This window comes from Aotus nancymaae, unplaced genomic scaffold (assembly GCF_030222135.1).
Source record: "Aotus nancymaae isolate 86718 unplaced genomic scaffold, 86718_ANA_hifiasm-v0.15.2.pri h1tg000053l, whole genome shotgun sequence".
Taxonomy (NCBI): Eukaryota; Metazoa; Chordata; class Mammalia; order Primates; family Aotidae; genus Aotus; species Aotus nancymaae.
Window position 1 is genome coordinate 22994017 of NW_026988467.1, and position 112271 is coordinate 23106287.

The following is a 112271-nucleotide window of genomic DNA, read 5'->3' on the forward strand; positions in this document are numbered from 1 at the left end:
GCAGGAGAATCGCTTGAATCCAAGAGGCAGAGGCTGCAGTGAGCCGAGATCAAGCCATTGCACTCTAGCTTAGGATATAAGATAGAAACAACTCCATCTCAAAAAACAAAAAAGTGCCTGTATTCCTGATAAATGTTTATTATTATCTAGAAGAATGCCCATTCTACAAAAGCAGGACGTTTTGTTTGTATTGCTCTTTGATGTATTCTCAACAATTAGAACAATGTCTGCCACAGAAAAGTGCTCAAAAAATATTTGTAAATTGTTATTATTACTAAGACCTCTTGCAACTCTTTTATGAAGTTATGAACCTGCACAAAAGGAAATTAGCAAAATGCCTTAAGGAAAGGGATGTTCTTTGTGTTGATACTAGACACCCATGTCTTCTCTAAAGAGTACATTTACCCTCCTTTTACCTAGGTATTATTACTCTCAGAAACCAGTACACAAGAAATCTACAATGCTTAGCTCTTTCAGTCTTGTCTTCCTTACTAGACTATAACTTCTTGGAAGGCAGGGAATGTTTTTTCTTTCCTTTTTTTATTTTTGTAAATCCTCAAACTATTTAGTGTGTGCTACTTACCTGGGTCCTCACTACTTGTGAACTAGCACAATGCCTGGATCATAGGTACCTAATAAGTTCCACTGAGATGGGGACTCAAGAAGAAGATTTGGTCAAGAGTCCCCACTACCCACATGAGAAAACCCATTGAGGAAGAGGAATCAATTATGTTGGGAGCCATGCATCCCTTCCAAAATCATCCTCTGCCTCCACCTAAGCAACTTAATGAGGCCTTGAACCTTTTCTGAGTTGTTCTGGGAACAGACTTAAAAGAGGCAGCCTAGGAGAATAAGTATATTTTACTCATGTATATTATTTATATTAAAGCCTATTCAGGAAACTGTTTTTAGGGGACTTATGAGGTCCAGGCACCATGCTAGGTACTGGGAAAGATGCTGGGGAAGATGCAGAAATAAAACACGTGAATGGTGCCAGTCCTCAGGGAGCAAATGATCCTGTACGTTCTAGATCATAGAGACAAGCATGTGTGCAATAGCTATAATAATAGTAACAGTTTACATCATTAAGAACTAACTACAGGTCAGCCGGGCATGGCAGCTCATGCCTATAATTGCAGCACTTTGGGAGGCCGAGGCAGGCAGATCACAAGGTCAGGAGTTTGAGACCAGCCTGGTCAATATGGTGAAACCCCATCTCTACTAAAAATACAAAAATTGGCCAGGCATGATGGTGCATGCCTGTAATCCCAGCTACTCAGGAGGCTGAAGCAGAAGAATCACCTGGGAGACAGAGGTTGCAGTGAGCTAAGATCGCGCCATTGCACTCCAGCCTGGGTAAACAGAGCGAGACTCCGTCTCAAAAAAAAAAAAAAAAAAAAGAACTAACTACATGTCAGGCACTGTTTCAAAAGCTTTACCTACATGATCTAACTTCATTTTCACATATCTCTGAGAGCTCAGTATTCTCATTACCCCCATTGGAGAGAGGAAGAAATGGAGGCATATAGAGGTTAAGGAAGAGTTGTAAATAGTAGAGCTGACATTCATACATGGGTAATCTTACTCTAACACCTTATACTCATAAAAAGTGGTAATAATTAAGAAAATAAGGCTGGGGCAGTAGCTCATGCCTGTAAAAAAAATCCCAGCACTTTGGGAGGCCAAGGTGGATGGATCACCGGAGGCCAGGAGTTTGATACCAACCTGGCCAACATGGTGAAAACCCCATCTCTACTAAAAATACAAAAATTAGCCGGGGGGCATGGTGGGCACCTGTAATCACAGCTACTCGGGAGGCTGAGGCAGGAGAATTGCTTCAACCCGGGAGGCAGAGATTACAGTGAGCTGAGATCATGCCACTGCACTCCAGCCTGGGCAGTAGAGTGAGACTCTGTCTCTAAAAATAATAATAATAATAAATAAATAATAAATTAAAAACAGATTAGGTTTTCTTTTACTCTGGTCTTCTTTGACTCAAAAAATATTATCTCTTCTTTCCTAACCTTTTACAGCCATATGAGGAAGTAGATTTACCCATTTTTTCTGAAGAGGAGTTTGAGATACTGCACCACTCTCACAAAATCATATACTACTGGGAATGCCTCTCTTTCTCGCTCTTTGAGACAAGGCCTGGGTGAGTCTGTGACCCAGGCTAGAGTGCAATGGCACTATCTAATCATTGCAACCTCAGCTTCCTGGGCTCAAGCGATCCTCCCACCTCAGCCTCCCAAGTAGCTGGCATGTGACACCACATTCGGTTAATTTTTGTATTTTTTGTAGAGGTGGGTTTCAATATGTTGCCCAGGCTGGTCTCAAACTCCTGGGCTCAAGCGATCCTCCTACCTTGGCCTCCCAAAATGCTGGGATTACAGGTGTAAGCCACTGCTTTAGCATTCGAAAATGCCATCTCTTTGACTTTCAAAAAAACTCTTTTAGGCAGGGCGCGGTGACTCACACCTACAATCCCCGCACTTTGGGAGGCCGAGGTGGCCGGATCACTTGAGGTCAGGAGTTTAAGGCCAGCCAAGATTTAACCCCATCTCTACTAAAAATACAAAAATTAGCCAGGTGTGGTAGCACGTGCCTGTAATACCAGCTACTTGGGGGCTGAGGCAGAAGAATTTCTTGAACCTGGGAGGCGGACGTTGCCGTGAGCGGAGATCACACCACTGCAGTCCATCCAGCCCAGGCAACAGAGCAAGACACTGTCTCAAAAAAAAAAAAATCTGAAATGTGTCATTGTTACCAGGGAGGGAAGAGGCATTGAGGAAAATCAGGTTTTCTGGGAAAGACTTGGAGATGGGAACTCAAGAAGGTATTCTCAAAACTGTGAGCTGGGAACCAAGACAGAGTGACTCAATTCAGCACCGTGGACAGAGCTCCGGAGTCTTCAGGACCCTGGACAGAGAAGCAGGCCGCACATTCCCGGGTGACCAAAATCCCATCACCAGAGAACCCACCAAGCGAAGCCAGAGTTCAACTCCCCTTTCCCTCCCTTTTTTTCAGCCAGATCTCAGCCACCTGCTCCTGAATCTTAGGAACAGAGGTACAGGGAGCGAATCTATTTTAAGGGCACTACTAACAGCGGGAGACAACGCCTTTGGCTGATGTACTAGGAGAACTCTTGAAAAATCTAAATTAGAGTCCTCAGTTGGGAGTGGGGCACTGCTAATAATATTTGTTAACGATATATATTTTTTAGGCTGAGTAGCAAAGGGCCACAGTTGTCCTTTTTGTCCCCCGAAGTCCCACCTCCCATTCCTTACGCTCAAGTTTTCGTTTCTTGGAAAGCACTCCGTAGGAGAGAAAGGGAAGTAATTTCTTGCAGTCACTTGCTTTCCTCCTCATCTTCTCCCTCCCTACCCCCACTTATCCGGTCTCTCTGAAATACATGTGCCCACGCCCGCGCGTGCACACACACACACACACACAGAGACAGCGTGAGAAGCCTAAGAAGTTCTGCACACTCAGTGAGAGAAGACTGAATGAAGAGCAAGCGGATGCCCCCGAAAGCAGGCTCTGTCCCTTTAAAAGGGTTGTAGTGGTGGGGGAGGGGAACTGGCCGGAGCTGGCATTGTCCAGTTTGAACTGAGCACCGGAAGTGAAGGGGCAGGGCCAGGGCCGTGCACTGAGCCCCGGGCCATTGTCCATCTCCGACCAGGGCAGTAGCCACCCCCACTAGCCAGCCCTCATTATTTCCTAGAAGGGGAGGCCACCTCTTTAAATGAGGAGACCTCCCCCAGTCCAGTTCTTCCACCAACCCCACTATGGGGACGGGAGCGAATTTTAGGGTGGGACTCTGAAACAAGGAGGGCCTGGGAATCTAAGAGTGTGAGGAGTACAGAGGAGGTACCTCTACCCACCTACCCACCCCGTCCCTCTTCCAGCAGGGGATGGGGATGGGGTGGAGGTAGGATGAGGAGGCAGCTTGTGGAGAAACAGCTTCAAGACTCTTTGGGTTCCTCCTGCTCTCCAGGGAGCTAACCTGGGGCTAACTTTAGACACACAGGTTTGGAGGGAGGAAAGAAGGAATAATCCTTTATAAAGAATCAATTAAGAGCACTTTCTCTTTTCCAACTGGGGGAGGCCCAGAAAAACTCTGAGTCGGAAACTCCGGGAGGCACACATTCAGATGCAGTCAGAGGCAGACAGACTTTGGGAGGCAGAGCCTTGGTCAGGACAGATCAGTCATGTGTGTCCCTAGTCTCTCCCCTGCTCCCCCATCCCGGGCTTCCTAGCGTCCAGAACTCCAGGTCTATCTAAGCACACGGGGATGGGGGGTGAGAGCGGGTCAGCGCCAAGCAGCCGGGTCAGCTCAGAGGCCTGAGGGGGAAGAGAGGGGGAGGGGCGCTCAAGGGCTGGGGGAGGGGGAGGGCCCATCCATTTCTCCCTTGACAGGTGGTTTGTGTTTCTGATTGGCCAGCGCCGCCAGGCTCACACCTCCCTCCCCCAACTCTCTGGAATGTATAATTATCTGCGCGGGGGGTGGGGGTGGTGCGTGAGTGTGTGTGGGAGCAGTCACGTGGTTTTAAAACTACCCCCCAACCAGGTCCCCCACCTGTATCTGCTTTGGGGACCCCTATTGAGTCCTAAGTGCAGGATCCCAAATTCCAGGGTACTCAAGACTTCTAGGACAGACAGCCCCATCTCCAGATGTGTGTGTGGGGAGGGGGTGTCAAACCTCAAGGTTCTGAGAAGGGACACCCCAGAGGTGTCAGAGACCCGAGCGGTGGGGGAGGGCCAGAGCAGGAGCCGGAGGGAAAGGGAGGGGAGAGGAGAGAGAGGGGAGGGGAGGGGGCTGCCCGCGGGGGGTTGGGTCATTGTCTTTTAGAATTTGGGAGCCTTTGAAAAGCCGTGGGCCCTCCCACCGCTATTGTGCCGGGGAAGATGTAGCAGCCTCTTCTCCGAACCACCCCTTTGCCTTCGGACTTCTCTGGGGCCAGCAGCCGCCCGACCAGGGGCCCGGGGCCACGGGCTCAGCCGACTACCATGGGCTCCGTGTCCAACCAACAGTTTGCAGGTTCGAGCTCGGGACTTAGCGGGGACACCTTAGGATGCAGGGGCGGCCAGGAGCCACGTAGAAGGGAGGTGGGAAAGCGACCCCTAGGCTGCTCAAAGGACCCCAAGACGGTGCAGCCTCCTGCTTCATGGGGCCATCTCTGGAGGAAGGAACCTTGGTGTCCCAGTGGCGTGCGCGCCAGACTACGTGGGTGGATGGAGAAGAAAGGCCTGTCCCGCCGTGAGTCGCCGGGAAACGCGTTATGGGAAGAGGAGCAAAACTTTCGGGGCACCACTGTCCCGGTGTACGCTAGGGGAGCGCGGGAGGCGACAGGGACAGGTTTCTTCTCTTCCGTTGCTTGGTAGCTTCCCCCTCCTGGCTGTCCACTTGTGGGGCTGGACAGTCGGGTCTCCCTGCCCGGGGCCCGAGACGGCCCTCCGATTCCGTGCCCCCTAGCTGAGTGCCCGGACCTCCCTATCTCCAGGTGGCTGCGCCAAGGCGGCAGAAGAGGCGCCCGAGGAGGCGCCGGAAGACGCGGCCCGGGCGGCGGACGAGCCTCAGCTGCTGCACGGTGCAGGCATCTGTAAGTGGTTCAACGTGCGCATGGGGTTCGGCTTCCTGTCCATGACCGCCCGCGCCGGGGTCGCGCTCGACCCCCCAGTAGACGTCTTTGTGCACCAGGTGAGACTGATTCCGGTAACTTTGCCCGGGGAAGGGCATCTAGGCGCTCATGTCCATGGGTGGGCGCCGGGTTTGCTGTTGATTTGAGGGCCATCAGGAGCCCTCGTTATACGTCCCTGTCTTTGCCTGGGCACCCCAATTCTGAGTCCCTGTTAACTATCTCGGGGGAAGTAGTGGGAGGCAGCACCAATTATCAGCACCCCCGCCCCCTTCCGGGAACCCCTCCGGCTTACCACGTGTCTATTACCTCTTTCCCCTGGGAAGGGGCAGGGGGCAGGGAGGTGACCCCATGTGGCAGAAACTAAGGTTGTATTGTGCTTGCCGGTGGGGGGAGGGCGAGCAGGCCGGCCAGGGAAGCACACGCCGGGCCTGAGCCGGGCGCCCAGCGCCTCCAACGTCTGAATGAAGCTCAGAGGGCGGGAGAGAGTTAGGGCAACTGGCTACTGGACCCAAGGGGGCGTAAAGCCGAGAAGTCAGCCTCGCCCCTTTTAATGCAGACCTCACCCGGCTGGTCACTAAAAACTGGGTTTTGCAGATCCCTGAAGGATCCATTTGGGGGATTGAAAGCTCAGGACTGGGGTCTTTGCTGTCCAGTTCCCATGAGGAAGGAAAACCCAAGGTCTTCCTTATGTTCCTGGGCCAGGCTGGGAGGGAAGTGGGTAGGTCGCAACCCCAAGTTCTCAGTTAAAGCAGGGCAGCGCGGTAGGGGGTGAAATTCAGTGTCGCAGGGCAGGGGGTGGAGGGAGGCTGGCCTCTGGACCTATTCTCCGCTTGGCATTTATGGCCCCAGACAGCCATTGATTGCTGTCTTAACATTCCTGGCCTCAAACAAGGAGCCAGAGACTTCAGGTCTCCCTCCTCCCAGGCTTCCCCTTACTGAATATCTTAGAGGCATTCCGGTGGTCCTAAGGCACCAGCTACCCATAAAGACCATGGGAAGGAAGTTGCTTGCTGCCTGTGGGCCTTCCATCTTTGGAGGTTTGGGGCTGGATCTGGAAAGAAATTGCTAATCCCAGATCCTGTAGGTTGACACCCAGGCCGGGCAGGGAGGGGTTACTTCAGGGAGGTTGGCTTTAGGAGGTGTGGGGGAGGGGAAAGGAGGATGTGGGGATTAAGGGTTGGAGCCTGAGGGATGGCATTCTAGGGGGGAGGGGTGGGGAAGGAAGATGCTGGGTGGACCGGTTGGAGGCAGCAGGGAAGTCTTTGAGCTTAGCCTTCAGCGAGGAGCAAACAAGGGAGATGGAGGATGCAGGGAGATGGGGAGCCACCACTTGCTCTTGAGGCCATGGGGCCAGTGGGCTACTCAAACATCTGCCAAGAGGACCTGCAGCAGGATACTTAGCTGCCTCCTTGCAGCACCCTGATCCCCCCAACCCCCCATTAGACAGCAAGTTTCCCACTGGTGGCTTTTCTCCCTTCCCTGTCTAATTTACATATGTGAATGATAACCCACAGGAAGTAATTGTGGGAGAAAGAAGGGAATTGGCCTCTTTAGATCTATTAAATCACTTTATTACAGGAACCAGCTTTGAATGGCCCTCCTCAGCAGGGTAGCAAGCTTCCCCCACTCTCCCATTTATCTGATCACAAAGAGATTAAAATCTTTCCTGGTCTGGGAATTGGACAGCTCCCCCAACTTTGAGAGGCTGGAATAAAAGAGTCAGATCCAATGTTTTCTCATCTCCCATCCAAAGCCTGCCAGATAGGGAGGGGCTGAGGGGAATGTATCCCCTCATCTTCTGGGGCTCCTTGGTGATATACATACCCCAAGGAAGGTTTTTTTGTTTTTGTTTTTGTTTTCTGAGCAAATGGGGACTTGGGCCTCAGCAGGCTTCACCTTAGGATCTAAAGCAATTGGGAAACTGTTGGGTGGCATAGAGCAGGCGTTGAGTCTACAATATGCTGGGTCAGGTGTACTGACTGGCTTGGAAATACTCTGGATTTTAGGGTCTTGGAGCATCCAGGAACCCACAGTTGAGTATATTATCAAGAGGGAGCTGAGCTGGGAGAGAATTAAGAATTTGTAACCCCCAGCTCTTCCCGTTCTACTCATAAAGCACGATGATGGGTGGAAATTCCCTGAGCCTTTACCTGGTAGCTCTGATAATGGTGGCATGCAGGGGAGGCTTGGTTCCGTGGTCCTCCAACTCCACCTTAGAGGTAAGTTAGACTAGTGATTTTAGTCTTTGCACTCTAGAAATTAGAGATGACTCTGTGGAAATCTAAAGGCAAAGAAGTTTAGTAAACACGGGATAAATTGTTAACTGGGGGAGAAAAGTGTTCCCAAAGCAAACAGTAAGAAATCTTTAACAAAACTTCCCATTCTTTGGCTATTGGGGTTGGGCACCCTGGGGTTGGGGTGGGCTGGTGAGAAGGTAATTGTCCTAAGATAGCATCTACCAGAGGGAGGGGGTCAGGGAGCCCCTTTGCAAGTAAAGAGGAAGGGGGAAAGGCAATTTAAAAACATTTCCTTTCCAAAGTTGAGATTATTAGAATCCCAACACCCTGTTAACTAACACTCTTATGCTCTCTCCCAATTGGATATAATCCTGTAATATCCTCAAGTGTAGATGAAGGGGATAAAAAGCCCACCCCCTAGCCAAAAACAAACAAAACAACAACAAAACATAAAGCAAAGAGATTTCTCTAACAACTCTTTTCCTTAGGTATACATTTTTAGATCTAGAAATCTGCCTGTCTCTAGAGTTAGTGAAATAGATAGCAAGCCCTTCAATTAGGGTTTCTTGACCTCAGCACTACTGACATGTTTTGAGCAGGATAATTTGCTCTGGGGAGTCTGCCCTGTGCATTATGGGATGTACAGCAGTATTCCTGGCCTCTACCCGCTAGAGGCCAGTTGCATCTCAGTTGTGACAACCGAAAACATCTCCATACATTGTCAAATGTCCTCCTGGGAGTCAAAATCTCATCCCTGCTTGAGAAGCACAGTTATACAGGAGCTGGAGCAAGAAAGCTAAACTGTCAACTATTTTCGTGAGATTCATCAAGGATTCAAAAATCTTCATTTTGGGCCATTTCAAGAGTTTTGGCTTAAGTCCTGTTTCCTGTGGCTCAATTTTCAAACTCTCCAGACCTGTAGAAATTTGGAAATAGGAAAAATTCCGTGCTTTCCCATTGCTCCTCGGGACCCAGATATATTTAAATTGGCTTTCAAGCTAAAATGCTGCATTAGAAGACTTGGAGTTAAAAGAAAAGCCCAAATTTGACCAAGGGACCAAGTTGGGTAAGGAGAAAACAATACCTAGACAAACTGCTGAAACTGCCCTGAAGCCATGTGGCCTGCTTTTTCTGAAAACCATGAGTGAAGAGGTAGGAAGAGCAACCTTATTCAGAGTCGTGGTTAGGACTGCTGGGTTTGGTGGTGGGGTTGTGGGGGTGGATGGCGGAATAGACGGGATCTCCTCCTGATTTGTGACACTGCACCTCTCTGATTACTCAATGCATGTCTAGTTATTGATATACTGGTCTTATACCCCTCTCTATGTAACCCATAAACTCTTTGCAGGGAAGAACTTAGCTGCCTGGTTAATTTTCTAGTATGCACTTGGTGGGCTGAAGGAATGCATTAAAAAAGGGGCATCTTGAGGAACCTGGTGAATTAGAAATACACTTAGCAGTCTGGGGTCCATGTCGGCAGAGGTCGTTGTCCAGAGAAAAAAACTAGAGAGATAGAGGGGTGTTAACTGTAGCTGCGTGCTTCCTGGACTGGCTAGAATATGGCCTGGACACAACATAGCACTATGAAAGTTAGTGAAGTGAATGTCGGTAGATCACAACTCTGAGCTCAGAAAGGATCCTCTTGTTTTTGTTGATAGATTGGAAGCCACAGATTTAGTGGCCATCCATGAGTTATTTCTGTCTTAATAGGAAAAAGCAGCTTAAAAATAAACTGACTTGATTTTTCAGAAAGTTGGTAGAGAGGTAGGAAGGTTAATGAAGACATTGTGGAATCTTCTGGGGTCCTCCTCTTTCCGAGACATGCTTCTAGACAATGTCTTAAGTAAAGGCCATGCTGCCATCCTGAACAAAGCTTCAAATATGGAAAGTTTCTACCCCGTGGTTGTTGACACTGCTGCTTGCCTTATACGTGGTTTTCAGTGACATTCACCAAGGCCATTTAGTTTCTTGAACATTTCTAATCAAACAATCATACTCTACTGTAATTCTTCTTTTTTGGATTAACTGCCCTAAGTAAAATTACTCCTCCTGTCTTCCTGCAGGCACGAATAGCAACCTCTGGCCATAAACACAGAGTCAGTCTGGGACGTCAGGAGTTGGGGGAGAATACATAGTTGATACAGACTTATTTAACATGATTTCAGCTTGGAGTTATTTAATTTAGACATGAAACTAAAATCCAGGGTGAGTACTTGGCTTTTCTAAGCAGTAGAATACAAGAACTGAGTTTCTGGCCTAGAACTCTAGGAACCCTTCATTCTTATCCTTGATCAAGCAGGTGGTTGGGTGGGGGCAGACTGGGACGAGGAGGACAAGATGACTGTCCTAAAGAGCTGTGGAGATAAATCTGCCTGAACACTTGGGTTCACAACTCAATCCCTCCTGGTCTAGGCTCCATCTGGCTTGCCTTTGGGCAGACAGGCTGAGCAGCGCCATCTGGTGGAGAACTCCACGCAGGTGCTAGAGGGCCTGGCTGTGGCTGAGCAGAGATGAGAAGGATTGGCTGCCTGCAGCCTTCAGTTCCAGACACCCCTTTCACAACCCTCCTTGACACACACACCATCCAATCAATAACTGCTCTGGGAGAACCGGTTGGTTTCCTAACCCTTACCAAATCTTACCTCCAGGAATGGTGTTAAGATAGAGCTGTGACATCACAGGACTGAGTCATTAAAATTACTTTCATCGGCTGCTTTTTAAAACGTGGCAACTAAAAAGTTTTCTTTCCTTTTTTTTTTTTTCAGATGGAGTTTCACTTTTGTTGCCCAGGCTGGAGTGCAATGGTGCGATCTCAGCTCACCACAACCTCTGCCTCCCGGGTTCAAGTGATTCTCCTCCCTCAGCCTCCCAAGTAGCTGGGATTACAGGCATGCACCACCACGCCCAGCTAATTTTGTATTTTTAGTAGAGATGGGGTTTCTCCAAGTTGGTCAGGCTGGTCTGGAACTCCCGACCTCGGGTGATCCGCCACCTCTGCCTCCCAAAGTGCTGGGATTACAGGCGTGAGCCACCACACCTGGCTGAAAGTTTTCAATTACATATGTGACTTGTATCATATTGGATTGCATTGGCGAGTTAGGCTAGCTGCACTCAGCTCAGCTCTTGCCTCTTATGGCGACTTTAACCAAGGTGCTTATTAACCCCTCTGCCTCCATGTCCTCAAGCTGTAACATGAGGGTCTTCATAACACCCTACTGCACAGGTTTGATACGAAGGTTAAATGAGTTACAACATGTATAGTGGTTAGAACACCACTTAGCCCACAGTAAGCATCAATTAGTAACAGTTATTTTGGATAGTACTTGGACTGTTCTACAAATGTCTGTGCAAGCTAGGAACTTAGAACTGAGGTAGAGACCTGCGTTATGTAATCTTGAACTAGAATGGTCTTGGAAGAAGAGCTGGAATGGCCTCTCGCAGAAGAGCCAAGAACCCCAGCTTTAATCCACACAACTGTAGCAAGTACCCTGAAATTCTGACTCTGTTGCCACTTATGTAGAAAGAGGGACACTTAGGTTCCTGTGTGGGTTTTTTTCTGTTTCTTTTTGTTGTTGTTGTTCATACTTTTTTCTTCTTTTGTAATGATTTTTTTTTAACTCTACATTTCCTAAGTGACCCCTTAGGCTTATTCTGTCTCTAAACTTGTAAAGGCAAAATTGAAGCTGGGATGAGGTACTTGGTGTGGGTTGGATAGGGCAGGGCAGGCAGTTATTGAGATATTAAGAAGGGATCAGAAGGACTAAGTACTTTTAACTGGAGAGATTCCTTCCCTGCCATCAAAAAAAGAAAAAGAAATGCTTTCTGTTGTCTGATGCCACATTCACCAACACAGTAGGCCCATGTAGGCTGCCCAGTCCTAACTTGAAGAAATTGGCAAAGGATGGTGTGAGTTGTGCCTCCTCTCCCCCTCCCCTTTAAAATGATTTATCTGAATCAATAATTCAGGATTGGACTGAAGGGACCCAAAGGGAGGGGTTCCTGTTTGGTTCTATCCATGAAGTGGGTGGTGAGCAACCCAGAGAAGGGAAGATGACCACTGATGGTGACTTTGGCAAGACTGCCTGGGGAAGGAAGGAGTTTCTATATCTAGTCTCTCACTGTGACCATAACCCCAACAAGGAGAGGAAGGAAGAAACTGTTGAATGTAGGGAGGAGGGAGAGGGGGATGCAAGAGGGATCTGCGCCTTGGAACTCCAGGAATCTGACCACCAGAACCAGCCAGTGTCAACTCTTTGTTTCCTGGGGCTGGGCTCTATAGGGGGAGCTCAGGCCATGCCCCTCCCCCTAAGGTCTTTTCTTTTCGGAGGGGATGGGGAGAGGGGCGGGGCCCTGCTTTGTGTGTGGTTGGGGGTGGAGTGGGGGTGGTACAAGAATTTCAGGCCCTTTTCAGATGCAGGCCCTGGGAGGCTGGCTCTGTGGGGCTGCACGCTGATTACCTATCTGATAAGAGAGGAATTCAAACTATGTGTTTAGAACGGGGCGGGAGAGGGGGGCAGGGAGCCAACCCTGGAGACCACCAGTTTAAATCTTGGTGCCTGCAGGGGTGGGGGGTTTACTCTGTAAAAGTCTTAAAACGGACCTCAGATCCTCCAGTGATGGAGTGAGTGACCTGAGAGGACTAGTCAGTTTCTTGTTGCATGTCCCATTTATATTATCCTCTTCTTCTCAAAATAAGCCTATGAGGTGTCCATAGAGGAGGGTGTTACTCTTCAGTAAACTGGGGCTCAGAGAGGGGATATTCTTCTGAGTTTCCACAGCTAGTTAGGATAAAACCAGATGCTCAGCACTTAGTTCTCTCTGTTAACCGGCCCCATCCCATCTGAAGAGGTTGATAATTGCTACTCCCTGAGGATTTATGTGTGGCAGGCGAAGTGCTAACTACTTTCCATGCATAAAACCTCATAGCACTACCATAAAATTAGTATTTACTCCATTTTATAGATGATTAAAGAAAGGAGGGAACAGGCTCTCAGACTCAATCAACCCTTGTTTTTAACCACTTACCTGCTGAATTACAGCTAGAACTAGGAGCCTCCCAGCCTAAAGCTGAAATTGCCTGGGTCAAGAAGTCTCTTGGTCTGGCTTTTCTAGGACCTCCCGACTCACTCACTAATTGCATCTCTTGTCCCACCCAGTTCAATAAGAAATAAGTCAAATTTAACTTAAATTTACATTTTTTGAGATGGAGTGTTGCTTTGTCACCCAGTCAGTAGTGCAGTGGCTCAATCTCAGCTTGCTACAGCCTCTGCCTTCCGGATTCAACCGATCCTTCTACCTCAGCCTCCCAGACAGCTAGAACCACAGGCACACACTACCAGTCTGAGCTAATTTTTGTATATTTTGTAGAGACAGGGTTTCGCCATGTTGCCCAGGCTGGTCTCCCAACTCCTGAGCTCAAGCTCAGGATCCATCCGCCTCATCCACCCAAATGGCTGGGATTACAGCTGTAAGCCACCATGCCTGACCTTACAAATCTCACTTTAAACTGTGCAACAGCGAGAAAGAAAGGCCCTTTTGCCTTTGCAGTGTTTTCATTTCCTGCTTTAATGTTCTGCCCCTTTCCCCACATTAAGTTGGAGATGGGTGGTCATGACATCCCTGGATGTTCCTGTGGGCATAAAACAAGTGCAAAGATCCCGTATCTTTGGAATATTTCTGTAGTGGGACAGCTACAAATACTAATACATGGAGTATTTACCGAACACTTGCTATTTCCACACCTGTATAATCTTCGCTAGAACCTGTTAGGTTGATAGTACTGTTTTCCCATTCTCTGAAGCATCTGATGCCCAGAGGTGAGTGACTGACCGAGGTCACACAGCCAGTGATTGACAGAACCAGCATTACATGAGCCAGGATGTGTCTGGCTCCAGAGCCTATGGTCTTAACCAATTACCTAAAATGGAAATTCATCTTTTGCAATACTGTCTTTTTTTTTTTTTCTTTTGAGACAGAGTCTCTTGTCCCCAGTCTAGAGTGCAGTGGTGCAATCTAGGTGCACTGCAGCCTTGACCTGAACTTTTTTTTTAACCTGTAGCTGAGACTACAAGTGCACACCACCACCACACCTGGCTAATTTTGTGATGCTGTAGAGATGGGGGAGGGATGTCTCACTGTGTTGCTTAGGCTGGTCTCAAACTCCTGGGCTCCAGTGATCCTCCAGCCTTAGCCTCCCAAAGTGCTGGGATTACAGGCATGAACCACCACTCCCAGCCTGCAATATCATCTTAATACAAAAAATTATCCAGGCATGGCAGCTCACACCTGTAATCTCAAACTTTGGGAGGCTAAGGCAGGCAGATCATGAGGTCAGGAGCTCAAGAGCAGCCTGTCCAATATGGTGAAACCTCATCTCTACTAAAAATACAAAAATTAGCTGGGCGTGGTGGCAGGCACCTGTAATCCTAGCTACTGGCAAGGCTGAAGCAGAAGAATTGTTCGATCCCGGGAGGTGGAGGTTGCAGTGAGGCAAGATGGCACCACTGCACTCCAGCCTGGGTCACAGAGTGAGACCCTGTCTCAAAATGACAAACAACAACAAAACACGAAAAATGTAAGTGATTGAGTAATCTGTGGTTCCCATCTTGCTGAAGAGCATGTTTTATCTCAGTTCCAATTTGGAATACTCCCCGCTAAGCCACCAGCATAAAATACTAACGCTACTTCCCTTGAGCCAGGACTAGGTAAGCGCACAGTGATCCCTTTTGCTCCTCCATTTTCTGTGATGACAACTCTTTGTTGACATATTTGACACACTGTTGTTTTACTATAATAGATGAAGCTGTAATAAAGTCTATTCTGGGGTCTGAAATGCTGTCACCTCCACTAAGGTCAAGTTGGTGGTGCAGTAAGTGACATGATAGAATGAGCTCTGAACTTTAAATCAGGAAATCTGGGTTCATCTCACCCTGGCTTTGCTGCAGAACTAGCTGTATGAATAGCTTCTTTTTTTCTTTTTCTTGGTGGCTGCTGGCTGTTTGCTAACTGCTTTATAAGTATCAGTGTTCTTAAATTTCGATATAAACATACAGTATTCTAATGGGATTATTCCATACATATTGTTCTAGCTCTTTTCTTCTTTAACAATATTATTTGGTTGTGTTTGTCAGCTGAATGAGTAAAAATCTGCCTCTTGGTTCATTAACTCATTCAAAATGTGCTAGGCATGATTTCAGGTACCAAAATGTGGCTGTCAACAAACCAAAGACTTTACATTGTTTTTAATGGCTGCATGGTATTCATTATTATGAATGTACCATATTTATTCAACCATTTCCCTTCAAATAAACTGGTAGATTATTTCCATTTTTTTGTTTGTATGTTTGTTTGAGACAGAGTCTTGCACTGTCACCAGGCTGGAGTGCAGTGGCGCAATCTCAGCTTACTGCAACCTCTGTCTCACGGGTTCAAGTGATTCTCCTGCCTCAGCCTCCTAAGTAGCTGGGATTATAGGTGTGCACCACCACGCCCAGCTAATTTTTGTATTTTTAGTAGAAACAGTGTTTCACCATGTTGGCTAGGATGGTCTTGATCCCTTGACCTCGTGATCTGCCCACCTCAGCCTCCCAAAATGCTAGGATTATAGGCATGAGCCACCGCACTGGCCTATTTCCTTTTTTTGAGTCTCATTCTGTCACCAGGCTGTGGGGTGCAGTGGTGCGATCCTGGCTCACTGCAACCTCCTCCTGGGTTAAAGCGATTCTCCTGCCTCAGCCTCCCGAGTAGCTGGGATTCCAGGTGTGCGCCAACTTGCCCAGCTAATTTAAGACTTCCTTCTTATATCTGCTTATGTTGTGTAGTTCTTTTTTCTTACTGATTTATGGTATGTTTTTATAGTTTTATTAGTCTGATTATCCATCTTAAATTTTTGTATTATTCTGAACAGTGAGGTGTTTAAATCCTCTGAAATGTATTTTGCATATGTATCATACAAAGTGTATAGGAATCTGGCTTCCTTTCCAAATGGATTTAATTTTTATAGCAGCATTTATTGAATTATTTTCCTTACCTATTGATTTCTCCATATATTCTCAGATCTTTCCCTGTGATTTTCCATTTTAATCCCCTGATCCATCTGCTTGGGTTATACTGTCTTTCAGTAACATTATTTTGATATAATTTCAAACTTCAAAAAGGCTGCAAGAACAATACCCAACACTCCCACATAACCTTTACCCAGATTCTTAACATTTTGTTCCATTTGCTTTGTCACTCTCTGTCTTGGTACAGATAGTTTTATTCTTTTTTTTATTTTAACCATAAGGTGGAGACAGTAAGCACTTTTATTTCTTTTTTTTTTTTTTTTTTTTTTTTTTTTTGAGACGGAGTTTCGCTCTTGTTACCCAGGCTGGAGTGCAATGGCGCGATCTCGGCTCACCGCAACCTCCGCCTCCTAGGTTCAGGCAATTCTCCTGCCTCAGCCTCCTGAGTAGTTGGGATTACAGGCACGCGCCACCGTGCCCAGCTAATTTTTTGTATTTTTAGTAGAGACGGGGTTTCACCATGTTGACCGGGATGGTCTCGATCTCTTGACCTCGTGATCCACCCGCCTCGGCCTCCCAAAGTGCTGGGATTACAGGCGTGAGCCACCGCGCCCAGCCAGCACTTTTATTTCTAAATATTTCAGTGTGTATTTCCTAAGAATGGGAATATTGATCCTTTTTTTGTTTTTGAGACAGGGTCTCACTCTGTCACCCAGCCTGGAGCACAGTTGTGTGATCTCTACTCACTGTAACCTCTGCCTCCTGGGCTCAAGGGATCCTCCCACCTCAGCATCCCCAGTAGCTGTGACTACAGGTATGCGACACCATGCCTGGCTAATTTTTGTATTATTTTTGCCGAGACAGGTTTTTGCCATGTTGCCCAAGCTGGTCTCGAACTCCTGGGCTCAAGCAATCCACCCACCTCGGCCTCCCAAAGGGCTGGGGATTATACACGTGAGCCACTGTGCCTGGCTGGGAATGTTAATCTTACATAATTTCAGTACAGTAATCATAATCAGGAAATTAAACACTGATACATTTATCTATATACTGTATGCAAATTTTGTCAATTGTCTTATTTTTTTTCCTGTTTCAAGATCTAATCTGGAATCTTGGATTGCATTGAACTGTTCAGTTCTTCAGGCTGTCTTTTTATAACCTTGACATTTTTGAAATCCTGTTTTATAGGAATGTCCCTCGGTTTGGGTTTGTCTGATGTTCCCTCAAGGTTAGATTCAGGATGTGCATTTTTAAAGTCATATGTCCTTAGTGAGGAGATACATGTGTCCCACTGTAGGCAAAGCTAAACTCAAAGAAATTGACTAGGGTATTATCTGCCAGTTTTCTCTACTGTAAACTTGCTGTTTTTCCCTTTATAGTTGCTAATCTGCTAATTATATCCAATTTAAAGTAAACTGTAATATTTTGTATTCTTGGCACTTTATATTTTTCCCATAGCCTTTAGAATCACTGAATCGTCCAATCCAAGATGGTGGTATATTTTTTATTTTTTTCTTTAATATAATCTGAGCTTTTTCCTCATGTAGGCTTTTTACCTTGTTAAATATATTCTGAGGGTTTTGATGTTTTTGTTTGTTTCTGAGACAGGGTCTCACTCTGTCACCCAGGCTGGAGTGCAGTGACATAATCTTGGCTCACTACAACTTCTGGCCCCTGGGCTCAAGCGATGTTCCCACCTCCGCTAGGATTACAGGGGTGAGCCACGGTGCCTGCCCTCTCCACTCTCTTGTTGTTGGAGACAGAGGCTCGCTCTGTCACCCAGGCAGTGCTATAAGTATTCTACTTATTTGGTCTTTTGATGATGGTATAAATACTAAGGGAGGCATTATGTGAAAAATAAATGTTTCAGTGCTTTATAGCATGACACTTTATTTTTATTTTATTTATTTTGAGATGAAGTCTCACTGTGTCGCCCAGGCTGGAAGTGCAAAGGTGCCATCACAGTTCACGGCTCACTGCAACCTCTATAGCATGACACTTTAAATTTGGTAATTTTATATTTGTTGATTTCTTATAAATGCTTATATTTAGAAATTTTTCTGTTTTTTGAAACAGTCTCGCTCTGTCACCCAGGCTGGAGTGCAATAGTGTGATTTCGGTTCACTGCAACATCCACTTCCCGGGTTCAAGCAATTCTCCTGCCTCAGCTTCCCAAGTAGCTGGGATTACAGGTGCCTGCCATCATGCCCGGCTAATTTTTTGTATTTTTAATAGAGATGGAGTTTCACCATGTTGGCCAGGCTGGTCTCGAACTCCTGACTTCAGGTGATCCACTTGCCTCCACCTCCCAAAGTGCTGGGAATACAGGCATGAGCCCCCTGTTCTGTTTTATTAAGAACTTTAAATCTGAATAGCTACAAAGTGGCATCTGCTTATATAATTATGATTTTTGTTAATGTACTAGTAGACATCTGTAGTTCTTAATCATGGTGACTCTTTGAGTCAGTTTCCTTACCAGTAAAATAGGAGTACCATCACATTTAATCTTCCTACCCTACAGGAATAAGTGTGTTCCTTGTCTTTTGGTGTAATAATGGAAACTAATGTTAAAATTTTCTGCGTTTCCCTTCATCAGAGTAAGCTGCACATGGAGGGTTTCCGGAGCTTGAAGGAGGGTGAGGCCGTGGAGTTCACCTTTAAGAAGTCAGCCAAGGGTCTGGAATCCATCCGTGTCACTGGACCTGGTGGGGTGTTCTGTATTGGGAGTGAGAGGCGGCCAAAGGGGAAGAACATGCAGAAGCGCAGATCAAAAGGAGACAGGTATGGATTGGAAGGCAGCTTATATAATTTGCTAGGGACATCCCCTATCTCCCAATCCTGCCATTTTTTGGGTCTCATTGCCAGAGATGAAGGGAAGCCTGTGGCTCCTGGCAGCATTTAGGTGACTGAGTCTCTGCAATAGGTGTAAGCAAGGGCAGCACGTGAGGATGGCACTGGGGGTAACTTAGTGCTTCCACTTGGGACAATTAACTTTGCTCTAGCCTCAATTTTTTTTTTTTGTTTTGAGATGGAGTCTCACACTGTTGCCCAGGCTGGAGTGCAGTGGCCTGATCTCAGCTCACTGCAACCTCCACCTCCCAGGTTCAAGCAATTCTCTGCCTCGGCCTCCCGAGTAGCTGGGATTACAGGCACCCGCCACCAATGCCTGGCTAATTTTTGTATTTTTAGTAAAGACGGGGTTTTATCATCTTGGCCAGGCTGGTCTTGAACTTCTGACCTCATGATCCACTTGCCTCAGCCTCCCAAAGTGGTGGGATTACAGGCATAAGCCACTGTGCCCAGCCCTAGCCTTAATTGTTAAGTGAAGGCAGTGATACTAACCTCATAGGATGGTTTTAAAATTAATGGAGACCATGGATTTGCAAATGATGGGACAAGATAGCATTAGCTATATCTGTTGTTTTTTTTTTTTTTTTTTTTTTTTTTTTTTTGAGACGGAGTTTCGCTCTTGTTACCCAGGCTGGAGTGCAATGGCGCGATCTCGGCTCACCGCAACCTCCGCCTCCTGGGTTCAGGCAATTCTCCTGCCTCAGCCTCCTGAGTAGCTGGGATTACAGGCACATGCCACCATGCCCAGCTAATTTTTTGTATTAGTAGAGACGGGGTTTCACCATGTTGACCAGGATGGTCTCGATCTCTTGACCTCGTGATCCACCCGCCTCGGCCTCCCAAAGTGCTGGGATTACAGGCTTGAGCCACCGCGCCCGGCCTATCTGTTGTTTTTTTATAAAGTCTGCAAATAGCTGTTTCCTTAATCTTGCTTGGCCTTAAAACACCTTAGCTCTGAATAGATACTATAATTTGGCTTCTTTAATTTCTCCTATATTAAGGGTATGGAAGAATCTCTCCTATCTCCCAAGTTTCAGTTCCCAGTTCGTGTCAGTAACTTCTAATTTCTGGTACTTTCAAGTTGACATGAATCTGAAGAGTTCACCTAGACAATGAGATGTGGAAAGGACTTAAAGCTCATTTAGTAATAGTCCTCCTTTTGTAAGTGGGAAGTTTGGTCGCTGGGAAGGGAAGTAAGTGACAAACCTGTACCACAGCCCAGGTGTCCTCATTCATGGGAGGCATCTGGCCTCTTCTTGCTCCTTTCTCTCAGTTACCGTCTTGCTTTGTACTAGGTGCTACAACTGTGGAGGTCTAGACCATCATGCCAAGGAATGCAAGCTGCCACCCCAGCCCAAGAAGTGCCACTTCTGCCAGAGCATCAGCCATATGGTAGCCTCATGTCCACTGAAGGCCCAGCAGGCCCCTAGCGCACAGGGAAAGCCAACATACTTTCGGGAGGAAGAAGAAGAAATTCACAGCCCCGCCCTGCTCCCGGAGGCCCAGAATTGAGCCCCAATGGGTGGGGGCTATTCTTTTGCTATCAGGAAGTTTTGAGGAGCAGGCAGAGTGGAGAAAGTGGGAATAGGGTGCATTGGGGCTAGTTGGCACTGCCATATATCTCAGGCTGGGGTTCACACCATCACCCTTTCTTCCCTCTAGGTCGGGGGAAAGGGTGAGTCAAAGGAACTCCATCCATGCTCTGTCCAAATGCAAGTGAGGGTTCTGGGGGCGACCAGGAGGAGGGAATCACCCTACAACCTGCACGCTTTATCTGAGGCTCCATCCCCAGAATTTCCAGCTTTTGAAAGTGGCCTGGATAGGGAAGTTGTTTTCCTTTTAAAGAAGGATGTATAATAATAATTCCCATGCCAGAGTGAAATGATTAAGTATAAGACCAGATTCATGGAGCCAAGCCACTACATTCTGTGGAAGGGAATCTCTCAGGAATAAGGCAGTTTTTTTTTTTTTCCACATCTTATATCCTCATACCCACTTTTGGGATAGGGTGCTGGCAACTGTCCCAAGCAATGGGTAGTGATTATGGCAAAAAGGGTGTTTGGGGGAACAGCTGCAGACCTGCTGCTCCTACACTCACCCCACCCCATTCTGGGTCAATGTGATTTTATTTATTTGCTCCCTTGGATACTGCACCTTGGGTCCCACTTTCTCCAGGATGCCAACTGCACTAGCTGTGTGCGAATGACGTATCTTGTGCATTTTAACTTTTTTTTCCTTAATATAAATATTCTGGTTTTGTATTTTTGTATATTTTAATCTAAGGCCCTCATTTCCTGCACTGTGTTCTCAGGTACATGAGCAATCTCAGGGATAAGTCGGCAGCAGCTCCAGGTCTGCACAGCAGGAATACTTTTTGTTGTTTTTGCCCCCATGGAGAGCAACCATTTGGAGTGCACAGCCTATTGAACTACCTCATTTTTGCCAATGAGAGCTGGCTTTTCTGCCATAGTGTCCTCTTGAAACCCCCTCTGCCTTGAAAATGTTTTATGGGAGACTAGGTTTTAACTGGGTTGCCCCATGACTTGATTGCCTCCTACTGGAAGATTGGAAATTAGTCTAAACAGGAAATGGTGGTGCAGAGAGGCTAGGAGAGGCTGGGCCAGGCGAAAGGCCCAGAGAGGAAGCCAAGATTAGGTGAGGGTTGTCTAATCCTAGGGCACAGGACGTGCTTTACATCCCAGATCCATTCTTCACCAGATTAGACGAGGCCTACCATGCACAACAGGGTATGTGTGTTCATAAAACCGGAGTCGGTAAGGATAAGTTTTAAGACCAGTACCCCTGTGCTTAATCCTGTGCTGTCAAGGGATGACTATATGAAGTAAGGTCTAAAATCCTTAACCTGTCAAAAAATTCTTGGGTTCCAGGAAGACACACGAGCAGGGCTTTGTGGTGCCTGGGGCCCGTGTCCTGCCCTGCTGCAGTAGTGATTACTAGTGTCATGGTAGCTAAAGGAGAAAAGGGGGTTTCGTTTACATGCTGTGAGATCACCGCAAACCTACCTCACTGTGTTGAAACGGGACAAATGCAATAGAACACATTGGGTGGTGTGTGTCTGATCCTGGGTTCTTGTCTCCCCTAAATGCTGCCCCCCTCTAGTTATTGTATTTGTCTGGGCTTTGTAGGACTTCACTAATTTGGTGATTGCTAGGTGGCCTAGTTTGTGTAAATATAATGTATTGGTCTTTCTCCGTGTTCTTTGGGGTTTTGTTTACAAACTTCTTTTTGTATTGAGAGAAAAATAGCCAAAGCATCTTTGACAGAAGGTTCTGCACCAGGCAAAAAGATCTGAAACATTAGTTTGGGGGGCCCTCTTCTTAAAGTGGGGATCTTGAACCATCCTTTCTTTTGTATTCCTCTTTACCTATCAGACCAGATCTTCTGTCCTAAAAAAGTGTCTTCCACCCTGCCCTCTTTTCTGTTCACCCCCAAAAGAAAACCTACACACCCACACTCATACACATTTAATGCTTGGAGTGTCTCCACCACTTTTAAACAAGGTATGCAAAAATCCGGAAGAAGCTAGAAACCCTCCATTCCTTGTTCCAGCCTCCTGAATCAAGACCAATACATTTGTTTTGGTGAGCCACCATGTCCGGCCGACCATTTCTTGATGTATTCATGACAAACACTTAAGACACTGCTGTAGGCCAGGCGTGGTGCCTCACGCCTGTAATCCCAGTACTTTGGGCAGCCGAGGTGGGTGGATCACGAGATCAGGAGTTCAAGACCATCCTGGCCAACACGGTGAAACCCCATCTCGACTAAAATACAAAAAATTAGCCGGGCATGGTGGTGTGTGCCTGTAATCCCAGCTACTCAGGAGGCAGAGGCAGGGGAATCACTTGAAACTGGGAGGTAGAGATTGCAGTAAGTTGAGATCGCGGCACTGCACTCCAGCCTGGGTGACAGAGCAAGACTCCGTCTCAAAAGAAAGAAAAAAAAAAGACACTGCTGTATTTTAGGTGGATCAAACCTACTTAATTTTTAATCCTAAAGTAGAGAGATGCAATCGGGGGCCTTCCATATAGAAAGTGGGGTCAGGAGGCCAAGAAAGGGAATATGAATGTATATCCAAGTCACTCAGGAACTTTTATGCAGGTGCTAGAAACTTATGTCAAAGTGGCCACAAGATTGTTTAATAGGAGACGAACGAATGTAACTCCATGTTTACTGCTAGAAACCAAAGCTTTGTGTAAAATCTTGAATTTATAGGAGGGAGGGTAGGAAAGCCTGTACCTGTCTGTTCTTTTCCTGATCCCTTTCCCTCATTCCTAAACTGCAGGAGATTGAGCCCCTTTGGGCTTTGGTGACCCCATCACTGGGGTGTGTTTATTTGATGGTTGATTTTGCTGTACTGGGTATTTCCTTTCCCATTTTCTAATCATTTATTAACACATGCTGACTTCCCTTCCCTTCTCCTTGCCCTGGGAAAATACAATGAATAAATAAAGACTTATTGGTACTCAAACTGTCATTCCCTTGTCAGATGTTTTTTGCCTTTCCCATGATTCCCACTTCCTTGGATTGAGACTCAGAAGTCACAGAGGAACCATTAAGTTTTTCTGTTCAGCCACTTTGTTAGGAATGAACCTTGAAAGTTCAGTCCTCTTAGCACCTCATTACAGTGGATTTTTTGTTTCTAGTTAAGGCCTCTTGTCCTTTCCTTGGAAGCTTCCACATTCAAGAGGGGATTAGGGGCTTGGCATGCATAAGAATGGGGTTGCCTGTGCCACTGGCTGGGATGAAAGGATGGGGCCATGGCTTGGGGCATGAGACCCTAATAATACTTTGTCCCCTACTACTCAAAGCCTTTTACAAATCTTAATTAATTAACCCCTTGCAGCACCCCAAGGAGAGAAATGTGTTGTGGAACTGGGGAAATTGAGGCCAGAGGAGATACACTGACTAGCTATAAATGCAACATTTTCTTCGAGCCAAAGTTTGTTAGCTTTTTGATGAACATCGAATTTTTTATATATATATATATCACAAGTCATCAAGCAAGAACACTGAATTTTAAACACTTATTCCCACTAAGGGAAGGAGGATTTTAAAAAGAAAAAAAAACTTGATAGGAGGTAAATCAAGTATATTAACAAAGTACAGGGAAACCAGTTTAAATCCTCAGTCCTGACATCAGAGCGAGGGTAAGAAAGTTTCATACATCCATTCCAGGGACTCTGTGGCTCCTTAATTGCATCAAAAGTCAAAGCTAACAAGAGAATCTCATGAAGCAGCAAACTACTAGTGGGCTTTGTTAAATTGTCTTGCTGCAAAATGAAGTAACTTGGGCTGAAATTTACTCCCCAGGTTGCAAAGCCGGGCATGGTGGTGTGTGGAAGAATGGAAGAGCTCAATACTATTAATTTCTACTCATCTTTAGGGCTTTCTCTGATCATGTTGCTGTGTTAAAATAGCCCCTTTCATTAGAAAGAGTGGAAGACATCAATTAGACATTGCCAGTAAAACGTCTCTTCCTTGCCTCATTTCTTTAATAATGTAAGGTGAAATGCGACAAAAGGTTTTTATGACAATTGTGAATTTCTATTCCACTCAAAACATTCAGATGGAAGTTGTATTATGGGGTTTGCAAGAAATATTGGTTGTATCAAAATCTGTTAAGAATTTTTTCCTCCTTTTTCAGTTTTGAGAAAACTGAACCAATTTCTTTTGTGAGCCTAAAATTCTTGCAACCCTTTTCTCGTAAAGGTTCAGTACAGAGCTAATGCCCTTAGCTTTTCTGCCAGGGTTAATTTATGTTATTTTCGTTTATGTGCTGCCAAAGCGAGTACCTTTCTGTTATTTTAAAAGTCATTCTTACGGCAGAGCTCCTTCTGGCCTTACCCCTTCTCTTGAGTTCTTTGGGATGGGTCTTGGGAATCCACAAATCCTAAAATACGCGTGCCTCAAAATAGATTCATATTCTGCGCGTCTGTAAGACTGGCTGCGGTTGGGAACTTCTTCCCAGAGGATTAAATCCACTAAATAAAGCACGAAACGTTAACAAAATAATTTTCAAGAGTATGTACTAGTGCTCTAATGAAGGCCGGTTCTGCGGCATTCCAAGGTAAGGACGCTGCCTTGCTCCGTTTCTGAGCAGTCCTAAGCTGCCTTCGAAGGCCGAGAAACGCCTCGATTCTTGCCCCCGACACATTTCCCTGGCGCGTTTTCCAGACGCCAAATCTGAGTCTACCGACCCCTCCGCTGACCACGCTGTGCTCAACTCCGCCTTCCCCAGCCTGTCCCCTAGCACGTGGCCTGGAGCCCGGCCTCCCGCTCCGCTGAGTCACAGGAGCCTGGCTCTCACCCACATCCCCTTCCACGTCCCGCGGGACTGAGAACTGCAGACCCAAAACGCTCGCTACGCCCTCCCCTCCAAGCCAGCAAGCACAGGCGCAGGGCAGGGCCCCACCCCTTGAGTGACGGAGGGGGCGTGCCCCAGCGCCCAAAGATGACGTGTTCTTCTGGCGCCACGTCGTGAGGAAGTGCCGGCCCACTTAAGCAGTGAGGACGCGCCTAGCGGAGCGAATCAGGTGCGGGTGAACTGAAGGGGTGAACGAGAGGAGGAGAGGGTGACTGGGCGCGGGGCAGCTGCGGGAGAAGCAAAAGGACGACAGAGGGAATAATCAGGAGACCACTGAGGCGTGAAGTAGCAGGGGTGCGATAACTGAAGGGGTTAGTAACTGGGAGCGCAGAGTGGGAAACAGCTTGGGGGAAGATGGAGAAGGAAGAAATGGGGAATGATCAAGATGTGGTCACCATGATATGGCAGGAAACCGACTTAGATGTTCAGAAGAAGTCAGTGCAGATACTGAGGAACTGGGAATGGGAACAAGTCCGCAAAGCCAGGAGAACCGAGCAAAGGTTTTTGCCCTCCAGAGGTCTCATTGGCTTATAAAACTCTGAGTGGTAAAAGATTAGAGGCTTAGACCAGTGCCTTTGGATTCTAATGCTGACTGCTCTCCACAGTCCAGCTGATTCCCCAGAAGTCAATTATAGCTCTTTACAAACCTTGGTGTCTTATTTTCTTTCTTGTTTATCCAAGATTACCTGGCTGGTGTTTGGTTGTTCTGGGGTGATCTTCTGACTGGAAAAGAACTATGTCATGGATCAAGGAAGGAGAGCTGTCACTCTGGGAGCGGTTCTGTGCCAACATCATAAAGGTGAGCAATGGCCCAGAGCACCAGTTGGCCTTCTGGTCTTATATCAAAACCTGTTATTAAGGTTGAGCGATTCATGATGTTAAGTGGAATTTAGCAAGGAAACCAAAGAGTCTTAGAATGGTAACTTCCAGGTCTATATTTCTGGTAGACTTTTGTCCTAACTCTGACATTTTCAGGAAGCCCAGGCCTCTCAATATCATTGGGCAGCCTATACTGCTAAATTTTTCTTGTAGAGAACTGAAATTTGTTTCCCTGGAACTTGGATCAATTGTTCCTTGTACTTTCCTCTGAATTTAAATAGGTTAATCTTTGATTTATTCTTAGATCTGGCAGCAGAGCAATGGCTAAGAGTGGGCCTGGTTGCTTATGCCTGTAATCCCAGAAATTTAGGAGGCCAAAGTGGGCAGATTGTTTGAGCTCAGGAATCGAGACCACTCTGGGTAACATGGCAAAACCCCGATTCTACAAATAATACAAAAATTAGCCGGGCTTGGTGGCATGCACCTGTAGTCCCAGCTACTTGGAAGGTTGAAGTGGGAGAATTTCTTGAGCTCAGGTCAAAGCTGCAGTGAGTCATGATTGCATCACCGCACTTCAGCCTGGGTGGCAGAATGAGACCCTGTCTCAAAAAAAAAAAGTTTGGGCTCTAGAGTCAGACATGAATGAAAGTCCTGTAAGTCCTGTTCTTTTTTTTATTTTGAGACAGTCTTGCTCTGTCACCCAGGTTGGAGTGCAATGTGCAATCTTGGCTCACTGCAACCTTCACCTCTCAGGTTCAAGCAATTCTCTTGCCTTAGCCACCCAAGTAGCTGGAGTTACAAGTGTGTGCTACCACACATGGCTAATTTTTATATTTTTAGTAGGGTTGGGGTTTCACCTTGTTGGCCAGGCTGGTCTTGAACTCCTGACCTCAGGTGATCTACCTATCTCAGCCTCCCAAAGTGCTGGGATTACAGGCCTGAGCCACTGCGCCTGGCTTGAAAGACCTGTTCTATCATTTAGTAACCATGTGAATTTAACAATTGTAGAATTGTTATGAGAATTAAATGAGACATTAATATAAAGCACTTAGCAAAATGTCTAACAGTTCTTAATTATTAGTAGGGTTGTCTTTCAGCCATTTGAAGACTATGATCTCCCCTTTTCCCCAAATCTTCCCTCAGCTTTTTCTCTAGGAATCACAGCAATATTATATCTGCCTAAGACAGGTTTGAGATTGGGGCCAGTCAGCTTGGTTTTGTTTTTCAGCCACAGGCTGTCAAGCAGCAGGTAGTAATGAATTTATGAGTCAGTAACCTTTATACAAGCCCCACACATGCTCACACACAAATGCCAAGTGATCTCAAGCAGTTCAGGAAATGGGAAGTATCTCCTTGGGGAACCACTGCAGTGGTATGTTTGGAAGAACAGGCTGCATAACTTGAATGGATTTTGGGGGACAGAAAGGCTGTTTGTGGGAGACAAAAGTAGAAAATGAAGAAGTATTGAGGAAGCAGTCAGGGAAGAACCCACCCAGGTAAGGAAAAAAAATAGGCCAAGGAGTCCATTTTTGCTACGGTAGACAACTCACAGCTGCTCCAAGCCAAATAAGGGTTTTGTTTTTTGCTTTTTTTTTTTTTTGAGATGGAGTCTCACTTTGTCGCCCAGGCTGTAGTGCAGTGGCATGATCTTGGCTCACTGCAACCTTCGCCTCCCAGGTTCAAGCAGTTCTCCTGCCTCAGCCTCCTGAGTAGCTGGGACTATAGGTGCATGGCACCACACCCGGCTAATTTTTGTACTTTTAGTAGAGACACGGTTTCACCGTATTGGTCAGGCTGGTCTTGAACTCCTGATCTCATGATCCACCTGCCTCGGCCTCCCAAAGTGCTGGAATTACAGGCCTGAGCCCCTGCACCCGGCCAAGTTTTGTTTGTTTTGTTTTTTTTTAGATGGAGTCTTACTCTGTTGCGCAGGCTGGAGTGCAGTGGTGTGATCCTGGCTCACTGCAACCTCTGCCTCCTGGGTTCAAGTGATTCTCCCACCTCAGACTCCCCAAGTAGCTGGGATTATAGGTGTGTGCCACCACGCCAGACTAATTTTTTTTTTTTTTTTTTTTGTATTCTTAGTAGAGTCAGGGTTTCACCATGTTGGCCAGGCTTGTCTCAAACTCCTGGCCTCAAGTGATCTGCCCACCTCAGCCTCCCAAAGTGCTGGGATTACAGGCATGAGCCACCATGCCTGGCTCCAAATAAGTTTTGTTTGGCTCAGAAAAAGTCTTCTGTTTGTATCAAAAAACAAAATTTTTATAAAAATCCTGATGTTTGGTTTTCTTGCAAAATCAGCAGATCCAACAATATTGGGCCCCAGGTCCTGTGTGTCAGTAGTTGGCTAGAGATCAGGAATGAGTGTCTCTTTTTTTGAGACAGAGTTTCTCTCTGTCACCCAGGCTGGAGTGCAGTGGCGTGATCTCAGCTCACTGCAACCTCTGCCTCCTGGATTTAAGCCATTCTCCTGCCTCAGCCTCCTGAGTAGCTGGGATTACAGGCTCCCACCACCACTCCCGGCTAATTTGTGTGTGTGTGTGTGTGTGTTTTGTTTTGTTTTGTTTTGAGATGGAGTCTTGCTCTGTCGCCCAGGCTGGAGTGCAGTGGCCTGATCTCAGCTCACCACAACCTCTGCCTTCCAGGTTCAAGCAGTTCTCCTGCCTCAGCTTCCCAAGTAGTTGGGATTACAGGAACCCGCCACCATGCCTGTCTAATTTTTATATTTTTAGTGGAGATAGGGTTTTACCATCTTGGCCAGGCTGGTGTCAAAGTCCTGACCTCGTGATCTGCCCTCCTTGGCCTCCCTAAGTGCTGAGATTACAGGCGTGAGCCACCGTACATGGCCCTAATTTTCATATTTTTAGTAGAGACAGGGCTTCAACATGTTAGCCAGGCTGGTCCTGAACTCCTGACCTCAAGTGATCTGCCCGCCTTGTCCTCCCAAAGTGCTGGGATTACAGGGATGAGCCACTGCACCCAGCCCTATGAGTGCCTTTTTTTCTGTAGAAGGCACCATCTTCATTTGACTATATCCATTAGTATTTTTCCTGGCCAGGCATGATGGCTCACAGCTGTAATCCCAGCAGTTTGGGAGGCCAAGTCGAGCGGATCTCTTGAGGCCAGGAGTTCAAGAACAGCCTGACCAACATGGTGAGACCCCTGTCTCTACAAAAAATAAAAAAATTAGCTGGGTGTGGTAGTACATTCCTGTAGTCCCAACCAACTACTTGGGAGATTGAAGTGGGAGGATCTTTCTCATTCCAAAAGGTGGAGGTTGCAAATGAGCCAAGATCATGCCACCACACTTCATCCAGCTTGGGTAACAGAGTAAGACCCTGTCTCAAGGAGAAAGAAAAAAAATCATTTTCCCTTTGCTCTCTAGTTGCAGACTAATTAAACCAAGCCTGTAGTTAAGAGCATATGTTTAACTCTGGAAGCAGATCGACATCAGTTTGAATCCCCATTTGCCTCTTCTTAACTATGTGATTAATGCAAGTCACTAGAACTCTCTGAGCCTGTTTTTCCACCTGTAAAATGAAGATAATACTATTTGCTTTATAGACCTATATGATAAGATGAAGTATAAGAAGCCCAGCATAGTATTTGGCATGTAGTAAGTGCTCAGTAAACATGTAAATAAAAATAAATAGGCCAGCTGTGGTGGCTCATGCCTGTAATCCCAGCACTATGGGAGACTGATAAAGAGGATTGCTTGAGCCCAGGAGTTCGAGACTTGGGCAACATAGGGAGATCCCATCTCTCTCTTTTTTTTTTTTTTTTTTTTTTTTTTAAGACAGAATCTCCCTCCATCACCAAGGCTGGAGAGGCTGGAGTGCAGTGGTGCAATCTTGGCTCACTGCACCCTCTGCCTCCAGGGTTCAATCGATTCTCCTCCCTCAGCCTCCTAAGTAGCTGGGACTACAGGCACACACCACCATGCCTGGCTAATTTTGTAATTTTAGTAGAGACGGGGTTTCACCATGTTGGCCAGGATGGTCTCGATATCCTGACCTCATGATCCACCCGCCTTGGCCTCCCAAAGTGCTGGGATTACAGGCCTGAGCCACCATGCCCAGCTGACCCCATCTCTTAAAAAAGAAAAAAGGCTAGGTAGGTGTAGTGGCCTGTGCTGGTAGTCCTGGCTACTCAGCAGGAGGCAGAGGTGGGAGGCTCACTTGAGCCTGGGAGGCCAAGGCTATAGTCTGGGTGACTGAGTGCTGCCTCAAAATAAATAGATAAATAAGTAACTAAGTAAGTAAGTAAGTAAACTTTAATATCTTTTTACTGAGCTCAAAGCACAAAGTACCCAATTCCCTTCGTCGGGGCTTTCATCACATAGCCCAAACCTGTCACCTTGGGATGTAGTGTCTTCCTTTATCCCTGAAGAATGTGAGACCTGTTCATCATTTGTCTTCATATTCCACAGGCAGGCCCAATGCCAAAACACATTGCATTCATAATGGATGGGAACCGTCGCTATGCCAAGAAGTGCCAGGTGGAGCGGCAGGAAGGCCACTCACAGGGCTTCAACAAGCTAGCTGAGGTGGGTGTGTATGGCAGAGCCCAAAATGAACAGTCTGTGGAGAGATGGATTATAGCTAGAAAACCAGGCCCTGAGTTTGCTGTGGTTGAAGAGCGTTTTTTTATATCTGTCTCTGTGTTTTATTGTTTTCTTGCTAGCTATACATCTCATCTTGACGTTGGCCAGACATGGTTGTTCATGCCTGTAATCTAGGCACTTTGGGAGGCCAAGGCAGGAGGATTTCTTGAGCCCAGGGGTTAGGACCAGCCTGGGCAACATAGTCAGACCCTGTCTCTACAAAAAATTTAAAAACTAATCAGACTTGATGGTGCACACCTGTACCCCCAGCTACTCAGGAGGCTGAGGTGGGAGGACTACCTGAGCCCAGGGAGCTTGAGGCTGCAGTGAACAGAGATTGTGCCACTGCACTCCAGCCTGGGTGACAGAGTGACACCGTCTCAAGAAAAAAAAATGACATTAACAAAGAAGTAATCATCCAGTGAATTACCATAAAATACTGGAAATAAGAACAAAATTGCCTCTTCTTACTATTTTAATAAATCAATAGTTTATATTCTGTGCCTCATCCAATCCTTATTTTATGTTCTACATGACTTAACATTGATAAAATTGCATCTATAGCTTCAGTAACCTTATTTTTACTTATCATTTTGGTTTGGTTGTGTTTTTTTTGTTTGGTTGTTTTTTTTTTTTTTTTTTTTTTTTTGAGGCAGTCTTGCTCCATCACCCAGGCCGGAGTATAGTGGCATGATCTCTGCTCACTGCAACCTCTGCCTCCCGGGTTCAAGCGATTCTCTGCCTCAGCCTCCTGAGTAGCTGAGATTGCAGGTGCCCACCACCACATCCGACTAATTTTCTTGTATATTTAGTAGACATGGGGTTTCACCATGTTGGCCAGGCTGGTCTCGAACTCCTGATCTCAGATGATCCACCACTGCAGGCTCCCAAAGTGCTGGGATTACAGGCAGGAGCCACTGCATCAGGCCAACATTTGGGGAAGTATTTTTTTTTTCTTTTGAAGTGGAATTTCACACTTGTTGCCCAGGCTGGGGTGTAATGGTTGCCATCTCGGCTCACCTCAACCTTCACCTCCCGGGTTCAAGTAGTTCTCCTGCCTCAGCCTCCCGAGTAGCTGGGATTACAGGGATGCCCCACCACACCCAGCTAATTTTGTATTTTTAGTAGAGAGGAGGTTTCTCCATGTTGGTCAGGCTGGTCTTGAACTGCCAACCTCAGGTGATCCGCGTGCCTCTGCCTCCCAAAGTGCTAGGATTGCAGGCGTGAGCCTCCTCACCTGGCCTGGAGAAGTCTTTTTCAAAATGTATATATAAGCTTTCTAACTGTATGTTTCAATGACTATAGAACATTTTATCAGGAGGATCTGATATAATTTAACTGCTCCACTATTACTTGACATTACAATAAGCATTATAAATAGTACTGTTTCAGCCTGGGGCAACATGGTGAGATCCTGTTTCTAAAAAAAACAAAAAAAGTTAGCCAAGCCTGGTGGTGCATGCCTATGGTCCCAGCTACTTTTTTTTTTTTTTTTTTTTTTTTGAGATGGAGTTTCGCTCTTGTTACCCAGGCTGGAGTGCAGTGGCGCGATTTCGGCTCACTGCAACCTCTGCCTCCTGGATTCAAGCAATTCTCCTGCCTCAGCCTCCCGAGTAGCTGGGACTACAGGCACACACCACCATGCTTGGCTAATTTTTTATATGTTTAGTAGAGACGGGGTTTCACCATGTTGACCAGGATGGTCTCGATCTCTTGACTTGTGATCCACCTGCCTCGGCCTCCCAAAGTGCTGGGATTATAGGCATGAGCCACCGCGCCCAGCCGGTCCCAGCTACTTACTGAGGTGGAAGGGTCACTTGAGCCCTGGAGGTTGAGGCTATAGTGAACTGTGTTCATGTCACTGCACTCCAACCTGGTGACAGAGCAAGACCCTGTCTATTTAAAAAAAAAAAAAGTACTCTTTTTGGATAAATTCTTAGAAGTGACATTTCTGGACGATCATTGGGTGACTACTCATTCTGCTTTGCCAAAGCTGAGGGATTTCTTAGGACTCAGGCCTTTTAGTGCTATAACTGGGGAAAGTGCCAGGCAAACCAGTTCATCACTCTACACTGAGGTCATGAACATTTTATGGTATAATGCATATTATAAATTAGAAAACATTAAGTTTAACAAAAGAATGGAATATGACAATCTTGGTGAAACTTTTAAGAAGACTGGGAATGTGGTCTGTAGTTCACAGGTCCCAGTGTCCTAGCACAGAGACACAGCTTGATGCCAGGCCAGTGATTATGTTTTTCCTTTAGTGAGTGGCAGTGGGGTTCTCACCAGCACCTTATAGAAGTCTTTACATTTGTTGACTCTGGCTTCTCTTTTGTAACTGAGAGGAGTTTTGCATAATGCTTAGGAGCTTAAGCTCTGGAGTCACTTAGAACTCATTGGCAGTCCTGCCCTGCCGCCGTCTGGCTTTGTGAACTGCAGCGAGTTATGTAGCTTTCCTTTGCCTCAGTTTCTACATCTATAAAATGGGGTTGGCAGTCTCTCTCTGAGTAGATTATTTGAAGGTAAATAAGAGGGCACGATGAAAAACATGTAGCACAGTCCCTGACATAAAGGAAGTGCTCAAAATATTGAAATTTGTTATTAGCAACTATATTGACTGATGTCAGTGGTGGATTCCAACCCAGATGGGCCATCCACGGTAGCTGCCTTGAAAGATCTTTAGGGCCTGAGGCTACTCAAGTGTCAGGTTCTCACTGGTAATTTTCCTAAGATGACAGTAGAGTTGTTTGCTTGTATGTTTGTTAAGAGGTTATAGCTGTTCAGCTTTGTTTCTTCTGTTCTGTTCGAATGTCTTGAATGTCTTCTGTTGTCTGCGTTTAACCTCCAGCTTCCCATCTCTCAACACAGTTCTCCACCTTTAGTGGTACAGGATTAGAGCAGCCCCAGAGGACTCCGTTTAAGTCTGGGTTTCATTTCTTTTTCTTTGTTCGTTTTGTTTTTGTTTTTGTTTTTTACTTGAGACAAAGTCTCATTTTGTTGCCCAGGATGGAGTGCAATGATGCAGTCTTGGCTCACTACAACCTCCGCCTTCCAGGTTCACATAATTCTCCTGCCTCAGCCTCCCGAGTAGCTGGGATTACAGGCATGCCCCACTGCACCCGGCAGTATTTTTAGTAGAGATGGGGTTTCACCATGTTGGCCAGGCTGCTCTTGAACTCCCAACCTCAGGTAGTCTGCCCGCCTCGGCCTCTCAAAATGCTAGGATTACACACATGACCTACCACAGCCAGCCAGTTTTATTTCTTCTTGAGTTGTAATTTCTTTTTTTTTTTTTTTTTTGAGATGGAGTCTTGCTCTGTAGCCCAGGCTGGAGTGCAGTGGCGCAATCTCGGCTCACTGCAATCTCCGCCTCCTGGGTCCCGGTTCAAGCAATTCTCCTACCTTAGCCTCCCAAGTAGCTAGGATTACAGGCATGAGCCACCATGCCCAGCTAATTTTTGTTTTTTTTTTTAGTAGCAATAGGGTTTCACCATGTTGGCCGGTCTGGTCTTGAACTCCTGACCTCGTGATCCTCCCGCCTCGGCCTCCCAAAGTTCTGGGATTATAGGCATGAGCTACTGCACCCAGCCAAAATGCACAGATTTTAAGTTTTGACAATTGCATTCATTTATCCAACCCACACCCCTATCAAGATATAGGACATTTCCAGCCAGGTACAGTGGTTCACACCTGTAATCCCAGCACTTTGGGAGGCTGAGGCAGACAGATCACCTGAGGTCAGGAGTTTGAGACCAGCATGGTGAAACCCTGTCTCTACTAAAAATACAAAAAGTTAGCCAAGTGTGATGGCACATGCCTATAGTTCCAGGTACTCCGGAGGCTGAGACAGGAGAATCACTTGAACCCGGGAGGCTGAGGTTGCGGTGAGCCCAGATTGTGCCACTGCACTCCAGCCTAGGTGACAAAGCGAGACTCCAGCTCAAAAAAAATACACACACGTGCGCACACGCACACACACATATGTATATATACATACACACACACACACACACACACACACACACACACACACACATGTATATGTAGGATATTTCCGTCTCTCCAAAAGGTGCCCCTTCTCAATCAACTTCTGTTCCACCTCCTCCTTTTCCTCTCTAGGCAACTACCATTCTGATTTCTGTAACTATAAATTGGTTTTTTCCTGTTCTTGAACTCCACATAATAGAATCAGACAGTTGAGTTGAGGATTTTTGACATATTCTTCAACTCTGAGCCTGTTTTATCATCTGTAAAGTAAGCATGAAAACAATAGTGTCATTTTAAAGTGGTTGTTCAAAGAATCAAATGAAATTATGTGAAAACCCTTTGCAGACTTAAATGCTACACAGCTGTCCAATTGTTGCTTTTATTCTTTTAACTCATCAGCCTCTCAATCTACCAGAATAATGAAGTTATGCTGTGAGTAATAACACCTTGTGTTTGTATATTGTTCGTTAGCCACCTTGTAAGGGATGGATTGTGATCCCATGTTACAGGTAAGGAGACTTAAACCCAGAGAGATTAAATGATTTGATTACAGTCACATAGCAAGTGCATGATGGAGTCAGGGACTAGAACCTAGTTCTTTACCCTCTCAGTGCAGAGTTCTTTCTTGTAATGCACAATGCTGTCAACATTCACTAAGATCACATTTTTCAGTTTCTTCAGTGGTGATTTTCTGCTAATTTGATTCGCTAATTCTGACATAAACATTGGTGTTATCCTAGCTTTACCTAGCTTTGGGGAGGAGAAAAGTCTGTCTCCCTTCTCCAACTCTGAGTCAGAACCAAAAAGTATCTCTTATTTCCCTTCCAATCTTCCTTGTATCCTAGCTCCTTGCCTTCTCCCCTCTCAGACTCTGCGGTGGTGTTTGAACCTGGGCATCCTAGAGGTGACGGTCTACGCATTCAGCATTGAGAACTTCAAACGATCCAAGAGTGAGGTAGATGGGCTTATGGATCTGGCCCGGCAGAAGTTCAGCCGCTTGATGGAAGAACAGTAAGATGCTATCATAAGGGAGAGCATGTTTTTCCACCATCCCCAGCCTTATCCTAACCCTTGAAAGTCTTATCTGAGGCTTACTTAATGGACTCCCAACTCTTTCTAATGTTAATTAGATATCTTGGGTGGCAAATATCAGAAACACAAGGTAGTCTTTGTTTCTTCCTTTTATTTTTAAAATAAAAAAGGGGGCATTTATTTGGGGATATCGAGGTGTGTCACATGATTCAAGAACAAGTACGGCTGACCTCAAGCCAAACTGAAACCAGGAATTAAAATCCACTAGGTAGAACCTCTGTATACATTTACTTCTAACTCTCTCTGTAGACCAGCTTTCTCTGCTTCAAAAGAGCAGTCCAGAATCAACAAAATCCCTTAATTGGGATCCCTAAATTCTGTCAGATTTCTACCCCAGAGCCAATAAACTATGACCAAGGGAGTAGAGTGAAAGAAAACATTGAGGAAGTCATTTTCTGCTGCACAGTGATACCTAAAAGGCTACTGTACTCCCCCTGCATAGACTCTTGGGAGGGACAGGATGATGCATAAGAGGCATTTATGGGAAAGTGTCAGTACCATTCTTAGCTGTAAGTTTAGACTTAACTTAGGGAATAAAGCTAGAGAGGGGCAAAGAGGAAATTCAGTGGAGACTGCTTGCTTCAAAGTATGGAACCCTTACCAGCCAGAATTGCCCCAGAAGTCTTAGTAACAACTGTTGTGTGGCCATCTCCTACCTATACCAGGAAGATGAGAGAACACTGAGCCTAGAACTCTAGTGAAAGTGAGCCTAGAAGAGTGGGTTGTAGGGAGGGTAGCCAGGCTTCTTTTTGTCTGTGTTAGGATGGTGAGACTCTGGGCTACAGACATTGCTCCCTGGTCCCCAGCAGAGCCTGTGTGTTTCAGAGTTTACACCTAAGGACCTGGGGATGGAGGCGTGGGGGCACATCCCACATGTTCAGATTCCTCTATACTGCCCACTAAGGACTTTGTAAAGTCCTTCATATATGCCAGGGCTTGAGCCTAAAATATATTCTCACTCATCCTATAGTCACGTTTTCCCATGACAAAGATATTAGCCCATTTTTAGAGAGAATGAAAGTAAAAACCAAAGAAGTTAAGGCATATGTCCTGAGTCACACAGCTGTCAGACAGGCAGAGCCAAGGTACACACCTGGATCTTTCTGACTCCAGAGCTGAGCTATTGTCTACTACGCTGTGCTCTGAGAGACAGGCCATCTTAAATTCCTGCAAGATCAAAATGCATGGCAGTAGAGATGCTAATGAGATTGCTCTGATCAGCCAGTAGTAGAGAAAATGGTCTTCGTTTATCATGAAGTCCTGGCCAAAGCAAGAAGAAACCTCAGGTGCTTTTCCATTAATATGTCACAGAACAACGGTCTGAGGAGGTGTAGAAAGAACCTAGTGGGAGTGGGGTAGAGGGTGCTGAGTTACATTTACCTATTTTATGTATTGGGCTTCTATGTAGAATTTGATTTGAAGAAAGCTTCTTTGGCTAAAAGAAAAGTGGGAAACCACTGGCCTGATTCTGTTTCATCAGTTGGGAAACTAAACCCTAGTAAAGAGAAGAGATTGAGCAGGGTGGCTCACGCTTGTAATCCCAGCACTTTGGGAGGCCAAGGAGGGCGGATTGCTTGAGTTCAGGAATTTGCTTGAGTCCAACATGGCCAGCATGGTGAAACCCCATCTCTACAAAAAAAATACAAAAAAGTTAACTGGATATGGTGTCACATGCCTGTAGTCCCAGCTACACGGGAGGCTGATGTGAGAGGATCACTTGAGCCTGGGGAGGTTGAGACTGCAATGAGCTGTGATTGAACCACTGTACAACAGAGTGAATCCTGGACAACAGAGTGAGACCCTGTCTCAGAAAAAATAAATTAGTTAAAATAAAAAAAAGTAAGTTAAAATTTTAAAAGAGGAAAGACAAGGACTTACACATGGTCACACATCAAGCTAGTGGGAGAGCTATGCCACAAGCTAGCTGGAGCTGAATCAAGGTCTTCTAGTATACTTCCTTCTATTAAGCTCCCATTTTCCAAACATGAAGCATTCAGTTTCTGCATAGCATTTCCAGGTGAGAGAAGCTGGTTGAATTCATTCTTACTGTATGCAGAGTTTGGGAGTTATTGCATGGAAGCAATATAATGTCATAATTAAGAAGACAAGCTCTGGAGGCTGACTCTCTAGGTGCAAATCCTGGTTCTCCATTCATCAGCTGTCTGAACATATTAACCTCCCTGTGCCTCAGTTTCCTCATCTGTAAAAGGAGAATAATAATGGTATGTATCTCAGAGGTTAGTGTAAGGATGGAATGTGTTGGTACATATAAAGCACTTAGACCGGTATCTGGCATTTAGTAAACATAGAATATTAGCTGTCACCATTATCATACTTCACTAGAACATAACAAAAGTAACCAGTAATACAGCTCCTTTCCTTGAGGATTTTATTCACTTCTCAAATGGGACAAACTTCAAAGATACATAAAACGCAGCTTCCCAACAAGGACACGTGAGGTCATGTGATGCATAGGCAAGAGTTTGGGTTCTTGCTGGACATGGTGGCTGACACCTGTAATCCTAGCACTTTGGGAGGCTCAGGCAGGAGGATCACTTGAGGCCAGGAGTTTGAGACCACCTTGGGCAACATAGTGAAACCTAATGTTTACAAAAAATATAAAAAGTAACTGGGCATGGTGGTGCATGCCTTTAGTCCCAGCTACTTGGAAGGCTGAGGCAGGAGGATTACTTGAGCCCAAGATTTGTAAGTTACATTGAACCATGAGTATACCACTGCACTCCAGCCTGAGTGAGAGTGAGACCCTGTCTCCAAAAAAGGAAAAAAAAAACAACAGTTTGGGGCTGGGTGCACTGGCTCTTGCCTGTAGTCTCAGAACTTTGGGAAGCTGAGGCAGGCAGATCACTTGAGGTCAAGAGTTCAAGACCAGAACATGGTGAAAATCTGTCTCTACTAAAAATATGAAAATTAGCCAGGCGTGGTAGTGGGCACCTGTAATCCCAGCTACTTAGGAGGCTGAGGTGGGAAGATCACTTGAACTTGGGAGGCAGAGGTTGCAGTGAGCTGAAATCATACCAGTGGACTCTAGCCTGGGGGACAGAGCAAGACTCCAAAAAAAAAAAAGTTTGGGTTCTCAAATCAGACAGGCTGGGTTTCAATCCTGCCAGAGCACTTGATGGTTATATGACCTTGGGCAGTCCCTAGCTGACTGTCCTGTCTGAGCCTCAGCACTGAAGTAAGCTTCTTTGAGAGTTGTTAAGGGAATGCAGTGAAATAATACATGTAGAACAGTGTCTGATACACAGGAAAGCACTCAAAAAACTGGTGATGAGTTATTACCTAAGCAGCTTGCTCACTGCAGCTCAGCAGGGGCTCTATCCCAACACTGCCTCTTTTCCCTAATCAGGGAGAAACTGCAGAAGCACGGGGTGTGTATCCGGGTCCTGGGTGATCTGCACTTGTTACCCTTGGATCTCCAAGAGCTGATTGCACAAGCTGTACAGGCCACAAAGAACTATAACAAGTAAGTTCTCAGATTTTCCTCTAGGGACCTGTTTCAATCTTTAACTCCCTGCTGGCTTTAGAGAGAGATCCTGGGCCTTCCTTGGTCTGCATTGGTGCACGGGGAAATGAGAGAGTAGGTTGAACAGCTTAGAAACTTTCCCCTTCCGTCTGCAGGGCACACCAGACATGATTCTGGAATACCATGTTATATGTGTATATACTGACAAATACACATAGTTTCTCTTTCTTTTCTGTGCCCATCCCCCACCGAATAAATATGTTTGTTTTTGCTTGACAGGGGATAGGGTCAGAATACAGCAGTTCTCATCCCTGTCGTCTGAAGACACCCTTCAAAAAATTCTTTTTCTGTTCCACTCCTTTAACCTATGGATAGGATGACCGTGGGAGGTCATATAGATGCACAGGGGAAATAGAGTTCAATAATCCAAACTCCATGATGTGAGGCTTTGAAATATAACATGTGTTTTGGCAGTGGACTTGTTTTACATCAAATCCCCTTCCTATTTTCCTTTGTTTGTGCCAGTATCACAGTGGAGTCTTCCTCTGAAAGCCAGTGTACAGTAGAAGGGAAGAGGGTTAGGAGGGCAATAGGAGCCATTTAGTGGCTGGGCACGGTGGCTCACACCTATAATCCTAGCACTTTGGGAGACCGAGGCCTGTGGATTACCCGAGGTCAGGAGTTAGAGACCAGCCTGGCCAACATGGCAAAACCCTGTCTCTACTAAACATACAAAAATTAGCCAGGTGTGGTGGTGTGCGCCTGTAATGCCAGCTACTTGGGAGGCTGAGGCAGGAGAATCGCTTGAACCCAGGAGGCGGAGATTGCAGTGACCTGGGATCATACCATTGCACTTCAGCCTGGTGACAAGAGCAAAAGTCTGTCTCAAAAAAAAAAAGGAGCCATTTAGTATTTGTCTTATTATAAAATTAGTAACATGTTTATTCCAAGAAAACTTGGAAACCACAAAAAACTCATAATTTCACCTTTAAGAGGTATCCACGGTTAACATTCAGTGTGTATTTGTTTTGCTAGGGAAAGGCTGAAAGTGCTGTCTATAATCAGTGACTTTAGTCATCAGTCCCTGTCCCCCTTTGATAAATTATTCTCTTCTTACCCCCTCAGGTGTTTCCTCAATGTCTGTTTTGCATACACATCTCGTCATGAGATCAGCAATGCCGTGAGAGAGATGGCCTGGGGCGTGGAGCAAGGCCTGTTGGATCCCAGGTATACTGAGTTGTTTTGCATAGTAACTGATAAGGAAAACCGGCCTGGCCAGCATGGCAGCTCACACCTGTAATTCCAGCACACTGGGAGGCTAAGGTGGGCAGACTACTTCAGGCAGGCCAGGAGATCAAGACCAGCCTGGCCAACATGATGAAACCCCATCTCTTAAAAAAACAGGCTGTACCAAACCATAAAACCCCTCTTTGCCATGTACTTGGCCAGAGGTCTGATTAGGGGAGCATGTGGAAAGATTTAGGGGGATCTCCCAAATTTAGAGATTAGGATTGGCTTATTACAACCTGCTTCAAACAAGAGTTCACTACACACCAAGAAACCCCAGAGAAAGAGCAAAGCAGGTGACAAAGCCATGTTATTATTCCTTTACAAATTCTACCCTCCTGACCCTTTGGTAGTATTTTTTCGAGAATGACTTTTCATGAATGCAGTTTGTTGGGGCTAGAGTTATTTAGGTCTCTCATGTTATAGTTTCACACAAGATTCAGGTGTTTTTCTTTTTTCTTTTTTTTTGAGACGGGGTCTCTCTCTGTCGCCCAGGCTGGAGTGCAATGGTGCAATCTCAGCTCACTGCAACCTCCTTCTCCCAGGTTCAAGAGATTCTCCTGCCTCAACCTCCCTAATAGCTGAGATTACAGGCGCCTGCCACCATGCCCGACTAATTTTTGTATTTTTAGTAGAAATGGGGTTTCACTGTTAGCCAGGCTGGTCTCAAACTCCTGACCTCAGGTGATCTACCCACCTCAACCTCCCAAAATGCCAGAATACAGGCATAAGCCACCGCGCCCAGCCCAAATAGAAAATTATTAATTGTTGTCAACATAGTAGAATCCTAATTATTAGAGCTGGAGGGACTATAGAAGCCATTTAAATATTTGGTCCCTCTCATGTTATTATTCATGTAACTTAGTAATATTTGTAAACCAATAGCAATAGTAAAATAATGGTAGCAAAAAAAAATAACCCAGGAGATGTGTTATGCTCTGTATTTCATTAAGTCATTAACCTTATATCTGAGAGATTGAAGGCTATTGTCCATTTTGTAGATGAGAAAACTGAGCTCAGCATTGAAGTGACTTGCCCAAGGTCACTCTACTAGTAAGTGCCAGAGCTGGGACTCATATCCAAACCTGTTTGATTTTAGAGTTCTTATCCTTTACCTCTATTATGTGGGATCTTCGGAACCAGGAATTTTTCTGGTTCCCTTCCCAATTCGATTGTCCTAGGAAACTAGGATCTCTCAGTTCACTGCAACCTCCGCATCCTGGGCTCAAGCAATTCTTCTGCCTCAGCCTCCTGAGTAGCTGGGATTACAGGCACGTGCTACCATGCCTGGCTAATTTAGTGGCATGAGCCACCGTGCCTGGCCACTTGGTTAATTTTTTTTTTTTGAGACTCAATCTGTTACCCAGGCTGGAGTGCAATGGGGTGATCTCAGCACACTGCAACTTCTGCCTCCCAGATTCAAGTGATTCTTGTGCCTCAGTCTCCTGAGTAGCTGGGATTACAGGCTTGCACCACCATGCTGGGCTAATTTTTGTACGTTTAGTAGAGATGAGGTTTCACCATGTTTCCCAGGCTGGTCTTGAACTCCTGACCTCAAGTGATACACCTGCTTCAGCCTTCCAAAGTGCTGGGATTACAGGTATGAGCCACTGCACCTGGCCTCTTAATTCAAATATTTTTTAAGTGTGAGAACTATAGGTAGGCACATTGCTGTACACAGAAGATAAAAATACATATTTCCTGCCTTGTGGAGCTCTGGTAAAGGAAACAAATGTTAATCAAGATTATACAAGTTAGCATAAAATTATAATGATGACAATTGCTATAAAGGCAGTGGTGCATGGTACAAAAATGATTTTTCTTTATGTATTTTCTTTTTGTTTTTTGTTTTGTTTTGAGACAGTGCCCCACTCTGTCATCCAGGCTGCAGTGCAGTGGTGTGATCTCTGCTTACTGTAACCACCACCTCTCAGGTTCAAGTGATTCTCCTGCCTCAGCCTCCCTAGTAGCTGGGATTACAGGGAGCCACCACCACGCCTAGCTAAATTTTGTATTTTTTAGTTGAGATGCAATTTCACCATCTTGGCCAGGCTGGTCTCAAACTCCTGACCTCAAATGACCCACCCACCTCGGCCTCCCATAGTGCTGGGATTATAGGCATGAGCCATCTCACCCGACCCTTGTGTTTGCTTTTTTACCCTACTTGCAAGCTAAACAAGAATTTATAAAAAGAAGAATGGACCTGGTAGGGAAGCCTCCCCGAGAAAATGGTAAGTGACCTAAGGAGGAAGAATAAGCAATAACCAGGGAAAGAGGCAGGAGAGTGAGGAGCTACTTAGTTGCTGAACGGCTGTTGGAACAATTTAAGTAGAGAATACCAGGAAGGCAGCTTGGATTCTGGTGGTGGTGTTAGAATGGTGCTGGTAGTGGTGCTGATGTAGTAGACTACATGAAGAGTTTTGAAGTAGTGGCCAGGCACAGTGGCTCATGCCTGTAATCCCAGCACTTTGGGAGGCTGAGGCTGGCAGATCATCTGAGGTCAGGAGTTTGAGACCAGCCTGGCCAACATGGTGAAACCCTGTCTCTACTAAAAATACAAATATCAGCCACCTTTGGTGGCACACGCCTGTAATCTCAGCTACTTGGGAAGCTGAGGCAGGAGAATTGCTTGAATCCAGGAGGTGGAGGTTGCAGTGAGCCAAGTATTTCAGCCTGGACGACAGAGTAAGACTTCATCTCAAAAGAAAAAGGGTTATGAAGTAGCTAAAATAAATAGGTTTTAATGGACTGACTCTGGGGAAAGAATGTCTCCAGAGTGTCTCCAGGGTTTTAGACTTGTATTACAGTGGATAGTGGTGCCCTTCACCGTGCCAGGTAACCCCGAGAATCAGTTTAAGGAAAGGGGTCAGGAGTTTGGTTTTGAATATCCTGTACGTGTTGAACAGAGATGTCAGGTCAACAGTTTAGAGAGGAGTTGGTATGGAGATGCCAGTGTGGAAGCCATCTGTGTGTAAGACAACTGGAGCGAAGAGGGCATGAGAAAGCTAAGGAGAGTCTGTCTATTTATCTATTTAGAGACAGGGTCTCATGCTATCTCTTGGGCTGGAGTGCAGTGGGGCAATCGAACTCACTGCAGCCTGGAACTCCTGGACTCAAAGGAGCCTCTCAAGTAGCCAGTACTACAGGCGTGCACCATCTCACTCAGCTAACTTTTTATATTTATTTTTTGTTAAAACAGGGTCTTTGTTGCCCAGGCTGATCTTGAACTCCTGGTCTCAAGTGGTCTTCCTGCCCTGGCCTCCCAAAGTGCTGAGATTACAGGTGTGAGCCACTCTGCCCTGCCTACTCAGGAGAGTCTAGAGTGAGAAGAGACAGTCTAGGATGGCATTCTGAGGATTTCTACCCTTTACTGGCTGGGTATAGGAGAATAAGCTTTAAAGGCAAAACAAAACAAAACAAAACAAAAAAGCAGAAAGAAAACCAGGGCAGCCAGCATTACATAAGCCAAGAAAAAGAGGGAGTTTTTTGTTTGTTTGTTTGTTTTTTAATAGAGATGGGGTTTCTCCATGTTGGTCAGGCTGGTCTCGAACTCCCGACCTCAGGTGATCCGCCCACCTCAGCCTCCCAAAGTGCTGGGATTTCAGGCATGAGCCACCACGCCTGGCCAAAAAGAGGGAGTTTGTTGGTGCAGGTTGGTAACGGGTAGGGCACCCATGGAAGCAATGGTGTGAAATGCTGTAGAGAGGTCAGTTAAGATGTAGAGTGAAAATTAGCTGTTGGGAAAACAATTAAGAGACTGGTTAAGCTGGCAGAGGTAGGGAGCAGGCAAGAGGATGAGATAGAAAAGGGATATAGAAATAGAAGCGTGTTTTCGATAATTTTTAAATTCTTAGTTTGGAGGTAGTTTCATAGTTCATTATATTTTTGTGCTTTATAATGAATATGTTTCAAATGTTCTTCTATGTATGAAATAAATAATAAGGGATAAGTATTGACGCTAGAATGAAAGAAAGCCATTTGACAAGCAGATCTAATATGGATTATGCCTAGGACTCTGATCTTGACTCCTAGTCCAGCATGCTCTGCCCTCATATCACATTGCAGTAATCCAGCAAGTTTTTCCATATCCTTGTCTGTCCTGCATGGTTTAGTAACTTGCCTCTATGGGGTTAGTTACGCAGACAGGGTGTGGGCTGGGCAGTATCTCCAGGGTCAAGAGGCTGACGTCTCAATCTACCAACTCCTTAAGCTTGGTGTGCTCAGACTGGGCTAATGAGGGCCTGAGGCAATACACTTTATATTACTCAGAGTTAGACAAACCCACATTTATAACAAAGTCAGTGTATTAATTGCAATTAGGTTATATGCTTCTAATAGCTGGAATTTTCTTGATTTCTCACTATGACCATCCAACTCCTCATTTTTTTCTTCCAGGTTATATATGTGTGTGTGCGTATGTATATATTTTTGTTTTGTTTCGTTTTCCTGAGATGAAGTCTTGCTCTGTTGCCCTGGGTGAAGTGCAGTGGTGCACTCTTAAGCTCACTGCAACCTCTGCCTTATAGGGTCAAGTGATACTCATGCCTCAGCCTCCTGAGTAGCTGGGATTACAGGCACACACCACCACACCTGGCTTATTTGTATATATTTAGTAGTGATGGGGTTTTGCCATGTTGGCCAGGCTGATCTTAGCCTCCCAAAGTGCTGGAATTACAGGTGTGAGCCATAGTGCCTGGCCTGTTTTGTTTTGTTTTGGAGACAGGGTTTTACTCTATCACTGAGGCTGAAGCGCAGTGGTGTGCACATGGCTCACTGCAGCCTAGGGCTCAAGAGATCCTTCCACCTCAGCTTCCTGAGTACGTGGGACCACAGGTGCCTGCTACCACATCTGGCTAATTTTTTTTTTTTTTTTTTTTTTTGAGACGGAGTTTCGGTCTTGTTACCCAGGCTGGAGTGCAATGGCGCGATCTCGGCTCACCGCAACCTCCTCCTCCTGGGTTCAGGCAATTCTCCTGCCTCAGCCTCCCGAGTAGCTGGGACTACAGGCACGCACCACCATGCTCGGCTAATTTTTTCTATGTTTAGTAGAGACGGGGTTTCACCATGTTGACCAGGATGGTCTCGATCTCTTGACCTTGTGATCCACCCGCCTCAGCCTCCCAAAGTGCTGGGCTTATAGGCGTGAACCACCGTGCCCAGCCCTGGCTAATTTTTTAACTTTTTTGTAGAGATAGGGTTTTGCCATGCTGCCCAGGCTGGTCTCAAACTTCTGGGCTCAAGTGATCCTCCTGCCTTGGCCTCCCAAAGTGCTGGGATTACAGAGCCACTGCACCTGACCCAGGTATATATGTATATTTTTAGCAATTAAAGTAATAGATTGTTTTGTGAGTTTGGAAATTATAGAAGAAGGAACTAGATTAAGACCAAAGGATAGATAATAAATTCTGTTCCACTGCATTACCTTGAATGGGCTACTTGACTCCCCGTAGGCCTCTTGTCTTTCTTTTTTTTTTTTTGAGATGCAGTTTCGCTCTTGTTACCCAGGCTGGAGTGCAATGGCGCGATCTTGGCTCACCGCAACCTCCGCCTCCTGGGTTCAAGCAATTCTCCTGCCTCAGCCTCCTGAGTAGCTGGGATTACAGGCACGCGCCACCATGCCCAGCTAATTTTTTATATTTTTAGTAGAGACGGGGTTTCACCATGTTGACCAGGATGGTCTCGATCTCTTGACCTCGTGATCCACCCGCCTCGGCCTCTCAAAGTGCTAGGATTATAGGCATGAGCCACCACGCCCGGCCAGACTCTTGTCTTTCTTATAAAACAATAGCGTTAATAATAGTAATTGCAAACACTTACTGAGCATTTACTTTGTTCCAAGCATTAAGCTTTCCACATACATTTAATCCTTAGGCCTTATCCTATAAGGCGGATACTGTTTTTATGCCTATTCTAAAGATGAGGATACTGGCTGGGCGCGATGGCTCAGGCCAGTAATCCCAGCACTTTGGGAGGCTAAAGTGGGTAGATCACAAGGTCAGGAGTTAAAGACCAGCCTGACAAACATGATGAAACCCCATCTCTACTAAAAATACAAAAATTAGCCAGGTGTGGTGGCGCACACCTGTAATCCCAGCTACCTGAGAGGCTGAGGCAGGAGAATTGCCTGAACCCAGGAGGCAGAGGTTGCAGTGAGCTGAGATCACACTGCTGCACTCCAGCCTGGGTGACAGAGTGAGACTCTGTCTCATAAATAAATATGAGAATACTGAGACACGAAGAGGAAAAGTAACCTGTGCAAGTTCACATAGTTGGCAAACCTTGGGGCCAAGATTTCAACCTGGCTTCAGAGCCTCTGTTCTCATTCACTGTAGTATGCTGACTTTCCTTGTAGGAAGGTTGAAATGAACAATAAGGCAGTAAAAAAGAAAAAAATAGCTGGGCATGGTGGTTTATGCCTGTAATCCCAGGACTTTGGGAAGCTGAGGCGGGAAAATCACTTGAGCCCTGGAGTATGAGACCAGCCCTGGCAACATGACAAGACCCTGTCTCTATAAAAATAAAACAGTTAGCTGGGTGTGCTGGCACACACTTGTAGCTACTTGGGAGGCTGAGTGAGGATTACTTGCGCCCAGCAAGTCGAGGCTGCCATGAGCTGTGATTGCACCATTGCCCTCTAGCCTGGACAACAGAGTGAAACCCTGTCTCAAACACACACACACACACACACACACACATACACACACACTTCTGACATAAATATTTATAACACATGAAATCACATTATGAATAATTTACACTCTGAATCATGCTTTTTTTCATTCAGTGTTATGAGTGCTTTTCCACCACCCATGTTTTTAATAATTCTTTATATCACTATTTATAATGGCTATATAATATTTCTTGAATTAAATTATTTAATCAGTCTTCTGTTTGTCAGGTATCTAGGCAGTTTCTAATATTTCATTGTTACAAATAATGCCACAATTAAATCTTTGACTTGTCTGCAGTTTGGACTGTTTCCTCAGGATCTGAGTTTGAAAGTGCTCATTTCACCTTATTCTTGCCAAGATTATCAAGACTTTTTTAAAGTAAACTGTTCTGACCAGGTGGAGTGGCTCCTACCTGTAATCCCAGCACTTTGGGTGGCCAAGGTGGATTGGATTGGATTGCTTGAGCTCGTGAGTTCAAGACCAGCCTGGGCAAAATGGTGAAACCCCATCTCTAAAAGTACAAAAATTGGCTGGGTGTGATGGCATGCGCCTATAGTCCCAGCTACTTGGGAGGCTAAGGTGGAAGGATGGCTTGAGTCAAGGAGGCTAAGATTACAGTGAACCAAGATCACATCACTGCACTCCAGCCTGGATAACAGCCATATCTTGTTTCAAAAAACAAAACAAACAAACCTATTCTCATAGGTAAAAACTGATATTTTACTGTTATTTAATGTAAGTCATTTCTGAAAAATCTTCATGTAGAGAGCTTTAACTCACATTCCATTTACTGATGGATTTTTGTTGCCCAAAGTCTACAGATGTTCCATTTTGATTTTGTCGGTTTCATCTTTCCACCCTAGAGTTACCTCTTCTTTTTTTTTTTTTTTTTTGAGACAGGGTCCCGCTGTATTACCCAGGCTGGAATGCACTGGCATGATCTCAGCTTTTTCCATAAGAACTCTGCCAACTGTCTAAAGTAGGTAGGACAAACTCTTTGCAGATAAATTGGAAACTCAGAGAGACTGAGTCTTTGAAGTCACACTGCAAGTTGGTGGGACTGAAAATAATTTTTTTTTTTTTGAGATGAAGTCTCACTCTGTCACCAGGCTGGAGTGCAGTGGTGCAATCTCAGCTCACTGCAATCTCCACCTCCCAGGTTCTAGCGATTCTCCTGCCTCAGCCTCCCAAGTAGCTGAGACTACAGGCGCACACCACCACACCTGGCTAATTTTTGTATTTTTAGTAGAGACAGGGTTTTACCACATTAGCCAGGATGGTCTCAATCTCCTGACCTTGTGATCCGCCTATGTTTGCCTCCCAAAGTACTGGGATTACGGGCGTGAGCCACCGTGCCCGGCAGTCTCTTTCTTACTTCTTAGCCAAGCCACTGTTAGTAGTATGATGTGTCTTTTTAGACTTTGTTCTTTGTTTATGTATACTTATATGCACATGTGAATGTTTGAATGTGTATGTGTGTGTGTGTTTTATACTATATGTTTTCTGAAATTTGCCTCTTTCATTTAACATTAGATTATGAACATCTTTCCAAATCAGTGCATTTAGATTTATCTTTATTTTTAGAATGCAGTTGCATGGTATTTCATCAAATCCTGGGTCATAGGATGTATGTATTTAAAAAAAAAAAAACAAGATATTTCAAGCAAAAGACAACAGATATTCTTGTGGGTACATCTGGTTTTAGGCCTGAGGCTAAATGACTTTCAGCAAATTATTCATCTTTGATTCAGTTTCCTTATCTATAAAACAAAGACAGAAGTACCTTATGTATCAGAACATGTGGGAAAAGGCAAAAAATAAAGAGAAAAGAAAGAATTTTGTATTGTATGATCTAAAAAAAGTGTAAAACCTTATATAGTTGTGAAAATTCATTCATTAATTTAGTAAACATTTGTTGAGGGCCTTCTGTGTACCATGTAGTATTGGCTAGTGTATTTGATGGTATTGTATAGACTGGGAACCCTTATGTATGGAAGTTCACCAGGAAAATACTATAGAAAGAGAATACTACAGGATGTGTGCCTCTCTTTGTCTCCTCTTGCTCACCTTAGTGATATCTCTGAGTCTCTGCTTGATAAGTGCCTCTATACCAACCGCTCTCCTCATCCTGACATCTTGATACGGACTTCTGGAGAGGTGCGACTGAGTGACTTCTTGCTATGGCAGGTAGGTCATTTCCAGGTACTATTATGTTTGTGTCATGGGGAAAACCAGTCTATCCACATAATGGATTAGAGTGGTCCATCCCCACTCCCAGATAGACTGGGGCCAGAGTACTTTGGGGGAAAGCTAAAATCTGGAGAAGAATCTCTAGGCTGTGTCTGATAACATTTGCTGTCCATTCCTCATCTGTCGCTGGCTTTGCAGCTTTGCAAATCCAACTGTAGTGAAAACTTCATTGTGCTCCTATTCAAGGAATGGGACTTCTGTCTTGCATCCCTGAGCATAAGCTCTTGCCTTGGTAACCTGCCAGGGACCCTAGCCCCTCGGGGTTAGAAGCTTGCCTTGCAGTTACTAGTCCCTCTCCTTCAGGATAAAGGGCCACACCTATGCAAGCATGGTCCATGAGGATGCAAACACTCAAGTCTCCATTCCCTGTTAACTTGGTCCCTGGATAGCACATAACTAGGGAAAGCCCTTGTTTCTAGGAGAGGCTGGAGGGAGAGACCCCATTTGGAAGCAGCTCACATGATAAAGCTCCAGAAATTTTAATGGACCACAATCTTAAAAGTGAGCTAACACCGGGCATGCTGGCTCATGCCTATAGTCCCAGCACTTTGGGAAGCTGAGGCAGGCGGATCACTTGAGGCCAGCAGTTCGAGACCAATCCAGCCAACATGATGAACCATTGTCTCTACTAAAAATACAAAAATTAGCTCAGCATGGTGGCGGGTGCCTGTAGTCCCAGCTACTCAGGTGGCTGAGGTGGGAGAATCACTTGAACCCAGGAGGTGGAAGTTGCAGTGAGCCAAGATCATGCCACTGCACTCTAGCCTGGGTGACAGAGCGAGACTCTGTCTCAAAAAAAAACAAAAACAAAAAGAAATAAGAAATAAGTACAATGTGCACCTATTGGTTCTGTGGCCCACTGTGCTGCTCAGATCACATTTGGGAAATTTACTGATGGGCTGAGTTTTAAGAGATTATAGAGTCAGTTACTCTGTACAAATTAGTTACATTGACAAACTAGAGGACTTATTGGAAGAGGTCAAACTAGAAAGCAAGGAATCTCATGTCTTACAAAAAATAAGGAAAGGATAGTGGTCTGGAAAAGGGAAACAAGTGACAATGTATTCTCTTGGAAAAAAATGTTGAGTTCCTTCTTTATGCTGGAAATATAGCAGTGACCAAGTCAGAAATGATCCCTACTATCTTGAAACTTATAGTTTCTTAGCAAAGACAAACTCTCTGAACAAGTCGTTACAACCTTAGGAACTGATAATAGGCAGCTCACATAGCCCTGAAATATCTGAAAGAATGTCACTTTGAAAAAGAAACAAACTGGTTCCAGAGAAGATACCTGGGACCTTGGTAGAAGTTGTAGAGAAGGAGACATTGGTTTACCATAACAAGCCAAAGAGGCTATCTGACAACTAGTTATTCCTCCATGAGGTACTGAATTCCTCACCACTACAGATATCAAGCAGTGGCTGTCAAGAGTGTTCCAAAAGAGATTCTTCATCAGTGATTATTACTAAAGTATACCTGTCTCTCTACTATACATATGTTAGCTCATTTAAACTCAGTAGTACACTGAAAGTTAGGTATTCCTATCATCCAGTTTTATATTTGAGGAATCTCAGGCCCAGGTGAAATTACCCCTGCTCAAATAAATGGTAAATGGTTGGAGCCAAAATTCAAAGCCAGGCATTCTGGCTCCAGAACCCATACTCTCAACCACTGTACCCTACTGCTGCTGCTTAAAAATAACAATGGCAGCTACCATTTGCTCATTGCTGACCTTTATCAGACGGTATGTTTCCCACATGCCCTCTAAGGGCCAAGAGCCAATAACATAATCCAGATGTTATTTCATGGTCCTAAAATTGTCTCTTAGAAAAATCCTGGTGGAAATGTTGATCTGGTCTCACCACAGGCAGGTGATCTGGCTGCCTCAAGTGACTCCCCCTTCTATTAGTGAGTGAATCAGGGCCAGCAGCAGCTGCAGCTTCAGCTCAGGATGCCTGTACCATCTCATCTCTGGGCGTCTAGGTCCTGCTCAGCTTGCTTTTTCCTTGGAGGACTGACAAGTGATGCAGCCCAGCAACATGTTACTAAATCATACTCTTCCTTCTCTGCCTTTCCCAGACCTCTCACTCCTGCCTGGTGTTCCAACCTGTTCTATGGCCAGAATACACATTTTGGAACCTCTTCGAGGCCATCCTGCAGTTCCAGATGAACCATAGCGTGCTTCAGGTAAGAGTTCAGGGCTGCCCAGACTGAATGGGATGGAAGAAAAGATTAGCATTGATTGATGACCACCTTACTATATACCAGACACTTCCTAATAAGATGACGATCATGATGATAGTAGCTATCACCTACTGACTATCTACTACTTGCCAGGCACTGTGAACATTTTACATGCTACATCTCAATGTTCCCAAGACCCAATGAGGGAACCCTTTTTAGCCCTTCCCTTATGTAAGTAAGCAAATAGAAGATAAACGATTTAGTTAAGGACATGTAATCGTTAAAAGGTAGGAAGAGGATTTAAGCTACAAGTCTTATCTTTTAAAGACTCAGGAAAAGGCTTCTCAGAGAAATTGGCCATTATTCTTTTAAAGTATTAGTCTAATAAAAGATTGTAGCAGTATTAAGGGATTAAGAACTAAATAGCATTGTCTTTCCATTGTGTAAAACTATGTTGTGTCAATACTTGAAGTTCAACTTTCAATGTTTATCACCAAATCTAACAGGTTTTATTAGCAGGTAGCATCACCTGTATATAATTAGGTCTCTTCATAATAATGGCGGTGTGGGTTGGTGGTAGCTAACATATTGAGGATCTGCTAGGGCACTTTGGTGATTTCATGTAAGTTTTCTTATTTAACTTAACAACCCAGCAGGTTTGATACCCTCATTTTTCACATATGGAAACAGCGGGGCAGAGAGACTTAAGTAACTGTCCCAAGAACCTGAATCTTATTTTATTTACTTTTTTGAGATGGAGTTTTGCTCTTCTCGCCCAGGCCCAAGTGCAGTAGCATGGTCTCAGCTCACTGCAACCTCCACCTCCTGGGTTTGAGCTTTTCATCTGTCTCAGCCTCCCAACTAGCTGGAATTACAGGTGTGCGCCACCATGCCTGGCTAATTTTTCTATTTTTAGTAGAGACAGGGTTTTGCCATGTTGGCCAGGATGGTCTCAACTCCTGACCTCAGGTGATCCACCCACTTTGGCCTCTCAAAGTGCTGGGATTACAGGCGTGAACCACCACACCTGGCCTAAGGAACCTGACTTTTAAAAGCAAAGCTGGTGCTGCTTCTTGAGTCTGGAAAGCTAATAACAGGAGGAAATAATGATATGAGTCAGGGATTCTTAATCTCCTTGGTATTAGGGTCCCTTTGGAGAATCTAATGAAAGCCACAGACCATCTCCCTAGAAAAATTGCAGATCACTCAAATACGGAATTTTGCATAGAATTGCAAACTTACCATGGAAACACATAGAATACTTTTTTTTTTTGAGACTGAGTTTCACTCTTGTTGTCCAGGCCAGAGTGCAATGGCGCCATCTTGGCTCACCGCAACCTCCGCCTCCTGGTTTCAAGCGATTTTCCTGCCTCAGCCTCCCGAGTAGCTGGGATTACAGGCATGCGCCATCACACCCAGCTAATTTTGTATTTTTAGTAGAGATGGAGTTTCTCCATGTCGGTCAGGCTGGTCTCAAACTCCCTACCTCAGGTGATCCACCCGCCTCAGCCTCCCAAAGTGCTGGGATTGCAGGTGTGAGCCACCGCACCTGGACACACATAGAATACTTTAGAGGATTTCACATAATCCGTGAAATCTGTCCCTGAATCCCAAGTCCTGAACTCCTGGTGTAAGTCAATCAAATCACAAAGATTTGATAATGTATTTCATTACTTAGTCTTAGAATATGAGGAAATTGAAAGACATTTAGAATTAGTGAAAAGAAAAACAGCAAAGGCACAATTACCCACTGTCAGTGGGGAATAAATACCAGATTTTTCCATATGACCAAAGCCCCCTCAAAAACTAAAACTTTACCCTTTTTTGACGGAAAAGTTTCTAAAATGTATCTTGTACATAATTCATTTACATCTACTTCATACTAGGCACTTGCTAATAATGATGATGATTAGGATAATCACATTCTGTTTTTTTTTTTTTTTTAGAGGCAGGGTCTCACTCTGTTGCCCAGGCTGGAGTGTAGTTGTGCAACCTTGGCTTACTGCAGCCTTGACCTCCCAGCCTCGAGTGATCTTCCCACCTCAGCCTTCCGAGTAGCTGGGACTATGGGTGCACACTACCATGCCTGGCTAATTTTTGTATTTTTTGTAGAGATAAGGTCTCACTATGTTGCCTAGGCTGGTCTTGAACTCCTAGGCTCAAGCAATCCTCCTGCTTTGGCCTCCCCAAGTGCTGGGATTCTAGACATGAGCCATCATGCCTAGCCATCATATTTTAATGATTACGATAATAGTAATTATTATCTTTAAACATTTTAGTGTACAACAATATCCTTGAGGGGTAGGAATGTTTGCTCTAAGTTAGATGGTCTCAAAATACCCGGGTTTGGGATTTCCTGTATATTTTTCTGTGTCTTCCCTCTTTCATTTTTTACTGCTGTCAACAGTTAATTTTGACAGTATCTCTCCTCTTCCTTCGTATTTACTGTTTTAAATCGGCTGTAGACAAGAAAACCAGTTAGTTAAGCTTGTTGGAATCATGTATATAAAATGACAGTGAACTGGCTCTGCGTGAAGACCAGAGGAGCATGGTGCATGAGTTTTTGTGTTTTTATCTCTAATTTGGCTGCTCAGAAGTCTTTTATAGTAATTTCATGTTTTTCAGATACTTTGCACATGGTTGTCAGAGGAGTTAACTCAAGTTTCATTCATTCCATAAGTATTTATTGAATAGTTTGAATCAGGCACTGTATTAGGCACAGGAGAGTCAACAGTTAGCCAGTGAGACAAGATCTCTACCTTTGCGGAACTTGTATTCTTGAGGAGACAGAAATAAGAAAGTAAACAAATATATAAGTTTCGATTATAATAAGGCAATGAAGAATACAGAGTGATGTGCTAGAAAGTAATGAAGAGAATGCAAAGAGACTGAGGTTTAAGTTTGGGTCTTAGAAGAACAAAAAAGAGGTCAGTGTGCCAAGGAAGAAGGGCATGAAATGAGGCTAGAGTCAGACCTTGGCTCATACAGAGCCTTGTAGGTCATGGTAACAAAGCTGAAGGTCTTTAATCAGGGGATGACAAGATCTGAGTTGCATTTTGTAAAACTCATTCAGAATTTTCAAGGGGCTGGCGTCAAAGCCAAGAGACAGAACTCCTGTAGTAGTCCAGGTGAGAGAGGATGTACCTCGAGGTAGGGTGGTGGCAGTAAGGAAGAGGAGGAGTTAAGCCGAGATAAAAACAAACATTAAAACAGAAACAAGTGAAACTAACTATATCAAGGTGATAACATAACCTCCCAGGAAAGGAATTAATTCAACTTATCTGAATACAGTTCTCTGCTGTTCATCTCTAGTGGAATCTCTTCTCAGGATAATACAAACTGCAACACAAACTTAAACATTACTTAAGAGGTTTGTTAGTCTGGGTGCAGTGGCTCACACCTGTAATCCCAGTACTTTGGGAGGCCAAGGTGGGTAAATCACCTGAGGTCAGGAGTTCGAGACCAGCCTGACCAACATGGTGAAACCCCATCTCTAAAAAAGTACAACATAATTAGCTGGGTGTGGTGGTGGTCTATAATCCCAGCTACTTGGGAGGCTGAGGCAGAAGAATTGCTTGAACCCAGGAGGCGGAGGTTGCAGTGAGCCGAGATCGTGTCATGGCACTCCAGTCTGGGCAAGAGTGAAACTCCATCTCAAAAAAAAAAAAAAAAAAGAGGTTTGTAGTTAGTGGGAATGTTGATAGTGTAATTGTGAAACTCTTGTTTCTTGTAGAATAAAACAAATAAGTACAAATAAATGTTATTAAGAACCAAGACATATAGGTGGCCTTAGCAATTGGGTGTATGTTTCTGCTGTTTTCTGGAATGGGGTGAAGGCGTTTGAGGTCAATATTAAGTGTTCCATTTGTACCTATGAATCATATCCGCAAACTTCTTTTTTTTTTGAGACAGAGTCTCGCTGTATGGCTGTAGTGCAGTGGCGTGATCTTGGCTCACTGCAACCTCTATCTCCTAGGTTCAAGTGATTCTCCTGCCTCAGCCTCCCATGGCGCTGGGACTACAGGCACATGCCACCACACCCAGCTAATTTTTATATTTTTAGTAGAGACAGGGTTTTGCCATGTTGGCCAGGCTGGTCTTGAACTCCTGGCCTCAGGTAATCCTTCCACCTCCTAAAGTGCTAGGATTACAGGCATGACCCAGTACACCCGGCCTATATTTGCAACCTTATTGAGCTCTTATCATATGTCAGGCATCCTTTCATTAAATTATATGAACTGCTTTAAGGCAAATTCTATTATTATTGCCTCCATTTTTAAAGCAAGGAAATCAAAGTTATAATAGAGATATTGATTATTTTGAAGCCTTCTCCAGCAGGAGCCCCTGGAGGTCCTGGCCAGGCTTTCTCTACCCTGGAGCCTTCAAAGCTCTGTTTCTAGAAATTGTATCACCTTAGCAGATGCACTAAGGGGAGAATCCAGACTAAAAGCATCCTCACCAGTCTGTTCTCAGACCAGAGAGGTCTTTCCAGGCTTTTCTCACGTCTTCCTTTTATAGACCCTGTATCATGGCCAACCTGGACTCTTCACAGTTCCTTGTTCCATGCCCTTCAGTTTCCTGCCTCTATGTCTGTGCTCTTGCCCCATCACCCAAATTACCATTATCAAAATTTGAGCTCCTCTGTCTCTAGGCCCTGCCCAATATGTCCCTGTTCTTTTCGGGAAGCCAGGGCAGGGGGCTTCTGGACCTAGAGTAGCTTAGTGGGAGGAAGGCAGCTGGTGGATCCTAAGGGAAGCAGGGACTTGGCTACAAGTTGTTAGGAGCCAGTCCTTGGTATCTGAATGGACCATGACCATCTGCAGGTGGTCACCTAGCCAGTCTTAGAAGCTGGCAAAGGGAGATCTTGACTATGATGCAGTAGGACTTGTCAGCCAGGAGGCAGGGACAAATAGGCAATCAGGCCAGGGAAGGGGTGTGTGGCAGTGCAGAGCAGCTGATCCTCAATCACAAGTGGGATGGATAGTAGGTCCATGAGAGGTCATTGATGGAGATGAGTAAAAAGTGTTTTTCCACCTCATCTCCAAGGATGACATTAGTGAGGGAAAAGACCAATATTCCCATGAAGCTTCTTACAGTACATTTGTCACAATTTAAACAGGCTGGATCAAATATTATATTTCTTGTGCTCTTCAGGTCGTCACTGTCTTCTCCTCAGGATAAGTTAAAAGCTTGACTTATTTCTTTCTTTATTTCTGTGGAAATGGGATCTCACCATGATGCCGAGGCTGGTCTCGAGCAGCTGGGCTCAAGCAATCCTCCCACCTTAGCCTAAAAGCTTGAGTTACTGTCTCAGACATTCATGACTGAATCTTGGCTCTGCCTACATAGCTATGTGACTGTACAGTTACTTAACCCCTCAAAGTATCATTTTCCTCACCTGTAAAATGAGAGAAGTAGCAATTACAGTAATATCTACCTTGCAGGTTTGTGATAGGGGTTCAGTAAGCTAACACATGTCAAGTGCTGACTGCAGTGCCTGGAACAGAGTTCATTTCCTGAGAATGGTGGCTAATATTGTTCCCCACATGTGTGTCTCTGGGCCTTTCATCAGACTCCTGTCTCTGGAAAAGCACCCTGCGCATCCTGTCCCTAGTACAACTCCCCAGGCAAGGAGACTCTAAGGGTGCTTCAGAACATGTTTCTGGTAGCTGTCTGCCTGAGGGCAGCCCTCAGAAGTGCATTCCTCATGCTGCTGACCTGGACTGGCTGGTTGCAGCCTGGGGAAGAACTTTTCATTGGCTAATAAATGTTTTGAAGGCAAGGACCTGCAGCCTCTCTCCAGGCGCCAGCAGAGTGGTAGAGGACTTTTGGAATTAAGTACTGGAGGGACTTTGCATCTTGTTCTCTGATTCTACCAAGGAGAGAATAACAGCAGAGAGGCATAATGCCCAGGAAGAATTTATATTCATAGGTTAGAACCACATTTCTCAAAGTGAGCTTCTTGGAGCCCTGGCACCAAGATTGGATAAGGTCTGTACAAAAAGTCTCTAAGAAAGCCAGGCATGGTGGCTCATGCCTGTAATCCCAACACTTTGGGAGGCTGAGGTGGGTGGATCACCTGATGTCAGGAGTTCAAGACCAACCTGGCCAACATGGTGAAACCCCCATCTCTACTAAAAATACAAAAATTAGCCGGGGGTGGTGGCACGTGCCTGTAATCCCAGCTACTTGGGAGGTTGAGGCAGGAGAATTGCTTGAACCTGAGAGGTGGAGGTTGCAGTGAGCCAAGGTCGTGCCATTGCACTCCAGCCTGGGTGACAGAGTGAGACAACCATCCCCCTGCAAAAAAAGGTCTCTAAGGAAAGAGTTAATGCCCTCAACACTTACCCCTGATTGGTCATTATACAAGGAGAGTAAACAAATGGTCAAGGAGATAAAAGTTGACCTCTGGGACTTCTGTTAGCTTAGATTTCCCAAGGGTAAGTACTTGAGAAGAACTGAAAACACCTCTGAGATTGAAAAGGTAGATTCAGACCATGTGGAGGCTGGATAGACAGGTATCCAAATACAGGTCACCAGCTTTTCCACCCCTAGAAAGTACAGCTTAACAAGACACACGTCACATTGTCCTCTCAGGAAGTTACCTTAGTGGAAAAGCCAAGGGAACTTCAGTCATCTCAGCCTCGCTGTAATTTTCTGTAAAATGACAAGCAGGTACCCTCCCAACTCTGCCATCCTGAAAATGAACTGCTACTTCTTGGGCAGACAGGGGCCAGGCTCTGCCTGAGCTACAGCCCCCATTGCTGGCACTCACTCTGACCCCATGTGGAAGAAGCCTGCGCCTCATGAAGTGCCTTTAGCTAGCTCCGTGTCTAGCTCCGTATTTCCTCCCTCTGTTACTGAGTGTCCCCCATCCTTTCTGTCCTGCTAGAACTTAGCCTGCTTAGCCCAGTCCACAGGTGGTGGTGACAGAACAGCTCTCAGTTAATAGCCAAGTAGTAGGCTGGAAATTCATTATCTCACTTTTCCTCAAACAACCCAGTGAGGTGGGTACTCTTGTCCCTGTTTTGCAGAGTAAGAAATAGCCTTAGAGAGGTGAGGGGGGGCCTTAGGAACTTCTCAAACCCCAGTGCTCCAGGTGGACTTACTCTGGCCTCAACAGGCTCTTCGGTTTCCTCCATTTTTGTCCATTACTCCCACTGCTGGAATATCCTCCCCACCCCCGATACACCTCACCTGTTTGAATCCTCCTCATTGGTTAAAGAGCCAGCTCAAATTCTGTCTGTTTATGAAGGTCACTGCTCCATGACCTTCAGCCACACTTGCTTTCTCCTCTGAGCTTCCATGACCCTTACCACATTCTATTTTGTATCATGGTGCTCTGTGTGCATGGCTTTATGATCAGCTTGTAAGCACCTGGATTGCTGGGACTGTGTCCTGCACATCTCCATATCCTGAAAAATTCCTGTATGTAGCACCCAGGGAGCCTCCTGACCAAGGCCAGGAAGAGGCCCTTCTAGCAAGATGGAGAGCTTTAGCAGCAACTGCTCAAGCCCGAAGTCTTCATAGCTCCACATGTAATTCATTATAATAGCAGAAGAGAAGTACCCACGAATGCCTGGGATTATTCAAGAGTGGAGCAGGGGAAATAGTCCAGAATTCTCATTTGTCATCCTTATTCGTGCAGTAAACCTTTATTGCTAAGAGACAGCAAATCACTTCCCTGCTCCATGTCTGTCTCCAGCAGAAAGTACCTCCCTCACAGCTTCATTGTGAGGGTCAAGTGAAGCAACAGATGAAGTGCTTGTGCACATGTAAGATATTCTTTAAATCATGAAGACAGAGCAGTCAAGGTGCTTACGGGCTGATTAGGACAAAAACATGTATACAGGTTTACCGAAATACAAGGTAGAACGTGGGAAGGGTCATCAGAGCATAGGATACCATAGGTAAATGGAGTTCCTCACACATGGAATAGGTTTGGCAGGAGGAGCTCTGATGCAAAGGCTTTGCAGGTCAGGTAGACTGGCAGGAACAGAGAGGATCAGTGAGGCATAGGAAAGCCTTGATTCTGCTCCAAAAGGATTTTCCCCTCTCCTGTGTCAGGAGTATCCTCACTGCTCTCATGTGGTCAGTAAGTTGAGTGTTTCACATGTATAGGGCACCCCAAGTACTAGAAAGGAAGAAGCCCCATCCCTGCTCTCTAGCACTTGGGGTGATAAGTGCTGCCAGGGAGTATGATCACCACCTGGTGTCAGAGCTGGTTCCAAGAGGCCTGGAGGCTCTCAAACCTCCAAGGGCTTATTTTCTAACAGAAAGTGGACTATGGACACTAACACTTATTCTACTATGCAGAATGCAATAAGTGGCTTTAGAGAGTTGAACCTGTTTCTCAGAATGTTCTTAGGAGGACTGGAAGGATCAGGCTGATCTTCATACAGGAGGCAAGTCTGGAGCTCTGAAAAATAGCCTAGGGAGTTGGGAGGATGGTACCCTCAGAGGAAAACCTGGGGAGATCAAAGGAAGTGACCCAATGGATATGCCCCAGACAAGAATAGGACCTTTCTTGCAGCAGAGAACAGACAATAACAACTTGTAAAATTGCTGTTTCTGTCTAAGAGCCTGCTAATATGCTAGAGAGGATTTTGCATATATTATCTCTAATCCTTAAAACCACTCTTTAAGGTAGGCACAACCCCCACTTTACAGATGAAGAAATGAGGTTAGGACAGGATTTGCCCAAAGCCACAAAGCCAGTTGATGGAGAAATCAGAAGTCAGACCCACGTTTGCCTGGTTCTCTTCCAAGTGCATGAGAAAAACTTTAAGAAATACAGATGCTTCCACACAAAGCAAACCAAGATGGACCCAGAATTGCCACTGCCCTGCCTGTACAACATGAGCACCACCCACTGGATACCTACTCCCAAGCCTTTTCAAATCTGGTACTTTCCACTGTTCCAGGCCACTTGACCCACCTGGTGCCCCACCCCCTACCTCCTCCATCCCAGTTCCACCCACACCTAAAAATGATCTCCCCACCCAATCCCCACTTTTCTCTAGCAGAAGGCCCGAGACATGTATGCAGAGGAGCGGAAGAGGCAGCAGCTGGAGAGGGACCAGGCTACAGTGACAGAGCAGCTGCTGCAAGAGGGCCTCCAAGCCAGTGGGGACGCCCAGCTCCGAAGGACACGCTTGCACAAACTCTCGGCCAGACGGGAAGAGCGAGTCCAAGGCTTCCTGCAGGCCTTGGAACTCAAGCGAGCTGACTGGCTGGCACGTCTGGGCACTGCATCAGCCTGAGTGAGGCTGGCCATCTGCCACTCTGCCCTGCCCTCTGCCTCCAGGGCCCCACTCCCCTTCCTTTTCTTGGTGAAAGGCACCTCCTTTCCTGATAATGAATTGTGTTCCCTTTGCTTGGCTGGGGAGCCCCCCAGGCCAGGTCTGCTGGCCATAGATACCTTTGGGCTGCCTGGGACAGTGGCTCCTGGGCAAGATTGAGGGTAGAAGTCTCCCACAAGTACACTAAACCCAGCTCTGGTCACCAATAGGGCTTGGAGAGCAAAGGGCCACAACTCAGCTGCCTGTCTCCTAGATGCACTTTATTTTTCCACCAGCACATCCTTCAACACAGAATTTCAGGGAAGAGTTCTCCTCAAAACCCTAGCTCTTTACCCATCCATTTTTAGCCTTCCACCCAACTTCCACAAAAGATTTGGCTCTACCTTGGATCTGCTAGTAAATAACTAATAGGAAGCCAGTTATTTGGGTAAGGAAAAAAGGGGCGGGAGAGACAGAAAGAAAATTTGCCCATCTGCTGCTCCTCCCCCTTGGCTCTCCACCTGGGATTTGCTATTGAATCTCTACCCCCTCCCACCACGAAGTGCTGGTTGCTCACTGAAAGACTGAGCGCCCCCAATGGTGTGCGGAAGCCAGGCGGGTGATTACAATCCAATTACCTATTGTCGACTCAGCCCACACAAGCTTTTCTCCTCCTCTTGCAGGGCATGGGGCCAGGCTCCACTCCCAAGTGAGACTGGCCCCCTCCATGGTACAGGGTAACAGAAGGGCCTGTAGGCCCTGGTGAATCAAATCCAGCACAGGCCTTCTCCCCTGTAACACAACAGGACTGAGCAGAACCAAGCACTTCTAGCTGACTCTGCTCCCCACCCTCACCATCTCAAACTCTGATTCCCACTTCAGTCTTCAAGGTTTCTCTCAGCTTTTTGACCTGGCTGCCTAAGTAGGCCCTGAGATTATTTATTCTTGGTATGACAAAGCTTGTTCTAGGTCCTCTTTGCTTGTGAGGGTCCAAGCTGTGTCCTTTCCCTTACCTCCCTCTGCCAGGCCTTGCTGCAGAGCCGCTGAGAGGATTAGTGCCTTTGAAGAGCTGTCTGCCCGAGCAACTCTGTTTCAGGTGCCCAGACTGACAAGTACCAGCCAGCAACACCAACCAAATGCTACTGTGTTTAGTAAAGTCCGTTTTACCTTTTTTTTTTTTTTTTTTTTTTTTGAGATGGAGTCTCACCCTGTCCTGGCTGGTCTCGAACTCCTGACCTCAGGTGATCCACCGGCCTCAGCCTCCCAAAGTGCTGGGATTACAGGCTTGAGCCACTGTGCCAGGCTTCCCATTTTACTTTCTGCAAGCTGTTTCCCTAGCAGCTCCCTCTAGGGGAGAGGTGGAATCTTGCAAGCAGTAGTACGAGCATACACCAAACCCCTAACTTTCCTATACCCCAGCCCCCCTCTTCCCTTTTCTGTACCGGGATACCTGGCGGCAAGAAAACCCTTTGGTTATTGTCCATGCTCCCATAATCAAGCATAAATGCCAGACACTGCGATTGAGAAGCCAATCAATGCACCCTCTGGCAAGCCCCCGTCCACACCTGGCACTCCCCACTACCAATCCCTGGCACAAGGTTCCTGGAAAGCAGGTGCTGTACATTTTCCATCTTTACAATGGGGCTGTTGACAGCCATAATTAGGGAGGCATGAATTATGCGGCTATAATGCAGAGCCCTACAATTAAGGCGGGAATGAGGGGCTGGAGGCAGCAAACGGAATCTGCCCTATGAGTGTGGCTGTTGAGTCCTGTCTCCTGGGTCTGACTTTCCGTAATATGATTGGGGTACAGTAGAGGTGATTAATGGGGCTGGCATCTCTCTTTGGCCTGAGGTTCTCTATTCTGGGAAAGGTACACAGGGTGGAGGAGGGAGAAGCTGCCCCAGGAGGTGATGTAGGGGTGGAAAGAAGAGGCAAACAGGTCGTCGTAGCCCAGAAACAAGAGCTGCAAAATAGTTGAACTCGTGGTTGCTTTGAACAGGTATGATTTGTATAAGGCAGGTTCAACCCTTGCCTCAAGAAATCAGATGGGACCAATTTAAGTGTTCTTCCACCTGTGAACCAAGCCCCCATTTGAGGACATCTATCGTATTCTTGTGTTCTGGGTCTCAAATAGAATTTTTAAAGATTCTTAGATGTAAAACTTGTTTGCTAACTGCAACGGAAGAACACCTTGTTTTGCTGCTGCAATTGCCTACCCTCCCTCAGGTGCGCCTCGCTAGCTCCCAAGACCCCGGCTTTGGACTACGGGGCACTGGAAAAGCCCTTTTGCCATCACACCACCTGTTCCTCTACTTGTTTCCTAATCCCCGGGCGCTTTCCTCCATCCTCCTTTTCCTCGCGCAAGTGAAAGGCAGCCAGCTTGACAGTGTAGAAGGAGGGATTTCGCCAGCTGCGACTGCAGTGCCCAGGCTTGGTGGCCGCATCGGGTGGGGACAGCTGGGCTAGATGTCTCCGAGATGGGTAGAGTGTAGGGGGAGGGGAGTGCCGGTAGACCTCGACGGCCGCTCTCCACCATTCTGTGGCGGAGTCTGGAGGTTTGAGAATACAGGGACCTTAAGGGAACCACCCGACAGGCGTTAGGGGGTGGGGGCTTCGATAGCATTTGGGGAGGCGGCTGCGCAACGGGTGCTGAAAGGACAGCTCCTACCTGCCCCACAGCACCCAAAAGGCACCTCCGCATGGAAAGTCTCCCCCTGAAACCCCTAGCCCACCTCGAGTGGACGCTTTTTCAGGTGAGATGCACGAAAGGCTTTCCCGAAGTGGCAGCTCGGAAGGATGCACGTCCGGCTGCGCCAAGCTGGCTTCCCCGCCTTTTTTCCACTTCGGCATCACCCTAGGCCCTGGGAAGTGCAGCCTGTGCCTCCAGCCGCGCGCTTCCTCCTGTCTCCAGTGAAGCAAGGCAGTGCAGCCAGGCCTCGCAAACCCCTCTTGTAGGGCCCCCAGCGGGAGCAGGAAGGAAAGCCGCTGAAATGTGTCCTGAGTGTCGCACAGCTTGGAGAAGTGGGTTGCTGGGTTGCATAAGGTGGAAGGAACTTGCTAGTTTGCAAAAGCCAGCTCTTGGCGGGAGCCGGAACCCAGAGCCCGCTGACTTGCGCACCCCTCCTCATTTACTGCCTTCGATGCGCGCCTCCCCGACTGCGCCCCCTACCCCCTCGGCGCGCCGCCGTCTCGCGCGCACTCCCCCCTACCCCCCTCCTCACTCCCTCCAGAGGAGGTGAGTTTAAACCCCGCCCACGTGACCCCAGCTGGGCCAATGAACGGCGGCGGGAGGTGAAATCCGGTTCTAACCGGTCCGGGGCTCCCAGCGCTATAAAAACTTTATAAACCCCCCGGAGCCCGAGCAGTGTGAAGAAGAGGCGAGAACGACCCCCGGACCGACCAAAGCCCACGCGCTGCTGCATCCCGCGCCCAGCGCCTACGTCCCGCCGCCGTCGCCACCATGCCCAAGAGAAAGGTACGTGGCGCGAGGGCCCCAGACGCCGGGCCGCCACTGCCACCGCCGCCGCCACCGCCTCCCTGGCGCAGGGCGCGAGAATCGGCGCCAGGCAGGAGCCAGCGCTGCTGCCCCGCGCGGGGGCTCGAGACGGTGCCGGGCTGTTCGGGGCTAACCCTGAGCAGCAGCTCGGCTGCCCGCGGGCGCCAGAGGCCATATTGGAGGAGCGGCGGCCGCGGCGGGAGGAGCCATGTTGGCGGCTGTTTATCCCGCTCCCCTCGGGCTCGGCGCCCCCGCCCGTGCCCCCTCCCCCATCGCCAGGGCCCTTTCCCTCCCCTCCCTGCGGGCGGGCAATTCAAACCCGAAAGGGCGGGAAGGCGGCGCTCGGGGTTGGCGGGCGGGGGAACGCGCTGCCGCCAAAAAACTGCCGCCGTGAGGGGGCGGGGTCTCTCCCCTCGGGGTGGGGCTTGTGCTGTGTGGCCCCGCCCCCTAGCCCACGTTCCCGGCGCACGAGACGCGCGTTGCCGCCGCCCACGAGTTCCCCGGGCTGCGCGCGCCACCCTCTCCCGCCCTCGACGGCTGCCATGGCAACGGCGCTGGGCTCCGCCTCCGGAGGGGGTTTGTTTGCGCCATCTGCAGCTGTTGCTTCTGCCTGGCGCGGTGGTGCGGGTTCGGCTGCTCTTCCCGGCCGCGTTCCGGCTCAGCCCTCGCTTCCCGGGGTCGGCTTCCGCGCGCTCTTCGGTCTTAGAACGAACGTAGGCTCACTCGTTTGTTTATGTCCCAGAAAAGTTGTGTGGACGATTGCTTTAATTTTCTTTGTTAGGACTCTGAAGTTTAGGAAATAACTAAGAACCACCTCAAAAGTTGCAGTTTTTTGTTCTTGTTTCTTATAGGCTGAAGGGGATGCTAAAGGAGATAAAGCCAAGGTGAAGGACGAAGTAAGTCATTCTCTCTTTAAGGGTCAAAGCCTTGAGTAGCAGAGGCCACTGGACTCGGTGATTAACCGTGACCTGTGTCCTGAATTTACACTCCTATAATGCAGAGCAAATTGATACCAAAACTTCAAAGCGGTTTACCTGTCCTATTTCTAACTTTCTCGTTGTCTTTAATAGCCACAGAGAAGATCCGCGAGGTTGTCTGCTGTAAGTGTATGCTTTGAATTTTCGTATTTGTCCCTGAAACTAAATATCAAAAAAAAAAAAAAAAAAAATTTGCTTCCCATGAATTATGGTTAGTTCCTGGTTTTGAATGATCGCCTCTTCTTGGGACTCTTGCCCCTTTGGGGTTTGCTGGTTCTGAAATTCTGATGGCTGTTGCCAAAGTGGGACATTTGAGTGGGCTTCTGGAGATTCAACATTCTAAAAGAAAGCCAGCCACAAAAACTTGAGGAGGAGGAGGAGAAACTTCTCTACCCTTGGTACTTTGGTTGTACCCTTGGTACTTTTGGTTGGTTGGTCGTGGGTGGTTTTTTCGGTCCATTGTACTGATGTTTACTTTTTCCTCTCTTCCTGTCAAAAAAAGAAACCTGCTCCTCCAAAGCCAGAGCCCAAGCCTAAAAAGGCCCCTGCAAAGGTAAGTGCTAACATTGGAATTGATCACTTTCACAGAATGAGGACTGTCCTTAGTGCCTTAACTTAATTAGCATAATGGTGCCTCCATTAATGGAGGTTATAAACTGTCAGTAGCTTACCTCATCCTAGGGATTCATAACATTGGTTTCCTGATCAAGAACTCTGTCATTAGTTTGTAGGAAAATCTGCATTTAAATATTAAATATTCTAGGGTTTAAACTGATTTATTCGGTTACTTACACTTAGGAAATTTTAAGTACTAAAGATTATTGCAAGTTACAGATAATTTAACCTAGTTTTGATCAGTTGTTCTTGTCAACAGGTGAGGGTTTGTGTGTGTTTTATCTTCAGTAAACAATCCTACCTTGTGCAGAACTTTGCAGACCATATCCTGGTAATAGGAAATGGAGAGAAACAGTTCTATTTTTTCCGCCTTTTTCAGAAGGGAGAGAAGGTACCCAAAGGGAAAAAGGGAAAAGCTGATGCTGGCAAGGAAGGGAATAACCCTGCAGAAAATGGAGATGCCAAAACAGACCAGGTACAACTGCTGTTTCACTCTGTTGGATCTGCTCATTCAGTTAGTTGCTGATTTCAAAGACTTAATTACCCTTTTATTTCATCACTCCAAATGTACTGTTTGGTCCAGAGTCTGCTTGTGGCTTTCCTGTTAACTTAAATCCTGGATTCTTGCAGTCTCTACTGTCAGCCAAAGGGCACTATATTTAATACTATGTAGGGTTTTCAAGCTAGGAGTAACCTCGGGTCTCTAATTCTGGTATTCCTCCTTCCCCAGTTTTACAGTAAGACCCAGAGAAGAGGTGGCCTAGCAAAGTTATTTAGTAAGTCATTCTCGGAAGAAGTACTCAGTCTCAGTACCTGAATCCTGAACTTTGGCCTGGGAGCAAAATGATGCTGTAGGTGGAATGTAAACAAAGATAGTTTCAAAATCTACACATTGCGCTAATTTGTCTGTTTTCTTTTAGGCACAGAAAGCCGAAGGTGCTGGAGATGCCAAGTGAAGTGTGTGCATTTTTGATAACTGTGTACTTCTGGTGACTGTACAGTTTGAAATACTATTTTTTATCAAGTTTTATAAAAATGCAGAATTTTGTTTTACTTTTTTTTTTTTTTTTAAGCTATGTTGTTAGCACACAGAACACTTCATTGTTGTTTTGGGGGAAGGGGCATATGTCACTAATAGAATGTCTCCAAAGCTAGATTGATGTGGGGAAATGCCTTTCCCTTCTAGTTTTGAGAGACTTCCTCTTGGCTACCAGGAGGAGGGATTCCCTGACTTTGACACACATGGCCACCTTGGCACACAAAAGCCTTGTGGTATGGAAAAACAAATTCGTTTTTATGTCCTCTTCTCCCTTTCCGTCTTTCAGCATAGACTTAACTCCCTTAAGCCCAGACATCTGTTGGGACCTGACCCCTAGTCATTTGTTACCAGTGTGTCAGGCAATCTGGACTTGCCAGTGATGCCACTGAGATGGCACCTGTCAAAAGAACAGTGATTCCATTTCTAGATTGTGGATCTTCAGATAAATTCTGCCATTTTCATTTCACTTCCTGAAAGTCAGGGTCGGCTCGTGAAAAGTTGTTAAACAACATGCTAAATGTGAAATGTCAACCCTCACTCTAAACTTTTCCCTGTTCAGAGCATCAGATGAAGACTTCATTGGGTTTTATAGTGGCTTTCTGATTTTTGGTAGTCCATCAAAGAAGGGAGTTTGAAAGTTGTTGTATACTGTTAATGATTGTCTGCCCATGTCCTGCCTGAAATACCATGATTGTTTATGGAAAGTATCTTTAATAAAGCTGGATACAGTTTGGCTTGGAATGCTGCCTCTTGATCTTTTCCCACAAGTGGGGTAACCTGGTTTATCCAAGTTTCTTGGAAGAGTGTGTTCTGCTTTGAGGTATTTCGTATACATCTAATGATCTTGCACTAATTTATAGTCAGTTTCTAAAACACACAGTGCTAGGTGGAGTTACGGAGGATTCCAGGAGTATCCTTCCTACTAGTGGTGAAAGGCTGAGAAAAGGGAAGTGATTTCTGTACTTTGTTTTGCAGCATTCCCTGCAGTGTTTGTTTTTTGCATAACTCTGAATACGTGAAGTGTATTAAATGCAGATTTTTGGTAGATCTAAGGTTTTGGCTTGGTAGTTGACAGCAAGGAGCCTCTTATTTCCATCTGCGTCTGCAATCTATAAAATTAGCAGATTAATAGAGTCATGTCAGAGTGCCCCTGTGTCACACAATTGACCATTTGTAAGGCAGATCACACTGCTCCTAAGTAGACCTGCAAAGACATGATGGGGTCTTTTCTGATTCCTTTAGTTTGGAATTGCTGCAGAGAACCCCCTTTCTCTTAAGTGAAATGGCAAGAAGTTATTTGTTAGAACGTGGAACTTGAATTTGCTTTTACAGACCTTGTGGCCTTATTGTTGGACAGGAATAAAGTAAGTTGGAGACCACAGTTGCCATGTCCATCCCCTTAGTCAAAAAAGTGTAGTTAAACTCTTGATGAGGTTTTTTGTGTATTATCTCTCAAGTATTGAGGTGTTTGTATAATATAAGTATCACTCATGGATGAGGAAGCAGGCACAGATGAAGAAATTTATTTAAGGTTATATGTACATCTGATGAGCAGCAGAGTCAGGATTCCAGCCCTCAACTAGACAAGTCACCTCTGACAGACATTCAAGATAAAGTAACATTTGTCCATTTAGGCATTTACCAGCCATTTACTTTCATTATTACTGAAGTCATTCTAGATTGTAGGTGAGTAATTTTTATTCTAGAAGTGGTGTCCTCTTCCAGAGGAAACTCACAGATGTATTAGAGTGGTCAGGGGGTAGTGTAGGCTGGTATTTGAGCAGAGGTTGTAGTATTTGATAAAGTTATATAGCTGGGGTTCTTTGTCAGTGATAAGTCTGCCAAGCCCTGGGCTACGCTAGCAGCTCTGCCTGATGCTCTTTAATCTTTGGGTCAGTCTTGTGAGATACAGGTGTAGTCCCATTTTGTAGTTGAGAGGTTCAGATGTGAAGCAACTGGCTGAGGTTAAACTTGATAGTCTGGCCCTCTTCTTGTTTCTAAATAATTAGGATGAGTAGGGTAAGCTTGAACTTTTTGAGTTTTTTTCTTTTTTTTCCTTCCTGGAAAATACTGATTTAACTAGCTCTGGACCATGAAAGTAGCTGGGTCTAAAACCAAACCAGACATCAAATTGTGGTAAGGACCATTCTCCCATAGTAGCATGCTCAGTGCCAGCCCTGTCTCCAGGCCCGTTCTTAATGATCTCGGGAAAAGTCACCAGTAACCTGCATATGATGCTTTGGGCTCTAAGTAAAAGAACAGTAAAATGGCACAAACTAGAGGATTCATCTCCTGATTCAGTCCCGAGGGTCGGGCAGTTGTGAAGACCCAGATGGGTCTTCCCATCTTTCTGCTCTGCTACCCTCGGTGTGTTCTCCAACCACTTTACCTTCAAGTCAGTTGCTGTAGGCATCATAACTTACCATACCAATGGCAAGAGGCCAGAGGCTTACTGTTTTTTTTTCCCTAAGAATAATGAGGGAGCCACAGTGGCTCAGGCCACTTGTCCTGGCACATGAGGAGATGTGGCTACACGTTCCAGGCCTGCCTGGGCAACATAGAAACATCTCATCTATTGAAATATATATATATATATATATATATATATTTTTTTTTTTTTTTTTTTTTGGCCGGGTGCAGTGTCTCACGCCTGTAATCTCAACACTTTAGGAGGCTGAGGCGGGCGGATCACCTGAGATCAGGAGTTCGAGACCAGCCTGTCCAACATGGTGAAACCCTGTCTGTTCTAAAAATATAAAAAATTAGCCGGGCATGGTGGTGGGCACCTGTAATCCCAGCTACTCAGGAGGCTGAGGCAGGAGAATCCCTTGAACCTGGGAGGCGGAGGTTGCAGTGAGCTGAGATTGCGCCAATGCACTCCAGCCTGGGTGACAAGCAAAACTCCATCTCAAAAAAATAAATATTTTCTCCCACAAGCCCACAGTAGCCTGTGTTTCACTGGGCAGATCTGGATTGCCTGTCCACTCCTAAACCAATCATTACAAGAGGAATTAAACCACAGAATCTGCTTAGACCAGTCAGGATTGTTGGAATTAAACAGAAGAGGGATGATGATAGAAGAGGAAAATGGCTGTTCTGTGGACAGCCTGCTGCATGGACTCTTCAGGCATTGCCTCATTCACTGCAGCAGTTAACTGCTGAGAATCACCCCGCCCCCTTTTTAAATTGAGAAATAATCATATACCATTAAGTCACCATTTTATTATTATTTTAGGAGATGGAGTCTTGCTGTGTTGCCCAGGCTGGTATTCAACTCCTAGGCATGAAACAATCCTACCCTGGCTTCCCAAAGTGCTGGCACTGCACTCCCAGCCAAAATTCACCATTTTAAAGCATATACTACAGTGGTTTTAGTACATTCACAGTATTTTGCAACTCACTACTGTCTAATTCTGGATTTTTTTTTTTTTTTTTGAGATGGGGGTCTCACTATGTTGTCACCCAGGCTAGATTGCAGTGGTATGACCTCAGTTCATTGTTCACTGCAGCGTCTACCTCCTAGGCTCAAGCAGTCGTCCCACCTCAGCCTCCCAAATAGCTAGGACCACAGGCACACACCATACCTGGCTAATTTTTTTGTGTTTTTGGTAGAGACAGGGTTTCATCGTGTTGCCCAGGCTGGTCTCAAACTCTTGACCTCAAGTGATCTGCCTGCCTTGGCCTCCCAAAGTGCTGGGATTATACGATGAGCCACCCTGCCTAGCCTCTGAATATTTTCATCACCCCAAAAAAGCTCCATGCCCATTAGCAGTTAACTCTCCATTTCCTCCTCCCAACATCCCTAGATAATCACTAATTACTTGCTGTCTCTGTAGAACTTTTCTGGATATTTCATCTAAATGGAGTGAAACAATCTGGTTTTTCATGACTGGCTTCTTTCACTTGGCATGTCTTCAAGGTTCATCCACATCATATGTATTTGATAACTTGTATTGCCAAATAACATTCCATTGTATGGATATATCACATTGGGTAAATCACATCTTATTTACCTATCAGTTGATATACATTTGGGTGATTGCTACTTTGGGGCTATTGTGAATAATGCTGCTACGGATATCATATAGAAGTTTTTGTAGACACGTTTCTAGTTCATTTGGGCATTTGCGTAGGAATGGAATGGCTGGGTCATATGGTAACTCGTGCTTTTTTCTCTTTAAAAAATTGTTTTTTTTTTAGATAGACTTTCATTCTTGTTACCTAGGCTGGAGTGCAGTGGCACAATCTCAGCTCACTGCAACCTCCCTCTCCTGGGTTCAAGCGATTCTCCTGCCTCAATCTCCTAAGTAGCTGGGATTACATGCACCCACCACCACACCCGGCTAATTTTTTGTATTTTCAGTAGAGACGGAGTTTCACCATGTTGGCCAGCTGGTCTCGAATTCCTGACTTCAGGTGATCCACCCGCCTTGGCCCCCCAAATTGTGGAGATTACAAGCATGAGCCACTGTGCCCGGCCTGATTTATTTACTTTCTTTTAAGAGACAGGTTTGCAGGCCAGGTACTGTGGCTCACACCTGTAATCCCAGCACTTTGGGAGGCCAAGGTGAGAGTATCACTTGAGGTCAGGAGTTTGAGACCAGCCTGGCCAACATGGTGAAACCTCATCTCTACAAAAATACAGAAATTAGCCAGGTATGGTGGTATGTGCCTGCCTGCAGTCACACACTGCAAAGGCAATAGTGAGCTATGATTGGCCACTGTACTTAGGCCTGGCCAACACAGCAATCCTGTCTCTCTTTAAATTTAATTTTTGACACAGAGTCTTGCTCTGTCACCAAGGTTGAAGTGCAGTGGTGTGATCTTGTCTCACTGCAGCCTGTGTCTCCTGGGTTCAAGCAATTCTCCTGCCTTAGCTTCCCAAGTGGTTGGGACTACAGACGTGTGCCACCATGCCTGGATAATTTTTGTATTTTTAGTAGAGATGGGGTTTCACCATATTGGCCAGGCTGGTCTCAAACTCCTGACCTCGTGATCTGCCTGCCTCAACCTCCCAAAGTTTATTACTGGCATGATCCACCGCGCTTGGCCCTCTTTTTTTTGAGACAGAGTCTTGCTCTGTTGCCCAGGCTGGAGTGTAATGATGCGATCTTGGCACACTGCAACCTCTGCCTCCAGGGTTCAAGCAATTATCCTGCCTCAGCCTCCCAAGTAGCTGGGATTACACACACCCGCCATCACGCCCAGCTAAGTTTTGTATTTTTGTAGAGACAGGGTTTCACCATGTTGGCCACCAGGCTGGTCTTGAACTCCTAACCTCAGGGGATCTGCCCACCTCAGCCTCCCAAAGTGCTGGGATTACAGGTGTGAGCCACTGTGCCCGGCCTGTGTGTATCTTTTTAAAGAAGTGTCTATTCATATCCTTTGCCCAACTTCTAATTAGGGTGTGGGTGTGGGTTTGTGTTTAACATTCTCCTCAGAAAAGTATTGTTTCTGGGTTGAGTTGTTAGAGCTCTCTTTCCTCTTTTTTTCTTTTCTTTCTTTTTTTTTTTTTTTTTCTTTTTGAGACAGAGTCTCATTCTGTCACCCAGGCTGGAGTGCAGTGGCACGATCTTGGCTCACTGCAACCTCTGCCTCCTGAGTTCAAGCAGTTCCTCCTGCCTCAGCCTCCTTAGTAGCTGGGACTACAGGTGCCCGCCACCATGCCTGGCTAATTTTTTTGTATTTTTAGTAGAGATAGGTTTTTGCCATGTTGGCCAGGTTGGCTTCGAACTCCTGACCTCAGGTTATCTGCCTGCCTTGGCCTCCAAAAATGCTGGGATTACAGGCGTAAGCTACCTTTTCTTTATTTTGAGACAGGGTCTCGCTGTGTCCCACAAGCTAGAGTACAGTGGCAACATCTTGGCTCACTGCAACCTCTGTCTCCCAGGCTCAAGAGATTCTTGTGCCTCAGCCTCCCAAGTAGCTGGGATTATAGGCATGCACCACCACGCCTGGCTAATTTTTGTTCTTTAGTAGAAATGGGGTTTTGCAACGTTGGCCAGGCTGATCTCGAACACCTGACCTCAGGTGATCCGTCCACCTCAGCCGATCCGTCCACCTCAGCCTCCTAAAGTAGGATTGCAGGTGTGAGCCACAGCGCCTAGCCTCAGAGTTATATATATATGTGTTTTGTTTTTGATTTTTGAGACGGGCTTATGGTGTCTCCCAGGCTGCAGTGCAGTTGTGCAAACACAGTTCACTGCAGTATTGATCTGGGATCAAATGATTTCCCCTTGTAGCCAGGACTACAGGCACGCACCACCACACCCAACTAGTTTTTTTGTTTTGGGGGTGCTTTTCTGAGGCAGAATCTCAACTCCGTCACCTAGGCTGGAGTACAGTGGTGTGATCTTGGTTCACTGCAAACTCCGTCTCCCGGTTCAAAGTGTTTCTTATGCTCAGTCTCCTGAGCAGCACAGCTGGGATTACAGGCGTGCACCACCATGCCCAACTAATTTTTTCTTTTTTAAGACTGAGTCTTCCTCTATCACCCAGGCTGGAGTACAGTGGCACGATCTCAGCTTACTGCAACCTCTGCCTCCCAGGTTCAGGCAATTCTCCTGCCTCAGCCTCCTGAATAGCTGGGGTTACAGGTGACTACCACCATGCCCTGCTAATTTTTTTTTTTTTTAAGACAGAATCTTGCTCTGTCACCAGGCTGGAGTGCAATGGTGCGATCTCAGCTCACTGAAATCTCCTCCTTCTGTGTTCACAGGATTCTCCTGTCTCAGCTTCCCAAGTAGCTGGGACCACAGGAGGGTGCCACCACACCCAGCTAATTTTTATGTTTTTAGTAGAGACAGGGTTTTACGATGTTAGCCAGGATGGTCTCGATCTCTTGACCTCGTGATCTGCCTGCCTCAGCCTCCCAAAGTGCTGGGATTAAAGGCATGAGCCACCGTGCCCAGCCAGGCCCAGCTAATTTTTGTGTTTTTAGTAGAGACAGGGTTTCACCCTGTTGGCCAGGCTGGTGTTGAACTTCTGACTGTAGGTGATCTGCCTGCCTCGGCCTCGAAAAGTGCTGGGATTATACGCTTGAGCCACTGAGCCCGGCCTTTTTTTTGTTTGTTTTCTTTGAGATGGAATTTTGCTCTATCACCCAGGCTGCAGTGCAGTGGCTTGATCTCAGCTCACCCCAGCCTCTGCCTCCTGGGTTCAAGCAAGTCTCCTGCCTCAGCCCCTGAGTAGCTGGGATTACAGATGTCTACCACCACACCCAGATAAGGTTTGTTTTTTTTTTTTAATTTTTAATTTTTAAATTTTTTTTAATAGAGGGGGTTTCTCCATGTTGGCCAGCCTGGTTGGTCTCAAACTCCTGACCTCAAGTGATCCGCCTGCCTCGGCCTCCCAAAATGCTGGGATTACAGGTGTGAGCCACCATGCCTGGCCTAATTTTTGTAGTTTTTAGTAGAGATGGAGTTCATTATGTTGACCAGGCTGGTCTTGAACTCCTGACTTCAGGTGATCCACCCACCTCAACCTCCCAAAGTGCTGGGATTATAGGCATGAGCCACCGCGCCTGGTCTAATTTTTGTATTTTTAGTAGAGACAGGATTTCTCCATGTTGGCCAGGCTGGTCTCAAATTCCTGGCCTCAAGTGATCTACCTGCCTCGGCCTCCCAACGTGTTGAGGATTACTGGCATGAGCCACCACACTGAGCCTGAGTTCTTTATATATTTTCCATATTAGATCTTTATAAAATCCATAATCTTCTCATTCTGTGTGTTGTCTTCTTTTTTTACTTTTTGTTTTGTTTTTGGAGATAGGGTCTCACTCTGTCATTCAGCTTTGGTGTCTGAGCTCAGGTGATCCTCCCACTTCAGCCTCCTGAATAGCTGGGACTACAGACATGTCATGACATTCAGCTAATTTTTTAATTTTTTTTGTAGAGATGAAGTCTAACCATGTTGCCTAGGCTGGTCTTGAACTCAAGCGATCCTCCTGCCTCAGCCTTCTTAAGTCCTGAGATTATAGGAGTAGCCACTACACCTGGCCCTCCTCCACTTTCTTAATACCATCCTTTGACAAACCAAGTTTTTAATTTTGATGAAGTCCTGTTTACTTATTTTTGGTTACTTGTGCTTTTAGTGTTATATCTAAGAAACCATTGCCTACTCCACAGTCATGAAGATTTACACCTGTGTGCTCCACAAGTTTTACATAGTTTTAGCTCTTCATTTTAGGTCTTTGATGTATTTTGAGTTAATTTTTGTATAGTGTGTGAGGTAGGAGTCCAAGCATTTCCTTTTTTTTTTTTTTTTTTTTTTTTTTGAGATGGAGTTTCGCTCTTGTTACCCAGGCTGGAGTGCAATGGCACGATCTCGGCTCACCGCAACCTCCACCTCCTGGGTTCAGGCAATTCTCCTGCCTCAGCCTCCTGAATAGCTTGGATTATAGGCACACACCACCATGCCCAGCTAATTTTTTGTATTTTTAGTAGAGACGGGGTTTCACCATGTTGACCAGGATGGTCTCGATCTCTTGACCTCGTGATCCACCCGCCTCGGCCTCCCAAAGTGCTGGGATTACAGGCGTGAGCCACCGCGCCCAGCCTGCATTTCCTCTTTTTAAAAACTTTTCTAATGAGAACACATGGACACAGGGAGGGGAATATCACACACGGGGGCTTGTCAGGGGTTGGGAGGCCTGGCTAGAGGAGGGATAGCATTAGGAGAAATACCTAATGTAGATGACGGGTTGATGGGTGCAGCGAACCACCATGGCACATGTATACCTATGTAACAAACCTGCACGTTCTGCACATGTATCCCAGGACTTAAAGCATAATAAAAACTTTTCTGATGCCGGGCACGGTGGCTCACGCCTGTAATCCCATCACTTTGGGAGGCCGAGGCGGGCGGATCACAAGGTCAAGAGATCAAGGCCAGCCTGGCCAACATGGTGAAACCCCATCTCTACTAAAAAATAAAAAAAAAAATACAAAAATTAGCTGGGCGTGGTGGCGCGCCCCTGTAGTCCTAGCTATTCAGGAGGCTAAGGCAGGAGAATTGCTTGAACCCAGGAGGCAGAGGTTGCTGTGAGCCAAGATCACGCCACTGCACTCCAGCCTGGCGCCTGACAACAGAGCAAGACTCTGTCTCAAAAAAAAAAAAAAAAAACTTTTCTGGACCTCTTTCTGGGCCACAACTGCTAGTTTATTTATTTTTATTTATTTGCAGTGGAGTCTTGCACTGTCACCAGGCTGGGGTGCAGTGTCACAATCTCAGCTCACTGCAACCTCTGCCTCCTGGGTTCAAGTGGTTCCCCCACCTCAGGCTCCCGAGTAGCTGGGACTACAGGTGTGCACCACCATGACCGGCTAATTTTTTGTATTTTAGTAGAAATGCGATTTCACCATGTTGGCCAGGATGGTCTTGATCTGACCTCATGATCTGCCCACCTCGGCCTCCCAAAGTGCTGGGATTATAGGCGTGAGCGACCACGCCCAGCCAGAACTTCTCGGCTTACCCCAACCTCTGCCTCTTGGGTTCATGCAAGTCTCCTGCCTCAGCCTCCTGAACTGAATAGCTGGGATCACTTACAGGTGTCCGCCACCACGCCCGGCTAATGTTTCTATTTTTTTTTTATTCTTTTTTTAATAGAGACACCATTCCTCCAGCCCCTTTGCAATCCACTCCTATTCAGTTTCTCCTCATGATGTTATCAAGTGACCCAATACCCCCACCCCCACATCTCTCTTGAGGTCAGTATTTCCATCACCCTTCTGTGTAGTCCAATCCAGGTGTACCATAGGCACCCCAAACTCAACATGACCAAAACCCAACTCTCCTTGCTCTTCACAAATGCACCTCCTCTACCTCAATCTGGTAAAAGTATTACAGGAAAGAGGTCCCAATCCAGACCCCAAGAGAGGGTTCTTGGATCTTAAGGAAGAAAGAATTCAAGGTGAGTCCCCAATGCAAAGCAAAAGCAAGTTTATTAAAAAAGTAAAGGAGGCTGCATGCAGTGGCTCACACCTGTAATCCCAACACTTTGGGAGGCTGAGGTGGGTGGATCATTTGAGATCAGGAGTTTGAGACTAGCCCGACCAATATGGTGAAACCCCATCTCTATTAAAAATATAAAAGTTAGCTAGGTGTGGTGGTGTGTGCCTGTAGTCCCAGCTACTCAGAAGACTGAGACAGGAAAATTGCTTGAACCTGGTGGCAGAGGTTGCAGTAAGCTGAGATGACACCACTACACTCCAGTTCTGGGCTAGAACTTCTGGTTTTTAAATTTTTATTTATTTATGTTTTTGAGATGGAGTCTTGATCTGTTGCCAAGCTGGAGTGCATTGTCACAATCTTGGCTCACTGCAACCTCTGCCTCCCAGGTTCAAGAGAGTCCCCTGCCTCAGGCTCCTGAGTAGCTGGGACTACAGGTGCTCCAACTCTGTCTCAAAAATGAATAAAAGAATGAAAAAATGGTTACTCCATAGAGCAGCCCCATGGGCTTCTGGTTGCCCATTTTTTTGGTTATTTTTTGATGATATGCTAAACAAGGGATGGATTATTCCTCCCCTTTTTAGATCTTATAGGATAACTTCTTGACATTGACATGGCATTTGTAAACTGTCATGGCACTGGTGGTAAAGACGACCAGAGGTCACTCTCATTGTCATCTTGGTTTTGGTGGGATTTAGCCGGCTTCTTTACTGCAACCTGTTTTATCAGCAAGGTCTTTATGACACAGCTGTATCTTATGCAGTCCTTCTATCTCATTCTGTAACTTAGAATGACTTAAACATCTGAGAATGAAGCCCAGCAGGTCTCAGCCTCATTTTACCTAGCTCCTATTTAAGATGGAGTTGCTCTAGTTCACATGCCCCTAACAAAAGCACTACCACCCATTCCATCCCTCAAGCTAGACACCTGAAAGTTATCCCAGATTCATCTCTCACTCCCCATCATTGCATATTTCCAGTGAGTGTGTTAAGTCATGGTTTCACCATGCTGGCCTCGAAATCCTGACCTTGTGATCCGGATGCCTGCCTTGGCCTCCCAAAATGCTGGGATTATAGGTGTGAGCTACCATGTCCGGCCAAATTTTAAAATTTCTAATTGTCCAAGTATCTTCTTTTAAAAATGCATTTGTGCCTGGCGCGGTGGCTCAAGCCTGTAATCCCAGCACTTTGGGAGGCCGAGGCGGGTGGATCACGAGGTCAAGAGATCGAGACCATCCTGGTCAACATGGTGAAACCCCGTCTCTACTAAAAATACAAAAAATTAGCTGGGTATGGTGGCACGTGCCTGTAATCCCAGCTACTCAGGAGGCTGAGGCAGGAGAATTGCCTGAACCCGGGAGGCGGAGGTTGCGGTGAGCCGAGATCGCGCCATTGCACTCCAGCCTGGGTGACAAAGAGAGACTCTGTCTCAAAAAAAAAAAAAAAATCCAATCCGGGTCCATACATTGCATTTGGTTGGCAAATCTCTTAAATCTCTTTGAGCCTGTAACTTCTGTCTCTATCTCTATTCCTCATACTCTGGGTTTTACTGATTCTTTTTTTTTTTTTTTTTCCTTTTTGAGACGGAATTTCGCTCTTGTTGCCCAGGCTGGAGTGCAATGGCGCGATCTCAGCTCACCACAACCTCCGCCTGCCAGGTTCAAGTGATTCTCCTGCGTCAGCCTCCCGAGTAGCTGGGATTACAGGCGTGCGCCACCATGCTCAGCTAATGATTATATCTCTATATGTCATTTCTAACAGTTTTCGCTATTGTTTGTATTTCCTGTTAATTAAGAATGGATCTAGAGGTGTGATTGGATTCAGATTTTGTGGCAAGAAAACCTCACAGGAAATGTGTTTTCATGATGTGTGGTTGGCTTTCCTTTTGTACGTTACAGCCATTAAAAATATCTGCCTTCGTTAATTCATCAAGGGTTGTAAAATGGTGATGTTCTAATTATTCTTTATTTATATGGTACCTGAAATACCTTATGAAGAGAAATGTTCACTCATCCGTTGCTTGTTTTAACCCAGAGTTAAAGTTCATATTGGAAAAAGAAGATAAATATCCAGATATTCTCTCTTTGCGTTTTTCAAAATAATAAGTTGGTTTAGTAGTATCCTCCTTAGATGACTAGTAAGTTGTTGTTTAGTATTTTTGTATCATGATCACTAAATTGAGCATATTTCATGTTTCAGTTCACTGCAATTATAAACTTACTGATGCTCAAATTGTCCTTATTTTTGGCCAGTGGGATCTCACTAAGTTGGCTCCTGAGTCCTTTCAATACAACCTTAGTAGTATTTGACAACTTCCTTGCTATCTAATATGATAGAAGTTCCAGACTTATATTGTACATTTCTTGCTTCAAACCTGGAATCAGTAATTTCTTTTTTTTTTTTTTTTTTTTTGAGACGGAGTTTCACTCTTGTTACCCAGGCTGGAGTGCAATGGCGTGATCTCGGCTCACCGCAACCTCCGCCTCCTGGGTTCAGGCAATTCTCCTGCCTCAGCCTCCTGAGTAGCTGGGATTACAGGCACGTGCCACCATGCCCAGCTAATTTTTTGTATTTTTAGTAGAGACGGGGTTTCACCATGTTGACCAGGATGGTCTCGATCTCTTGACCTCGTGATCCACCCGCCTCAGCCTCCCAAAGTGCTGGGATTACAGGCGTGAGCCACCGCGCCCGGCCTGGAATCAGCAATTTCTAGGAAAAAAAACAAACCCTGGTTCCTTTTAGTAGTGATTGGCACTACAAGACCAGAATCTAACTTCTAGAATGCCCATTGCCACCGTGTTGGTATTGTTTCTAGATATTTTTGGCGGACAGAGCATAAGGCACATGTTATGTTTTGTTTTTTTGAGACGGAGTTTCACTCTTGTTGCCTAGGCTGGAGTGCAGTAGCGTGATCTCCGCTCACCACAACGTCCGTCTCCTGGGTTCAAGTGATTCTCCTGCCTGAGCTTCCTTAGTAGCTGGGATTACAGGCATGTGCCACCACTCCTGGCTAATTTTGTATTTTAAGTAGAGACAGGGTTTCTCCATGTTGGTCAGGCTGACCTTCCAAAGAGCTGAGATTACAGGCATGAGTGACAGCGCCCAGCCAAGGCACATGTTTTAAGATAAAATAAATCTTCAGCTCTACAGATACTTTCAATTCAAATCAAGACTTAAGAGTTTATCTCACATCTGTATACCTTTTTTCAACACTCTGAGAATGTTTTCAGTGATACCCTGAATTATAAATTTAGAGTATCATAGTTACTCAGTTCTATTATCCCATATTACACAAGAGTATTAGAATAACAAAAGACATGCCAGGACTGGCACGGTGGCTCATGCCTGTAATCCCAGCACATTGGGAGGCCAAGGCAGGCAGATCACCTGAGGTAAGGAGTTCGAGACTAGCCTGGCCAACATGGTGAAATCCCATCTCTACTAAAAATAAAAAAAGAATTAGCTGGGCATGGTGGCACATGCCTATAATCCCAGCTACTCAGGAGGCTCAGCTAGGAGAATTGCTTGAACCCGGGAGGCAGAGGTTGCAGTGAGCTGAGATTGCACCACTGCACTCCAGCCTGGGCGACAGGGTGAGACTCCATCTCAAAAAAAAAAAAAAAAAAAGAATTTATTTTAAATTTAATTATATAAAATAGTTGTAGTTCCAACTCTAATCTACAAAACAAGATATATTCAAGGCAGTCCAGTTTCTCTTCCTGTGCCCTCCACTTTATTCCCTCCCCTTCCCATTTAGTGGCCATTTTGACTTGTGATTTTCTTTCCATTTTAAAAAATATAAGCAGGTAAATACATATTTCCTCTTATTTGAAGATAGCATACTGTACATTTTCTCTACTTTGGTTATTCACTTAAAATATTTTATTTGTTTACTTATTTTTTGAGACAGGGTCTCTCTCAGTCACCCAGTCTGAATTGCAGTGGCGCAATCTCAGTGTACCTCAACCTCTGCCTCCCAGGCTCAAGGGATCCTCCCACCTCAGCCTCCCAAGTAGCTGAGATTACAAGCATGTGCCACCACACCCAGCTAATTTTGTATTTTTAATAGAGACAGGGTTTCTCTATGTTGGTCAGGCAGGTCTCAAACTCCCGACCTTAGGCGATCCATCCGCCTTGGCCTCCCAAAGTGCTGGGATTACAGGCATGACCCACTGCGCCCAGCCTCCATTAGGTAATTTCTCCTCTCTCACTACCCTCCCACCTTTCCAAGTCTAGTATCAGCATTTTAATCCTTTCCTCAGCCACCTCTTTCCCAAGGGCCAAGGGTAACACCAGGATGAGACACAACCTAATCCACACCACCATTATCTCTTGGAGACCAGTGCATCAGCATACCTGTGAATTCTTGGGCCTTGCTTCAGACTCACAGAGTCAGAATCCCAGGAGATGGGGCCTAGGACTGTGGCTTTAAAAACTGTTTAGGGCCGGTCACAGTGGCTCACACCTATAATCCCAGCACTTTGGGAGGCCGATGCCGGTGGATCACAAGGTCAGAAGTTCAAGACCAGCCAGTTCAAGACCAGCCAGGCCAACATGGTAAAACCCCGTCTCTACTAAAAATACAAAATTAAGACAGGCATGGTGGCACATGCCTGTAATCCCAGCTACTTGGGAGGCTGAGGCAGGAGAATTGCTTAAACCTGGGAGGCAGAGGTTGCAAGGAGCTGAGATTGTGCCACTGCACTCCAGCCTGGGCAAGAGAGTGAGACTCTATCTCAGAAACCAAACCAAACCCAAAAAACAAACTGTTTAGGTGGCTGGGCATGATGGCTCACACCTGTAATCCCAGCAACTTTGGGAGGCCAAAGGGGGATCACTTGAGCTCAGGAGCTCGAGACCAGCCTGGGCAACATAGTGGGACTTTTTTTTTTTTTTTTTTTTTTGAGACAGAGCCTTGCTCTGTTGCCCAGGCTGGAGTGCAGTGGCATTATTTCAGCTCACCATAACCTCTGCCTCCCAGGTTCAAGCAATTCTCTGCCTCAGTCTCCTGAGTAGCTGGGATTACAGGCTCCCACCACCACACCCAGCTAATTTTTGTATTTTTAATAGAGACGGGGTTTCACCATCTTGGCCAGCCAACTTCAGAGCTCCCACCCTCCAGATACTCAGTGAAGCGGAATGCCTTTATTTTTATCAGGTACCATAGTCCCCCCAATCCGCTGTTTGACTTTCCGTGGTTTTAGTTGCCCAAGGTCTGAATATTTTAACTGGAAAATTCCAGAAATAATAATTTTAAATTAAGTGCCATTCTGAGTAGCACGATGAAATCTTGCACCGTCTCTCTCCCTCTTGCCTAAGACACGAATCATTCCTTTGCTCATCATGTCCATGCTGTCTGTGCTCCCTGCCCACTGGTCACTTCAGAGCCATTTTGGTTATCAGGTCACCAGTTGAGGTACTGCAGTGCTTGTGTTCAGGTAGCCCTTATTTTACTTAATAATGGCCTCAAAGCACAGGAGGAGTGATACTTGTAATGTGGATATGCCAAAGAGAAGCTGCAAAGTGCTTTCTTTAAGTGAAAAGATGAGAGTTCTCTACTTCAAGGGAAAAAAAAATCAGGCCTGGCATAGTGGCTCACATCTATCATCTCAGCACTTTGGGAGGCTGAGATGAGCAGATCACCTGAAGTCAGGAGTTCAAGACCAGCCTGGCCAACATGGTGAATCCCCATCTCTACTAAAAAAAAAAAAAAATACAAAAATTAGCCTGGCATGGGGACCTGTGCCTGTAGTTCCAGCTACTCAGGAGGCTGAGGCAGGAGAATAGCTTTAACCTTTAACCTGGGAGGCAGAGGTTGCAGTGAGCTGAGATCATGCCACTGCACTCCAACCAGGGCAACAGTTGAGCAAGACTCTGTCTCCAAAAAAAAAAAAAAAAAAATTATACACTGAAGTTGCTACTAAGATTACAGTAAGAAGGAATTTTTTTTTTTTTTTTGAGACATAGTCTCCCTCTGTGTCCCAGGCTGGAGTACAGTGGCACGATCTTGGCTCACTGTAGCCTCTGCCTCCTGGGTTCAAGCAATTCTCGAGCCTCAGCCTCCCAAGTAGCAGGGATTACAGGTATGTGCCACCATGCTCAGCTAATTTTTGTATTTTTAGTAGAGACTGGTTTCACCATGTTGGCCAGGCTGGTCTCGAACTACTGACCTCAAGCAATCCACCCACCTCGGCCTTCCAAAGTGCTGGGATTACAGGTGTGAGTCACTGCGCCCAGCCAAGAATGAATCTTCTCTCCATGAAATTGTGAAGAAGGAAAAAGAAATTTGTGCTAGTTTTGCTGTCACACTTCAAACTGCAAAAGTTACAGACACAATATGTGACAAGTGCTTAGTTGGAAATGGCATTAAATTTGCAGGTGGAAGATATGAACAGAAACATTTTCTGAGTGACAGTAATCAGGTTCAGTACTTCCCTTGGTTTTAGGCATCCACTGGGGGTCTTGGAATATGCAGCTGAAAATAGTTCTCACTGACCACAACAGAAACATTCCCTTTATTTCCCGTAAAAATGCAGGCAGTGAGAATTAGCTCTGTGACTTTGGGGAAATTATTTTACTTTTTCTCATTTCTTTAAAAGCTTTGTTATTCTTCTGAGCTGGAAGTAGAACTGAACAGGAGGGACTTAGTCTTAAATTGCCCTCTTAGAAGTCTCCGTCAGGCCAGGTACTGTGGCTCGCTCTTGTGATCCCAGCACTTTGGGAGGCCAAGGCAGGAGGATCACTTGTGCTCAGGAGTTCGAGACCCACCTGCCAACATAGCAAAACCCCATCTCTACAAAAATAGAAATAAATTACCCTGTCATAGTGATGCACACCCATAGTCCCAGCTACTTGGGAGGCTGAGGCAGGAGGATCATTTGAACTCGGGAGATTGAGGCTGTGGTGAACTATGATCATGTCACTGCACTCTAGCCTGGGCAACAGAGCAAGATCCTGTCTCAGAAAGAAAAAAAAAAAGTCTGGGTCAGACACCTGGGAGATGATGACTTTTAAAACCAGAAAGAGCCCCCAAAGAAGACTTGCCACTCTCTCATAATGCAAACAGAAAATACCTAAAATACATTCCTTCTGAGCCCTCACTATATGCCTGGCTCTCTCTCAAATGCTTTATCTCATTTAATTCTGATAATAACTGAAGTAACATCATTGTCCCCATTTTTTTTTTTTTTTTTTTTTTTCTGAGACAGAGTCTTGCTCTGTTGCCCAGACTGGAGTACAGGGGCACAATCTTGGCTCACTGCAACCTCCACCTCCCAGGTTCAAGCTATTCTCCTGCCTCAGCCTCCTGAGCAGCTGGGATTACAGGCACCCACCACCATGCCTGGCTAATATTTGTATTTTTAGTAGAGACAGGGTTTCTCCATGTTGGACAGGCGGGTCTCAAACTCCTGACCTCAGGTGATCTGCCCGCCTTGGCCTCCCAAAGTGCTGGGATTATAGGTGTGAGCCACCTCGCCCAGCTCATTGTCCCCACTTTACAGATGGGAGAATCAAGGCACCAGGAGAGTTAAGTAACTTGCCCAGAGTCATGTAATTGGCAACTAAATCTGACTTGAATTTGAGTGGTGTGAGCTTGAAGGCTGCACCAGAAACTTACATTCTACTGAGTCCCCAGCAGCATACCCTTGGCCATAATGATGGCAGAGTGGAGTGTAGGGTCCACACCTGCCTCCCACACTGGTTTCCATGACTTCAAGGATGTAACCCATGTGCCTCTGCCCGTAAAGCTGCTGCTGCTGCCACCCCACCACCCAGCATGTTCTACCTCTGAACCTTTGAAAGGGCCACTACCCTGGAACAGAGTTTCCAGTAACTCTTCCTTCCTGCTCCTACCAGGCACAGCACTGACCCTGGGGACCCCTCATTTCTGCCCCACCCCATGTTTAACGGAAAAACCTTCATCCCCTCCCACCACCGTCTCCAGAACTTAGCTAAGCAAAGACTAATTCTTGAAATATTTGTATTTTTACCAAGATCACTTTGTGCTAAGTATAGGACATGCATTATCTCACTTAACCCTCACAGTATTTCACTGAAACTCAGAAAGGTTAACTGACTTGCTCACAATAAGCTGCCCAAACAGCACTGTGCCATGAGAAGGCAGTGCCTTCAATACTGTGGGCACTATGATGATTCCCGCAGCTCTAGTGCTTCCTTAGGGCTTTCCTATTCCCACTACAGCCCCAAAATCCAACCCAGATATACCCAAGGCCTCTAGCAGGCCCCATTCCAAAGCAAGAGCTCTTCAGGCATGGTAGCCAAGACCCCCCTCAGCCCCTGGGCCCTGAAGCAGCCCTTTTGGCTATTCTGAGGTTGGAGCAAAATGGTGGGGCCCTGTCAGGGCCTGTGCCAGGGAGGGCCAGCCCTGAGGCCAGGCATTTCCCCAGAGCTCAGCAGCAATTGAGGAGCAAGCAGTGGCTGCCAGGCAGCAGTGAGTTGATGTTAACTTCTCCTTCTTACTCCCCTCACCTACCCATATCTTCTAGATTTCCCACAGTTGCCATATATTCCTTAGGGAATGGGGAGTGTTTTCTTTTCCTTCTAAATATAAAAGCAGGCCAGGCACAGTGGCTCATGCTTATAAACCCAGCACTTTGGGAGGCTGAGGCAGGAGGATCGCTTGAGTGCAGGAGTTTGCCCACTCCTGGGCAACATAGTGAAACTGAGTCATTACAAAAAAAAATTAGCTGGGTGTGGTGGCGCACACCTAGGAGGCTGAGGCAGAAAGACTGCTTGAGCCTGGCAAGTTGAGGCTGCACTGAGGCATGATTGTGCTATTGCACTCCAGCTTAGGCAACACAGCAAGATCCAGTCTAAATACTACCTACAGCTGGGCACGGTGGCTCACACCTATAATCCCAGCACTTTGGGAGGCTGAGGCAGGCGGATCACCTGAGGTCAGGAGTTCCAGACCAGCCTGACCAACATGGAGAAACCCTGTCTCTAGTAAAAATACAAAATTAGCCAGGCATGGTGGCACATGCCTGTAATCCCAGCTACTTGGGAGGCTGAGGCAGGAGAACTGCTTGAACCCAAGAGGCGAAGGAGGTTGCAGTGAGCCGAGATGGCACCATTGCACTCCAGCCTGGGCAACAAGAGCAAAACTCCCTCTCAAAAAAAAAAAAAAAAAAAAAAAAAACCTACCTACTTACCTACCTACCTGCCTACCTACCTACATACATACATCATTCACGCATACATACACACGAGCATTACCTGATCACATTAAAAATATTTTTTTGACCAGGCATGGTGGCTCACGCCTGTAATCCCAGCACTTTGGGAGGCCAAGCTCGGTGGATCATGAGGTCAGGAGTTCAAGACCAGCCTGACCAACATGGTGAAACCCCATCTCTACTAAAAATACAAACATTAGCCCAGGCATGGTGGTGCGCGCCTGTGGTCCCAGCTACTCCGGAGACTGAGGCAGGAGAATCACTTGAACCCAGGAGGTGGAGGTTGCAGTGAGCTCAGATCACACCACTGCACTCCAGCCTGGGTGACAGAGCAAAACTCCGTCTCAAAAAAAAAAAATTTTTTTTTTTTATTTGAGGCAGAGTCTCACTCTGTCGCCAGGTGCCATGCTGGAGTGCAGTGGCACAATCTTGGCTCACTGCAACCTCCGCCTCCTGGGTTCAAGCAATTCTCCTGCCTCAGCCTCCCAAGTAGCTGGGACTACAGGTGCATGCCACCACACCCAGCTAATTTTTTTATTTTTAGTAGAGACAGGGTTTCACCACGTTGGTCAGGATGGTCTCGATCTCTTGATCTCGTGATCCGCCCGCCTCGGCCTCCCAAAGTGCTGGGATTACAGGCTTGAGCCACTGTGCCCGGCCAAAAAAATTGTTTCTTAAATACAATTCAAGTAATACAGACATACAGGGAGCAAGAGTGAAAATCTTCTTCACCTCTCCAAGCCCACTCCTCTCAGAGGCAGACACCACCATTCTGGTATGGGCCCTTCCAGGCTTTTTTTCTATTTACAAGCACAGAGGCAGTCTAGAGGTCCTCCAAGACCCCTTTGCCTCTCGGAATGTGACTGAGATTGGCTCAAACCTCCATCTCAATGAACCATGGGAAATCCAAAGTCGCCTCCATATTTATTTCAGTCCCAAGAAAGGCAAGGCATGGGTGGGGGTCTGTGTCGTGCCTCATCACCTCCAGACCTTTGGTTCTGCTCTTTCCTCCCTTCTCTCTGACCCAGATGAGAAGCTCAGCCCCTTTCCGGATTCTACCTGAAAACGTGCTCACTGAGTATTGGTGAGTCAAGTAGACTTTGCAGGATTTTTTTTTGTGTTTTTTTTTTTTGAGACAGAGTCTTGCACTATCGCCAGGCTGGAGTGCAGTGGCGCAATCTCAGCTCACTGCTACCTCCACCTGTCCTGTTCAAGCGATTCTCCTGCCTCAGCCTCCCAAGTAGCTGGGATTACAGGTGCCCACCACCAAGTCCAGCTAATTTTTGTATTTTTAGTAGAGACGGGGTTTCACTATGTTGGCCAGGCTGGTCTTGAACCCCTGACCTCGTGATCTACCTGCCTTGGCCTCCCAAAGTACTAGGATTACATGCGTGGGCCACCGCACCCAGCCTGACTTCACAGGATTTTGGGGTACCTTGAAGTGTTCACATTGTACACAGCAATTTTTTTAGTAAAAGACAAGGTCTTGGCCGGGTGCAATGGCTCACACCTGTAATCCTAGCACTTTGGGAGGCCGAGGCGGGCAGATAACGAGGTCAAGAGATCGAGACCAACCTGGCCAACATGGTGAAACCCCGTCCCTATTTAAATATACATATGTGTATATATATATATATATATATATATATATATATATATATATAAAATTAACAACAACAACAAAAAAAGGCAAAGTCTTGCTCTGTTATCCAGGGTGGTTTGGAAATCTTGGGCTCATGTGATCCTCTCGATAGCTGGGACTACAGGCGTGTGCCACTGTGCTCAGCTAAACAACTTTAAGTGTCAACTTTGGGATACCTTCAAAGTCCTTCTGGCCATCTCTGTCACTGAGAGGTGCTCCCTGGCCACCTTGTCCCTTCTCTCCTCCTGGCCTTTTTCCACTCTTCATCACCTTGTCCTTCCTGACTGAGGAAATCCAAATTCTTTTCCCTCCTTTGCCCAAGCAATTCAGTTCCCCAGCTCCTCTATCAGGCTCCTCCTGGGGCTAATACAAAGGCTTTCTGCTGACCTGGGCCCACCTCCTTAGCAAGCATTTGTGGTTGCACATTTCATCTTTTTTTGCTGCTTTTGTGAATTGGGGATTGAGGGTCTCACAAGGCAAGGAGGCTTCTGCTTACATGTGGACAGAGGTTTTATGCACAAGTGAAATCATATTTTACAGTCCTCAGTGACTGTTGTACCACTTAAGACACAGACATCTTTCCATATCAACAGTAACAACAGCTGAACTTTTTATTGAGAACTTCTGCAGGGCATTTTACATTTGTGTTATCCCAGTTGGGTAGCCACTAACTACATGCAGCTACTAAAGCCCTTGAAATGCGGTTAGTACTAATGAGGAAATAAATTCTTAATTTTATTTTATTTATTTATTGTTTTGAGACAGGGTCTTGCTTTGTCATCAAGGTTGAAGTGCAGTGGCATGATCACAGCTTACTGCAGCCTCTACCTCCCAGGCTCAAGTGTCTGCTTGCCTCAGCCCCCCAAGAAACTGAGACTACAGGAGCATGCCACCACACCTGGCTCTAAATTCTTAATTTTTATTTAATTTTAATTTAAATGTAAAATCAAAAATTTCTGTTTTTGTTTTTGTCTTTTTTTTTTTGAGACACAGCCTCACTCTGTTGACCAGGCTAAAGTGCAGTGGTGTGATCGTGGTTCACTGCAACCTTCTGCTCCAGTGTTCAACTGATTCTCCTGCCTCAGCCTCCCAAGTAACTGGGACTAAAGGCACGCACCACCATATCTGGCTAATTTTTGTATTTTTTAGTAGAGATGGGGTTTTACTATATTGGACAGGCTGGTCTCGAACTCCTGACCTTATGCCGCCTTGGCCTCCCAAAGTGTTGCGATTACAGGCGTGAGCCACTGTGCTCAGCCAAAAAATATCTATTAAACACAACTATAGGCAGGGCGTGGTGGCTCACACCTGTAATCCCAGCCCTTTGGGAAACTGAGGTGGATAGATCAACTGAGGTCAAGAGTTCGAGACCAGCCTGGCTAACATGGTAAAATCCCATCTCTACTAAAAAAAAAACAAAAATTAGCTGGGTGTGGTGGTGAGTGCCTGTAGTCCCAAGTCTGAGGTCATAAGCAGGGCCACAGGTGGGACAATGAGGGACAGATGCTGGGGGTGGGGCTTGGCTGGAAAGCACTGAAGAGACCATAAATAGGGGGCGGGAGAGGGCTGGTTTGTCACAGCAGCAGTGCCTGGTCACAGTGGCCCAACAGGCTGAAGGAGCCATGTGGGATGGGACTGAGGCTTGGAGAGGAGGCTGCATGAAAGGTGCAGCGCACGGTAAGGCCAGACACCAAAGAGAAGCACAGCAGGAGCCCCTGTGAGCCAGGTCCTTTGCTAACAAACCTCTAACAGGCATTTGGTCAGCCAGCCAGTCACTCAATAAATATGGACTGGGTGTCTACGAGGCACCAATCTCAAGTCAACAACCTCAGAAGAGCTAACAACCTAAGAGGGTTTTTCCCACACATTTTACAGCTGAATAACATGGGGATCAGGAAAGTGAAGTGACTTAGCCAAGGTAAATTAGTAAGGTAGTGGAGATCTGAATGTACCTGAAGCCACCTGGTTCCAGGACCCTTACCACCTGGGCCTGCCTTTGTGCTCCGACTCCCCCTCTCTGGCCATCCCAAGTCTACTGGAGATTGGGGTGGAGGTTGGGGTCTATAACTAGCTCCTAAGCTGCAGTTGCAGGCAGGCTCTGGCCCAGCACGGGAGATGCGAGGAGAGGGGTGACCCTCATTCCTGAATTTCTGGTTTGCTTTTTTGTTTTGAGACAGTATGATTCTGTTGCCCAGGCTGGAGTGCAGTGGTGTGATCTCAGCTCACTGCAACCTCTGCCTCCCAGGTTCAAGCAGTTCTCCTGCCTCAGCCTCCCAAGTAGCTGGGATTACAGGCGCCCACCACTACGCTCAGCTAATTTTTTGTATTTTTAGTAGAGGCAGGGTTTTACCATGTTGGCCAGGCTGGTTTTTGTAGTTTTAGTAGAGACAGGGTTTCGCCACGTTGGCCAGGCTGGTCTTGAACTCCTGACCTCAGGTGATCTGCCTGCCTTGGCCTCCCAAAGTACTGGGATTACAGGCATGAGCCACCAGGCCTGGCTGTTTTTTGTTTGTTTGTTTGTTTTGAGACAGAGTCTCTGTCGCCCAGGCTGGAGTGCAGTGTCACAATCTTGGCTCACTGCAACCTCCATCTCCCTGGTTCAAGCAATTCTCTTGCCTCAGCCTCCCCAGTAGCTGGGATTAGAGGCATGTGCCACCGTGCCCGGCTAATCTTTGTATTTTTAGTAGAGACGGGGTTTCACCATATTGGCCAGGCTGGTCTCAAACTCCTGACCTTAAATGATCTGTCCGCCTTGCCCTCCCAAAGTTCTGGGATTACAGGCATGAGACGCCACGGCTGGCCTCATTCCTGGGTTTCTAAGGGAGTTAAGTGCATATCTTAGATCTGGAAGAAGAGCATTGTGGATCTCCTGGTGAAGGAAATGTTCCCAACCTGCCTACAGAGGGTTGGACAGCATGCTAGAGGCACAGTGGGAAGAGCCTAGGCTCAGATTCTAATTCTGGCTCTGTCCCTGACTGTGTGACCTTGGGCAAGTTACCTCTCCTGAGGCCTGGCTTCCTCATCTATTAAATGAAGATTGTAGGAAATTATATTTCCTCTTGTCTTCAATCACAGGCCAGAGCAAAGAAGACCCTCTACTCCCTCGTGCCCACCACTGACCAGTCAGAGAAACGGTGGCCCCTGATGGAGGAGAGGCTTCCGGAAGGGAAGCAAGAGCACTCAGAGCCTCTGCCCCTTGTGCCCGGACTATGCCCTCTCCCCCCCGAGTTGTGACCATGCCACCTCTGTGGTCTCCCCCCAGCCTCTTCCCTGTCCTACCATTTTTGCAAGATGACACTTTCATTTAGTTCACTCAACAACTATTTATTGAGCCCTCTTCTGTGTGCCGTGTCAAGTCCTAGGTGCTGGGGACACAGACAAGCAAAGCAGGCAGGTTCTTCGCTCGTGAAGCCTACACTCCATGGGGAAGTCTGACATTCAGCACAGAACCCCACTGATGGCTGCACAACTGCAGACTGAGGTAAGAGCTCTGCAGAAAATGAACAGGTGTAAGAATTTGACTGTGGCCTCCTGAGGCCAGGACAGGCGTGTGGAGTGGCTAGGGTGAAGGAGTGGGGCCAGGGAAAGGGAATGTGAGGCAGAGGGAAGTGCTTGAGTGAGGAGGCCAGAGTCGGGGGTGTAGTGGGAGACAGGCCAGAAAGTGGAGGGGCCCGATGATACAGGAAAGGATCTGCTGTCACCTGGTCATTCCCCTGCTTCCACACCACCTGTGGCTCCCTTTGGCTGCATAGTCACAGCCCTCAGAAGATCCGGTCATCCTAGACTCCTCTTCCTCACCTACCATGCCCATTCCACAAGCATTTTATACAATGTCTGTGGTGGCCAGGGACCGTGTTAAGCTCTGGGTATGGGAACATCAGGGAACAAAATGGACATGGTGCCTGTCCTCCTGGAGGTCACAGTCTCTCTGAACCCTAAATGGCTCCTTCTAGCTTTATAGCCATGAACTTTCCAATTGATCCCTCCCTCACCTTGATCTCAGTGGCTTCCTCACTGTCTCCCACACTCCCTGCTTGTTCCTGGACAATCTCTTCTCTGCACAGCAGCAAGATGCATATTTTATTTATTTATTTATTTTTTTGAGTCAGGGTCTGGCTCTGTCGCCCAGATGTGAGTGCAGTAAGACACATATTTAAAGACACAAATCTGCATTTCTCAAGTCTGAGTCATCCTGCCCGTTCTCATCTTAGCACCCTATTTGTTTCCTTTATAGCTCTCACAGTCTGTAATTATTAATCAGTGTATTGGTTTAGGCAAGAATAGAGGCTCTGCAAATTATGGTAGGTTGAACATACACATTCAATTTCACTCCCTCCCAAAACCTTGCGGGAACTACAGTAAAGACATTCTGTTTAAGGCATCAACCCACTAACATGGGGAGAATGAGGAAGGAGACCAGAGGGCAGCATTTGGAAGCTGGGAAGCAGATGGTCAGGTGGTCACCACACAGCAAACCCACGAAAACTGTACTCTAAACTGGATGTGGGGAAGAGAAGAACCCACCTAGTCCAGATCACAGACTCCCCCAAAGGCTCAGGCACCTGTTTATGAGGGTGAGGAGGAATAAAATAAGGAAGAGTTAGACGCTGCTGTTTAAGCGTGAAAATTGTTAGGTCCCTGGGTGGCTTCCCTAATCCTGGCAGAACACTGGAGGTTTATTCTCTGAGAGGAGAAAACAGGATCACTGGACTGAGAGATCATGAGGGCAGGGGTATCCTCCCCAAATCAGGTGATGAAGTGAACACACACACTGTGAATGCTGAGACCCCACGCCAATGCTATTTCCCAAATTGGCTCCCAGAAAGCCAGCCACCATGGCTTTGCTCCCTAGGCAGGAGAGCAGGAAAAGTTTTGTCTAAAGGAAATCTGACCAGGCCAAGAGGAAAGACCTACCGTTAACGTCATCAGAGATATAAGAGAAGATATTCCATCTATGATGTAAGAGGAGGATGTTATTTTGTTTATTTATTCTTTGGAGACAGAGTCTTGCTCTGTTGCCCAGGCTAGAGTGCAATGGCACCATCTCGGCTCACTGCAACCGCCACCTCCCGGGTTCAAGTGATTCTCCTGCCTCATCCTCCCAAGTAGCTGGGATTACAGGCACATGCCAACATGCCCAGCTAATTTTTGTATTTTTTTAGTAGAGACGGGGTTTCACCACGTTGGTCAGGCTGGTCTCGAAATACTGACCTCAGGTGATCTGCCCGCTTCAGCCTCCCAAAGTGCTGGGATTATAGGCGTGAGCCACCACATGCTGCTGAAAAGGATGTTATTTTAGAAATAAACAGTTGGCTGGGCGTGGTGGCTCACACCACGTTCGAAACCAGTCTGAGCAACATGGTGAAAAATACAAAAATTGTCTCTACGAAAAATACAAAAATTAGCCCGGCACTATCGTATGCACCTGTATCTCAGCTACTCAGAAAGCTGAGGCAGAAAGGCCAATCGAGCCTGGGAGGTCCAGGCTTCAGTGAGCCAAGATGGTGCCACTGCACTCTGACCTGGGCAACAGAGCAAGACCCTGTTTCAATAAAAAATATTAACGGCTGGGCGCAGTGGCTCACGCCTGTAATCCCAGCACTTTCAGAGGCCAAGGCAGGCAGATCACAAGGTCAAGGGATCAAGACCATCCTAGCCAACATGGTGAAACCCCATCTATACTAAAAAATACAAAAATTAGCTGGGCATGGTGGTGCACGCCTGTAGTCCCAGCTACACGGGAAGCTGAGACAGGAGAATCGCTTGAACCCGGGAGGCGGAGGTTGCAGTCAGCTGGGATCATGCCACTGCACTCCAGCCTGGCCACACAGCAAGACTCCATCTCAAATAATAATAATATTTTTAAAAAATTGGTCCTTGCTGGGCGTGGTGGCTCAAGCCTATATCCCAGCACTTTCAGAGGCTGAGGTGGGCGGATCACCTGAGGTCAGGAGCTCGAGACCAGCCTGACCAACATGGTGAAACCCCGTCTCTAGTAAAAATAAAAATTAGCCAGGCATGGTGGCTCGTGCCTATAGTCCCAGCTACTTGGGAGGTTGAGGCCGGAGAACTCGGGGAGGTGGAGGTTGCAGTGAGCCAAGATCATGCCATTGCACTCCAGCCTGGGCAACAGAGAGAAATGCCGTCTCAGGAAAAAAAAAGTCTTTTAAAAAAAAATTTGAAGAAAATTCCCAGAACTGAAGGACATGCATTTCCATGTTGAAAGGTACCTGCAAGTGCTCAGTGTGACGGATGAATATAGTTCCTTAGCAAGGCCACCATCATGAGATGTCAGGGTATACCCTGGGGACTGAGAGAGCATCCTACCGCTTCCAAAGTAGAAAAGAAATTCCACACTAAGCACCAGGAGGCAGAATGCCTTTGGACTTCTCTATAATAACACTAAAGGAACATAATCTCCAGCCAGAACTTTCCATCACACTTCCTATGTGCCAGGCACTGTTCTAAGGCTTTTTCATATATTCTCTATCCAGCCAAATTATTAGGCGTGAGGACAGAATGAGTAAGTCTGCAGATATTCACAGTCTCAAAACTGTCACCTCCCACACCCTCTTTCCAAGAAACTACTGGAGTAGGTGCTCCACCAAAAGAATGGAGCAAAATCAAGAGGGAGGAAAAGAAATCCAACAAGAATAGAGGTGAGGGGAACCCTGAGGTGATGATGAAGGAGAGCCCAGGGCCAGAGGTGGACTCACTGTGAAGCCCCGGAAGCCTCATCAGGTTCCTGCACTTCCACAGGCCCCTGGGATGAGTGCATGAGTACTGGGGTTGTAGTGGGTCCTAGGTTGGCAGAAGCCAGGCTGCAGGCCAGACTGCCTGAGACCTCAGAAGAGAGGTTCCTGAGCTGCCAAGGGACCTGAAAAGCCAGGAATTTATTTTATCAAAATAAATAAAATATACCTAATTTTTTCTTTTCCTTTTTTTTAAGGACCAGACACACTGGCTCACACTTGTAATCCCCGCACTATGAGAGGCCAAGGCATGAGGATGCTTGAGCTCAGGAGTTTGAAGCCAGCCTGGCCAACATGGTGAAACCCTATCTTTACTAAAAATGCAAAAAACAGCCGGGCGCGGTGGCTCACGCCTGTAATCCTAGCACTTTGGGAGGCTGAGGCAGGTGGATCACGAGGTCAAGAGATCAAGACCATCGTGGTCAACATGGTGAAACCCTGTCTCTACTAAAAATACAAAAAAAAATTAGCTGGGCATGGTGGCGTGTGCCTGTAATCCCAGCTACTCAGGAGGCTGAGGCAGAATTGCCTGAAACCAGGAGGCAGAGGTTGCGGTGAGCCGAGATCGCACCATTGCACTCCAGCCTGGGTAACAAGAGCGAAACTCCATCTCAAAAAAAAATTAAAAAGAAATGCAAAAAACTAGCTGGGCGTGGTAGTGCATACCTGTGATCCCAGCTACTCAGGAGGCTAAGATGGGAGGACTACTTGAGCCCAGGAGTTTGAGGCTGCAGTGAGCAGAGATCCCACCACTGAGATGCTGTCTCAAAAAAAAAAGGCCGGCAGTGGCTCACACCTGTAATCGCACTTTGTGAGGCTGAGGCAGGCGGTTCACTTGAGGCCTGGAGTTAAGAGAACAGCCTGGCCAACATGCTGAAACCTCATCTCTACTAAACATACAAAAGATTAGCCAGGCGTGGTGGTGCACACCTATAATGCCAGCTACTTCGGAGGCTGAGGCATGAGAATCCTTTGAACCATGGAGGTGGAGGTTGCTGTGAGCCAAGATCCTGTCACTGCACTCCAGCCTAGGTGACAGAGCCAGACTGTCTCACACACACACACAAAAACAAAGACTCAAAATGTAAAAACTTTTTTCTAAGAGACAAGGCCTCACTCTTTCACCCAGGCTGGAGTGTAGTGGTGCAAACACTGCTCAATACAGCCTTGACCTCCTGAGCACAAGCAATCCTCTTGCCTCAACTTCCCCCACACCCAGCTAATTTTGGATTGAGTGATTGATGGTAAAAAGGGGAGCTTGTTGGCTAGGCACAGTGGCTCACGCCTGTAATCCCAGCACTTTGGGAGGCCGAGGTGGGCAGATCATGAGGTCAGGAGTTGAAGACCAGCCTGGCCAACATAGTGAAGCCCCGTCTCTACTAAAAATACAAAAAATTAGCCCGGCGTGGTGGTAGTCACCTGTAATCCCAACTGCTCGGGAGGCTGAGGCAGAATCACTTGAAAGCAGGAGGTGGAGGTTGCAGTGAGACTCCACCTTAAAAAATAAATAAATACATAAAAAAGAAAGAAAGGGGGGCTTTGTAATCCCAGAACTTTGAGAGGCTGAGGCAGGCAGATCACAAGGTCAGGAGTTTCAGACCAGACTAGCCAACATAGCGAAACCCTGTCTCTACAAAAATTAGCCAGGTGAGGTGGCAGGTGCCTATAGTCCCAGCTACTCAGGAGGCTGAGGCAGGAGAATCCTATGAACCCAGGAGGTGCAGATTGCAGTAAGCAGAGATCGCGCCACTGCACTCCAGCCTGGACAACAGAACAAGACTCTGTCTAAAAAAAAAAAAAAACATAAAAGTCATAGAATATTGATGTGGTAGTCATGGAGATAAGCCTCCCAGCCACCCCGTTCGAGTAAGGACCTTCTGCCCAGCTGCAGGGAATTTGGAAAGCTGTCAGCTCCAGAGTTGGCCTCAGATACAGATACCCACCTCAGCCAAGACATCCTTCCCCAGGGCAGCCCCCATCAGGTGACTGAGCCAGTCAGCGGTATAAAGGCCTGGCCATTCCAGCCAGGCTTGGCATACTCTGATGGGCAAAACTCACTCCAAAGCTCCCTGCCAGATTGGCCTAGGCTTTGCCAGGCCTCCTCTGTAGTTTGACTTCTGCTCTAACCTGCTTCTGCCCACTTCCTTTCACAGGTGTTGATCCCTACAAACCTCTCCCTCTCCATACCTTCCAGAGAGACCAACCTGAGATACCTGATTTGTCTGACCATCTTCCATCTTTTTTTATACTGACTATGCTAGGCACTTATGGAGTGTTTTATATTCATGATGTTACTGAATTCTTACCATAATCCTCTAAGGGTAGGCACTATTATTCTCATCTAACAGATGAGGAAATTGAGATTCAGAGAGGTTGACTAACCTGTCCGAAGTCACACAGTTAGCTAAGGATTGAATCTCTTTTTTATTTTTTTCCGAGACACAGTCTTGCTCTCTATCACCTAGGCTGGAGTGCAGTGGCGTGATCTCGGCTCGCTGCAACCTCCACTTCCAGGGTTCAAGCGATTCTCCTGCCTCAGCCTCCTGAGTAGCTGGGACTATAGGCGCATGCCTCCAAGCCTAGCTAATTATTTTTATTTTAGTAGAGATTAGGTTTCGCCGTGTTGCCCAGGCTTGTCTTCGAACTTCTGAGCTAAGTCAGTCCGCTCGCCTCGGCCTCCAAAAGTGCTAGGATTACAGGTGTGAGCCACCATGCCTAGCCCTGAACATCTTGAGAAGACATTTAGATAGCTAGTGGGGAGTGAAATACACTTAGCAAGTGACAAAACAGGACAATTATGAGCTGCAGGGAAAACAAAAAGTTGCAGAGGAAAGGAATCATAGCACCGCAGAATAATGTAAACAATGAAAATTGAACAAAAAATTATGTTGGCAGTTTAGAGAGATAGGGATCATGTGTATGGCTGGTGACAGGAAGAGTTAAAACTATCTTCCTCCAGCCTGGGCAACAAAAGTGAGACACCATCTCTACAAAAAAACAGAAAAAAGTATTAGCCTGGCAAAGTGGTGCACATCTGTTGTCTCAGCTTCTCAGGAGGCTGAGCTGAGAGGATCACTTGAACCAGGACGGTCGAGGCTGTAGTGAGCCATGGATGGCACCACTGCACTTCAGCCCGGTAAACAGAGTGAGACCCTGTCTCAAAAAAAAACCCAAAAAATAAAACTCTTTTCCAGCTGGGCGAGGTGGCTCATGCCTATAATCCCAGAACTTTGGGAGCCTGAGGCGGGCAGATCACAAGGTTAGAAGATCAAGACCATCCTGGTTAATATGGTGAAACCCCGTTTCTACTAAAAATACAAAAATTAGCTGGATGTGGTGGTACATCCTGTAATCCCAGCTACTTGGGAGGCTGAGGCAGGAGAATTGCTTGAACCTGAGAGGCAGAGGTTGCAGTGAGCCAAGATCACACCATTGCACTCCAGCCTGGGCAACAGAGCAAGACTGTCTCAAAAAAAAAAAAAAAAAAGAAATTCAATCTATTGCTAGCTGTGTGACTTTGGACAGGTTAATCAACCTCTCTAAATCTCAATTTCCTCATCTGTTAGATGAGAATAATAGTGTCTACCCTTAGAAGATAATGTTGAGAATTCAGTAACATCATGAATATAAAACACTCCGTAAGTGCCTAGCATAGTCAGCCCTCCTTACAGTTACCTGTTGTCTTCAATAACCACAAATATGAGAGGGACTTCCCTACTTATTCACCTTTGTATCCTTGCCTCCTCCAGTGGTGCTGCCTCATACAGTTAGGTGCTTAGAACAGCTGGCTGGGAGGCTGGACGTGGTGGCTCACACCTGTAATCCCAGCACTTTGAGAGGCCAAGGCGGGTGAATCGCTTGAGGCCAGGAGTTCAAGACCAGCTGGTCAACATGGCAAAAACCCATCTCTACTAAAAATACAAAAATTAGGCGGGTGTGGTGGCTAGTGCCTGTAGTCCCAGCTACTTGGGAGGTTGAGGCAGGAGAATTGCTTGAACCTGGGAGGTGGAGGCTGCAGTAAGCCGAGATCATGCTGTGCACTCTAGCCTGGATGAGAGTGAGACTCTGTCCACCCCCTCCCCCCAAAAAAAATAAAAGAAAAGCTGGCTGGGGCTGGGTATGGGGTCTCATGCCTGTAACCCCAGAACTTTGGAAGGCCAAGATGGGAGAATTGCTTGAGGCCAGAGTTTGAGACCAGCCTGGTCAACAGAGCGAGAACTTATCTCTATTTTTTAAAAAAACAACACAACAAAAAAAGCTGGTTGGTAGTAGGGAGGCCTGGCTGCTTTTGGGAAGGATAATCCTCGTTGACACCAGGTGATTCAGTGAGCAGGGTGGAGGCAGATGCTGGGTGTCCAAACCCCGGCCCCACAGCAGCCAGAGGAAGATACCAGCCCGTGCACCTGTCGCCATGGCAACCTCAATCCCACTCCTGGACCCTAGCTCGGAAGTGGGCAGGGTCCCGAAAGCCGATCGCTCAGAGGCTCACCAGTGCCGGTCCCATGGGGGTTGCCGCCGTCAGCCCCGAGGAACCTCCCGGCGCCAAGCAGGCGCTGCCCCCTTCGGCCACACGGTGGCAGCTCAGAGCCGAGCTGCGCGCCCCCACCTGGGAGGCAGCGCCCGCGGGATGGGCCTCCCCCACCCAGCTCCTCAGCCTCCACCAGGACAGGGTCGGACATCCAGGCCGAGAGGGCCGCTGGGGCTGAACTGCCGTCCCCAAGGCGTCCCTCCACTCCTCCAGCAGGGTTCCGCATCCGCCACCCTCCGGCGGACCCCAACCCCTGCTCTCGTGACTCTCCCGCCACCCTCGACGAACTCTCCTGGGGCCGCCCCGCCCTGCCGCAGGTCCCGCGCTGCGCACCTGGAGGGCACCAGGCCAGCCACCAGCTAGAGCCTGCCCCTGCTCAGGCTCGGCTCAACCCGGGACCGCCCCTGCTCCGAGCCCAGGCTGAGTGTCCCGTCCCGCTCCCAAGTGCGCCGGCTCGCGAGGAAAGGAGGCGGGAGTGGGCTCCAGCAGTGTGGCCCTTGCTCTCCCGGCCCGGGGCCCTCTCCACCACGAGGGAAGAAAGAGGCCTCTGTCTCCACCTCCTTCCCTAAGCGGTGCCACCTGCCCTCCGACCGCGGGTCCCTAGCCCTCCGACCCTAGCCCTCCGACCGCGGGTCCCTAGGATTGCGCTTAGGGGTCGCTTTGCAGGCCCAGAGAAGCGGGGAGAGCACGCGCGCGCACGTGTCAGGGCGGGGCGTCACCGGGGGCGGGGCCTTTGAGGGCGGGGTCGGCGGGCTCGGGTTTCCGCGGGGCGCGCGCGGGGTGACGGGAGCCGGTACTACGCGGAAATGGGGGTGGAGGCCGCGGGGCGCGGAGGGGTGTCCCCGGTACCCGCGAGTGGCCTGAGGGAGCACAAAGCCAACGGTCTGGGCGCTGGATGGGCGGCCTTGGCTTTGGGTCCCAAATACTGAGCACAACCGGCCCGAGGGGAGGGGGGGAAGAGACAGGAACTCCGCCCATTTTCCGGACCAGGTTCTTGAAACCAGCCCGGAAATCCTCGGACTCAATTTGGGGGCCAGATCAGGAGGCGATGGATTTTCTAGAGACTGTCTGATGCAGCCCCAGTGTGTCATCGCACTCATTCCCCACATTCCAGGAGCGGTCCAGGCCTGTCCTTCAAGGATTTGGGGACTCCGCGACTCCCTCTCTCCACATCTGCAGGGTGGACCGCACTCTGAAAACCCGGCAGGGCGATGGGGGTCCCTCAGAGCCCCTCCTTCATCTTCAGTTTCAACAGGATGGAGCATTGGAGAAACCTTGTGACCGCAAGCCACATGGAGAAAGAGCTCCAGGTCGGAGAGCCTGGACCTGAGGGCAACTCCGCTGGCTACTTTCTCGTGCAGTCTTTGCAAGTGAGGACGGGGTAGTGGCCAGGAGGGCACTTTGAGGGCTGAAGAGCTCAAACTGCACAGAGATAGGACCGAGGTGCAGAGTCCTTGGGGCCCTTTTTTTCCCTGCCGTGCCTTCTTCTTCCATCCGGCCTGGAAATAACCGGAAATTCTTCCTGCCTGTTTTTCCCCTCAAAAAGTTTTTTTGTTTTGTTTGTTTGTTTTTTAATGTAAGTGGCCAGGCACAGCTGTAATCCCAGCATTTTGGGAGGCCGAGGTGGGTGGATCGCTTGAGGCCAGGAGTTCGAGACCAGCCTGGGCAACATAGCAAGACCCCGTCTCTGCCAAAAATACAAAAAATTAGCCGGGCATGGAGACGCACGCCTGTAATTCCAGCTGTTGGGGAGGCTGAGGTAGGAGAATCGCTTGAATCTGGGAGGCAGAGGTTGCAGTGAGCCACCAAGATCGAGATCGGGCCACTGCACTGCAGCCTGGCGACAGAGCGAGACTCTCTCAAAAAAAAAAAAAAAAAAGTAAAAGTAATTTATGCTTTTTTTTTTTTTTTTTTTTTTTTTTTTGAGGCAGAGTCTCTCTCTGTTGCCTGGCTGGAATGCAGTGGTGCCATATCGGCTTACTGCAACCTCCACCTCCTGGATTTAAGTGATTCTTCTGCCTCAGCCTCCTGAGTAGCTGGGACTACAGGTGCGCGCCACCATGCCCAGCTAATTTTTGTATTTTTTTAGTAGAAACCGGGTTTCACCATGTTGGCCAGGGTGGTCTCAAACCCCTGACCTCGTGATATGCCTGCCTCAACCTCCCAAAGTGTTGGGATTACAGGCATGAGCCACCGTGCCCTGCGCATCTTATTTTTAAAAATATAAATGTTACAAAAATATAGATTTAAAAAATGAAAAACCCTTAGTTTCACTGCTATCTCTGATGAGTATCCTTCCTACCTTTTTGTGTTTATTTAAATACTTGAGAGCTTTTATATATATGTGTACATATATATATATATATATATATAAAGGGATCATACTACACATATTGTTTTTCTTTTCTTTTTTTTCTTTTTTCAGTGACATTCCTCTAGACACATACTGTTTTTCACCCATACACATATTATTTTGCAGCTTGCTATTTTCACTCAATGTATACTGTAGAGTTTTTTTGTGTGTGCCATTTTAATAAATATTCCTCATGATTTGTAAAGGGTTCAGAATATTCCAGAAACTGGATACCGTGGAATTCATTTAATCCTCTACTGATAAACATTTAGTTTATGCCTAGTTTAATCTCTAGGGTGTTTTTATTTTAAATTACAAATATGTGTTTATTGTAAAAAAATTTTAAAATATTGATAAAGTCAAAAGAATGTTGATAAAGGCAAAATGAAGCCCACTAGATTCCTACCAGCTAGAGATAACTATTATTTTGTAAGCTGTGCTTAATGCAACGCTTAGTATATGCCAGATACCATACTAAGTAAGTCATGGATCAGAAATCTGAGGTTTAGAGAAACCTCAAGGGAAGCTCAAGGTTGGGCAAGGCTTGCCCAAGGTCACACAGCTAGAAAGGGGTGGAGCCAGGACCTGGGCCCGATTTTATCTGATTCCAAAGCTCTACTGGCCTCTTACTGTTAACATTCTGGTGAATTTCCTTACAATCTTTTTTTTTCTATGCAACAGGACAAAAAATATTCACATGGTTTTTCCTGCTCCCCAGAGCAGGAAAAATTCTAAGTAGTAATTCTAAGGAGTCTTTGTGAAGAGAGCAGAGGGAGAGGGATAGACCTAAGCAAAAAATGGAGTGACCCCGGGGGGATTTCCTCCCTGTCCCACCCCAGGAAAACTGCTACTGAGAGGGTCTGGGTGGTCAGGAAACTGGAAAAGAGAGAAAGGAGAGGTTTGGAAGATACTCTGATAGCTTGGAACTCTGAGGATGATTTAGGATTTTGAAAGGATATCTCAGGCAGGCTTCGTGGCTCATGCCTATAATCCCAACACTTTGGGAGCCCGAGGTAGAAGGATTGCTTGAGGCCAGGGGTCTGAGTCCAGGAGTCTGAGTCCAGTCTGGGCAACATTGCAAGACCCTGTCTTTACAAGAAACAAACAAAATTTGCCAGGTGCTGGCATGCACCTGTAGTCCCAGCTACTCTGGAGACTGGGATGGGAGGATCACTTGAGCCCAGGAAATTGAGGCTGCAGTGAGCAGCTGCCACTCTATCCTGGGTGACAGAAACCCTGTCTCTAAGACATGAATGAATGAATGGACATCTTGTTGTGAGATGTCTTGTGTAACCCCTTTGCAATGTCCTCCAGAGAACTTTGGTAAAGGCTTTTGCTTTTTTTCAGTGCTTTTTGGAGTTGAATTGAGTGTGTGTGGGTGTATGTGTATGTGCACAAGAGGGAGAAAAGGACTGGTATCATACATTTCGTATATTTTTCCTTTTGTGAGAATAGAATAGCCTCCCTGCCCTTGCTCATTCTGTACTCTCTACCCTGAGTGCCCTGCCTTTGAATGCCTGCCTTTGAACTCTGCTCTGAATGCCCTGGCCTGTAAGGGCCACCTTTCTCCACCTCTTTTCCCTCCTTCTGTTGCCACCAGCTCTTTTCCAGTCCCTCATTATAGCCAAATAAGAACAGGTGACTGGCCTTTCTACTGGTGAGCCAGTAGACCGTACTGAGTGGGAATTTTGCTACCACCAGAATCCTTTTTTATTTATTAATTTTTTTTTTTTTTTGAGACAGAGTTTTTCTCTTGTTGCCCAGGCTGGAGTGCAATGGCACGATATTGGCTCACTGCAACGTCCACCTCCCAGGTTCAAGTGATTCTCCTGCCTCAGCCTCCCGAGTAGCTAGAATTACAGGCATGTGCCACCATGCTCCGCTAATTTTATATTTTTATTTTATTTTTTTTTTTGAGACGGAGTTTCGTTCTTGTTACCCAGGCTGGAGTGCAATGGCGCGATCTCAGCTCACCACAACCTCCACCTCCTGGGTTCAGGCAATTCTTCTGCCTCAGCCTCCTGAGTAGCTGGGATTACAGACACGCGCCACCATGCCCAGCTAATTTTTTGTAATTTTAGTAGAGACGGGGTTTCACCATGTTGACCAGGATGGTCTCGATCTCTTGACCTCGTGATCCACCTGCCTCGGCCTCCCAAAGTGCTGGGATTACAGGCGTGAGCCACCGTGCCCGGCCCCAATTTTATATTTTTAGTAGAGACAGGGTTTCTCCATGTTGGTCAGGCTGGTCTTGAACTCCCGACCTCAGGTGATCCACCCACCTTGGCCTCCCAAAGTGCTGGGATTGTAGGTGATAACCACCGCACCCAGCCCCAGAATCTTTTTGATTACAAGAAACTGCTGGTTTGTTGGTTTTATAATCTCTTGGCTAGCATGATTCTTGTTTCCCTCTTTGTTTTTGGTTGGTAAGAAGCTCAGAACTTTTCTGTATCTTTGTTATTTTCTTTTTGTCCCAATTTTCTTCTTTCTTGAGATGGAGTCTCCCTCTGTCACCCAGGCTAGAGTGCAGTGGTGCAATCTGGGCTCACTGCAACCTCTGCCTCCCAGGTTCAAGCAATTCTCCTGCCTCAGCCTTCCGAGTAGATGGGATTACAGGCACATGCTGCCATGCCTGGCTAATTTTTATATTTTTAGTAGAAATGGGGTTTCACCATGTTGGATAGGCTGGTCTCGAACTCCTGACTTCATGATCCACCTGCCTTGGCCTCCCAAAGTGCTGGGATTACAGACATGAGCCACCATGCTGGTTTTTTGTTTTTTGTTTTTTTAACAGAGGAGTCTTGCTATATTGCCCAAGCTAGACTCAGATTCCTGGGCTCAAGCAGTACTCCCAACTCAACCTCCCAAGCAGCTGAGACTATAGACACACACCTGGCTTGGCATAATAAAAATACTTTTTAAGGCTAAAAGTAAAGAATAAGCTCAATGCAGTGGTGCATGCCAAGAGTATGATTATAGCCTAGGCAACATAGCAAGACACCGTCTCTCAAGAAATAAAAATAACCCTTTTTGTTATGGAAATTTTCAAGCATACATAAAAGTAGAGAAAATATAATAAATTACGATGTATCTATCACACACCTTCAATAATTAACATTTTGCCAATCTCATTTCATCTACTTCCCCACTTTTTCCTGTCTCTGAACCAAATACAAGACATCATATCAATTCACCTAAATTATTTCATTATCAATCTCAGATAAGATTTTTTTCTCAGGAGGCTGAGGCAGGAGAATTGCTTGAACCCGGGAGACGAAAGTTGCAATGAGCTGAGATTGTGCCACTACACTCCAGCCTGGGTAACAGAGTGAGACTCAGTCTCAAAAAAAAAAAAAAAAAAGATTTTTTTTTTTTTTTAAAGATAGGGTTTCACCGTGATGGCCAAGCTGGTCTTGAACTCCTGACCTCAGGTGATCCACCCACCTTGGCCTCCCAAAAAAAGATTTTTCAAACATAATTCCAATGCTGCTGTCACATCTAATTGACAAAATGTATGCAAATTCTCTAAAATTATTTAATACCTAGTCCGTGATCAAATTTCTTTAATAACTGGTTTGTTCCAGGCTGGGCATGGTGACTCACGCCTGTAATCCCAGTACTTCAGGAGGCCGAGTCAGGTGGATCACTTGAGGTTGGGAGTTCGAGACCAGCCTGACCATCATGGAGAAACCCTGTCTCTACTAAAAATGCAAAATTAGCCGAGCATGGTGGCACATGCCTGTAATCCTAGCTACTCGGGAGGCTGAGGCAGGAGAATCGCATGAACCCGGGAGGCAGAGGTTGCTGTGGGCTGAGATGGTGCCATTGCATTCCAGCCTGGGCAACAAGAGCAAAACCCTGTCTCAAAAAACAAAAATAGCTAGTTCGCTTCAATCAGGATTCAACCAGATCCACACATGTCACTTGGTTGATGTATCTCTTAAGTAACTTTTGATCAGTTCCACTTTTCTTTCCATGTTTTTTTTTTTTTTTTTTTTTTTGAGACGGAGTTTCGCTCTCGTTACCCAGGCTGGAGTGCAATGGCGCGATCTCGGCTCACCGCAACCTCCGCCTCCTGGGTTCAGGCAATTCTCCTGCCTCAGCCTCCTGAGTAGCTGGGATTACAGGCACGCGCCACCATGCTCAGCTAATTTTTTTGTATTAGTAGAGACGGGGTTTCACAATGTTGACCAGGATGGTCTCGATCTCTTGACCTCGTGATCCACCCGCCTCGGCCTCCCAAAGTGCTGGGATTACAGGCTTGAGCCACCGCGCCCGGCTTCTTTCCATGTTTTAATGCTATTAATTTGTAGAAGAAACCAGACTATTTGTCCTGTTAAAGTTCCTAAATCCCAGAAGATTTGGCTGATTGCTTTCCAGTAGTGTATTTTTTTCCAATTTTCTAATTTTCTCATTATTTTTGCATTTATTAGTTCAGTATGAAGAACTTTTTGAGAACTTTTTTTGAGACAGAGCACAATCTCTGTCTTGCAATCTTGGCTTACTGCAACCTCTGCCTCCCAGGTTCAAGCAATTCTCCTGTCTCAGCTTCCCGAGGAGCTGGGATTACAGGTACCTGCTACTATGCCTGGCTAATTTTTTGTATGTTTAGTAGAGACGTGGTTTCGCCACGTTGGCCAGGCTAATCTCAAAATCCTGACCTCAGGTGATCTACCTGCCTTGGCTTCCCAAAGTACTGGGATTACAGGCATGAGCCACCGCGCCCGGCCTCGAGCAGTTCTTATGCCTCAGCCTACCAAATAGCTAGGACTACAGGCACCCACCACCACACCTGGTTAATTTTTGTATTTTTAGTAGAGATTAGATTTCACCATGTTGTCCAGGCTGGCCTTGAACTCCTGACCTCATGATCTACTTGCCTCGGGCTCCCAAAATGCTGAGATTATAGGTGTGAGCCACTACACCTGACTGCTGAGTGTTTCAAGAATACCTTATTGGTGACGGTGCTGCGTACTTATTATTACATCACATCTGGAGACACATATATCTAGTTGACATTTTTACTGATTAATTAGTAGGTTTAATGCCCTCTTCAGTATAAAACTTCCCATCAACCTTTCACCTATTGGTTTTACTATCCACTAATGATTTAATTTATTAGTTATTGCAAAATAATTTTCTTTTTCTTTTTCTTTTTTTTTTTTGAGATAGGGTTTTGCTCTGTCACCCAGGCTGGAGTACAGTGGCATGATCACCACTCACTGCAACCTCAACTGGCTGGGCTCAAGCAATCCTCTCACCTCAGCCTTCCCAGTAGCTAGGATCACAGGTGCAAGGCACCAGTCCCAGCTAATTTTATTTTTTGGTTTTTTTTTGTGTGGAGATGAGGTCCCTCTATGTTGCCCAGGCTAGTCTTGAACACGTGGGCTCAAGTGATCCTCCCGTTTTGGCCTCCCAAAGTGCTGGGACTCCAAGAATGAGCCACCGTGCCCCACCAATATTTTGTTTTTAACAGATTGAAGGTTTGTGGCAACCCCGCGTTGAGCAACTACAGGCGCAATTTTCTCTACAGCATGTGTTCATATCATGTCTGTGTCATATTTTGGTAATTCTCACAATATTTCAAATTTCTTCGTTATTATGGTGTCTGTGACGGTGATCTGTGATCAGTGAGCTTTGATGTTACTATTGTGATTGTTCTTGGGTGCCACAAACTGTGCCCATATAAGATGGCAAACTTAAAACATGGTTTGTGTTTTCTGACTATTCCACCCACCGGTGCCCTTCCCTCATCTCTCTCCCTCCCCTCTGGCCTTCCCTGAGATAAAACAATATTTAAATTAGGCCAATAAAAACCCTACGGTAGCCTCTAAGTGTTCAAGTGAAAGGAAGAGTCAAATGTCTCTTATTTTTACTCAAAAGCTAGAAATAATTTTAGTGAGGAAGGCCAAAAGCTAGGCCTCTTGTGTCAGTTAGCAAAGTTGTGAATGCAAAAGAAAAGTTATTATTTTTTTTTTTTTTGAGATGGAATCTCACTCTTGCTCCCCAGGCTGGAGTGCAGTGGCGCGATCTCGGCGCACTGCAACCTTCGCCTCCCAGGTTCAAGCGATTCTCCTGCGTCAGCCTCCCGAGTAGCTGGGATTACAGGCATGCGCCACCATGCCTGGCTAATTTTGTATTTTTAGTAGAGACGGGGCTTCTCCATCTTGGTCAGGATGGTCTCGAACTCCTGATCTCAGGTGATCCGCCCATCTCGGCCTCCCAAAGTGCTGGGATTACAGGCGTGAGCCACCGCGCCTGACAGAAAAGTTCTTAAAGGAAATTAAAAATGCTACTACAGTGAACAGAAGAATAAGAATATGGTACAGCTGGGCACCGTGGCTCACACTTGTAATCCCAGCTCTTTGGGAGGCCAAGGCGGGTGGATCACTTGAGTCCAGGAGTTGGAGGTCAGCTTCGACAACATAGTGAGACCCTGCCTCTACAAAAATAAGAAGTGGCCGGGAGCTGTGGCTCATGCCTCTAATCCCAGCATTTTGAGAGGCTGACACAGGCAAATCATGAGGTCAGGTGTTCAAGACCAGCCTGACCAATATGGTAAAACCCTGTCTCTACTGAAAATACAAAAATTAACTGGGCGTGATGGCATTCACCTGTATTCCCAGCTACTCCGGAGGCTGAGGCAGGAGAATCATTGAACCAGGAGGCAGAGGTTGCAGTGAGCCGAGATCTCACCACTACACTTCAGCCTGGGTGACAGAACGAGACTCCATCTCAAAAATAAAAATAAAAAACAAAAATAAAAAGTTGCCAGGACCGGGTGCAGTGGTTTACGCCTGTAATCCCAGCACTTTGGGAGGCCAGGGCAGGTGGATCTCTTGAGGTCAGGAGTTCAAGACCAGCCTAACATGGTGAAACTCCGTCTCTACTAAAAATACAAAAAAAATAGCTGAGTGTGGTGGCGAATGCTTATAATCCCAGCTACTTGGGAAGCTGAGGTAGGAGAATCATTTGAACCCGAGAGGCGGAGGTTGCAGTGAACCTAGATGATGTCATTGCCCTCCAGCCTGGGTGACAAGATCGAAAATTTGTCTCAAAAAAAAAAAAAAAAAGGATGGGTGTGGTGGCTCACACATGTAATCCCAGCACTTTGGGAGGCAGAGGCAGGCAGATCACCTGAGGTCGGGAGTTCAAGACCAGCCTGACCAACATGGTGAAACCCTGTCTCTACTAAAAATACAAAAATTAGCCGGGCATAGTGGTGGGCACCTGTAATCCCAGCTACTCGGGAGGCTGAGGCAAGAGAATCGCTTGAACCTGGGAGGCGAAGGTTGCAGTGCGCCGAGATTGCCCATTGCACTGGAGCCTGGGTGACAGAGTGACACTCCATCTTAAAAAAAAATACAAGGTGAAGCAGCAAGTGCTGATGGAGAAGTGGTTCAGCAATAATCCAGAAGATCTAGCTACGATCATTGAGGAAGCTGGCCACACTCAACAACATACATTCTTTCCTTTTATTTTTTTTGGAGACGTAGTCTCACTCTGTCACCCAGGCTGGAGTGCAGTGGTGAGATCTTGGCTCACTGCAAACTCTGGCTCCCAAGTTCAAACGATTCTCCTGCCTCAGCCTCCCATGTCACTGGAATTACAGGCATGCGCCAGCAGCCCTGGCTAATTTTTGTATTTTTAGTAGAGACGGGGTTTCACCATGTTGGCCAGGCTGGTCTTGAACTCCTGACCTCAAGCGATCTGCCCACCTCAGCCTCCCAAAGTGGTAGGATTACAGGTGTGAGCCACCACACCCAGTCAACATATTTTCAGTGTAGGTGAAACAGCCTTCAGTCTGGGCATGGTGGTTCATGCCTGTAATCCTGGCACTTTGGAAGGCCGAGGCGGGTGGATCGCTTGAGACCAGGAGTTGAAGACCAGCCTAGCAACATGGTGAAACCCTGTCTCTACTAAAAATACAAAAATTAGCTGGGTGTGGTGGCAGGTGCTTGTAATCCTAACTACTGGGAAGGGTGAGGGAGGAGAATCCTTTGAACGCAACAGGCAGAGGTTGTAGCGAGCCGAGATCGCGCCATTGCACTCCAGCTTAGGTGACAAGAGCGAGACTACGTCTCAATTAAAAAAAAAGAAAGAAAAAGGAAAAAAGAAACAACCTTCTATAGGAAGAAGATGCCATCTAGGACTTTCATAGCTAGATTGAAGTCAATACCTGGCTTTAAAGCTTCAAAGGACAGGCTGGCTCTCTTGTTAGGGGCTAATGCAGCTGGAAACTTGAATTAGAAGCCAGCGCTCATTGACCATTCTGGAAATCCCAGGGACTTTAAAACTTATACTGAATCTACTCTTGGTGTTTTCTATAAACGTAACAACAAAGCCTGGCTGACAACACATCTGTTTACAGCATGGTTTATGGAATAGTTTAGGACCACTGTTGAGACTACTTCTTAGAAAAAAAGATTTCTTTTTTTTTTTTTTGAGACGGAGTTTTGCTCTCGTTACCCAGGCTGAAGTGCAATGGCGCAATCTCGGCTCACCGCAACCTCCGCCTCCTGGGTTCAGGCAATTCTCCTGCCTCAGTCTCCTGAGTAGCTGGGATTACAGGCACTCGCCGCCATGCCCAGCTAATTTTTTGTATTTTTAGTAGAGACGGGGTTTCATCATGTTGACCAGGATGGTCTCGATCTCTTGACCTTGTGATCCACCCGCCTCGGCCTTCCAAAGCGCTGGGATTACAGGCATGAGCCACCGCGCCCGGTAATGATAAAATTTTAACGGGCACTCCAGCCTGGGCAACACAGAGACTGTCTCAAAAACAAATTTTTTTTTTTTTAATTAACAGATAGAGAGTTGCTTCTTACGAATAGGCAAAGAAAGTAGTTTCTTGGGCCAGGCACAGTGGTTCATGCCTATAATCCCAGCACTTTAGGAGGCTGAGGTGTGCGGATCACGAGGTCAGGCATTCAAGACCCAGCCAGGCCAACATAGTGAACCCTGTCTCTACTAAAACCACAAAAAAAAGTTAGCCGGGCGTGGTGGTGGGCACCTGTAATCCCAGCTACCCGGGAGGCTGAGGCAGGAGAATCGCTTGAACCTGGGAGGCAGAGGCTGCAATGAGCTGAGATCGAGCCACTGCACTCCAGCCCAGGTGACAGTGCAAGACTCCATCTCAAAAAAAAAGAAAGAGAAAAAGAAAGTGGTTTCTTGAGAAGAAATCTAATTCTGGTTAGAATGCTGTAAATGTTGTTGTTGTTTTCCATTGGAATCATTTTTAATATTTATTTATTTATTTATTTATTTATTTTTGAGACAGAGTTTCACTCTTCTTACCCAGGCTGGAGTGCAATGGCGCGATCTCGGCTCACCGCAACCTCCGCCTCCTGGGTTCAAGCAATTCTCCTGCCTCAGCCTCCCCAGTAGCTGGGACTACAGGCGTGCGCCACCATGCCCAGCTAATTTTTGTATTTTTAGTAGAGATGGGGTTTCACCATGTTGACCAGAATGGTCTCGATCTCTTGACCTTGTGATCCACCCACCTCGGCCTCCCAAAGTGCTGGGATTATAGGCGTGAGCCACCGCGCCCGGCCCCATTTTTAATATTTAAATACAAAAAGTGAGCACTGACTTCTGGTTTTTTAAACCCATACACACAGGTCTAACAGCCAAAATGTGCAGAGATCAGCCCCTGCTCCATCTTCCACAGTCCCCATTCTGTGGCTGAAGCTGCAGCCAGCCTCCTCTTATGCATAGGGATTCATAGTGGCCACTTTACACTACAAGTGTAATGCATTTTGTCTGTTTCACATTGTGTGCATTTCCCTCCCCAACAGCTCCATTCTTAAAAAAAAAAAAAAAGAAAGGCCAGGCGCGGTGGTTCACGAAGCCTGTAATTCCAGCACTTTGGGAGGCCAAGGCAGGCGGAGCTACTAAAAAATGCAAAAATTAGCTGGTGTAGTGTCTCATGCCTGTATTTTCAGCTACTCAGGAGGCTGAGGCAGGAGAATTGCCTGAACCCAGGAGGCGGAGGTTGCAGTGAGCCGAGATCGCGCCATTGCACTGCAGCCTGGGTAACAAGAGCGAAACTCCGTCTCAAAAAAAAAAAAAAATCCAAGCCGGGCGTGGTGGCTCACGCCTGTAATCCCAGCACTTTGGGAGGCCGAGGCGGGTGGATCACAAGGTCAAAAGATCGAGACCATCCTGGTCAACATGATGAAACCCCGTCTCTACTAAAAATACAAAAAATTAGCTGGGCATGGTGGCGAGTGCCTGTAATCCCAGCTACTCAGGAGGCTGAGGCAGGAGAATTGCCTGAACCCAGGAGGCGGAGGTTGCGGTGAGCCGAGATTGCGCCATTGCACTCCAGCCTGGGTAACAAGAGCGAAACTCCGTCTCAAAAAAAAAAAAAAAAATCCAAATAATCAGCAGTTCAAACACTATTGAATTTCAAATTTCTCCCACTGAGACAGCTCAAAGAGCAGTAACAATCTAGATCTTTCCAGGAAGTGAAGGTAGAGCCCCTGGCATTCCTCCTGAGAGTGCCGTGTTAGGCCCTAGAAGTATTAGCTCCATTTGCGACTTCTCAGTCTCAAAGACAACGGGAAGAACTAGGATCATAAAGGAAGTGGTCCCAGTTCCCAAGGCTGCCCTGGAAAACCTGTACATTTTTTGAGCTACAAAGAGGGAGAGATCAAAAGTGGCTCCCGCCGCGGAACATACCCTCTCCAGAAACATCTCTGTCAGGCCCCATAGTCTCTCCAACAGGGTCTCATCTAGCTCCTCAGGAGGCGGAGGTTGTGGGGAGCTGAGATCACACCATTGCACTCCAGCCTGGGTAACAAAAGCGAAACTCCGTCTCAAAAATAATAATAATAATAATAAATAAAAATAAAAATAAAAAAATAGAAAAAGTCTGTTTCCTCATCTGGAAATGGAACTAACAATCCCTGCCCATGCCTTAGCCCTGTGAGGGCTTCA

The 112271-nt window shown here is 46.5% G+C and overlaps 3 protein-coding genes across 7 annotated transcripts; all 3 read left to right on the forward strand.

Annotated features, from left to right (window-relative positions):
• The first annotated feature begins 5010 nt into the window (after positions 1-5010).
• On the forward strand, positions 5011-20244 carry LIN28A (lin-28 homolog A). The gene is made up of 4 exons (XM_064363746.1): positions 5011-5041; positions 5505-5701; positions 18479-18663; positions 20028-20244. Exons 1-4 carry the CDS (start codon positions 5011-5013, stop codon positions 20242-20244), a joined length of 630 nt encoding a protein of 209 aa, XP_064219816.1.
• Positions 20245-25217: 4973 nt separating this feature from the next.
• On the forward strand, positions 25218-62973 carry DHDDS (dehydrodolichyl diphosphate synthase subunit). 5 transcript variants are annotated; one of them, XM_012440073.3, is made up of 9 exons: positions 25218-25289; positions 25802-25919; positions 30369-30485; positions 35401-35543; positions 38992-39108; positions 40234-40335; positions 49139-49253; positions 51396-51503; positions 60524-62973. In XM_012440073.3, the coding sequence occupies exons 2-9, from the start codon at positions 25857-25859 to the stop codon at positions 60761-60763; spliced, it is 1005 nt and encodes a 334-aa protein (XP_012295496.1). In that variant the 5' UTR covers positions 25218-25289; positions 25802-25856; the 3' UTR covers positions 60764-62973. The 5 variants fall into 5 exon arrangements, with proteins under 5 accessions (XP_012295496.1, XP_012295500.1, XP_012295494.1 ...); XM_012440077.3 differs by having other exon boundaries at positions 60527-62973; XM_012440071.3 differs by lacking the exon at positions 25218-25289 and adding an exon at positions 25301-25431.
• A 1090-nt stretch (positions 62974-64063) lies between these two features.
• On the forward strand, positions 64064-67646 carry HMGN2 (high mobility group nucleosomal binding domain 2). The gene is made up of 6 exons (XM_021668314.2): positions 64064-64259; positions 65132-65176; positions 65351-65380; positions 65760-65810; positions 66252-66347; positions 66793-67646. Exons 1-6 carry the CDS (start codon positions 64245-64247, stop codon positions 66826-66828), a joined length of 273 nt encoding a protein of 90 aa, XP_021523989.1. The 5' UTR covers positions 64064-64244; the 3' UTR covers positions 66829-67646.
• The last annotated feature ends 44625 nt before the right edge of the window (positions 67647-112271 follow it).

Coding starts and splice junctions, on each gene's coding strand:
- LIN28A (XM_064363746.1), top strand. CDS start 5,011: ATGGGCTCCGTGTCCAACCAACAGTTTGCAG. Junction 5,042..5,504: donor GTCCAACCAACAGTTTGCAG/GTTCGAGCTCGG, acceptor CCCTATCTCCAG/GTGGCTGCGCCAAGGCGGCA. Junction 18,664..20,027: donor CGCAGATCAAAAGGAGACAG/GTATGGATTGGA, acceptor GCTTTGTACTAG/GTGCTACAACTGTGGAGGTC.
- DHDDS (XM_012440073.3), top strand. CDS start 25,857: ATGTCATGGATCAAGGAAGGAGAGCTGTCACTCTGGGAGCGGTTCTGT. Junction 35,544..38,991: donor AGCCGCTTGATGGAAGAACA/GTAAGATGCTAT, acceptor TTCCCTAATCAG/GGAGAAACTGCAGAAGCACG. Junction 39,109..40,233: donor GCCACAAAGAACTATAACAA/GTAAGTTCTCAG, acceptor TTACCCCCTCAG/GTGTTTCCTCAATGTCTGTT.
- HMGN2 (XM_021668314.2), top strand. Junction 65,177..65,350: donor AAGCCAAGGTGAAGGACGAA/GTAAGTCATTCT, acceptor TGTCTTTAATAG/CCACAGAGAAGATCCGCGAG. Junction 65,811..66,251: donor CTAAAAAGGCCCCTGCAAAG/GTAAGTGCTAAC, acceptor CGCCTTTTTCAG/AAGGGAGAGAAGGTACCCAA.